Here is a 144,179-nt window from a genome sequence, read left to right as displayed (position 1 = left end):
CCACCTAGCAGCTCCACCCACCTGTATGTGGGTTGAGGAGGACGGCGCCGGGCGGGAGGCCGTTGGCAGCCTCCAGGGGCAGCACGTAGAAGCTGGCGGCTGCCGCCTGAGCCGGCGGGGGGCAGGGCTTGGCGGCGTCGGGGAGCCTGGGCGCCCGGGCGTCGGTGAAGGGACGGGACACGGGCGCGCGGGCGGGTCTGGAGGGGGGCGTAGCGAGGAGGGGAGGCTGGGGGCGGGACAGCGAGGTGGAGGAGGAGCCAGCGCTGCTCGACAACTCCGAACCTGAAGGGCAAGACGGGGACGTGACGGAGAGGCTTCTCCTGGATTCCGGTTTTACTTAGTTTCTCTAACGTTGCTTTGGCATGGATTTAACAGTACAGTACAAAATAGGGCAAAATTAAGTATCTTTGACCAAAAAATGTGTTATCGTATTTAGTTTAAGGTGGGTTTGATTGAATCTAAAAATCATAAAAACCTGTTAATTTGGTTGCAACATTGATCACATCGGTTTATAATTTCCCTTAAATTTGGATGTTAAGTAATAATTGTGATAGCTCTACTCATTATGTCGCTCGGATTTTTTAAAACCCAAACAAAGTGACAATATTTTTAAAAATCAAAAAAAAAAAATAATAATTAAATTAAATTAAATAAAAAGTGAGGCTTCATCTGGGGTATTAAAAAAATGTGTGTGCCGACTAGTAAACCGGCTAAAACTCAATTTGACGACAGTGCGATCCTTTTAAGATGTGACAGCAAAGCCAAGGCTTTCCAGTTGTAAAGATTTCCTGGCGATACCTCAGTGAATAAAAGAAAATGTGGAGAAAAAAAAAAATCCCAGAGCAAGCAGTTTCTGTTTCATTTCCCACCGAATAAATCCATTAGAGAAAAAAAAATAAAAATAAATAAAATAAATAAAGAAAATCACATCCCGCTTGCCTGTTTTGGAGAGCCTCCCGGCGCTCTTGCTGCTGGCGGTGCTGTCCCCCCGCACCAGGCCGGGGCAGACGCCGCTGAAGCTGCTGGCCTTGGCCATGGGGGGCCGCGGCGGCGGGCGGTGGGAGCTGTCGGAGCTGTCCGTGCTGCTCCAGGGCCGGGGCTCGCCGGGACGCGCGCCGGCCTCCGTCTCCGAGCTGCTCTGCTGGCTGGCGCCCGACCGCCCGGAGCGCAGCCTGCAGGAGAGAGAGGGGGATGGGTGGGATGAGGTAGCGGTCTCCACCGTTCCACACCGTTCACTACTACCCGCAGAAGAGGATCTAGACAGTTCAATATGATGGCGCTCTCAATCAGCACTACTGAGTCTCTGGTCTTAGAAATGACACCAAAAGTCTAACTGGGGTATTTACCTGCATGGGAATTCAAACCCATAAATACGATGGTAGAAATTGTTCTTTTAGAGGGAGGAACATTTTTTTTTAAATTATTATTATTTTTTTAACAATACGGAGCCCTGCGACGGGGTGCACCTACATGAAAATCTGCCGTCTCTGCTGGCTGCTCATGCAGGCTTCTTTATCCTGTGGGATCCTGTCGAGCGGAGAAAAAAAAATTATGAAATAACTTCTACAGAACAGCATTCAACTTATTTCTTGAAAAGGCCAGCACCAGTCAGCTTCCCTTCCTGGTTTTTCCAATCAACCGTGCTCCCAAACGGAAAGCGGGGGGTCTGGATCACCACGGCAACCAGAGACAAACAAAGCAAATTCAACACCAGGCTGCTAACTAGCACGGATAGCGAAAGCGAATATAGCGACCACTGCTCAAACTTAAGATTTGATTGAAGGGTATTTTGATGTAAACAGCCGACCTGCTCTGCTAGTCAAACAGAGGTAGACGTGTGGAGAAACGCTTACATGTCACCCTTAGTTTAACTTTTAAACACTGGAACCTATTTCAGTAATCAGCAATCAGTGAAGGCTGCCCTACGTGTCACACCCTGTCCAACTTAAATCTAAATGTTAAATAAAAACACAGGCAGCCACGGAAAACGCTGTCCGGAGGAGAGCAAAATAATTTTGGTACGTAAGTACGAATATAAATCGAAATCTTTCTCTAAATCTCTGTTTAGCCTGATCTGCATTCAGAGCTTCGACTGATTATCAGATGATAATATATATTACAATAATATAATTACATAAGGTTAGATATAATCATCATGACACTATTATTATTAATTGATCACGATTTACATTACTCAGGATTATCAGTTTTTTATTTTGTCTCTGCGTAGTGGGTCATTACGTAGCGGGAGGAGAGCTTGACTGGTTACTGCCGCGTCAAAACATTAGTCAACGTAAAGTACGGCCGTTTCTGAGTTCTGACAACGCAGGAAAAAGTCACCACAGGATTACAATAGGGATTGCTTTAAACATAATAATCATTTCAAGATGAAAATATTTCAACTTGAAATTCCAGCTCTTACCACTTCAACAGCCACAGCTGCTGAAAGAGCTTTCAACTTTGAACATTCAAGGCTAAAATCAGTCGAAAAGCATTAAATAGCTCTAAAATAAATATAACTGGAGGCGGCCTTTGATCTCTTGCATGAATAGTAATGGATTAACACGTCATTTTTTGTATGAAAAATGGTTGGAAAACCTCTGAAACCCAGCAGTGTAAACTCACCTTCTATCGAGGACGAAATTATCTCCCTGTGGGTAAAAAACAAACAAACATGAAGCCACTGTCAGTTACAGCAGAGTGCGAGCGTGACGTTCCCAATGTTCCTCCCTGACAAAAAGCTGAAATCCAGAGATGTCATTTCTGCATTCCGCTGACTTTTTCTGTACGAAAACGGCAAAACAATACGCCAAAAGTATATGGACGTTGACATTAAACACTGAAAGAAAAGCGTGCTTCATTAAGAATCCATTTGTATCCGGTTTATTGACTTTGACATCAAAGGTAAAGTGGTTCAATTTCATTTTTAATGACCGCCAGAAACAGCGTTTCACACTGGATTTATCCACCTCACGCATGCGCAGCTGAAAGTTTTACATCAACAAAGACTCGTGTGCCTCCTGGTGCCGCCCCCGTAAAATCACATGGGCCCGGGGCTTTGTTCCTTCAGATCTCCTCGCATAGCAGCAAGAAACGGGTAAAAAATAAACCAAAAAAAAGAGAAAAGAAAACATTTTCTGGTTCCGTGAGCAGCTCATGAGCTGAATGACATGAGCTAACAAACAGCGAGGAGTGGAGAGGTCAGAACAATCACACTTGTTCCGGGTGCATGGCTCCTCTGCTGGTCGCAGACGGACGTGATCTCCGTCCCAGGTGTTTGGGGGTCGGAGCACCCGAGGCAGGGCTTGACTGACGGTGCCTGCATAAACTACTCCTTCATGCCACTGAACCTGAAGGTCTCTCGACGAGGCTTGGCCAGATTTACGATCAAATGGTCTATCCGCGATCAACCCCGCGTTCTACATTAATGACCCTCTGCACTCGCCCCATTCAGAATTCATAGAACCGTAGTTACATACAGTACGTAACTCTCATTTTCTTCTATGGATTGGAAAAAAATATATAACATCCCAAAGGGAGTTTTTAACAGAGGTGGAAAATTCCAGGTCAATGTGCCATGTTTTTGCTCCAGCCCAGGCACTGATCCAGCTGATCATGCTCACTAGTTGGATCTGTGTGTTTATGCTTATTAGCAAATCCACAGGGTTGACTCAAAATCCTGGAGTGGAATTTTACTTTCTGAACCCACATTTTCCCACTTCTGGTAACATCGGTTTACGGCACTAGAAATCAGAAGGTTAACGTTATCAGAACGAGAGCCCACTTCGGAGAGTCCATAATTCACTGTTTGCAAAAGATTGATTGACAAAGCAAATAAGCGATCCAATAATCTCTAACGCGATTTTGTTAATTGTGGCAGAATAGCGCAGATATTCTTCAGATATTTAAGAATCCACTACTATAATATATAGACTCTCAGAAAATGATAAATACAAATCATCTTCATCACACTGGTTATGAAAACAATTGAAGAAGGGAAGAAAATTCATCAATGAGGAAAAACGAGATCGGTTGACACGCTCTTGTCCACTCGCTGTACTTCATTTGTGCAATATTTTTCAACCCCACACACACACACACAGCTCTGACCTCGTGTGAAAATATCCTGTCTCTGGCTTGTCGGTACTCTTCCTCTCTCTCCTCCATCGATTTGCTCTTCTTGTCGGCTTTAAGATGCATTCGAGTCTGTGGGACACACACACACACACACACACACACACACACACACACACACACACACACACACACACACACACACACACACACACACACACACACACACACACACACACACACACACACACACACACCAGATTGTCCTGCTCTTATGAACACGTCAGCGAGATAAGTGACATGTTGGTGGAAGGGGAGGGAAAAAGAACTAACAAAACAAAGATGGTAAAAACAATAAAAAAAATGTTTAGTTTTTTTTGGTTTGTTTTTTACATACCGTGCCATCCTCAAAGCTGCAATTGTCTCGTTTGAGGATGTAGCGCTTGTGGAAATCGCCCGCTCCGTCGTCCTTGATGTGCTCAGAGAATTTCTGATCGGGGCTAAGGGCGGATATTTACACGGGTCATTGAGGATACCAGCACCGCAGGAGGGAAAATGTCTCAAATAAATAATAGTCTAATAGTCATGAAATCGCCGTCTTAAAAGTAAAAGAGCATAATTTCCCAAAGGTATTTCAGAATGAATTCAATGGTTCAAAACAGCCAGCAGAAAGATTAGATCGTAAAGCGCCCGACTAACACTCTTTCACGCAGTTAATTTTCATCTGGATTTATTCTTCAGACCATTTAAAAAAGCCTTACGCTGACGTGGCTTCCACACTGAATATCTCATGCTTTATGAAGAAAAAATAATAATCATTCACAGCGGTGTCAAAATTCATATTAACAGCAAAGTGCTGAAGTACATTTCAGATCCAATTAGCTGCCGATTATAACCGTATTAATAAAGCTTGTTCAAAGCGACGATATATAGAGGATCCCAGAGAGCACTGTCAAACCTGACAGCGATAGCGTATTTGCTTTTATTGGAGCACTTGGCTTAACAGGCCGTGGAGAGAGAGAGAGAGAGAGAGAGAGAGAGAGAGAGAGAGAGAGAGAGAGAGAGAGAGGGAGAGAGTATGTTTGCTGAGAGGGATTCTTAATTTGATCGTTAAGTCTGGATGCGTTTTATGGTGACAGGCAGCAACATTAACCCACGGCCGCCAATTTAAGAACAATTGGCCGTTTATCATCCGCTACAACTGATGGACTGATACAATCCAGCTACAGGGAACTGATGAGGGATAAGGGATCAAATGACAATATTACATTTGTCCATTATTTGACATTGATCCATTTTCTTCAGGTGTCAATATGTGATGTTGATTAATGACGACAAGCGACTTCACAGAATCTCACATTCTGGTGCTGGTGGTTTTGTTGATCACCACCGACTTCCCGCTGTGGTCCACGTTGTGGTCCATGCCGAAGTAGGCTGCCACTCGGTGCAACAGCATCCTGTGGTAGGAGGTCATGGGAGGGAACTTCCTCTTCTGACTTCTGGAAGGACAATGAACATTTTAAGGGCTAGAATTATTTCAGACTAGACACTTTCTAGAAATGTATTTTAGTTAAACTAAAATACATTAACACAGTTAGTGTGTTGTGATCGTGCTTTTGACCTCAGACGTGGCCTGCGCTCAAAAGCACGATCACAACAAACTAACTCTGTTAATGTCTTTTAGTTTAACTTCCTGTTGTGCCAGGGAGACTTTCTGTTACCAAGCTCAATAAAATCCTTGCCACTTAGCTCCACTGCCTGAATGACTCCTTCTCCCTCCCTAAACCTGTACATGTAGGTAGAGACTCCCACAAGTGGCGTAGTCTGCACGATACAGGAGAGACAGGGCGCTTGAGGAAAGTCGCCAAGGAGCCAATCCACCAATCCGCCAATCCGCCAATCCGCTCGGCCTCGCAGACCTGGAGGACAAGCGGGAATTCCTCCGCTGTCAGCTAAAGTGTGTCCCCGTCAACGTGCGTCCACGGCAGGACAGAGCGGACCTGCGGCGACCGGGTGCGGTGCCACTGCACCATCGCCGTCTCCGGGAGGCACAAGCGGCACTGGGACGAGGAGGGGCTTGATAACGCGGCAACGCCTAGCGGGCCAGCCGCCGGCAAACGGAAGCCAGCCGGAGGACTAGACCCGAGTCGGCCCCTGGGGGGGCCCTGGGTCTGCCCCCAGGACCCACGCGGGATTGGCTGGAGAAGTTGTCCCCTGGACAACCTCCAGGGGACAACTGCATCCGCCCCTAGAACCCATGCGGGAATGGCCGACTCCCCAGCCCGTCCCAGGGCCCCTTGGGAGGACCAAAAGAGGGTCGCTGTGTCCACCCCTGGGACCCTCGCGGGAGTCGCCAGGATCCTGGCCCTGCCCAACGACCCGGAGGGGGCTGGCCGGGGCTCCGCCTCGCTATTTGGTGCCGCGGGGCGCTGTTTCCCCTTCCCGTGCTGCCCCTCTCTGTCCTCCGTAACCTCCAAGGGCGGCGTCGCCACGGACCCACAGACAGCTGCTCAAAGCCTGGGCAGTGGTACTGGCGCTGCAGGCGACCCAACCATATTCAGCGGGACTGCCCCTTAATGGAGGATCGACAGGTGGTTTGGGACACTGGCCGGCTGGGCCCCTCCCCCGGTCGGGGAAGGAGATATAACGTACCGCTAAGAGAACAAGGGGGTAGACATCAGTCATTGCTGGACTGTGGGTGTTCTCAGACGATGGTCCAGCAACGCCTGGTTCAACCGGGGGCTTTGTTGGAGGCAACACGGGTGGAGATTTGGTGTGTGCAGTGTTGATATTCACATGTATCTAGTGGTGCAACTTGAAATAAATTTGTTACCAGGGAAAAAGGCATAGGGTGAAGGCTGCAGTTAGCCCCCGCTTGTCGCACTCCCTGATTTGGAGTACGGATTGGCCAGGGTTTGAAAAGGTACTGAAGGCGGCTGGGGGAGTGTGCTCATGGCCGGTAGGGGGATGTGAGTGTTATGCAGCGAGCGGTGACGCTGAAAGGTCATTAGTGGTGGCTGCGGGGTCAGGAGTGGAGGAGTACCAACTGGAGTGTTCCCTGGTCCCAGTACTCTCTTTCACGGATGATTTTTCGCTGGAGCAGGGACGATACCCTTCGCGAGGATAGTTAAAATCAATGGCATGTGGATGCGCCCAGATGCCACGCTCACTCACACGTACATGTTTCGTTGATTAGGGATAGGTTGTATCGAGCGAGCCGTGACACTCATTCGGGAGAGGAAATAACCTAGTTGTTGGTGCCCAAAAAACGCCAGTAAATGCTCTTCCAGGCTCACCATAACCCAATGGCGGGGCACCTCCGACACAATCCAATTCTGCAGCGGATAATGGCCCGCTTCTACTGGCCAGGCACTTTGGCAGGTGTGCGCAAATGGTGCGCTGCTTGTCCCACGTGCCAATGAGTCAATCCTCCAGCTACACCAACTGCGCCTGAGGCCTGTATTATGCAACCCAGTACCCCGAAGCAGTGCACCTGCGCAGTATTACGGCCAAAAGTGTGGCACAGGCGCGGTTTCAGGTCATCTCCGAATTGGGATTCCGCCCACGGTCCGGAGCACGATCACAACAAACAAACTCTGTTAAATGTCTTTTAGTTCATCTTCCTGTTGTGCCAGCGAGACCTTCTGTTACCAAGCTGAATAAAATCCTCGCCATGTCGTAACATATTTTTATGTCATATCTTGTGGACTAACATGTGGAGGAAAGTGATGGCTGAAGGTTCTTACTCTTTATTACTGATGAAGTCCAGGATATCTTGTTCCAGCTTCAGAAGCGTTATTCGATCCCTGAAATGCAAGCGTTATATACATTATACTTCATCATACTTCATCAGGAGGAGGATTAGTAGTCTATTATAACCTGAGCAAAACAAACCAAGAATGTATTTTGCCTCGCATGAACGCTCTCCATCTAGTAAAAGCTCGGGAAATCATGTATGGAAGAACAGGGTTTATTTGGCCAAAGCTTCCAGGCTCTCGCTTTCGGCAGTGGATTTCGCAACAGAGTCCGCCATCTTAAGTAGGTGACAATGCAGGCAGCCAAGGCCAAAAGTCACCATTTGACTCCATATGGGATTTAAATTGTAAAGAGAAGGGGAAAGCTACAGTGCCTCGCCCTAACCTTGGCTGTGCTAACCAATTCAGAGCTCACCTGGGATTGTTCTTCAGTGTGTTGACCAGGAACTCGTGGAGATCAATGCCGGTTGAATCAGTGTAGTCCTGGCTAGAATCTGACCAGGAGAGAGACAGCTCTGGAGTTCATCAATCATTACGAAAAAATGGAAGCACTTTGAAGCCAAGTTTGTTTTTCCTTACATCCTAAAAATAAAGCTTGGATGATTGTGGCTCAAGTCAGTTCCCGAAAAATGGTCAACATGCTCATTCAACACAAAGATAGGTGACACTTAAGTGACACTTTCACTGAAGTTCTGAAAGCTACATAGCCCTCTCGCAGAAATAGCTGATAAGAGAAACAAGTGAAAAACAGAGAAGTTCCGGATTCAGAAACCACAACACATCCCAATTTCACCAGACTGGAGTAAAACGTTATTATTTTCATACCTCTGGAGAGCGTTTTCAGGGGCGCTTTGTCCACCTTGTTGGAGCTGTTGCCTTTCTCTCCCTGGTCCTTCGCGGACTGCTCAACCTCTTCAGGGAGCCGACCCACCTGGAGACCCAATCCATCCTGTTCAAAGGAGCACAAGCATCGCAGCTGATTGGTCTCGACTCGCAAAGTTGTTATGGTTAATGGAAACTTAAAAAAAAAAACCCATGTAACAATGTGAAAATAATAATGTAAAGAGTTGAATTAAACCTTTTCTCCAATTTAAAAACAAACATGTTCAGGTTTTTGTTTTGTCCTTTGTGTTTAAATGGCAATATGCATGCAAAAATGTCAACAGCAGCTAACTGAATCCACTAGATGGGGATATAATCTGTTTGAACAACCTCGAGCACAAGCGCAACGTTTGCTTACGACCATTGGTTGTTTGGCCTTGAAAACTAAACTGAAAAGAAAAACTAATCAAAGTAAGTCAAGAAAAACAGAAGCTAAAATGGAATTTGTTGAAAAGCTCATATAACTAATGGAAAAATAATATAATCTGAAAATAGCATAGAAAGTAAAACAAATTTGAGTGTCTTGGAAATTCAGTCAGAGGTTCAAGGCTAATGTCAAACTGAAGAGCTTCCTTTTCGTCTTAGCAGCTTTATGCGTGACCTATTTGGTGGCTTTTGAGCGGGTTTTGGCCATTATCATCGGCTAGCACACGGTCAAGCATGCAAGCGAAGTTTAATTGAGCGCGGTATGAACACTTTTAGAAGAGGTTCCATATGCACTGCGTGACCTGGGTCTGTTGCGAATGACGGAGACCTCAGGCGTTCATTTACAAAGGAGGCATTAAGTATTAAGCTTTTAATTCTCTATGATCTCGCCTGAGGTTCTAGGTTAATGAGAGAATAACATGGGCAAACAAGGACGAAGTGAGAGCCTCCTCATAAACGCTACTAATTTATTATTAAAAATCTGTTTCATCCCACACGAGCCCTGCCAGAAATAATGCGCCCGGCGTACGCAAAATCCAAATCGCCATGGCAATTAATCTGCCAGCTTAGCTTGTTTTTATTAGGCACCTGAATAATACATTAATCACAGCTCTAAATTAAACAGCATGGCACATTTCATTCCCTGAAATCAAACAGAAGGAGAAGTTACTTCTAATCCCCCCCCTGCCGAACACAGCCACTCCCTCTAAATAACTGCCACGCTGCAGTCAGGATTCTGAAGACTTTGCAGGGTTGTATTTCTTTCGGAAATGACCTTGTAATAACCCCTGCCACTTGTCTTAATCTCCCGCACTTCGCCCCCGCCTACTCTTAAAAACAAATGTCTTGATTGGCTTTTTTGGGCGTTCTCCTCCCAAAAAACTGCCGAGCGGAGGGACACGTCTTGTGATCCGAAAGGTCACAAGCACGAGAAGCCGGTCTTTAGGAAGATCACACGGTGTCAAGCCCCTCATCACAACCGCCTCGTCGCAGGAGCACTTGACTGAGCAGTTCCAAAACAAAACGGATGAATTAACCAAGTGGAGTGAACGGCAAAGAGGAACACCAAGTGTCTCCGGGTGTTGGACGGGATTCAACATCAATACGCAGAGCGACCATTAAGATTCAATCTGGCACTGATGAGATGGTTTAAGATATAAATCTTTATCGTTATAACAACATTTAGTACATGACCAGAATTGCTTTTCTCATCAGAGAACTTTTACTCATGCCATTTGAGGTGCAACTATTTCAAGGAAGAAATGCAGTCTAATACAGACAAATATTTTGCTTCATCTGTGACTATGGGGCAGGGCTGGACGATATGGCCAAAAATGTTTTCCTCGTTTTTTTGGGGTTTTTTTTAATCGCGATTATCACGATAAATACTTAATAATAATGCTCAATTTACAGTTCTAAGTGTATTCTGATGGCTTTACATCAAACACTGAATAAGTAACATAAAAAAAATTTCACAAAAAAAGATAAATAAATTAAATAAACAATAAATAAAGTATAAATATATATTATATCCATTAAAATATAATACAATCATCATTGTCATCTAAGAACAGTCTGAAGAGTTCCAGAATCTGTGTTCTGTTATTATATGCAGGGACACTTTACGCGGACAGAGGGACGCTCTCCGACCGTGTCAGACATCAGATGTCACTGAAAAATGGCTGATTCTTTCTTTCTCGCCCTCCTCCTGCAGGGACGGGGGCCGCGTGAGGCTCAGGTCAGGAGGAGGGCGGGTTCGAGTTCAAGTTTGTGTTTGAGGAGGATCCGCCGTGTCGGCTCCTGTCTTTGTAGGCAGAGGAGAACGGGCTCTGTATCGAAAACTAATCTTATAATGTGTATATATAATAATGGAGATTGTTTCACTGCCCGGCCCTACTATTGGGGTATTTAATTTCGGCGGAAAATGGTTTTATGACTTCCAAAAAAAGTATCAATGTCACAATTTTCAAATCAGTTCTGAAATGGAAAGAATTTAAATGCACTGGAGTGTCATTTTCTTTTTAACTCAACTTTTAACCCCATTTTCAAAGCTATTTGATCATTCACCGTTGGTAATATTTTGCATCAGGTAACCAATATACAAACCGATATGTAGCACCTCTTACGATTTTAATTAAGTTTTATCTTTTTTTGGAGACGGTTCAGCAACAATTTGAGTCGCAGCTCTGCTTAGAACCTACAAGGTTATTTACACAATGTGCTCGTTTCTCCCTTTGCTACGTTTGTTTGTTCTGTGAATTCTGATTTATTCTTTATTTATTTCTCCTTCTCAAACCGAGGGCCAGCCAAAAACAGTAACTGAGGGGTGGGGGTGGCGGCGGCGGCGGCGGTTGTGGTGGGGGGGCATATCAGGACGATTCAATTAAGAGCACCCCTCAGCTCCCTCTGTAGCTGACGTGTGGAAATTGTAATTTCCTCCAGATGATTGATGGCGGTAATACAGGACGTCGTGTGAGAGCGGGCGGTGGTGAAGGGGCGGGGGGGTGGGGGGTAACACCGCCCTCTGGCCGCGCAGTGAAGTGATAGACCTGCGACGGCTACATCTGCGTGTGTGTGTGTGTGTGTGTGTGTGTGTGTGTGTGTGTGTCTGAGCATACAGCTCTGCATGTGCGCCAGATGGTGTTGCTGCTGCAGAGTGGCATGAGTGCTGTGTGTGTGTGTGTGTGTGTGTGTGTGTGGACATTTTTCCTGCATCAGATTAGAGTGTAGGACTGCTGCTGTTAGGATTTTTAATGGTTCTGATGCCAACCTCAAACAACTCTCCCGATCCCATTCCTTATCGACTGCCGCTGTATAAATACTCGGTGCGTGATGCGACTCATTACAGCCGTCGTAGTGGTTTGTTTGTTACACACACATGTGACGTTACTTACTTAAAACAGATGACTTTGATATTAATTGCCATGCTGACTTGCATTGTTGTACAGTATATTTATTTTGTAATGGACTACCTAACGGTTAAAGCAGCTTGCATTTCGTCAAGGTTTCCATTCTCTTTTTAGTCATTTTTGATGGTTGTGTCTTTACGATGAACAGCACCGTCTTTTCAAACACATGGCTTTGTGTCGCCTGTAGTGTATTGTACATACTTTGGAATGGATTATTATCATTTCACCCATTAAGTTGTTGTGTAGCCATTCAAGAAGCGTCCAGGGGGGTCAACCTCGCTGAGAGACATTGTCGAGTGCTGCGGATTTTCGCTCCACACTGAAAGTGGTTTTCCATACATAACCCTCGTCGTTCTTCATGGTTCAGCGGACAAAGAACCACCTCTTGTATGAGCGAACAGTAAAAAAGCAAGGTGTGGGTCTAAATGAGAAAATGTATGGAAGTCTGAATAATTTGTGTTATTCAGACTTCAAATGTTCTTCTCATGCATTTCAAACCATTGATAAAACAGCACTCAGCAAAAGGTACAATTTCCCGAGATAGCAGCCGCTTTGAAGTAAATCCATTTACTCAGACTAATTATTCGCCCTTTGATGACAAGGTGTTTGGACGAGTCAGCGGTCCGTCAAACAAAACCCAGCACCTCAAATCAATCCTCCTATCGATCGATGCCAGCTAGCATCCTAGCGTTGGTGAGAATCTGCTTTGTTTATCTTCACTAACCTTATTTACCAACATGGGTTGGGCCCCGGAGACGGGACTGTAAGCGGCCACAGGGCGATGACCGGCGTCACCGCTTACGCTCATCCCCGTGAACTAAACCGCTCACGGTTGGCCGCGCCACAAGAGGTTAGCGGGGGGGGAGTGTTTTCTCGTCTTATTACCTGAGGCGCCGCCAACGGCTCCGCAGCAGATCGAGGCGGAGGCTCCTCGCACACCGCCAGGCTCCGCGTGAGCTTCTGCTTGGCGTTGGGCTGGGGAGGGAGCGGAAGGCGCACTTAAAAGACAGTCAAAAATAGGTTGTTGTTTCTTTTTTTTGGGTGGGGGAATATACCGCATACATTTACGCCGTCAGACAGTGGCGAGACAGATGTGCAATTATTACAGGATTGTGATTCAACATTAAATATTCATTGATATTTACAACACAATGGAACACACTAATATCCTCCGAAGAGAGAGCGCACACACACACACGCACACACACACTATGAGTCATTCTTCTAAAGATAAAGATAACGATAAGTCAAGGCAGATATTCAGACTCTTTGTGATAAGAGTTTAAATTGTCAAGTTCTTCCTAAGTGAGACAGTTTGCGTTGGTTTCCAGAGACGCATGATAACTTGTAGATTTATTTGGCCTCGGGTTAAAGGGGTTCAATAATACAACGGTAAATACAACTTTTATTTATCAGACGCAAAACAAACACCGTGTGGATAGAAACACCTCAGCAGCCAGCGCGTTCTTCCGGTTTGTTTCCTCACTGAATATTTATTTATGCGTCCAATCACGGTTGACCCAAATGTGTCACATCCGTCGGTTCGACTGGCTGCAAATTGAATCGTCAAGTAAAATAAAAACAAAATAAAAACATCTGTGTGATTCTGCTGATGTGACTTGTTTTAATTGACGTCTTCGCCCGGGGCGACAGTGATGTACAGTCGGCTTGACGGCTACAGAAAAACACACTTAGCGCAAGTTGCTTTGGATAAAGGCATCCCTTAAATAACCAAATGTAATGTGATGTTATTTTCAGTTTTGAAGGAAACGCACGGAAACCGTTCGGCCAAAATGGTGACGCCAGGTTTCCGTACAAGAGCAAAACTGATGAAGCGGATGGGAGTATAAAAAAACGAACAAACAAAAAAATCGAACAAACGTGACGGGGGGGGGGCTGCGGGGGCGGTCCAGAAAGCTGATGAATTAAACATGCCCCGCCTGCGTTTCCGAAAAATGATCGGTTCTTAGCTGCGAGGCAGGACGATGGATTGCACCGGACCTGCCGTCACAGCGTGGGGCGGCTCCGAAAAATCTGGGGTAAGTGTTGAAGTGCTGCTGGTAAATACGGGGTGTTGAATTCAAAACCCTTCCTTTGAAGAATCCCAAAGGTGCTCCGTCACGTGGACGGACGGAACAAGGCTGATGTCAGACAAAAGAAAAAGGATAAAACAGCTCCAGCAAAAAGTGCGAAATTTCACATCTTTATCGTCTCATGGTTGTTAATTAGGACTATAAAAAGATGATGTATCACAATGTGATGATAAAATAGCGTTGATAAGCATAAACTATCAAAGTGATTTGCGCACACACACACCCACACACCCACACACCCACACACACACACACACACACAGCTGTCCCAGATGGAGTCAGACAGCTCTTCACGCAACGGCAAACCTGCAGGTGTGTCTGAATCAACACCGCACGCACCAACATAACACCAGCGGAAATAAATTAAGATCGACACTTTCTGAGTCGCTCTCTTCCTGCGACCCAACCGACTCCCGCCCCCCCCTCATGTCACGTACGCAAACAGAGAGAGGGAGAAAAATAAGCCCCCTTCACACGTCCAGTGTTTCTCAGCAACGCTCAGGAACCATTCCTGCACGGGGTCGTGTGTGAACGGGAGCAGGGATCGGTATTCCGGGAAATCTGTTCCGGCAATTTCCCAACTCAAGGCAGAGCATCATTTCTGGGGAAAACACCCCCTGTGTTGCGGCTGTGTTGTGAATGGAAACATTAACGTTGCCGGAACAAGCACATGGAGTAGGGGGTGGAGCAGAATCCGAACACGGTATCAGAAAAAGCACAAATTGTGTGTTTTTACCAATGTTTATTTCGTACAAACATTTGAAAAAAATGATTTGAAAATGGTGAGTCCGATCCGAACGGTGGAGATTGGCTACAAAGACAGGTCCTTATATTCTTAAATGTTATCCTTTTACTTCTTAAAAATGCCACTCAGACCCTGGCCTTGTCTTTTAGAGTTAGGGGTGCGGTGCGGTTCTGAAACCGGGAAGGTCCGGTGACATCATTCTGCATAATAATTTGTCATGTGCTTCTGTATTATGTGTAACACGTTACGCTAACTATAATTCAAACAAACATTGCAAATAATAATTAAAATGAAATGAATCTACTCTGAGGCAAATTCATCTTTCTTCATGTTCACACGGAATCTTCCATCGTTTGTACAACAAACAGAAGCACATGACTAATTATTATGCAGAATGACATCATCGGACCTTTCCTGCAACAGGACATGAGGGCAGGTTGAAAATTATCACACTGATTTTAATATATTGGGTTCGGGTTATTGCGTCCAGAGACGGGGCTCCGTCCCGGCTCTTGACGCAGAGGGAAGAGTCCATCTGGGAGGGGCAGGGAGGCGGGGAGACAAGCGCTAGTGCCTGAGAGCCAGGAAAACAACCAAACCCATTCAGATTGTACGTCCATCGCCGACACAAATTGTCCAAACAATGGCATCTCTGCTGGAAATTATTATGTCGTGTGAAAAGGCGCAAGACGGAAATGTTCCTGAATGTAGCTGCGCGTGTGAATAGGGAAAATTACTAGCGGTGCCAGAAAGGTTATCCCAGTAATGTGGATGGGGGGGGGGGGGGACGGGCAGGGCTCGCACCGCTGGACCGGCTAATTGAGCGGCGCCAGGCCCAATGGAGGAACTGAACAATGGAGGGATGAAAAAACATTGATGGAGAACGACGGGAAAAAAAAGGGGGGCTGGGGGGGGATTAAAAGGCTGTAGTCAGCAGAACGGAGGAGGAGCAGGGAAGGAGCAGAGTGCCGCAGAGGACGAGAGCCAGAGGCAGATGGCTGCAAAGTCACCCGCCCTACACCCACCACCCTCCTATCGCGCTCGCTCTCTTTCTCTCTCGCTCTCTCTCTCTCATCATCATCATCATCGTCCATTCCCCTCCATCTCCCATCTACCTCCTCTCTCTATCGCATCCTCTTCCTCTGTCTATCTTTCCCTGCTATGCTATCTGGCTCTCTCTTCCCCGCTCTCTCTCCCTCTCTTCATCCATTCCTCTTCGTCTCTCATCCACCTCCTCCTCCTCTCTCTCTCTCTTCCCCATCCTCTTCCTCTGTCTATCTTTCGCTGCTATCCTCTCTGGCTATCCATTTGTCCCTCTCCGATCCTCTCTCCCCCTCTTCTTTCCAGTCCATTCCGCTCCCTGCTGCTGGCTTGCCTTACATCCTTCTTTCTTTCTATCCATCACACGTCCTTCCGCTCCACGGGGCGACAGACGCAGGAAGTTGGTCGATAAACCAGGATTGGAGCTCCAGATTATCCGCCAGCCTGACTTTCCCTCCATCTCCCTCTCCCTCCCTCTTTCTTTCTCTCTCTAACCCCTCCCTCACTCCAGCTCCTTCCATTTCGCCCTCACTAAGCGTAACCGTCGGGCGGAATCGGCCCGGACGCTATTTGTACGGTTAAGAAGTCAGCCATCCGTTCCTTCCTCGTCCCTCCATCTTTCCTTCCTGCGCTGGCGCCGGGGTTTGAATTTTTCCCTAAATCCACATGATTGTGAGAGCGGCATTGTTCGAATCGTTCTGTTAGTTATCACATATTCATTCCAGCACCTTTGCACTCTGCACCAATGCCTTCCTGCTACAGTTTCATTGCTGTTGTTTGTGTGTGTATGTGTGTGTATCTATATAATATTATATACATCTACATCTGTATATAGAAGTTAAATGTTTAGCTTGTTGTCTTTGTTTCAGCTGTATGTCTAGTCCATGTTTGTACATTGAGAGTAAGGAACAAACCAGAGTCAAATTCCTTGTATGTTCACATCCTTGGTGAATAAAGCTGATTGTGATTCTGACTGGGATGGAACTCACAGTCACACAGTCCATTTTAGGGGAGATGTCACAGACATGAAGACTGACAGAGAAATCGTTGTTTCCACTGAAACGCCCAAAAGTGGAAGGATAAAAGTGATTGATTGATTAGACTCTAAGCCTCTACAACGTAAATGTGAATGATGCCAAATTTGGAGACAAACTCCTTTCCTCTGACGTCTCATCATGAAAGACTGATTTCTGACCACAGCTAGTACACAACAACAACTAGTTCAATTTCGGTACAAAGCGTCGCGATCCGATTTAACATTTGTTCAATCAAGATGCTGGTGAGATGGATTGTGACACGATATCGTTATATTGACATTGTATACATAATAGGGATGAAACGGTTACTAGTTTGACGATAGACCAAGCTTAAATTCCCAACGGTTAGTATTTCAGTTTCATGTTTGATGACCGCACTTTGATAAACACTGTCCAGCATCAACCCAAGATGGCAACAGCCTCCCAGAAGCAGGCGTGTGTTTTGCTTCCGGAAGACAGGGAAGCGCTCCAGGGACTTTGCGGCTTTCTAAGAGGCCCAAGTCTGAAGTGTGGTCGTATTTTAGTTTTTTTTTTTTTTTATAAGAGTGCTGAGGGAAACTTGATCCAAGATGATCATCCTGTCTGCACAACATGGAGAAAGAAAATCGCTGCGACAGGGGGCAACACACAGCACCACCCACTATTTTATAGCGAACGCAGGGGGAGTTCACTTTCAGCTCGATGCATCATTATGTGGGGACTTGGGAATAGGGGAAAACAGCTTGCCAATAATGTGAACCGAAGCTTTCAGTGTTACCTACGTTTGGAAAAACACTATAAAACTATAATAACACGTTACGTAGTTTAATCACCCAACCAACATATTCTGTTCACTTAAAATCTGGCAGTTGCTGAAATGGTTGTAAAAATGTTCCAACAGGAGAAACATAATAGACTCATATACAAGACTTATTTACGTCAATTGTGGGGCTCATTGCAATTACTCTGTCTTCCTAACTCATTTGTGCGCAAAGTGTGTGTGTGTGTGTGTGTGTGTGTGTGTGTGTGTGCGTGTGTGAGAGAGAGAGTGTGAGAGGAAATAATAATAATTAGGATTACAATAATAATGTAATAACACCAGTAATAATAATAATAATAATAATAATAATAATCAGCATAATAATAATTATGATGATTATTATTATAATGTAATAACACCAATAATAAAATCATAATTATTATAATTATTATTATTAAAACTATAATGTAATAACACCAATAATAATAATAATTATAATAATAATAATAATAATTATAATAATAATAATAATAATACTCTTGCATATAATTGCTCTTGTTTACAGAGTGGGCGTACAGCAGACAAACTCAGTGATGCTACAGGTCCCTTGTCTCATCTACAGTGACACAGACACTCCAGCGAGCATTTCAAAGACAGGCTGCTTATGCACCCACATCAAAAAATGCTCAGGACCTCACTGCAGCCCTTTGGAATTACACTGCAAAGAACATGATGCCATTTGAAATCGTTGAGAGGCCTGGCTTTCTGAGGCTGATGACGGTTGCCGTGCCTCACTACAAAGTGCCATCACAAACATTTTCCAAGATTGAAATCCCAAACCTGTATCCGGGCCAATGCCGATGTTATTATTTTGATGTTTATGCAAACAAAAAGTGCATTGTGGTGCTAATTGTATAATTTGTGGTTTTCAATTTAAACTTGGTGAAAGGATTTTAATGTGTGTATCAGTACTTTTTGAACATTTTCAGCACATTTTTAAAATACCATGATAACACTGATAACCGTGATCATTTTGGTCACTATAATCATGATGTGAAATTTTCATACTGCTTCATCTCAAAATAATTGGAATTTCAAACTGTATATTTTAAGAATATCAGAGTACCATTCTTTCTAACCCAGCCCTACTAGAGCAGATTGTGAATTCTGCTTTTAACTGAAGACCAATACATATTTGGCGGTATTTGTACATATTTGACAATTTTTATTTTACTCCACTTTTTATCCAATTTAATTATTATTTTTATTCTCCATTTTTTTTCCAGACTGTTCAGCTTTTTTTTTAAATTCCAACTGTCGAAAAATTCCGAGTCAATGTCCTAGGCAAATAAAACTGATTCTGATAACCGAGATTAGGTTTGAACACTTCAACATCGTGTGGAGTCCATATCCCTCCCTGTTCCTCACCTTCGTGCCATCGCTACGTTGTCCCTCTCCGGCGCCTCTCGGGGCCTCGGACCCAGCGGCGTGGACCGCAGCAGCGGGCTGGGAAGTCCTCGTCGTTGTTTCTACGGCGACGGAATCAGACATTCTCATCTCAGAGTCTTCACCGGGAGACGTCTGAGAGAAACGAAAAGTAGGTTTTTTAATTCAAAATAAATCACTGTGAATCCTATTTCTTTTGATAAAGTACATATCGTTCAACATTATATTCTATTATTCATCACTGACTTTGTGAACAGCCGACCCTCTTCAGTCTGCTCAAGCTACACTGAGTGGATCAGATATGACCGTTGGCCAAAAAAAAAAAGAAAATACATTCGCTATCAGGAAGTCCATCTTGGAAAAGTGCTGAGATACAAGTAAACTTGTGTCAAAATCATCAATAAACTGTCTGACTGTAGGTGGCTGAGAGTTCCTTCTCATAGTAGAGCAGCGGTTCTCAACGTGTCTTCCCAGAAGGTCCCCAACAAAACCATTAACAGTTAAACTTCTCCATTGTTCCATTTCAGAGATTAAAGAATGTACAATAACAACGTTTTTTTTTTTTAAATCCTAGTTTCACTGTTATCTCCCTCAATTTGGTATAGACAGGTGTGGAAGTTTGGACTGTCAGATTGGGGTCCCAATCCTAGCGAATGGGGTCTGTGGCCCCACATGTCGTATAAAACGGGGGTTTGTCCCACAGTTTAAACGAAACGTTGAATTGAGCATATGAATATGAAACAGCGTTTGGTCCGCCATTTCTACAGCATTCTACAGCGGAACGACGACGGATAAAAAGCAAAGAGCTTAAAAACTGTAATTGCCTGTTATATACGGTATCGTATACCACCGACATCTTGTGCAGACGGCCTGGTGTGTAGTCACCCTGCTGGTGTGCCCTAATTATGCAGTTGTGCCCCATGCGGCGAAACGCACACGCACGCACGCACGCACGCACGCACGCACGCACGCACGCACGCACACACGCACACACACACACACACACACACACACACACACACACACACACACACACACACACACACACACACACACACAAGAAGGGAGGGAAGACATCTGGTGCATGGTGCTATGATTAATGGCTTAATTAGAAATGGGTTTGTCAGATTAGTTCTGCACAACAACAGCGAAGACACAAAGTCGCTTACGGTGCTTTGTGTGTGCGCGTGTGTGCGTGCGTGCGTGCGTTCTGCGCCTGTCAATCAGTCACTCATGAACCCTCCGCCGACTCCGTGACTCGCCGTTGGTCCAGGGCTGGCGAACGAAGCCGCTCCCCAATCCGAGCCCGAGTGTCTGAAAACCCGACGGTTTATCATGGTCTCAGAAGGGCTCGAAACGGCGCTCACCACATAAATAAATACATAAATAAATAACCAAGCAAACAAACACACGGTGGCATCCCATTCCTCTTTGTCAGGGTAAATAGACTTCCGCCGTCGAGGTCCAAGACTCTCCTGAGATACATTGCCTGGCAAAATGCACCGTGGCTAGCCTGGGTGTTAGTGTGTGTGTGTCTGTGTGTCTGTGTGTGTGTGTGTGTGTGTGTGTGTGTGTGTGTGTGTGTGTGGACAGGTAGTGGAGAGTTAAACGTTGAATTTCGACCGACTGTCAAAACTCCTGACAAGGACTGCAGACATCTGATTTGTTTATTTATAGTTTGCGCTTTTTTTGTTTTTTTTTAACGTTTGAAAGGAAAACAGCAAGAGGAAAAACATCTTAATATTCCCAGGTCCCGAATATTTACAGTCCACTCTAGACATTTTTTATGCGGAAAGACTCCTGAGAGAGACTGAAATGTTTTAAGGATGTTGGACGAATTTGCATTTTGGGGGGGTGGGGGGGCTGTGATGGATGGCTACTTTATCCCACAAAACAAATCATTCGCATCCCAGCCTGTACGCTGCGCATTCCGTCAGGGGACCAGACTGTCGGGTTGAAGTCGGCCTCGCATCCGGCATTTGAATTGCTCAGCCTCGTATACCCCCCTCCCTCCCCCACGTTGCTGGCTGCCCCCAGGGAGGCAAACACCAAACAATTTTTGAATTGGCCTTTTATCCTCAGCAATATATCGGGGAAATGCTTGGGTAAAGACAAGATAATATGACAATATAAAATGTAAGTTGTATAATGTCATCAGCCTTAAACCATAGGTCTGCAAGTAGAGCAGCACGATGTGCTGCCAGTTTTTTTTTTTTTTAACGGACTGTTCTTGCTGTAACATTTCTTTGCTACGCGGTTCCATGCCGGGAAACTGAGTTTTCCAGCAAAATCAGACGTTTGTTGTGTTTCAAGCAACGTTCCGTTTAGTCACAAAACAGCTCCCTGTTTCGGGCCGCTGGGTCGAGGACGCTCTGGTGGGCACCGTCGCCTTGCCGCAGAGAGCTTGGAAAGGCATATGACAATTATACAAGTTTATTTTTCCGATTTGCCATTGATTGTCTACGGGACTACGGGGAAAATAATCCACTGCAACACTTCTTGCAGATGAATAAGGTTGGAAGCGTGTGGCAAACGTTGTAGGCTTCAACGTACCGGCACTGTCTTATCCGGTTCATACTCTGTTTGAACTTCCACTGTATTTTTTCATTACTTATTAACTGGATTATGCGATTATTAATATCAATTAAAGCTTATGTAAATTTCTGCTAAAGTGGGAATGAACACACACACACACACACACACACACACACACACACACACACACACACACACACACACACACACACACACACACACACACACACACACACACACACACATACACGCACACACGCACACAAGCACACACGCACACCCCCTCCCAGACGTACTTGGTTTCGGTGGAGGTCAGACCGCGGCGGTGGGCGGGCGGGGTCGCCTTCAGTCAGGCTGTAGACGCGGGGCCTGGCAGCGCCTGTCCTCACGACCCCTTCAGCCTCTCAGAACGCCGCCGCGCTCCCACACGCTCATGGTCCCCGCTGAACCTGCCGGTGGCCAGAGGTCAGCGGTCGTTAGGGTCGGGGCGCACGGACCGGCACCGGCAGTCGACGCGACTTGAGAAAGGCAGATGCTGCGTGTCTCTGCGTGTGTTCATGATGGAGGACGAGAAAGCTTCGCCGGTGTCTGGAAGAGCACACACGTTGTTTTTGATCTGTGTGTTTGTGCGGTTAAGAGCATTAGATTAGAAGTGTGTGTGTGGGAAAGTGAGAGCTAAGTGTGTGTGTGTGTGTGTGTGTGTGTGTGTGTGTGTGTAAGTGTGTGTGTGTGCGTGCGCGTGTGTGTGTATTTTGTGTGTGTGTGTGTGTGTATTTTGGGCCCCATGCGTGCCTATGTGCCATAAATAATGGATGAGTGAGCCCAGAAGTCTGGAGTGCAGCAGGAGAAAGCGCAGCTGCCAACCCCGTTAAAAAACACGTTTTAGGAATTCAACAGAACAGCAAAGCGGAGGAGGTAGGGGTGTGAGCAGTCCTCCACTTCAATTCCTCCGACGTTTAGTGGCACGTACATTTTAAAATCAACCCACGAAGCTCATTTTGGGGTAACACCGATGGAAATAGTTTGACACTGCGTCTACATCAGCCATATTGAGGACTGAGTGATCTAGGACGGACTGATACCTGTATTGGTCCGATATGGGGCCAATATTAACCTAAAATTTAATTCCAAGAGCAACGTCAAACACGTCTTTTTCTCACATCGGAGCGCGTTTGACGTCTCCAATGGAGAAAAAAAATGGATTATACATCAACCATTATGTTCTGATAGTGAATAATATCAATAGCAAACATTTCCTCATGATGGAGGAAATGGCCAGCTCATGTATAATGAGCTGGGCCTAACACGAGGGTACATCATGCCTTAATTAAGGTGTAGTCATTTATTTTCATTTTAATATCAGGCACAACTTCACTTCTACACAAGCTACTCCAGACAGCACCAGAAGGCATCTTCGTGATGCAGCCTGCCTGAAGCGCCTCGCGCCGTTTGCGGATACGCATTCTGGGCCAAGATACGTCGTTCATTTCGTTCAACCGATTTCAGTTGGGCACAACTGAAATCGGTTGTGTTTCTGACCATGTGTACTTTTCGTGTAACAACAGTGTGGCAGGCTGATACAAGTGCTCTCGCTCCAGCATCCAGGAACCTCCCCCTCTCGCTCTGCCTCCCTCATCCATCTTTGGCTCGGCGAGCGGGTGGCGCGCCCCGCTGCGCCGCGGCACGCCACTGTGCCAGGAATGAATCCAACCTACTTGCATCTCCTCCGGGTGCAGCCCCGCATGGCAGATGGAAAAGGTCAAGTGGGAATGGCTGCACACTTTAGAAATCCACCTTGTTCTTTTTCCCTCCGCTTGACAGATCTGTCTGCTACCAGAACAGCCGCCAGATTGAGAGGAGGCTGCCCAGATTATTCTATACGAGCCTTTTTGAATCGAAAATCGTCCGACGGCAGTACTGACGTGCATCGGGCTTCGCTTTTAATTCGCACTTTTAAATACAAATCAAACACAAATCTGTTTTCACTTGTGTGCACATTAGATGTGATTATTTCTGATTCGAATTTGCTGCCAATGAAGGATGTCCTTAATAAGCCATTCAGAATGCCAAAGACGATTTATTAACTTAACGTTAAGTTCAACATTTAAAAAAATCTTTGTATTCAATATAAAGGCACATACTGCAACACAGAGAAAACTACAATGATAACGACAACATACTCTAAGCCACTTTCAATAACTTCCAATTCATCATTTGCGTGCTTAGCAAACTGTCGTTATGCAGTATTTCCTAAAACACAGTGCAAACAAGAACTGTGTTTGATAACTCACAATACCAGGAAAGTGGTTAAAATGTGGACTTAATGCCAACACATGCTATGCCGTCTGGAAGGTGATGTTATTTTGGTGGGATTCGACAGTGTTAAAGGGAGGTGGGACAGGACTCGGGTAAAATGGCAGTCACTTTTGGTACCCTTCTAGAATGGGGAGTCTTTAAGACAATTCAATTGCAAGGATTTTTCTCAGTGTCAAAATCTGGCTACCAGCCTCCCCCCCTTACCACCAACACTCATCGCTTACGGAGTCATTTACGCTAGAAACGTATTGTGAGATACGATAATCCACGATAGGCGAAGCCACAAATCAGAGCGAAACTGCTCTTTATAGCTTCACCACAGCAGCCGATGGATCAGTGTGGAGGTGCCATTTTGTAATAACCCAGGGAGATATTATCAGGGGAGTCGTTGGCTGAAAAAAAATTGCTTTACAAAGAAAGGACAGTATCCTCTTGGAGCCATGCGTGAAGCCGATGTTCACCAGCCGTGCTGGCGGCCCTCGACTTCCACCCCAAAACACAAAATTTTTCCTTTTCCGACCGCTCCCGACATACTTTTATTTATTTTCTCTTCGTTCATCTCCACCGCTGTGGTGAGCAACCACCGCAGGGTCACTAGGGTCAAATAAACCAAGCATGATACACTTCCCCCGTTGTGTACATGGGAGATTTGACAGAGGGTAGGGCTGGTTGGTCTTGACAAAATGAAAATATTGAGTTTTTTCAAGAAATACCTCGTAATTCCATGTTTTGGGGATGACTATATAGACTATTATCTTTCACAATATATGTACACACAATAAAAATTGGAGGGACAGTCATCAATTATTCGTAATGTGAATATTACAGCTCGAACGATCCATGAAGTACAGAAATAGAAATTCTCGGAAAAATGCAATCTGCATTTCTTTCATAATTCAGTCTTCAGACAATTCCAAAAAACGAAAACGAGATCCCAGACAATAGCCTTATATAACAATATTGATATTATATGGATATATTGCCCAGCCTAAGACAAGGGTGTGGCCTTATTGATGAAATGTGCAGCAGCCTTCTGGCATTGAGATCAAACATCAAATTGAAATTCATTATTGAAATTGGATATAAAAACAAGGGCATGACTACTTCCTCTTTCTGTTTAGTTATAAAAATGGAAAATATATATAAAGGCACAGACCGACTGCCAATTTGGCAGTCGTGGCAGCCATGATGAAATCACCGAAACAGACACTTTGAACTCTGATTTTCCCTCTCTCTCTCTGCTGCCTACCTGGCTGTGTGTCCTTCCTTTGGTGTCACCGCCTGAGGGGAAATGGCTGAACGGCAGTATAAAAGGAGTCATTGAGCACAGCCACCTGAAATACACTCCCCCCAGGCGTCGTTCACTGTCACACCTCTCTGCTATCACTGCACATTTATTGCCATGCCTCAACCACTATCTGCAATAAACGCGCGCGCGCACGCACGCCCGCCCGCCCGCCCGCACGCACACGCACACACACACACACACACACACACACACACACACACACACAGCCATCAACGGAATTTTTGTGCAGTGGCAAAGTGGGCGCTGTGCACAAACTGCCATATATCAGATCTTCTCTGAGGATTAACATGTACGATATGTTTCACGCAATTTAAGGTTCAGAATTTAACCGCTCCAAGATAGCTGCATTATTATTCATTTTCCTGTATTGTATTTGAACACAGACAGTGGTGGTGGAAAACACACAATACATCAATACCTCTTTTTTTATACATTGCAATATGTATACTCGATAACGTCTGGGATTGCTGTTATGGCAATGCAATTAAATGTTGGCTGTATTATGCTAAAGTACTGCACATTTCTGAACGTTATAGACTCAGCTATAGCTGTTCTAATCAACCCTGCATCAATAGTTATCCCGAAATATTGTCAAATTACCTTAAGAGGTAGTCTCCAGTGAACAAATCCGGATTATCACCTATTTGTTTTTATTATTATTATTGATTGTAATTGTAATTGATTGTGCACGCACATACTCCCACGCGCATAGACCAATGTGGTTGGAAATTAATTCCGGACAGAAACCGAGAGGCTGGGTCGAGGAGTGAGACGGGTCCAGCGGCACTCGTCATGCTCTGCGACACCATTATGTTGGACGGCGAAAATGAAAGTGAAAGATGTTTCTGTTCCCTGTGAAGCACTCTGTGAACTGTGGACACACACAGACACAGACAGACAGACAGACAGACAGACAGACAGACAGACAGACAGACAGACAGACAGACAGACAGACAGACAGACAGACAGACAGACAGACAGACAGACAGACAGACAGACAGACAGACAGACAGACAGACAGACAGACAGACAGACAGACAGACAGACAGACAGACAGACAGACAGACAGACAGACAGACAGACAGACAGACAGACAGACAGACAGACAGACAGACAGACAGACAGACAGACAGACAGACAGACAGACAGACAGACAGACAGACACACACACACACACACACACACACACACACACACACACACACACACACACACACACACACACACACACACACACACACACACACACACAGCGTGTGCGTGTCATGGATGAATTCATGGTCACATTTCTTTTAACCCACAGCGTTGATAAATTCCAGAACAGCTTATGTGTTCATCATCCCAGACACAATGAACATAAAATGTTAATATAGCTGCAGGCAGCAATACACAGGGTCCAATTTAGTCGTGTTAGGTACATATTAAAGTTTTTCGGGTTCGTGAAACGCAGCATGAGATTCATTCTGCCTTTGGGTTGCTCTAAGACTGCGTGTTGTAACTCATACAATGAGTTACAATTTTCCCGGTTTACATTAAACGCAGCATCGTTTTTTTGACTCGCTGTTTAATCACTTTTTTAAAGATTTTCTGAGATCTGTTTGGTCTTTTCTTCGACCACTTTTAAACCGAAACCCACAGAGGAGTTTAAAAAATAATAAAATCCAAGCAAATACAATAGGGTTCCTGGCCTGCGGCTGGACCCCTAATAAACAAACAGATTGAACAGATATATAGCCCCGACAAGGATCTCAGTGGTTCAGACTGAAAGACCTACATTTCAACCATAGTGCCCTCTAATATTTCAGACAAAATTAATTAATTAAGTCAAAGTCATTACATAATTGTAATCATTTGAGCTGATTGCGATCTTTTTACAAAATAGTCCGATACAGGAATGGAATTAGAATGAGTGAGTGAGTAAAGTAGGTGAGTTTCCATCAGTTGGGTTGAGGAAAATTACCAGGTTGGGTTTATTTGCCAATCTTCAATGCCAAAAAAAGGGTCTTCTACAATAACTTGGAGGACAATTTGAATTCCACTGCATATATGTATGGAAGTATGTATATGTATGAGACGAATAAACCTCTTGAATCTTGAATTTATCGTCAACAAAAGTGTCCTGATCGTGACAGCCCTATTTCAGACGACAAAATTGTGTACCGCAAATTTGATGACTAAAAGATGATCGTTATTGATCGGCCCCACTCGGGAGTATGCACACACACACACACACACACACACACACACACACAGAATCCGGTCTCCCTGACCTCTGCAGCTCTCTCTGTTGGGCTTTGCGTGGCCTAGGGCGTTTCTCTGTCTCATCTCTGGCAATATCTCTAATGAGCAATGAGCCATAAGCAAACTAGCTTCCATACCGTGTCGCTATCATAAAGCACAGACAAAAAAAACATAACTATTCTAACCAATTTCAACTCGGGTGATTAGCGGTGAGCCGACCTCAAAGTGGGATAAAACTCAACACTAAAAGGTGCGCGTGCCGCGCTGCACGTGACTCGGCGACGCGGGCTATTAAAAAAATTCAGGCCGAGAAATAAACTGTTAATTAGGCTGCAACGAAATAGATTTTCGGTTGCCGTGCGTAGCCAGGCGGCCTCAAATTTTTCATTTCCCGGCCATTTCCGCTAATTACAGAACGACAGTCTCACGGACTGGAGGGTGTGTGTGTGCGTGTGCGTGTGCCTGTGCGTGTGCGTGTGCGTGTGGGTGCGTGCGTTTGTGTGTGTGGTGGGGGGTAAGGCGCAGTGTCGCCGGGTTAAGAGCACAGAAATGATTAGTTCGACACACCTGTCACAGACCGGTCGGTGTAGCAATTAGGTAATCATTAGAAAGAAGCTGATTGATTGATGTGAGAAACATGACTGGCGGGCACCATTCAGTCTCTGCGGGCGGAGGTTGGGTGGGGGTCAGGGGGTGGGGGGCATAATAAATTTAATCCACAGCAAAGCAGCCGGGGAAATCTATTATCCATCGCCGTCAGGGCTTCCAGGGGGGGATCAATCCATGCAAATTAGAAGTGTGGCTCAAAAAAATAATAATTCTCAAGAAAAAGGGGCACCCGAGAAGCACGGTGTAGTGGATTTTTTTGTTGTTGTTGTTTGTACCTTTTAAATATAATCTAGGAAGCTTCACACAAGAGAAAGGAAGGAAAAAAAATAAGAGTTTGCCAGAGTCGTCACAAGTCCATCTGCGGGAAAACACCGGCAGAACAGAGCACACCTGCCGGGCGGGACCGACAGAGAGCTCGGCTGAAGAACAATAGAAAAAGAAGGAGAGAGCGAGCGAGTGAGCGCAGGAGCGAGAAAGAGACAGAAAGACAGAGAGAGAGAGAGAGAGAGAGAGAGAGAGAGAGAGAGAGAGAGAGAGAGAGAGAGAGAGAGAGAGAGAGAGAGAGAGCGGTAAAAGCCTTTTAATGGCTTTATCCTGCTTAATTAGCCTAGTAATTGGAAAGCGGGTAACGAGCTGCGACTCCCAGCGCTCCGACTGGTCCCCGCTTTCTCTTAAAGCAAGGCACAGATGCACCAGTCTGGACTCTACATGGAGATCACCGCATGAACAAAACCCTTCCGTCTCATGTCCTGGTGTTTGACACCCCCGCAGTCGTTAGGCTTAAGTGCTGGCAAACCACCGACAACAGGAACAATAGGAACCATTTACAATACACAAAAATATAAACTTAACACATGTTTACCCAGCACGAGAAACAAAGATGGAAAACTCAAGCAAGTCATTAAAATAGCACCGGCCGTCCCCCCACTACTGACAGGACCGCGGCCTCGAGAGCCGCTCGAACGTACCTGCCCCACCGTCTCCCCCGTCTCCCTCCCTCTTGGTGAGGCGGACGCTTTTAGCTTCCATCGCGAGGGGGGAGGGCGGGGGCGCCGCTGGCCGCCGAGCGAGCCGCCGCCGACCACCGAGCTCGTGTTCCTCCGCAGCCGCCCTTCCGTGTGCGCCTCTCCGGCGTGCGCACGAGTGTAAGAATGAGAGAGGGAGGGGAGGGCAGAGAGAGCGAGGGGGAGGGCAGAGAGAGAGAGAGGGAGAGAGAGAGAGAGAGAGAGAGAGAGAGAGAGAGAGAGAGAGAGAGAGAGAGAGAGAGAGAGAGAGAGAGAGAGAGAGCGATCTACGAGTCTACCTGCCACAACCCATCAAGCCAGCCTTGGAGACAGCGCCAAAGCAACAGCTGGGCCTGGCGTGATGTCAGCACCGGAGCAGCCACTCACGGCGGACCCAGACACCCGCAAGTCCACTCTATAACAGTGTGTGTGTGTGTGTGTGTGTGTGTGTGTGTGTGTGTGTGTTGGTGAGAAGAGGAGGAAGTAGTGCCACCACAGGGGGTGCAGACCTCAGGGCACTGGGATGGTTGGAGGGAGAGGGGAGGAGGGGTAATCGGGGCAACCAGGGACAGGCATGGAGGAGGAGGCGGAGGAAGGAGGACATGAAGGAAATTAACAGGATTAAAAAAAAAAAAAAAAAAGCGAGAGAGACAGGGAAAGGGATGAGAAAGGGGAAAGCGAATGGGGAGATGAGCAGAGAGAGAGAGGAGGAGAGGAAGGAGTGTCTCACGCTGGGATTAAGAAGCAGAGTGCAGGGACAAAAAGGTGTGTGGGGGAGAGAGAAAGTGAGAGAGAGAGAGAGAGAGAGAGAGAGAGAGAGAGAGAGAGGGACTGGCTAGGTGCAAGGAGAGCAGGTGGGGGAGTCAGTGGGGTGGGGCCGGAAGCTGAGCGTCCAACTGTTTACTTGGGACCATTGAAGCTATACAGTTGGCGTACACACACACACACACACACACACACACACACACACACACACACACACACACACACACACACACACACACACACACACACACACACACACACACACACACGGTGGACATGATAACAGCAAAGGCAAAACTTACAAAATCATTCAAAAACATTGTCTAGAATGAACTCTCCACCACCCGCGGGGCGGTCGTCACTGGATGTGGATTTAAGGTGCGATACCAGAGCCGTTCCCGCTGCCGCGTCTGGCCTCGACATCGAGCCATTCGTAAGCTCACAAAGCAAGTAAATAAACTTCAGACAGAACTTCCTTTGACAAGTGACTCATTGCTTCGTCAAACTCTGTCTCGGTGCCGGTGTTTTGTGGCTTCTTTTGATAATTTCAATCACCCCAGACTTCATCCGCAGACGCAGTGGGCGGGAAAAGTTCCCGCCGTCACTTAGCAACCCAGAGCGGTCTGCGTCAACTGATCAGATCCAATTCAGGCTCTGTGATTGTGCCACTCGTTATGCCGGGGCCTCTGAAGAAATGAATTATTGTGCTTACTTAATCCAGCCAAAAAGGTCAAGCCGTTCAACAAACAATTTATGGTGAGGCGGTTGAATAATTTAATGGCGCGGACCAAATATTATAGGAGGGGCGGAAATATTTTCCTCCAAGATAGAGGCAGAGAGGGATGAATTATTTAGTTATTGGGCTATATCTTTGGAGAAAGCTATTATTGCACAGCAGCTGCAATGTCAATAGTTGATAATGGCTTCAGTTCCCAATATGGGTGCAACGGATCAAAAAACCCACAGTTCGGCTCTTATCACAGTTGCAAGTAACAGACCACATCATTTTTCGGATCAACAAAGAAAATTAAAAATTAAAAATAAAACATAAAAAATAAAAAAATGGGAGACAAATATATCTCTGCTTTCCATTTATTCTGGGAAAAAAAAAAAAAAAAAAACACAGAAACAAGGAACTTTAGCCCATGGCCTGAAATGAAAACAACACTCAAGATGTGCAATGTTTAAATAAAATCTTAAAAATGATACCTTCTTCCTTTAAACATGGTAGTGAATAAAAAAAAAATAAGATGAGATCTGCCCCCAGTAACGGAATTTTCATGTTCAATTTCTCACATTTATAACAAACTAAATTTCATGAAAACTGGTTCAGAATGAAGCAAGTTATAGAGAAGTCTGCATCTGCATCTGTCAACAGAACACATTATATGTTTGTATGTTGTTTGCCAGCGCATCTTGACCGCTCCAATATGCCGCATAGGGGCGACATTTGCTTCATGGTCGTAAAGTATCAGCAACGTACCGTAAACCAATCACTGCGCTTCAGAGTAAAACACAGCACGGGTCTGTCTTTATCTTCTTTTCACTGTAACTCTGCATCAAGATTGATGGAATTATGATTTTAAAAAAAAAAGGAACGGCGGCAGCAAAGCTGTATTTCACGACGATTGGTTGAATTTCACAAATTGATCCGTGGTTCACAGGCGACCCGTACGGATAACCGATCAACTACATTCCATGACACCGCTAGCTCCCAATAAGCCCGAACCTGTGTTATGACAGGTGAACGTTCGGGGGAGTGGTGGCTTTATTAGCTCATAATCACACTGGGTGAAATAAGAAACGCAAACGGTAAACAGCGTTTGTTTTGGACGCCTGCACAAAATAAAGCGCCGACATTTCAGACTTGCTTATAATTATGGGTCTAAATATGGTATGCAAATACGGTTTTCTGAAATTCAGGACGAATGAAACAAATGTGACAGTTTCAGAATACTAGTGTGGATATTATGGCCAGATGACAGTGAGCTCTCCTGCCTGTACAGATTTCTAGGCTCAAAATGTTATCAGGATAAAATATTTCATACCATTCGATATTTATCACAATATATATATAGAAAAATCACAATTTATGTTAAATTCTTATTTTATTTTTTATAAAAAAGACAGTTGTATGCTATGATGTAATTTAAAAATACATTTACTGGTAGAATGAAATTGTCCGGACAAAAACACTAGTCTTGAAACAAAAATCTACACTGCAAAACAAAAATGTTCTGACAAAACGTAGCAGCGTTTAGCGTCCTCTTTTATTAACAAAATAAATATCAAAGAAAAATAAGGGTAAAAAAATCCGAAAAATACAATGCTAAACATTATTTTAATACAATGAACATTCCACAGCACTCGTAATGTACAGTGAAAGTGTTTAAAGTAAGATGTGACCAAGAGGTAAAAAGTGCAGCAGCTTTAATTACAATTGAACTTAAAGGTGCAGTGTGTAGAATTTAGTGGCATCTAGCGGTGAGGTTGAACAATTACTACTTAAAGCCGATACACTTGTCGCATGTCATTACTTTATCCCAAATATTTGACTGTGGCTGTCTACTACTTGTGGTTCACGGAGTCCTGCCTCATGGTGTCTCTGTGGAAGGAAATGACTCCGTGTGGAATTTCCCAACAACACGGTTCCATTCAAACAGACTAAACACTGCATGCCCCTCAGAGACATTTCATCAACTTTTTAAACCTTTGGGACTAAAATAAAACAAACGATTCAGACCCGTCGATCTGGAGCTGCAAGCGAACTCCATGTGTGAGGACACAAACACAGAGTAGGTTTTTGACTCCCAGTTTGTGCGGACTTACGTCTGGACCGATCAACGTGCACGTAGGTCACTGCATGTTCCTCTTCCGGTGTTCAGTTTAAATATCCCTGAAGAACGATGTTTTAACAATTACGACCTTTCCTGGAAGATGCCGTGCAGACACAATAGAAAAGGTTGGTTCCTCCAATGGTTCTTAGAACTTCCGGCGGTGCGAGAATATCTTCGCTAGTTTTGGTTTTCGGGGTTTGGTAAAAAGCAGAACGAGCAGCCCCAGCTCAATCTGTCCGTCTAGATATTGCACATTAAAAAAAAAAAAAAAAAAACACAGAGCAATAACAAAAAGGATCCAGCACTATGGGCTGGACCCATAATAAATATGGCAAGTAGGCCAAAATGGAAATGTAAATATGGAAATAATAAAGTTTGTGGTGTTGCGTATTCATTGGCACATATTTTACACAATGGATATTTACCATCTGCTTTGGGTCGGAACTCAAAAAGACCAAAGAAAATGCCAAACTATCGACGAATGTGCCCCTCATTTGCAGCAGGGGTTTATAGCCAATTGATGGCCGCTAACACGGAGTACTGGTTACTACTACTAGGGGCGCTGAAGCTAGAGTTTCGGACCACCAGTGAATGGTCTGTGTGGTCTGAACGTGGTACCAGATGGGTCCGGCTGCCAGATCGGCTCGGGGTGCTGTGATTCAAGTTCAAGTTGAAGTTCAAGAGATTATTTGTCACAAACATACACATACACGTGTGTATGTACACGTGTATGTACATGTACACGTACATATATGCAGTGAAATGTCATGACACCCGGTGTTTACGCACAAGCTCTATAAGCTCGAAAAATCAGATTACAGATCACAATAAACATTGGCTGTACGTCAGAAAGTGTACGGAAGCCGTGGGTTCGCTGTTCAAATGAGCAAATTTTTCTTGTGCCATTGTGTATATTAATGTAAAAAAAATGTATTACAACAAATATAAATGCCAATATTTACATCTAAAAAATACATCTTTCTATATATTTTAATAATACAATACCATTTATAGATTTGTAATGTTGAATGTTTGATTTCTTTTGTACACAACATTTTTTGAAAAAAATGTTTTATTCTTTATTTCCTTCGGAGCTGGAGTGAGCCTGGACCTAGAGGTGGAGCCCATCGGCTCTGCAGTGAGCAGTCTCTCGTCCGGACCAGTTGTTGAGTGGCGCTTGTGGTCCGCTCGTGGTCTGGACCAGTTGCTCGGTGGTCTGTCACGTGGTCGGTGGCGCTTGTGGTCCGTTCGTGGTCTGGACCAGTTGCTCGGTGGTCTGTCACGTGGTCGGTGCTGCTTGTGGTCTGTTCGTGGTCTCCACCAGTTGCTAAGTGGTCTGTCACATAGTCCATCCGCAGTCTGGACAAGTTGCTGAGCGGTCTATAGCGTGTTCCTAATCCACCACACCTCCTCTGTCTTATCTCTTCTCTCCCCTTTCTCTTGCCTAGTGGTACACTTTGTCAGCTGTTAATGCATTGTTCTTGTTAATGGAGACAAATAAACACCGCAAATCATAATATTTTGTCTATGAATTATATTCTGTTGTTGATTAGGCCTAGATTGTATTGTTTTACAGTATATTGAAGTTTTCGTGATGAGAGATAGACATGTATGTATGCTCATGTCTAGGTAGGTTATAGCCATCTCTCTACCTACCTACACTAAAGCCTATGCGCAGTCCTCGTGGTCGCTATACTGAGCACTGGTCGCTACCACTAGGTGGCGCTGAAGCTTGTGGTCCTCGTTGCTCCAGACCATTTGTTTTAGTGGTCTGTGGAATAAGTCTTTGTTGTCTGGACTAATATCTGTCCATGCATGTTTTGTTTAATTGTATGGAATTTATTTATATAAGTTGATTTCATCCTATTAAAATACAACCAAAAGTTCAATGTATTTTGTTTTATTTTTAAACTGAACTTTTTTTGACATGGTTGTCTACATTCAGACTTGAGACTAGATGCCTATTGTGTCTTGTGTCTCAAGACTTGAGAAAGGCAGCAAAATCACCATAAGCAAAATCATTTGACAAGAAAGTATGCCATTTACTTTAAGAAAATAAAGGAATTGGATTAAAAAAAAAACAACAACAAACACAACAACTCTTGATCATCTCTCATCAATCATCCTTCCAAGGACCATTTCCGCCTGGAAGTTTGGAAGGCCCTCCAACCTCACCAGCATGTCAATTGTGGCTTATGTAAATAAAAACAGTTTTGCTGAGGACTATCTCGAAAAAATAGAGCAATTACAAGAAAGAGGACAAATGAACAGCTGTATCAATAGGAAAATAACAAACGTATCTGTACTTATGGGTGATTAAGTGAACAATATAACTTAAATGTTGTTAGAACAGTAGATGTGGGATATCAATAGACACTATAAATGCGTTCTTTACTCAGCAGAAATTTGAACAAATCTGTTCAAAAAACTTGACAACAATAATAATAATACAATCTAGGCCTAGTCGACATCAGAATATGAATCATAGACAAAATATTATGATTTATGGTGTTTTTCTGTCTCCTTCATGAACAACAATGCTTTCATAGCTAACAAAAGTGCACCACACAGCCAATGGAGAGTGAAGGGGAGATAAGACAGAGGAGGTGTGCGGTGGATTAGGACCACAAGATGGACCACTGAGCAACTGGTCTGGACCACGGACGGACCACAAGGACCACCGACCACTTAACTGGTCCGGACCACAAGGGCGAGAGGCTGCTCACTGCAGAGACCACACCACAAACCACTCACTAACTGGTCCGGACCACTAGCTTCAGTGCCCCTCGTGGTAGTAACCGGTGGTCCCTGTTAGCGTCTATGGTCAGCAGACAGACCCCTGAATTCACATCATTCACAGGTACATCATCTTTTTCCTTCTCCTCCGAGTCGCTCATTTTGGACACTGCTGCTCCGTCCCCACTGCTGGTGTGTTTACAAGCACAACCTACACACGAGGGTGGGGACGGGGCTTCTTTCTAAATCGAGAAATGTAATTGGCTAGAGGGGAAAGGTCAGCTTTAGATCGTCCAAATTGATTGGATTGACTTGGCTAACGCGTCTACAAATGAACTAATCTGCGGAAGACATTATCGAAGTTTATTTATCTTTAGTTTTTATATCTTTATCTTATTTATCTAGTTTATTTTATTTAGACATCGGGTAACAAAATATCGCGATATATATTGTTACTGTTTTAACCCCCAGCACTAGTCGTAGTAAAATGGTCGCTTGGGGTGACATTTAAACTCTTAACCCACATTCATCCATGCAAGGCTTTCAATACTGCTGATGAGTATTGATGAGCTGCTGATGGCTTTCATCAAATGAGGCACCAAACAGGTTTTGACGTTGACGACCTATAAGTAGTTTCTCACATACCACCCTGATAGGAATCGGGGGGGGGGGCAATCATCGATGATCGACATCACAAAACAAAGCGTTTGGAGGAGCTGCCTTCAGTTTATGTTCAAGAAACAAACGTAAACACACTCACACACATTTTAACAATTTCATCAAGAATATTATGCAGATCACACTTGTAAGCCATCGTCTCAACTCACTACACATCAGGCCTTCTCCAGATTTCAATCTGCATTTGAAGACATACGGACGCTTCTAATGAACCTTAAGCCCGTCCCCAAAAAAATAATGCTTCCATTTTATAAAATCTCATGTAACTTGGTGATCTAATTGAATTCAGGCCACATAAGTAATTCTGAATTTGGTTGGATACCAGACTGTCTTTCAAAACTGCCATCCTGAAGCTACGAGACAGTTTTGCAAAGTGATATTTTGATTTATTACTCAGCATGAGTACTGCCCTCGCCACTGAGAATTAAACAGCACAGAGCACTGGATGCATATCACGGTTTTCATAAGCAAGGTCCCGTATTTCAACCGGTTAAATTTTTTCATAAATGTCATTCGTTCTCAGGTCTCCCCGAAAATAGATCTTAATCTCAATGACACTTGATTAAATAAAGCTATATGTCAAGCACTATGTAAATTGCGTAATATTACAAATTGGTTTAAGGGAATTGTATCACGGTTCCCTTTAATCTCCTCCTGCTGGAAATACACGACTAACGCTTTACTATAATTGGCTGACCCTGACAATTGTTTTGACTGACACCGTTTACTTATCAAATAAATTCTCAATACACGGCTCTGAAACCCTGATGAAGGCAGTACATCCGCTGCTATAATTCTGCTCAATAAAAGGCATAATATATTTTACACCGCAACTTGAGAGCGTGGTAAGTCCTTTCTGCTTTATCTGACATCAAGAGCCTTAAAAAAAACATGTCAGATATAGAACAACCTGATTGATATACAGCTTTTTCACTCATGGGAGTAAAGAATGGATGACACGTTGATCATTGTAGTTGACAAAGCCTTAAGCAGTCTAAATCTGTGCTGCCTAACGGGTGGGCTGATCCTTAAAGGGTACGTCTTTGAATAGTGCAGGTGAAACGAGAAAGTAGTGTTGGGAAATCACTCGTTGAAACAATCTCTGAGAATTACCCTTACTCTGGGACTGTGGTTCTCTATATGAGGTCTGGGACCCCTAGGGGTCCTTCAAGAGGTTCTAGAGAGTTCCCCAACAGAATGATTAATCATTAAACTTTACCATTACGCAATTTACAAGATGTTAGCACAAAGGGTGCTCGGATCGATCGGCCACTGATCGCGCCCAGCCGATATTCTTTCTAAATGGTGTGAGTGAAAAGCCGATCAGATGACGCAGTGTTAATTCTGTTCTTATTTTGTTGTAGTTTTTCCTCCTAAAAAATGAAAATAAATAACCGATAAGAGTGCTGTTAAAAGTACCGAATCGATGAGCAGTATTGGTAAGAGCAGTAGGACTGATAAAACTATCTTAACGATACTAGGGCTGAACCATTAATCCAATGTCTTTCAATGTCGCAATTTTCAAATCGCAAAGGCTGCGATTAAAACAAAAGTTTTTGTTTTTTTTATGTTACACAATCAAACCACTAGGGCTGTCCAGGACAGGCTCCTCCTATGGCGAGATAGGCGGCCGCCAAGCGCGCAGAGAGAGATCAGGGCGCAACATGCGCACCTGTCTCCCTCTCCAAATGTACCAAATGTCAGTGATGTGGTTACCACGATCGGCACGCCAGAACAGGGTGTTTTTATTACATTTTACGTCTCCTTACGGAACGAAACAAGTGCATATGGAACGAAATTGTGCGTAATGGGGAAAACTTTCTTCGTGACGCTCTCACACTCCCACGCCCCCGCCTAGCGATTGTTTTAACCGAACCTCCGCGCTGCCCCCCTGTGAGACCCGGTGCTTTAGCCTGGTCCGCGGGGCGCTGTGCGGGGTGTGTGCTGCTGGCAGAGCCGGGAACACCTGTAGAGTCCGGGCGGAGCCTCTCCCAGAAAACCGCCTCTGTTTAGTTGTTATTGTTTTTACCTTTTTATTTTTTTAATTAGCATTAAGCTATGCGACGTATGCGCACAACATTTTTATAAAAAATTATACCTTTCTGCTGAAATGCTGAATATTTTTAGAATGTTCATTTGCAAATTCGAACAATTACAAAGCTTGAATTTAAAACAATGAGTCAATGTTCTACTGTGATTGAAGGTTTTTCATTTTACAATTCAATAGTTGAATAAAGATATGTTATTCATATCAATTCATGCATCAATTCATCTAATTTCATCCTAACACGAAGGCCTGGCCTACAGGAAAGAGCAGTTTATATGTTGACTACATCCAATGTTGTGTTGGTCATACGATAGAAACATTTACTGCTTGTGTATGGTGAATAATACAGAGGTAAGGAACTTTTGAAAAATCACAACCACAATATAACTCTTAAAAAAAATAATGGCAATTTGATCATTTTCCCAAATCTTTCAGCCCTGGACGATACCCATTCCTCCCTACTTGTGCCCCGTCTCTACACTCTTTTATTATTATTTGGAGGAACAAAAAACAAACGCTCCATTTTAAGAATCTCAGTCGACTGACGGGTTTCCCACTGATGATTCAACTTGTCGACTTTCAGGGGGCAGCACTTTTTATTTTAGTTTGATTCCTACTTGTATGAAACATTTTTTATTTTATTGTATTTTTTTTTTTAAACTCAACTGAGTTAAGGGACTGTCCAGGTCACTGCGTGATGGAATGAACGAAACAAAAAAAACAAACCCTGTGTCCTGAGCGTGTCACGCACGTCTCCTAGTTGCTATCTGTTGCAATGGGACTTAATTTAGTAAAAACTGTATGTTTTTGTGTAAATACGTTACTTGTAAATAATAAAGCCTGCACTTCTGTTACAGGGACACTTTCCTGACCAGGCGCACCACAGTAGTACAGTACTCATGCATATGCGGAGGACGTCAGTGGAGTATGCAGTCCTTCAGTGTGGCCCAGGACAAACTGCATTTACACTGCTAAAAGAATGTGGCCACACGTGGCCCAGACCACAACCTGGATGTGGTCCGAGCGATCGGGTATCGGGTGCGTACAGCTGCCATTAGAGCTGTCCGCTTGTGATCATCACCAAAGACGCATGTAAATGTCAGGGTGTAAACGGGGTCTAAACCGAAAGCTTTAGCCCTCGTGCTTATGAGAGAGTGGAATACTGTATGTCAATAATGACATATATGACATACTGTATGTCAATAATGACAATAAATAAACAGTTGTCAATTCATGATACTTTCTCATCTCTTAATATTAATACTTTATATACAATGTTGTTAACAATAGTTAATTAAATAAATAAATGAATAAATAATAATACACGATAAACAGGAGGCTTCAAATAGACACTGATTGGTATCTGTCAATACTGCCTCCAGAGATGGGCGCACCCTGAGTTAGAACCATTAGAGAATGCAGAATAATGACTGTTTCAATCGTAGTTTCAATGTAATCTCACCTTACTAAAGCATAGCTAGGTATGGAAGCTGGGACCCAAACCCCAGAGACAAAATATTATCAAATGAGCTGGCCTAATGTGAATCAAATATCAAATTGAGGATCCTTGATATGAAAAAGGTCTCCACTGCAGGAAATATTAGCGCAAAAAAAATGTCTTCCTTAGTAACTTATTGTGCATAATCTCCGGGTGCATTGGAAAGACATTTCACTCCATATATGTATGAAAGTATGTATATGTATGTGACAAACAAACCTGTTGAATCTCTCTTGAATCTCTCTACTTTTTATACATAGTCTATGTTCCCCAAGTATGCAATACAATGAACACGGTACCAAGCCGACAATGTGCTGTGTGTGTGTGTGTGTGTGTGTGTGTGTGTGTGTGTGTGTGTGTGTGTGTGTCAATGCAAAGTAGGTAGCAGCCCGTAAAGATGAGCAAATCACTTGTACTCAACTACTCGGGCATACAGAAAGATTAAATGTCCTGCCAGTTATGAGGATAAGGCCAACACACACCCAGTCAGCCTTGAGGCTAGTGGTGAGTTGTAATGAACATCCCTGACCATAACAGCAATTATTGCTTCAGTTTATCACCTTGTGTCTTTCTCAATCAAATGCGGCGCCGTCTGTGCCACGATAGAGCTGGTCCGTCTCGGAAAGCTACACCAGCCACGCCATGCTTATCGATCCCCAAAACTTCAAAGATTAGCTGTGATTATGACGCATTGATCCTTAAAATTGTATTTCTTTTGTCCCTTTGGCCCCTACAGCTCAGAGTAACAGCAACTAAACGATTTAAACGGGACTAACAGCAATTGGCGCTGTGTTGTTATAGAAGATGGAAGAGAGCGAGCAATTTCGTGTCCCACAATACATCAGCCACACCCCTCACTTCTCAGGCAACTTATGGCTGTTAGTGGTATTCGCTTAAACCGTGGAAACGGCTAATGGTGATAATGACCTACCGTAAATTGTTCGCAAAAAACATGACTTTTTGAGTAAAGCCCCTTTCAACGGTGTAGGCATAGGTATAACATAGTACTGGAGGTAAGTTAAGGTAAGTTTTATTTAGGAGGATTTAAATGTATATTTAATACAGCACAGACAATTAATACGGTGGTACCTGGACTTACGACTGTAATTTGTTCTATAACGGTCGTATGTCAAAACAGTCGTATGTTGAAGCAATTGTTCCCATATGAATTATGAAATCATGATGAGTGAAAATAGACAAAATACACAGCACAAACACAGTAAATATGAAAAAAATATCAATAAGCCACGAACTACGTGCATACACGATGTAGGTCGCCCGCTGACTGACTGCTGACTGGCTGGCTGCTGACTGACTGCTGACTGACTGCTGACTGACTGACTGGCTACCGACTGGCCGCCGACTGGCCGCCGACGCGGCAACTGCAAATTTCCACGCTCGTATCTTGGAGAAGTCGGTCGCAAGTCGATACAAATTTTCGCGACTATCGCCGCTCGTATCTTGGATTAATCGTAAGTAGATGCGGTCGTATGTCGAGGTACCACTGTACTATTATATAATTATAGAACCCAGAATCGCAATTGTGGCGGCGCCCCTTGCGGCCGCCTGTGTGAGCACCTCGCGTCTACATTTTAGTATTTTTGGAGCCTATTGTGCGTAATCACAGGGTGTCATGACAATTCACTGCATATATGTATGACCGTATGTATATGTATGTGAGAAATAACCTCATGGATCTTGAATCTAATTTAATATGTCAATATACTGTAATAGTTACAGTATCTCCCAACTACCGGATTATATTATATAGGCTGTTCCTTCGTTAGTGTTGTTGACAAAAAGGTTGTTTTATCATTTCATTTTTTTTATCATTTCACTACACTGTACTTGTATGATGTATGTGACAAATAAGGTATCTTGAGTACCTTCTCTAATTAAAGGCAGATAGGGCTGGGCAATGCAAGAACAAAAAAAAAAAAAAGAAGCGTACTACATGATATGGTCAAAATCAAATACCACAACATTTTTTGACGGAAAACCCCGATAACGGTGATAATTCCACCGGTGCTTTCATAAGATCTTCTGACACAGGAAACACTTCAGAAACAATCATCAGTGCTGTGGACATCACGGCCAAGCAGGTGGAGGCGGAGCGGTCTCAAGTTGAGGAAATTGAAATGAACTTCAACTTGTATCATTTCAAAGACAACGCTTGACCATGTTGTGATATCATCACCAACCAACATCCTGGGTGACAGTCACACAAAACATCACGATGACCAAAGTCCTCGACGACATGTACTCTGACATCACGACATCACGATATCACGCCCAGCCCTACAAGCGAAAATGAAAACGACCAGCACTCAGTAGGTGCTGATTACAAATATCTGGAACGGTATGTGTCCGTGAAGTACGTTACGTGGCATTGCTTTGCTGGAACGCAGCCCTGGAGACAAAAAAAAAAAGCGTCATTCATATCGCGGCGCCGCGACATCCAAAAAGCCCAGCGAGTGCCAGGTCTCACCGTCGCGACATCGGCACTGAACCGCTATAGCGCTCCGGCGGTCGGACCCGAGCTAGCTTACACGCTAACGGCACCCCGCCGCGACTTTAACGGCTGCCGTTCGGTTGACGGGACGTCAAGGGCCCTCGCGGATCGCGGGGGCGACGTGCGCCACCACGGAGCTCCCCCGTGACTTACCGATTTCAATCCCAATCGATAAATCGCTGATGTCACCGCTGGGGAAGAGCTGCGCGCCGGTCCTCCGGGCGAAGCGGGGTTCCGCCGTACTGGTGCGTTCGCGTGACGTGGGAAATTCGGGCGTCCGACGACTTGTGCGCGGCGGCCCTGGAAGTCACGCTGTCGGATCCGGACGGTTTATCCGAAAAACTCGTGCTAAAGCTCGCTGCTCTCGCTTGTTGTTTGCAGTTATTTTTTAAAAAAAATATAGATCAATTCTTTATTCATACCTGGACTGGTGGGCTGTTAGAGCAGCGCACATCAAAACAACAGCAACGAGAATAAAAATAGAAAAAAAAATAATAATAATAATAAAATGGCACCATACAATAAACCCGAACAATTAACGATAAACAACCGACCTCTGTATCAACAATCCACGCTCTGTTCAAATTTTCCAATTATAGATAATAAAATCTGCATATTTATACTCTGTCTACCAGGGTGGAAGACAAAATGGTTACGACAATAAATTACACATCGTGGCAAAAGCGGAGTGTTTTAACGCCGCCTGTCTGATTCATGTCACCCAGGAAGATGTTTAAACACGGAGCTTTTTGCAACGCTGTATTTATTGTTACGACCGACCGATGAAGTGGTGATTTAATGCGCCACTGGTGCGCCACTGGTGCGCCACTGGTGCGCCACTGGTGCGCCACTGGTGCGCCACTGGTGCGCCACTGGTGCGCCACTGGTGCGCCACTGGTGCGCCACTGGTGCGCCACTGGTGCGCCACTGGTGCGCCGGGAAGATTTTTTTCAAATTCCACTTAACATTTTTTTTTAAATGAGCTCTGGCGTTGCAAGAGCAAAATTGCACGGCGGAGCTAAATCATCAGTTCCAGCCGGGATGCCAGCTCTGTCGTCAGAACGAGCTCAAGTTTCACTCCGAGGAAGCAAATTGGGAATATTAGGAGGCCGATAATAAGAACGAGAGCAAGAGGATGACGAAGAAGAAGGAGAAGAAGGAGGAGAAGGAGAAGAAGGAGGAGAAGGAGGAGAAGGAGAAGGAGAAGGAGAAGAAGGAGAAGAAGAAGGAAAAGGAGAAGGAGGAGAAGGAGAAGAAGAAGGAGAAGAAGGAGGAGAAGGAGAAGGAGAAGAAGAAGGAAAAGGAGAAGAAGGAGAAGGAGAAGAAGGAGAAGGAGAAGAAGGAGAAGAAGGAGAAGGAGAAGAAGAAGGAGAAGGAGGAGAAGGAGAAGAAGAAGGAGAAGAAGGAGAAGAAGGAGAAGGAGGAGAAGAAGAAGGAGAAGAAGGAGGAGAAGGAGAAGAAGGAGAAGGAGAAGAAGGAGGAGAAGGAGAAGAAGGAGAAGAAGAAGGAGAAGGAGAAGAAGAAGGAGGAGAAGGAGAAGAAGAAGAAGAAGGAGAAGAAGGAGAAGGAGAGTTATACATGTCAGTACATGTTATACATGTCAGTACATGTTATACATGAAACACTACACACTAGTTTACCCTTATTTACATTAAAGATGTTATAGTGTCCTCATAATTAACTTAGGTGACATCTGTATTCATCTGTATCCCGGTTATTTAACCATTTTAGTTTGAGGAATAACGGAGTGTCTTCCGAGTGGGCGCTGACATCGACAGTCGTCGGAAGCCGCCGGTTCCCGTCTCCCGCGTTTGACCTGAATGCAGCGTGAGCCCCGGAGCTGCCAGTTCGCATGCGCGTCACTGGCGCCGCACGGGATTGGTGCGACGCGACGCGTCTCCGCCGCCTCTACGTGGTGCGATGCGGAAGTGGCTTGCCGTGCGAGTTGACGGGGACGTGGAAGTGGCGCCTGAACGCAAGACGCACTTTTTGTCCTCTTTTGTTTTGGTTTTCGTTCGTTAAACGTGTGGCGCCCACGCAGCTGGCTTTCTGAAGCTGTGCGGCACACGCACGCTGAGTTACGGCGACGAAAGTTTGAAGTCGGCGGTTCCACCTGTGTCTTGTGTGTGGGTTCAGTTCCCTGGTTCCACCAAATTCTGGTGGGAAACCTCCAGGAAGGATAAACCAAAACAACCGTTAAGCACCTCATTTATGCGAGATTTGTTTGTATCCATATGTACGCAAACTTGCACAACCTCCCAGTTTTTGACTGTGTGAAGTTGCTGTGTGAGTTGGTTATTTGATAACCGTAATAATCATAGTTTTAGTCTTTTTAAATTCCACATTAGACCAACTATTTTAATAGTAGTTCCCGTCTGAAATGAATGGGGGATGTGTAGAATTAAGTCAATTTACTTTAAACAGTCACACACGCACACATACAGATACTGTAATAATGAAATTGGTGACAAGAAGTATTTACACGTTTTTTTATAGCACTGTATTTTGGATGTTGTCACACTTATAGTATTGCAGATGGATATTACTATAATTGCGTGATGAAGTTCCATTAAAAGAAAAAAGGGACACATAAATGAGCACTTCAATATATAGACGTCGACTACTGTTTGTAACACACAAAGCCAAATCACCTGTTTTCTGTTGTTGACAAGATCACCACCATATCTTAATATAAATCCTGAAAATCAGTGTCGTATGGATTGATGTTGAACAGTGACTTTCTTTTCAGCGTTACCAAGGAAAAACCTCCTGAAATTACCTCCTGTTCACCATGAGCAAGAACCAGGACCGCGGCAGCGACGACGACCTGCTCGAAGCTGCGGGCGGAGCGGCTCCTTCGTCCAAAACAAGATGGTCGCAGCAGCTCACCGCCCTCCCGCACAAACTCCTGCAGCGGCTGATGCCTTTCCAAAAGGAAGGAGTTGAGTTTGCCTTATCTCGGAACGGGAGGTAAGCCGGCCATTTTGTCACCCGACGTAAACATCCCAGGAGAGTTAAGACTTTACCCGCCAATCAGCCGAGGCCTCGTTGTTATATACTGTGTATGGCCGTGCTTAGTGTGGCATTTTTACAAACTCTGAGGTTATGATAGGTTTGTCGAAATCTAACGTGAAAACCGAGGTAGACGCGAAAGTGCCCGGAAGAGTGTGCTCTAAATTGAGAAGCGTAAATAACAACTTGATTTGATCTTAACTGCCTAAGTGCAGCCGGTGGGGACTGAGTATGAGAGCGACTGTCCATTTCCTCCTTCCCCTGACCAATCAATGTGAGTTGCAGTTCTCTGAAAGGTCAGTGCGGGGGGGAAACTAATTGGAGCGGTGCTTCTGTGATACAAGGTGGTGGTGGTGGTGGGCAGCAGCAGCAACCATATTGATCCAGAAAACGGCAGGAAGTGCTGCTTTGTTACACGGGCCAGATCAGAAGTCAATTGGCTTTGGCCATGGTGCGTGGATGGCCAGAGCCAGAGGCAGGCCGAGGCATCGGCGGCGAGTGAGAGCGGGCTGGACCGCTCAACGCCTGGCTCTCTGGTGGACTTGTCGAGTAGCATTGCAAGATCAAAATTGCGGTTATGTATTTCTGATGAGTTTGAATGTGAGATGGAAAGGATGAGGTTAAAGGAAAGGCTGCAGGAATGAAATTTGAATAGAATTTGAATATTTAAAAAAAAGAACACCATTTGAATGCTGAAATTAACATCCAATTGTGTACTTTTTTTCATAAATTAATCTTTAATTATACATGAGTGAATCAATTGACATGTGATGAGCAATATAAGTTAATGCAGTTTGTTGCACAGTGAACGCACGTTAGAAAGAAATATTCCCGGTAACAGTGTGCGAAGATGCACATGGCGGAGGCGCACAAGCGCACCGGTGCGTCCCCCTCTCCTCCGGAGTTTCACTGTGTGTACAAGGGAGAGTTCACCTTTGACCAGAATGTCCAGTAATTCAACAGATGTGGTGATGAAAGTGGGAAATAAACCTGACCATCACGGGCGGAATGCCCTCTCGGGCAAAGTTCACAACCACCTGCTCGAGGCCCGGCATGTTACAAGCCTTTAAGTTGCGAGGCGGGGCCTCCATGGATCGGGCTTGTTGTTCCAGCACATCCCACAGATGCTCGACTGGATTGAGATTTGGGGAATTTGGAGGCCAAGTCAACACCTTTAACTCTTTTTCATGTTCCTCAAACCATTCCTGAATTATTTTTGCAGTGTGTCAGGGTGTATTATACTGCTTTTTCCCCACTTGGCTAATAGTATTTCCACACCATCACTCATGCTGTCTCATGTCAAGCTAACTTCTGTCTCCTCCTCTCCGCACGTGTTATTTCAGTGGTGTGACCCTTCAACTTCTGCCCATCAACGCATAGCTTTAAAAAGAAAAAAACAGTAGTGTCCGTCCTGGGATGATGGGGGCAGCACCGTCAAATATATATATATTTTTTTTTTTGGGGGGGGGACGAACATAGCGGAGATTCGGTGACTGGGTCCTCGCCGTCATCGTGGCAACAGCAACGCAGCATCCTCGTCTGTCTCCAGCCCTCAGCGCGACACACTCAGGTTATTTAAAGGAGGCTGATTAATGCGTTGAGAAATTGCAAAGCACCTGCCCCAGTAGCCTGTCTCACCTGCGCATGTGCTCATGCGTGCTCATGTGTGCGCATGCGTGTCTGTGTGCTTCTGTCTGTCTGTCTGTCTGTCTGTCTGTGTGCATTGAGCTGACTGGGCCGGTGAGCTGGCAATTAGAAAAAACAGCAGTGGCGAGGGGCACATTAATCATGCTCCTCAGCTGAAAGAGAGAGAAATGGGGCAGCGGCGGTCGGTGGGGGCAGGGGAGAGAGGAGGAGGAGGAGGCGGCGGCGGTGGCTTGACCCATTCAAAGCCGTTACGTTAGTTCGATTTGTTCAATTCAACCTATTTGCTGGAGTGTTGCAATCTATTTTTTTTAAATCCCAGAGCAACTCCCCAATCGATTGCTATAACTGTGTTGCTTTACACTTGAGTAATACAAGTTGTGTTTCTTTTATTTCTGATGACTCTTTGGTTTATTTGCCGCTACCGAGTTAATATAATCTGAAATAGTACATAATAAACTGTGATTCGCCTTATCCTTATTCCTTATCCGCCATATAAAAAAAACAAAAAAAAAAACAATATTGCAATTAGTTTTTTATTATCAGAAAACCAGTACAATAAACAGGACCAGAAGTAAGAATGCCATGGCTCAGTGGTTACCACTGTTGCCTCACAGCAAGGAGGTGTGTTCGAATCCAAGCCGTCCCAGGTGCTTCCTGTATCTGGTTTGCATGTTCTCCCCGTGCTTGTGTGCGTTCCCTCCCGCCATCAGAGAAATGTACGTTAGAGTTTATACTCCAGTCGATGCTGCTGACCAAGGCGCCGGCAAAAGAGCTGGAGTCGGTGCCCGGGCGCTGCACTGCGGCTGCCCACTGCTCCTCGGTATGGGATTGGGTCATTTTGTATCCTACTTGTACCGTGACAATAAAGAGATATTCCATTCCTATCTTCTGATTTCTGTCAGCGAGACGTGGAGCTCTGTTGTTTTTTTTGAGCCGCAATTAAAAGCATGAAAAGTTTTAAGCAGCGATGCCTCACAAGGTGCATTGTGATGAATCTACTCATTATGTAAACAATAGGTAAAGCACAATCATTATTATAACTGAGCCTTATAGCTGCAGGAGTATCTTCATGATCTTGTGTCATCGGTCTCTATTGACAGAGCCTTATTTATTGATTTCCAACTTCCCGAGAGTCCATCTGGTAAAGTTTTTGTTCATTCTCTTTTGTTTTCCAGATGTATGATTGCCGACGAGGTAAGCGCACACAATCCATTTCCCAGGCATTTCCAAGATATTTTTCAAATAAAATGAACCAATGAACCCGCGCCACGGGCGCCTTCCTTTCAAATTATTTTGTCAACGCCGCGCAGCACTCTTACGTGCCTAATCGGTTTTGACAAGAGAATCACTCTGGGATCCTTATTACCCCCGCGCAGTCACCGCGGCTCGCCCGTCATATGCAATTTACCCGGGACAGAGTCTCAACTCAGCCTGACGACTTCTACTGCTCATTTCACCTCCCGCATCCTTCTCACTTATTGAGTGGTGGTGTTGTTGTTGTTGTTGTTGTTGTTTTGTCCTTACGGGGTCCCAGATGGGTCTGGGAAAGACGGTGCAGGCCATCGCAGTGGCCTACGCCTACCGGCAGGAGTGGCCCCTGCTGGTGGTGGTGCCCTCCTCCCTCAGGTACCCCTGGATCGAGGAGCTGGAGCGCTGGCTGCCTGAGCTGCAGCCGGGAGACATCAACCTGGTGGAGAGCAAGAGCCACACCACGTAGGTCCACCCATGACCGCCGTGTTGCTGTGTCTCAGACTGCGGTCCATGCGGTAGAGTGGCCATTGATATGTCGATTTACCAACTAGAACCACACGATCCATAGAATTCTTGCCAGTATTGCACCATTTCATCTGACAGGTCTGGCTTGTTGTCGAATTCAGCTCATTTTACGTTTATTCACCCGTCAATAATACTCCCCTTTTTGTTCCTCCCCTCCAAAATTGGATGCGCTCAAAGTTGTTTTCTTTTTTTTGTTGAAATTTGCCTTACACCAAATCGGACAGATTTGCCGACGGTCCATTAGTTTCTATGGAGAGTCAGGAGCTGCACGCAAACACCTCCAACGCTCTGCACTGTGCAGGTTCCTGTACCCGGCATAGTGTCCCGGTGTGTGGACAAATACTGCTGAATATGACAAGCTAGCACCAGCGGAACATTGCTTAAAAGAAAGTGAATAAGTTGTGTATCTAAATGAACAACGTTCTTATCTTAAACAATGGATGTCCTGATATCCACTGAATTTCTATCCATGAATCGTGGGTGTTTTTTGTTTTTTAATACTATATCAAGGAAGTTAATCGAAAATAGTAAATGTACAGCTGAGCTTGTGACGAGACATCTAGACACCTGCTCTAGCACTGGAACAGAGGGTCTGCTATGCGTTTTTGGATTCAGTGTAATGCCTATGGTGGCCCTGAGAGCTCAGCGCGCTGCGACTTAAGAAAACACATGCAAACCGACAAAACACAAGCAAATGATGGAAAGACACAAATGCATCAACGGAAAACACAAATGCAAAACCACTTAACGGAGTTGAGCCGCACCGGATGCACTGATTTATCTGAAATTAAATATATGAAACGAAATTATTTTGTGTCTGTCATTATATGTAAGAATTTATACAAGTAAGAACCTGGAGCAAAACTATAACAGACCAGTTGGGCCACGCAAGAGCACCGTGTCCACATCCTCCATCTGCTTCCTCCATGCGATAGAAAAGAGTCATATCGAAAAAACAACTTTTATATCCAGCCACAGTCTTTATTTAAACCATTTGAGTGGGTTGTTCCAGCCAAAACAGCTTCTCCTGGCTCCCTGATGGTTTGGTGAAGTTCACCAATATTCAAATCTTTTTGGTGAATGTGAACTGAATAACTTCCTGAAGCGATTCAGTGAATCACTGATTTGAACAAGTGAGTGAGTCCCACTTTTCACCCAAAATATTCAAATCGTTTGCAAACTTCACCACACTATCACAGAGCCGGTACAAGCTCTTTTCTCTGGAATATCGCACTTAAATGGCTTAAATAAAAACTGTTGAAAATTTGATTTTTCAATTTATTAATTGCGTGGAGGAGGCAGATGGAGGATAATTACAGAGAGAAAATAATTTAGTTTGATATATTTTATTGCAGATTAATCGGTTCATCCAGTGTGGCTCACTTTCATAATCGTAGGCTTACTTCCGATTTGTGTTTCTGGTAATTTGCTTGTGTTTTGTCTGTTTGCACTTGTTTTCTTAAGTTGCAGTGCGTTGAGCAATCAGGGCCACCGCGAATGCCGACTCAACAGGGCTTGACAGTAACATTTACCAGGTTGCCCTCGGCAACCAGATTGAGTCAATTTGCAACCATTTCGTGGCCTCTGGTTGCCCCTTTCAGCCAACTTTTTTAACATCAACTTTTTTAACATAAAAAAATAAGGACAGCAAGCCGCAAAATTTACATCACAAAATAAATACATTTGTTGCTTTCGTGAAATATGAAATATTAAATATTGCTGTTGCAGGCGAAACCAGAACGCTGCACGTGCATTGGTGCGTTTATTCACGTGCGCACCGGTGCTCACAGGCAGCAGAGCTTTATTACAGGTTATTGTTATAAGGTTATTATTATAAGGTTATTTCAGTTGAAAACAAGTCGCTTTTTTCACATCAATTTGGGTGACTTGATGAATTGTCCAAATCCGATCCAAGGAGGATTTTTTTGGGGGGGGGGGCATGTTTGCATCAAATTTTGGTCAAATTTGTAGACGTTGCCATTACAATACAATAACCACTTCTTATCTTTGTAGTCAGAAAGCGTTAATAACGTCATGTGGTGGAGAGCTACTTTTAAATGGGAAGATGCAGATACAGTATCTTAATTACTCAAAATATAAATAGACTAAAAATTGCAGCCATATTTTCAGTTTCAGCAACCAAAAGCTGATGCCTCGTTGTGTGTGTGTGTGTGTGTGTGTGTGTGTGTGTTCTGTGGGCTCAGAGATAAGAGAAGTGAACGAAATTAGTGAAACGAGTCGTATTGTGCACCGAAAAAGTGGTGGATGATTTTGCTTATCACATGCTTATTCCTGGTAGGGGAAAAATGTCTCTGGTCAAGGTGCTCAACATGAGTTTCGAAGCAGTCTGCCATCCAACCAAGTTCTGAAGTGTTTATGACATGACACAAAATCAATTTAATTGCCTCGACGCAGGAAAAGTTCAAGGCAGAGGTGTGCAAACACCTCATACGTAAGTGCATATGCATAGACCAACATTACAACACACACACACACACACAACCAGAAGCAAGAATGTAAAAGTGTAAAGTGCGGCGACAAAAAAAGGTCCCCGCCGACTTAATTTCCGGCGGCGTCCCGGCTGCCTGAGACGACTGAGAGTTTCAATCCGTGTCACGTTTTGCGGCGAGCTTGGAGTGTGACAAAGCTGACAAATCACAGGACGTCGCCCATGACGTCAACCCCACAATCTAAATCCTCAACCCTGGAAGTCAGCAGGGTGAAGCGTTCCCGTGAAAGAATGTAATTTCAACTCATGTCAACTAATTTCCACGAGTCTGTCGGGGTGGATTGATTTTCCTTTTTTTTTTTTTTTTATCTCACACTCCAAGTTATGTCTCAATTTCTGTACTCGGCGGCATGAAAGCACAGTCGAGGCGACTGTAATTATCTTGGTAATTTCCCAGAACGAATAATGTTTTTTTTTTTTGTTTTTTTTACGTTGTTTTTTTTTGTTTTTAAAGGAAATGAAGTTAATTTATTTGTGCAATGAAGAGAGGGAGACATATCTCGCCACCCCAAGATAACAGATGAGGCGTAAAGAGGCTGTGAAATCATCACACACTTAAGTGTGATGATGACTAATCTGTGGAAGGAGCATATTCCACACCTTCTCCAAGCACTTTATTTCACACAAGAGTTCTCTGACAAAAGAATTGTGCAGCTGCTTGTGTTGCGTGAGCAGGCTCATTTTGTCGTGTGCATTACTCAAAATGTTCCGTGCGGCTTCTGAAGGAGCGGAGTGTGACCGGATGACATGCTCGCGGAGGGTGTCGGAGAATTCTCACGGCGTGGTTGCCGGGGGTAAAAGAGGGAAACGGATGCATTAGAACGAACAAAATATAGAAGATTTCGATGCATGTCCATTGATTAGATGACGTGCAGTCCACTGCCTCGATGACCAACAACTGGACTGTCCAACGCTGCGTAGAATGTTGATATTTGTATGTCTCAGTCAGTCGGGATTTTTATTCTGATTAAGGGAAATATTCCCTGATATCGCAGCTGTCACGTAAACACCGTATTCGTGATATCCAAATGAAGCCCGGGGCGCATTAGGATTAACAGACTTAGGTTATTGGGTCATATTCTGGGATGGGTGGAAAACCACAGAACCATAGATATTTCCAAGAAAATATTAAATGCACAATGCAAATAATGTACACTTCCCTTCCCGAATTCAGTACCATGCACTGACGTGGTGAAGGACTCCAAACTCCAGACTGTAAAACAAAGCAGGAAGAAAATAATAGATATAAATCAATCCAAGTCTAAATGTATTTACAGTACAATATAAGTAAACATAATATCCACCAAAGATATGAGCAACTTTTAAAAACTGGTATGTATGTCATGTATATGTACTGTACATGTATATACAGTAATATATTGTGTTCAAGTTCAAGAGATTATTTGTCACATACATATACATACGGTCATACATATATGCAGTGAAATGTCATGACACCCGGTGATGACGCACAATAAGCTCTATAAGCTCTTAAAATACAAAAATATACCAAAATGTGCGTAATCGACACAAGGTGCTCGCGCAGGCAGCGTGTGTGTGTGTGTGTGTGTGTGTGTGTGTGTGTGTGTGTGTGTGTGTGTGTGTGTGTGTGTGTGTGTGTGTGTGTGTGTGTGTGTGTGTGTGTGTGTGTGTGTGTGTGTGTGTGTGTGTGTGTGCTGTATGTATATGTCAATTGTTCTGGTGAGGTTTTACGCGTTTCTCCACAGACAATTTGCATTAAAAAAAGCTTAGCAGTCTGGAAAAAATGGTGAATAAAAAAATAAAATAGAATTAAAATAGTCATATATCTAAAAATATACCAAATGCGATACTATGCATCAGATAAATTATTGTTATAGGTATATAGGGTATAAATCATAGATAATAATTATTAGCACGAAATAACTAGCTTATTACAGTATGTACAGTGTCATACCAGTATTAGGCTAGTTTTTACGTAGTAATTCATATATTAGGGGCAATGTAAACTAGGTTAGTTGAAGTAATCTGAATAATGAGTAAACACATGTACGTGTAAATTAATGTGTATATGTATGTTTACCAGTGGCATCAGCGGCAGCAAGGTGACCGTGCTGGGCTACGGCCTGCTCACCACGGACGCCCGGGTGCTCGTGGAGGCGCTGAGCCGGCGGCGCTTCGATGTGGTGGTGGTGGATGAGTCTCACTACCTCAAGTCCAGGACGGCGGCGCGCAGCAAGATCCTGGTGCCGCTGATCCAGCGCGCCAGGCGGGCCGTGCTGCTCACCGGCACCCCGGCCCTGGGCCGGCCCGAGGAGGTAGGAACGATGAGCGCAATAACGGTAGCAATGATGATGATACGCCGGAACCTCGGTTGTGCCAAAGGCAGGGGAAGGGCGGTCAACCGAGAGACGGAAATGTGTGGTTGATATGAATGAAAGTCCATGAGAAGTGTTTCTAAATCAATCCCAGCGGTTTATATAAAGTTCCATCAGAAATAAGGAACAGGAAAACAACTAATTTGGTCGGCTGCAGGTGAGGACGGCATGAATGGGGTTCTACTGGTACGGGAACAGGAAGGCCTCGCTGGCAACACGGGAACACAACGTGAAAGACATTTAACAGAGTTAGTTTGTTGTGATCGTGCTCCGGACCGCCCGCCTGCGCCTCCGTTCCGCTGAAAGACAGAACCACATGTAAGAAGACTCTCCCAGCCGGGGGCGACCAATCAGCGCTCAAGAGGCTGATTGGGCAGACCCGGAAAAGCTGCGCCGCCACGGCCAAGCCCGCCAGTCCCCTGCGACCGTGGCTTAACCACGCCCCCCTCACCACACAGTTGTATCTGATTCGGCTGTTTGATTTGAATATTGGCATGTTTGCCTTCCACTATTCGGAGCGGTTGTGTACCGACCCGGTATTAAACAAGCCCCGGTGCGAGAAATTCATGACATTTATTTTCTATAAACATTTATTTCGACGATAGCTCCCGTTTCTAACTTGCAATAATTTTAAGATATTCGTCTCAGAAGCATTTTCACTATTTTAAGAAGAGACATCGCTCTCTCTCCGGCTCCGTCACCGGAAACATGCTCTAGGGTAGCGGGGCCGGCTCCCTCCGCCTGGCTCTCACTCGCGCACGGGGAGATGAAGGCGCAGATTTTGTCCCGACCCCCACCTCTCCATGGTAAATGCACAGTAAATATGGCAGTGTTCATTTTTCTTAAAAAAAAATAAAAATAAAAGAACCGTTAAAGTACCGGTACTTAAGCACTTTCGCTGAGAGTAGTGGCACCGTGAAAATCTTGACGATACCAATCCCTACTCATGCCCCGTCCCAGTTCCTCCAATTAAAACAACTAAAAACGGTGTGTTTTTACAATTACCAAACAGCATTGCTTCAAAAACCATCTAATCACTGATCATTGTTTGTATGCCCGAGTAGAGTCTGGGGCCTCCTGAATATGAATGAATCATGATTCAGCAGCAGCCTGCTTACCGTGTCGGAGTCTCCCACCGTTCTGTGTTGTGCCATCTTGCTTCATCCCCATCAGTCCAAAGCACCGTGATACCATGTGTGACAGTCTCTTGTCGTTGCGGGATCGAGGGATGGACCAGGAGGCCGGTACAAATGAAACAAGAATGTGTATGTTCAACCAAAAGACTCATCTTTTCAGACAAACGTCACAAACGTCACACAGCTCTTCAATGGGAGCCCGGCCTCGCTGTCAGGAGAGGGAGACAGATCAATAGTTAGCTTTCTCTAACTCAAGTTCTATGATCACAGACAAAGCCTATAGCATGCGCACCATTTTAATTATATATATATTTTTTAATTATAGCAGCTGTGAACGGCTGCTATAAAAGGGTCGTGCGCCCGCCATTCTGCTGCCCAGGGATCTTCAGCAACCCTAGGAAGACAACAGGGCAGGAAAAGCTCCGCTGCTTCCCCGATGAGCATCAAACTTGAGTTAGAATAACCTAACTATCGTTCTATTTGCCCTAAAGATCTGCCCTCAATCTTCGTCCTTATTGGCATAAGGCAAAGCCAGTTGAGTCTACGCACTGCTGTCAAGAGACAAGGCAATAGCCCTGCCAGTACAACCGGCCAACCGATTGGCGTATAATCAAGTCCAAGGTAGAGCAGAGGTAATGGCGTTACATTCATATGTGGTGTCCCGCTTGTTAAAAATCACATTGTGACTCACCTCAACAGGGAAGGTCTGCGATGTATCTGCACCGGCAGTTAAACCAATCATGCGCTGGGACCGTCCATCCTCATTTGCATGTTTGTATAAGCAGTTTACACGGACGTATCGGCATAATGCAGTCCTTGTGGGGGCGAACCGAGGGACGCCGTGCATAGCACAGATGAGGACAGAGGTCCTACAGATACATCCAGTAGATTAAATCTGACAAAGGGGCATGGTGACGGCCATCACGCTGCCGTGCAAATGTCTTCCACTGACACAGCTCCAAACAGGGCAGTGGATGCCGCTACTTCACAAGTAAACTGAGCCTTGATGCCAGGTGGCAACACTTGACCCGTTTCCTTGGAGGCTTGTGTGATGCCGTCGCATAACTAATGAGAAAGCCGCTGTTTCAACAGAGGTTTTCCTATAGTAGCCCCGCTGTGAGAAACAAACAGCTGAGTTGTGCTCCTCATTGCTGCCGTGCGCCGCCAAAATCCCTCCCCACCACCACACCATCAATTCAACAAATTCAGATCTAGTCACACGTGTAGGTACATTTGTGTGTGTTCCAAAAAGCCGTCTTTCATCTCACCGTCTCACTTTCCTCTGTCTGTATGGCCCTCGCCCTCCTCCAGAGCCCAAAATTGGAGATTGCATTTATTCCATTTTAACACAGTGTGTGTTGGTCAGTGCCTCTCAGCCCTGAATTGCCCTTAATGTGTCACGTGGCCCCACCTTTCACCTCCCCTCACACCCCTTACCTCAGCAGGCCCACGCCTCCAATTGACAAAGTTCTGCACTTTGGGTGTAATACAGGGCTGTCCCTAGGCGCAGAGTCTACCACGCTGACTGGAGACGGCTGCTTTCCATCTTTGAAGCCGGGATATGGTGCCTCTGGTGGCCATAACCCTTTTTTACGGCAATGCAAGTGAATGGAGGCCGGGCGTAAGACTAAAAACTCAAAATACATGTTCAGTAAGTTTTTCACCAAGATTTAGTTATTTGATGTTTATGATAATGTGACTTGGATCTGATTTTAATAGTATGAATTTAAAGTTCAGTGTATTTTAAAGGGATTCCATCAGTCCAGAGGTTTGGCCGCTAGACTGCATTAGGGTCCTACTCATCAGGATTTAAATAGACATGAAGGTCAAGGTTTATCAAGAGCCATACGTTTCTGTAGTGGAGAGAAGCAAACCGAGGACATTTCTTGTGTCGTGATATGGGTTGGGTTGAGAGATACTACAGTATATTTCTGTTCTCCCTCCTCCCCCCATTACGCACAGCTATTTATGCAAATTGACGCCCTCTACCCCAAGCGGTTTGGAAGCTGGTCCGACTACGCCAAGAAATACTGCAACGCCCACTTCAGGTACTCTCCTCTGACACACAAACACAGCTCTTAAGGCGGTAAGACTCCTCTAATGAAATAACCGCTTTGCATTTGTTTCCAAGCAGATCCGTTTAAGAGGTGGGTTGGGCGGGTGGCGGGCGGCCTGGAAGAGTGAACCCAGATTAAAAAAAAATAAATAAAAAATGTAAATGCCAAATGGCTGGTCACCAGGCCCCACTGATAATCACTCACAAAGCTCCACATCAAACTCTCCTGATTGGCTGTCCGTCAAAGTGCCGCTCAGTTGGGGGCGGGGGGGGGGTCCTTGCTCAGCCGCAGGGAGGACCATAATGGCTCCAATTGGAAGGCCCATCAGAGACAAATATAAACACATAAACAAACACAAAGCTCCACTTAGACAATCTCCGCTCCGGTTGAAACTCGTCCTCATAGAAGGATGTCCGTCGGCGTGGACCGGAACCCGACCGCCGGAGAAGCGGGCAGAATTATCCCCCTAAATAAATTGGTAAAGTGTAAATACTCTACGGAACAGCACTCTGGTCAACTAAGTGTTCCAGTCTACATCCTACTCGGCGAAAGAATTAGACAGTCCAGTCGGTGAGATTGATGACTTTATTAACCCCCGTGAGGGAAACGTCTTTTCCCCTCCAACACCAAACGTTCAGTACATCAACACGTCCAATAAAATCAATCATCCCAGTGATGGATGGCAGGCATTAAAAGCAATCATAACACGATTATCGGCGAGGAATTCATCATTGGAGTCCACAACATACAGAAAGAAAACTATAAAAACAAAAAACGTAAATACCTTCCACAAAGAAAGGCAGCTTATAAGATTATACTATTAAAATGATTGAACACATAATAAATGAACTCAAGTATCCAAAGTAAAAGGACCTTAGATACAGTATTTTGGTGTCGTGATACTAGCGTTACTCTTTTCCCGCTTCCAAGGAGGACCGGTCCGAAAACTCGGATAAAGGCGGATAAAATAGTTATTATTGCTCACTTAAACAGAAACTTAAGGGCCGGCGTGGCCAAAATACCGAACAAAACAGCCCTGAACTAAGATCTCTTACCTACCTAGAGTAAAGAGAGACCAAAAAAATAAAAAATAAAAAATACAGGTAACTGACTTATAGATTATTAAAAACAGGAGGGGAAAAAAGATTAATTTTTTTAGTTTTATAAATAAATCGATAAAGGTCACAATAAATAAGTCAAATAAAACGCCATTTTAGAATATGATTGATCTCTTTAGCTATGATTGATCTCTTTTCACATTTTCTTTGCTGTGCTCTGACATAGGCATGCAGGTGTACATGAGAAAATTGCTTTTGATTTCATCACTTTTCAGGAGGCATGAAGCATTGTTTCAATGAGCTGTATAAGGGTACCAATGTGTGTGTGTGTGTGTGTGTGTGTGTGTGTGTGTGTGTGTGTGTGTGTGTGTGTGTGTGTGTGTGTGTGTGTGTGTGTGTGTGTGTGTGTGTGTGTTCTACGCTGCATGACTTGCCCTCCCCCCGTCCGCCAGGTATTTCGGGAGGCAGCGGCAGTGGGACAGCCGCGGGGCCTCCAACCTGGACGAGCTCCACCAGCAGCTGAGCCAGATCATGATCCGACGCCTCAAGGCCGAGGTCCTCACCCAGCTGCCCCCCAAAGTGCGCCAGCGCATCCCCTTCGACCTGCCCAAAGACTCAACCAAGGTAGGGGCTGCGACGACCAAAATCGCCTTTATTTTCTTTGACGCCGTTTATGGACGTATCCACTTATCTGGAGACGGTCATGATTCATCCGTCCAAATTCACCACGTTCAAGCGGGGAGATGACTTGTGTAAGTCTGTATTCATGTTTACCTTCCTGCTGTACTCTGCTGTGTGGGAAGCGCGGGCGCCGATTGGGCCGGTTGGAGGCAGCTCGGCGGCCACGGGAAAGGGAGCCGCGCTGTCGTCCGCCCGGCCGGTGCTCGACCGCGCCCGTTTTTCCGCCGCACTCCTCTTGTAAGCTAACAGGCCTCAGCCGAGAAACATCCGTACAATCAGATTAGATCGAAAAGGGCACATGCGAACATTTCCACAAACCTAGTTTGACATAAACCGTTATTTCGGTATTCGCCAATTAATGAGAACAACGGCACGACAACAAGAAAGTTGATGATTATGATGCAAGATCTTTCCCTCATCTCCTATTAAACAATATCTAAACATGTTCTTCATTTTTTTTACGTAGTGCCACTGCACACAAGCTTGTAAGAGAGGGATGGAAGTCAAGCCATGTCAAAAGAGCTCTCGTTGTTTGTTCCCGTCTCACTCTCTCTTAAACTCAAATTGGAAGTTCTGAGTTCCCAGTGGCGAACAAATTGGAATTCTGAATTTGTGTTACATTTTTTGATAAGTCGAAGCCAGTTTCGGTTGCAAATGGCTGTTCTCACTGGGCCCCCGGAAAACGTGATCATGTTGCCTTCAGCTTCAGAGCGGTTTCCTGTTATAAGCCAATCAGATTCCACCCTGCTGTTGCTGTGTCAGCAGGTGGCATCGTGATCTTCATGTTTTTTAATCTTATAGAATGAGTTATATAAATTCACTACCAGGGCCAACAGGCAGCTTGGGATGGTACATGTCATTATTTCTGTGTTTATTCTGTGATGTGTAAAGCTGTAAATATTGGTTTAATTTTGTAGATTTTCCATTGAATATCCACGGGCAAAGGGCCAATGTTGCCTCTACGTGCAAATTTAGAACAATATATAAATATTTAATTGAATTGAACATCACTGAAAGTCTTGAGGGAAACAAAATCAAAGTCAAACTAAATACATAGCGTAAACTAGTTTATCCATTGTTTAAAACGTATGTTATTTACGAAATTGGGTAACTAGTGGAAAACGTTCTCACACTTGTTCTGACGTGCGCGTCACCGCTAACGCGTGATCGTGTTGGGCAGTCTGATCCTGCCCCTGGTGGCCGTCGGATGAACTGCCTCTGAGTTTCCGCTCAAGCAGGGTTTGCGTTATTCTAACCCGAACACAACTACCAAACCGTCCTTTTTCTTTTCACTTTGACAGCTGGTTACCTACAGGTCAGGCTTCCTGCTCAGCCATCTTTCTTTCTCCATTTTTTTTTTTGCCCGTCCCTCCACCGTCCTCCACCCGACTCCCACCTCATTTTACTCCCTAATGATGAGTTTTATCTCTGCCGGCCAGGCACCTTTTATTCCCCTCTTGCCCTTTACGTTTTCCCGCTGTAACCTTTTGTCGGCGCTAAATCCGGAGCCACAATGAATATCATTGAGAATGCTCAGACACTTTTTTTTTTTTTTTTTTTTTTTGGCCTGCTTTAGCAAATTCTAGAAGGATTACGATGTGTGTGTTTTCCTATAAAGGGACCTTATCCCTTATACGCCGCGCTCAAAAATAGGCCACGTCACACCGAGATATCCAGGGGGCGCACTCGGTGAACGTATTTACCATAAACTCGGCCGCGCCTCTCACGCGTTGCGTAAGTTGTGAAACTTCGAAGGTGAGGAAGACCCATTATTTTGTGGTCTGTCGTGTGTTAATTAGGTTGGTGTTTTTTCTTTTTTTTTATAAATATTCTTAGGCCTGATCCGCGCGAGACGTATGCGACGTGACGCCGGCTGCTGTGTGTTTGTGATCGCGATGGTGAATGTTTGAGCGGGCGTCGGCATTAATGAGGCCTTCCCACATCCCCCCCAGTCCCCTGATCACCCTGCACGCACACATACACTATTAATTGCACACAATTAATCATGCGCTGTCAAAAAAAAAACCTCACACTTTCGTTTTTTTCTACGAGGGAGAACATTTTTAGCTGTGCCGTACAAATACCCTCAGAACCACGAGAGATCGGGGGTGGGGGGGGGGGGGGCTAGTCAGGGACGAATGGAGTAAGACACGCCTTTCAGAGATCCTGCAGAATTCTTACTCATTTGATATTTAAACGACATGTATTTTAAATTGCGCCTAAAAAGCTCAAAATCTATCATCGATAAAACAGTGTCGGTTAAGGTCAGTAAGATCGATGTGGCGCCGACGCTGCCGAAATGCAAATACGACGGTTCGCCCGACGCCAGGACCAGCGCCTCCTCGGTGAAGAGTTCGGATCGACCCCGATCTGGCCCCGCCCGTGCCTTCCACCGCAACCGAACGACGGAGATTAAACGCGTTGCTTTTAAACGATAAGGAATCTATCACATTTGTAACGACCGAACTGAGTCGTTACCGAGATACGAATGTCTCGCCCGAAATATCATCTCTCGTTCTATGGGACTGCGCCAAGGCGTGCATCAGAGGTCGCATTATCTCACTTACAAGGGCAGGGAAAAAAGATGGAGGAAGGTGATGTGTCCTCGATCAAGACACTTAACCCTCCAACTGCTCCCCGGGCGCCGCCGCATGGCAGCCCACCGCTTCGAGCTACATCAGTTACTAGGATGATGAGAACGCAGAGGAATGCCTCAGTACATGTACTCTGTGCAATGACAATAAGTTGGATCTAATCTGATCAAAGAACACCAACCTCCAATTGACTTAATGCTCTCCAACAAGCACGTAGAGATCTAAAAAGCCTGAATCGCCGAAATGATCGAGGGCAACGAAGGTTTACCAATCAAAAATACTACAAAGATGGTAACGGGGCAGGTAGATTGTTAGCATTAACACCCCAAAAACATTAATCATCTAATTTAGTACAGAGATTTGAAGTCTTAACACTCACAAAATACGATAAAAATCTTTTGCAGAATCGTATAAATCCCTTTACAAAAACATGGATACTGGCACAGATGATAAAGAATGGGCACAATTTTTTTAAAAGACAACAAATTCAAATATTTATCTGATCCTACGGCGAAAGAGTTGGATGAACTGATCTAGGAGTGGGAAATGCAACAGGTAATCTATACGCTAGAAAACAGTTAAAGCTCTAGACCGGACGGGTATATTAATGAAGTTTATAAAACGTTTAAAGAAACCGTATCAACCTTTACTGCTGAGCGCTTGTAACCTGGTTACAATCTGCAACTATGGCCCCCTGCTGGAGGGAGGCGACAGTAGCTGTAATACGTAAGGGAGGCAAGCACTCCACCAAAGGCCAATCATACAGGCCCATATCACTGCTGAAGGCAGACCTGCATAATAATAATAATATGTAGGTCTGCCTTCATTTTGATTTTCATTTAATTTAACTGCATTGATCATTTTATTGATGCGTCTAGCTAGAACGGCTGTTAATATATTCTATTAACAGCCGTTCTAGCTAGACGCATCAATAAAATTACCGAAAAAAGTATTCATCCCGATCAGGCCGGGTCTATTACAGGAAGATATTACGGGGACAACATCAGAAGATTACCAAATTGAATGACTCATCTAAAGGTCGAGGAGGAGGAAGCGACGATGTGATCGTTCGATGCCCAGAAGGCGTTCGACCCGGTGTCCTCGCAAGGCTTATTTCAAACATTGAAACAATTCCAATTCGGCCTTAATTTCATGAAGTGGATACAAACACTGCTGCGTACTCTTATCCACAAGCTGCCGTCAGAGTGAACGGGTTCTATCAGAGCGATTTGCAGTAGAACGTGGCTGCAGACAGTGTTCTGCTCTCTGTCGCCCCCACTGTTCAATACCAGTATTGAACCACCAGCACAGGTTATTAGAGATGACCATGACGTTATTGGACTGACAATAAATAAAGAACAACATCCAAATATCATTGTACATAGATGATGTGCTTTTATATCAAGCTGAACCCCCAACATCAATCCCACACTTAAAGGATCTTATTTCCACATATTATGGGTACTTCTCGAGTTATAAAGTAAATGTGGATAAAACAATGGATATGGATATAGGTCGGAGAATTACACCGATGGTCAAACTCCAGAGTGGGTTTAAATGGCCTAAAGATGGAGTTAAATATCTTGGTGTTGAACTCCCCCCCCCATGGCTTTAGGCCGTGTCGAGAGTGTGCGCATGAATGTGCCGTCTAGGCTCTTCTATCCATTTCAGATGTTACCTATTGATGACAAATTGATCTTTCTTCATCCGTCCATTGTCCACACTGAGGCTTCCGTTGTTTAAACAAACAGAAACACACGGCTAATTATGATGTGGAATGACGTCAGCGGACCTTCCCGGATGCAATAGGACATTTTTCAATGGGGGCGGAAAGCGAAGCGCCGGTCTCTGAGAGCCAGGAAAATAACCAAAACAGATTCAGATTGTCCAAGCGAGCTACACTGGAACAGACTGTCCCTCGCCCCACCTATTCCAGCATTATCATGCCATGTGTGAAAAGGAGCAAGGTGGAAATGCTCCGAAATGTAGCTGCGTGTGTGAATAGTGTAAATCACTAGAGGTGCCGGAAATGTTATCCCGGTAATTCACCGTGAACTATTCATGAAAGGGACTCGAGACGTCGCCTTAAAACAAACTCAAATGGGTGAATGCACGAGAGTCGCACTGAACATTTGGAGGAAAATAAAACTATCCTTTGAATTGTCTAAAGCAGTTTCACCACGAACCAATATTGGATTCATAAAGGGTTTTGTACCCTCCCATCTACATATACAGATGCAGATGACTAATCTACGCCGACTCCATAAGGATGGCAGCCTTAAATCATTTGAACCGTTAAGAGGGGAATTTACGCTTCCGAACATAAACCTTTTCAAATAGTTATAAATAAAGAACTTTTTAACAAAACATAAAGAACAGGGTAAAGTCTTGGAGCCCCCTCCAGTTGAGGAGTTCTTGATAAAATTGCAAACAGGCAACTGGGATAAGAAAGTTAGGTTATTTTTACTTGGGCTGCAAGGTATTGGGGGAAGAAAACTGACATTGCTATATATATATATATATATATATATATATATATATATATATATAGCATAGAAAATAAAAAGAATAATATCTTTATTCTTGGCACGAGGCTGTAATCAATAAACTGTCAACCGTGACGGGAAGGTTTTTCCTTCCCTTCATTTATGAAAATATTTATTACTCTTTCTTATAAGCAATGATCTACAAAAACAATTACAAACCAAAACTATTTAAATGAATAACAGAAAATATTAGTCATATAGTAATATAGTGATATTAAATTATAAAAATGTAGTGAATTCAAGACAAACATTTGAGTGTTTTCTGCGGTCAGCCACTTTCCAGGATGTAGACAGAAGTGTGTCTGCTCCCTGATCCCGTTTCCATCACTGTGTCTCAAATCAGCAGCAGAAGCTTTGCAGAAATATTTTTGGCCGCGGTGCTTTGCCCTTACTTTATCTGCACGTGGGAGCGATGTCAAGAAACATGGGGGAGCGTGGCTCTTCGGGACATGACTCATTGGATGGATTATTACATTTGCCAGTCTCCTGCCGCATCGAGACAACATGAGCGAGTTGGGAGCGCCACTGAAATATCCAAAAGTTAGGAACCCATAAGCAGAATGGAAATGCTCATGTGGCCAGGTCCAGCTCCAACACCATCATCAAGTTTGCTGACGACACCGTCGTGGTGGGCCTGATCACTGACGGCGATGAGAAGGCCTACCGCGAGGAGGTGGCTGACCTGTCACTCTGGTGCCATGACAACAGCCTCCACCTGAACGTCAGCAAAACTAAGGAGCTGATGGTGGACTTTAGGAGAGGATTACAACTGAGGACGCACGCGCCCTTGCTTATTAATGGGGCTTCTGTTGACAGGGTGAGCAGCTTCAAGTACCTGGGAGTCCACATCACAGAGGACTTAACATGGAATTTACAAACAGACACTCAGGTGAGAAAGGTGAGACAGCGTCTTTACCACCTCAGGCAGCTGAAGAAATTCAGAGTCTCAGTGAGGATCCTCAAGTCCTTCTACTGTGGAGCGGTGGAGAGCATCCTGACAGGCAACATTACTGCCTGCTTTGGGAACTGTACTGCTCAGGACAGGCGGGCCCTGCAGAGGGTGGTGTGTTCAGCCCAACATACCACTGGAACTACCCTCCCCTCCCTGCAGGACTTATACACCAGGAGGTGTAGTAGCAGAGCACGCAGGATCATGAAGGATCCTCATCACCCCAACAACGGACTGTTCCAGCTGCTGTGGTTGGGCAAGCGCCCACGCAGCGAGAACAGAAAGACTGAGTTTCTTCCCGCAAGCTATAAAGTCTGTCAATGCTGAACCCACCAGGGGCCCTCACTGAGTCACTCACATAGGCCCCACTGCCTTACTGTACTGTATGTAGCATACTGTACTGCATACTGTATCACTGTTCTGGGTTACTGCATACTGTGCTGTATTGCTGTTCTGTTCGGTGTTACTGTATTGCTGCGCCGTACTGTTGTATACTGTGCTGTATATCTCCACACACACTACCTCACTTTATTCGCGGCGGTGCGACTGGTGTTCAACCAGCCAAAGAGGGCACATGTCACTCCGCTGCTCATCGAGCTCCACTGGTTTCCTGTAGCCGCTCGCATCAAGTTCAAGTCTCTTATGCTGGCCTACAGAGTGATTGCTGGGAACGCTCCCGCCTACTTAAATGCTCTTGTAAGAGCACATGTTGCCCCCCGGGTGCTGCGCTCGTCAGATGAGCGTCGCCTGGCTCTGCCGGCCATACAGCCACGGCAATCCAGGCTATTCTCATTTGTAGTTCCACGTTGGTGGAACGAGCTGCCAAAAATGACCAGAGCAGGGACCTCCCTCTCTGTCTTTAAGAAGTACTTGAAGACCCAGCTCTTCAGTGAGTACCTCCTGTCCTAACCTACAATTACTTAGCACTACCTAGCAGTATTTATTGTTACACTAATGTCTCTGACGCAATGTTGCTTGAATGTTATTCTCCCTTGTAAGTCGCTTTGGATAAAAGCGTCTGCTAAATGACTAAATGTAAATGTGAATTCACATGCCACTTTAATGCACATATCTGTATATACATAATCACCTATCCCATATACATACTGTAAGTCCATTCCCTTTATTTCTATTTTGTACCCCCACCCAGTATTACTTTTGAGTTATTTTATTTTATTCAGTATTATTATATTTACTTACTGCATTACGTTTTAGGAATCAGTTCGTTTCAGTTAGTTAGTCAAGTAGAAATTAGGTAGCTATTGTGTTCAATCTAGAACATAATGTGCGTAATCACCGGGTGCGTTGCATTGACATTACACTGCATATATGTACGGAAGTATGTATATGTATGTGACGAATAAAAAAGGAGGAGGTTGAATGACCACAACACAATGGCCTAACCCTGCCACAACACAATGGCATTGGGAACATTAGCTACGGGGGCAGCTCTCTCAGAACCAGAGAAAGACAGAGGACAACGTTGGGCTCGGGGCCTTACACAAAGAACACAGAAAGACCCCAGATCACCAAGTCATCTTATCTTGTTCTGAACACTTTTCTCTTTCGGTCAAAAACATCTTTATAAGTGTACCTCCCCCTTAAGTGTTTAAAACCTGACCCCCACCCCCCAACATACAATATGTGGTCTGAGAAAGTATGGGAAATTTATCAGATGGAACAAATGACGTACTCTTTGAGACTCCAGAAAGATATGTTCATTTAAGGGTGGAGGCCGGCCACTAATAAGGCCATTATTAAAGTGATGTAAATCCTTCTACACATTCTGAATCATACATGTATCTTTGTCACCCCTCATCTCATGCATATACACACACTCATACAGTACCATTACACACATGCACAACCAACTCCCCATCCCCCCTTTTAATTGTATTTTTTTTCTAATTTGACTTTTGTTTTATTTAACTATTACAATGAATACTTCAAGCTGAAGTATTTTCTTTTGTGTATGAATTCAGCTGAACAAACAGTATGCAAAATTGGGAATATGATTGTGAAAACAGAAACACGAGATCTCCCTCTCCACCCATTGAGCTCTCTTCCAGGTGTTGAACATATCTGGTATGGCTTAGTTTTAAACTTTGGACTTCTTTGCTTCCTTCAGTTTCTCTGAAAATACGTACCGATAAAAATGATGTTTTCGGTAACACGTTAGCGGGCGGGCATTCCGTGGTGGACCGCGGAGAAAGGTTGCCTGACTTGTTTGTATTTATTTTCCTTAACGGGGCGCCTCGCAAGCGGACTCTCCCGCCGCGTATCTCCCCGTCCCACCGCACCCCACGCCTCCCCGACCCCCAACCCTTCGACCGCCTTAAATACCCTTCGCCAATCACCCCCGGGAGAGCAGCGGCGGGCTCCCTCTTGATTTATTGCGCCGGGCCGGCTGCTTCTCCGTCTCCGACCCTGGCTTGTCACAAGCTGGCTATAATTGGGAGGAGTGCATGACCCAGCTAGCGCAGCCCCGCAAACGTAGGAGGTGTGGGTGGATCGGGGGGGGGGGGGTTGTATCTTGGGGAATTACACCTCCTGCTGTGCCCTCTTTCGCTCCCTCCCTCTCTGTTTTCTGGAGGAAAGTAGGTCTCCTGGTGGCACCATAAATTGTTTTCCCTTTATATGTATATACAGTATATAAAGAAGCCATATATACTAAGAGCGTAAATTTGGTTTTATACTACAAACAGAAGAAAGATCTTTTTGGAAAAAGAACCACGAGTGAACATTTCCACCAAACCCTGTTCTCAGTACAATGTTAGTTTAATACAATACAATGAGGAAAGGAACCTCCAGCCGCCTCCTTCACGCAGCTCTCTCATCGTGTTCGCAGGAGGCCTCGGCCAGCTTCGCCGAGTGGGAGAGGCTGATGAGGGGACTGGGATCGGGGGCCGCAGCCTCCGACAACCCCTTCACGGAGGTGATGAGCCTGGTGACGCGCATGTACAAGCAGACAGCCATCGCCAAGGTAATGGGGAGGGGCCCCTCAACTCGCCTACACAACAAGACAACGGGTGTTTCTCAGTGATGGTAGCTGGATGTAGACATTAAACTGGTGTTATATGAGGGGTTCAGACAGGATTTAAGAGAATGTGGAAAATTATGTCAAAGACGTAAGTAAGTGTGTTTAGCCAGGGTTCGTTTGGGTAGCGGGGTCAACTGACTGCCTTGAGTTTTTACCAAAATGGTGCAAGACCTCCCAAGCCATCCAGTTCAACTCAAAGAAAGAGAAAGTGAAATTTTGAATGAAAGACTTCTTTGGGAAAAAATAAAAATTAAAATATTAAAAAGAAATTAAAATATAAAAATAGCCGAATCTGGAAAGGTATGAGGCCCCCAAGAAATATGTAGCATCAAGCCTCTACAGGGATCCAGGAAAAATAGAACAAAACTTGACCTTTTTCAGAATTTGTACAGGTCTTTTGGTGTTTCCTCCCCACATCAATTTCTGTAACAGCAAAGAGAAAAAGAAAACCTTCAGACGGAGGATTTAACTTTTGATACGGAGTGAGAGGAATACAAATTACAAGTGAAACGCATCCGATGTCCCAATTGTTACTTACGCCAACGATGTATTTACAACAGCTGCTCTCATCCACCCACTTGGTCCCACTACACAAGTAGCACCGGAGGGAGTACCATTTTAAGGAGTACCATTTTAAGGTGTACCATTTTAAGGTGTACCATTTTAAGGTGTACCATTTTAAGGTGTACCATTTTAGGGAGTACCATTTTAAGGAGTACCATTTTAAAGGTCATATGCAGTAAATTTAGCTTCATGCTTTACACCAAATGGAAAATTGGGGGGGCTGATTTACATTTGACCAAAATCATATATCACAGAATATATTTTGTTATCAATATTTTTATTTAAAAATAGCACATTTCATTGTTACATAGTGCACAATGCATTCAACAAATCTGGATTTTTATTTTTTTTTATATACATTTATAGCCCCAACACACTACCCTAGACAAACAGTCCGATCCCCACCCACACACAGTGTCATGAGGTTTTCAACAAAAAATAATGATAATAACAAATCGGTGGATGAATAACATAAACAACTAAATAATTTTAAAAAAGTGTTCATCAGAAGGGATTCAACTGTCTCTTCTGCGCACGCACATAATAGCTGCTGTCTTTGAGCAGCACAAGACTAAAGACAGAGAACAGATGACCGCGGTTGTGTGGAACTCCAACACTCCAGCGAGAATGTGTCTTCCTGCGAGAGGCGAGATGTCTCACAGTATTTTGACAAGGGAACAAATGCCCTACAGCTCGCTGCTGTGGTTTTCTGTGCAGTGAACTTGCAGCGCTGACATTATACACTAATCAGACACTCATGAGTCTGGCATTATTCCATAAGCAGGGCTGCGACAATAACCGCATTAACTGCAGTACTGCGGTTTTGTGATGTCACTGTGGTACCGGGTTCATTACCGTCATCACCGCAAATAATATATATAAATTTATCATTTATTTTTGTATTTCCTTTTTCCGAGGTGAAAGTTCCAGGAGGATATGGAATATAAACACAATAATCATTGTTAAGTTATCATCACTCACTGTCTTCCATCCTCTATTCAAGGACTTTGAGAGAAACCTTTTAGTTGCTCCGCTCCCGCGTCACTTGAGCTTAACGCTTGTGTGTGCGGGCCGGGTGCGAGTGCTTCAGTGTGGGTGCACGGGCCTGGCAGGGGAGCAAGGTTCTGGATGGAGTTTGTAGCAGCAGGGGCACTGGAGTCTGTGTCAGCCGGGATGACAGTCCATTAAACACATGGGGGATTATTATTATTATTTTTTTGTATGTCCGGTTATTATAAATAATTTCTGAATAAAATAATCTCAGAATTATGTCAGTCTAATTGGATTTGGCTACTAAATGCAAATATGAGCGGGGCACGGCCAGGGGTGGAAATTACAGAGGGACCAGGGGGATCCGGGAACTCTTGTTTTCCCTTCCTGGGAAAACAAGAGTTGTCCCCCTCAATATTATTGTAAACATAACTATAAAGTTTTAAGTAATCACAGCTCTGCACCCGATCGCTCCCTCTCTAACGGTACCAACTGTCCCCGCGGCGCACCAGTGATGGGACGCCTGTGATCTGTGTGTAACGGAACGAGCACCGTGCGTGCTTACGTTCTCACGCCTCTATGGCTTCGCTGCCGTGCAGGTACGCAATCTCATTAGCTGTTGAAAATTGCCGTTGCGATTTAGGGCACACACACACACCGAAGGATTTTGGAAAGAGAGCCCCGATTAAAATGAAAGATGTTTGATGGAATTGTGACCTGGACGATTGGGATCGTATAGAGATAGATGTCTGAGTCTTTTACTCGCACACATATCGATGACAGCTACGATTCTACAGCGTGACTACCCTGGACTGCCACGATCTCAAATCGTTGCCAAATCGTCCTCGAAAATCACATAATGGAGCCCGAGCTTTAGGCAGCGAGAGATAGAAGGACGTCCGTCAAATTTCCAAATAAATAGTAATCAGTGTCCAGTCAGTAAAGAAGTCATCAATATGTTTGCACTAAAGCATATTTAGTTCCCTGGGAATTACGAATACGGATCACAGTATTTTTTTGCCAACGACCACAATATTGATATTTTGGCCATAACAATCGGCACTTTCATGAGATATTTACACACAAGAAATATTTGAGACACAATCAGAAATGTGGATATTATGACCGAGCAGGTGGGTCAATAATACTGCCGTCGTAACTAGTATTATTATTACTAGTCTATTACTACGAGTAATAATAAGAAAACATGCTTGAGGTGGCCTTGAAACAACATGGCACCACACAGTAAGCGTACAAAGGACAGTGGGTTACAGTGCATACGGTTCCATAACAGTCGTGTACATGACTAACCCAGCAGAGCAGCGGCTTTGCTACTTAGTAGGTAGAGGGATAAACAGAATCAGCGAAGACCATTAAGTAAAGGAAACGCATTTCAGCCAGTCAGTAGACGCTGTCCGTCCATGGATGAATGCCTTTTGCGTTTCGTCTCTCCTCCGTGGGTTACAGCCTCCGCCGTTTCTCCTAATACGGGAGCAAAGCGACTACAAACAAAGAAAAGAAAAAGGGTAAAGAAATCGGAAATGTTTAACAGCCATTGCTTTAGCGTTGCATTAGTAATGTTCCTGGAAACAAGGTTTTAGCGGCGCTGCACAATTTTGGTGCTCGGAGCACTCTGCAAATCGCTCAATGAGATCTCGAGGGAGAGCATCGCCATGGAAACGGAGCCTAATGGTCACAAGTGAAAGCACTTAGACCAAGTAGGGTTATAGCGGAGGTGTTATTCGGTTGTGTCTCGCCAGGCATGAGTGCATGTCATCACAAGTTTCCATAATCGCACTGCGGTGGTGCTGTTGCCATGGAGACTCAGGATTGTAGTGACTGTTTTATAATGAGATGGGGTGGTGACGCTAGGACGTAGCTGATACCTGAGAGAAAGGTTGGCGCCCAGGACGGGTCAGACCGCTGCACGCTTTGCTCCAATAGAACCACTCCCGGCCCCATTAGCCCGGCGGAGAGATAACTGAAGCAAGCAAAGGTGAGAAATGAAAGCCGAAAAATAACCAGTCGGGACCCAAACGTTACGGGTTCATCGGTTTTATATTTGGAAACGGCGTCAGCCCTTCGCCTCGTTCCTTGGGATGGATTTTGCCGACAATGCTTGGCTTTGCCGCCTCGTTTTGTGCCGCATAATAAAGCGGTGTACACCCGTTTGCCTCGCTGTCAATTCCTTGACAGGGAATAATTAGTCCAGAGGGAAACGTTTCCATCTGACGTGTCACTCCCGCTATCATCTGCCATCTCCGAGGGCCTGCGCACTCCTTAATTAGCCCGGCGCCTAACCCCCGAGGTTAACGGAGCCCGGAGATGACCACCGAACGCAATTGGTGGTGCTGCACCCCCCCCCACACACCCACCTTGGATCCTGCCATTGTTGGCTGATTGGAAATTTCTGCTCAGTTTATTCCGTCTGACTTTCTTCCGACAACAAAGTGCCCCGCCCCACCAACCACCTACTCGACCAGACTGGCGAAAATCAGTACCGCCAGCCCGGTCTCATTTCCTCTCCTGTCGCTTTTCTTAGAATCAGCCTCACTTTCTCTCGACTTTTTTGTGGCACAGACTGTGTATACAGTCCCCCCCTCCCCCCCTCCTCTCCTCTATTTTGGGCGGCGAGCTTGGGTTTGGTGCGGAATGGGGTGAAATCGTGTGAGATTATTTCGCACATCTATGTCACTCCGCCTGCCAGCGCGCCAGGCACCCAATCTGCCAACCACCCTCTGGGTAATTTTTACTTCTTCACCAGCCAAGCATCTGCTCCCAATTACCCAGAGAGAACGGCTCTGATGCCGGACTTTAAAGCGAGCTAACGGCCCCGCTTCAGACGGCAGAGAAGTTTGTGCGCTAATTAAACTCAGCGGAAGGAAGCAAGCAAAGCCAAACTGTCCAGTAATGAGGACCCCCCCCCCCCCCCCCCGCATCCCCGCCCAACTAACCCAACCAACCCAGTATAGAACGGAACAGGTCGGCAGACCTGGCGATGAGATTCATTATTGTGCACGTCGGCTAATAATACCCAAGCGGAAAAGCCTGGCAAACCGTTTCCTGCCTGGCTGGTGTTTAATCATTACCCAGGGTTTGAAGGGCAACCGGATAATACACAGTGTCTTTAAGGCGACTGTGTGCGGCCCTTTGTACGGCCACGAATGGTAAATGTAGGTTTTACCCCCGGTCACGTCAGGGCACGCTTAACCCTCGCCAAGATGGAGGGTTAGGCCATAATGTCTTAGGCCGGTCCCATTATTGAGTGGTGTTATATTTCTTACTCCATCCTTACTCCATCCACCTTGACCCGGCCCAACCCAAGCAGAGCCTGGGGTTCAACACGGCCCCCCTGACTGCAGAGAGCCGAGCTTTGTGGGAGGTCACAGCTGGAGATGGAGGTAGCGCGGTGTGATCATAAATAAGAATGGGTCAGCGTTATGTGTGCAGGGTTAACCCATCATAATCCTGCTTTACTTCTGTCATCATCCTAAAACGATTCTTTCAATCGTACAACCTGACAGGCTGTACATGGAAATGATGGTATTTTGTGCGCAGAGAGTAAAGCATGCACGTTTACATCCGGAGACAAGTGAGTGTGTTTCGGGAATCTGGATCATTCTGAATTAACAGTAAATTAAATTGACTACAAAGCAAACTATGGTCCTTAAAGGAGAAAGAGGAAAAAACTTTTTACGAGAACTGGAATATAATGAATTATCTCAGTTGGAGCCAGAAATGGCGTCATTTTTCGTAGCGTCTCCTCTGAAGGCCGGTGTGAGGTAAAATTGAGTTTGGGCCGCAATAACAGAGGCAGTGAACGCTGCGTCTCCTGAAGTTCGCACTTTGAGTGCAAAAATAAAAAAGTGGATTTTCCTATCTTTAAATTGATTGCAGTGTCTTCATGGTGTTTTGATGCACACCTGGGTGCAATCTACTTCTCCAATGGTGTTGGGGATCCCAGCAATGCCCCAGAACGCCCTCTACACTGGTGTTCTTAGTTACAAGGGAATTTGATGTATTGATACACACACAGGTGTGTGTGTGTGTGTGTGTGTGTGTGTGTGTGTGTGTGTGTGTGTGTGTGTGTGTGTGTGTGTGTGTGTGTGTGTGTGTGTGTGTGTGTGTGTGTGTGTGTGTGTGTGTGTGTGTGGCGTTCCAAATTATTATGCAAATTATATTTTTCTCTGATTTTCCTAAATAGTCGATGCAAATGACAGTCAGTATAATTTTCAAGTCATCAACCGTCAGGGTATAATTCCAATGTTATTGAACAAACCTCCCAATGATAAAAGTATTTTTTTCAAAAATAAACTCAAAATGCCCTGAAAATGGTCATTTGTTGAATGTGCAGCATTAGGAGTCATTTACTGAAATCAAAATCTATTTCATTCAGAAAAATCTTAACAGGCCAAGTTACATGTTAACATAGGAGCCTTCTGTGATATCACCTTCACAATTCTTGCATCAATTGAACTTGGGAGTTTTTGGAGAGTTTCTGCTTGAATTTCTTTGCAGGATGTCAGAACAGCCTCCCTGACCTGCTGTTTTGATGCCAACTGCCTCCACCCTCATAGATCTTTTGCTGGAGGATGCTCCAAAGGTTCTCAATAGGGTGGAGGTCAGGGGAGGATGGGGGCCACACCATGAGTTTCTCTCCTTTTATGCCCATAGCAGCCAATGACAGAGGTATTCTTTACAGCATGAGATGGTGCGTTGTCAGGCATGAAGATGGTTTTGCTACGGAAGGCACGGTTCTTCTTTTTGTACCGTGGAAGAAAGTGCTCAGTCAAACTCTATATACTTTGCCGAGGTCATTTTCACACCTTCAGGGACCCTAAAGGGGCCGACCAGCTCTCTCCCCATGATTCCGGCCCAAAACATGACTCCGCCACCTCCTTGCTGACGTGGCAGCCTTGTTGGGACATAGTGGCCATCCACCAACCATCCACTACTCCATCCATCTGCACCATCCAGGGTTGCACGGCACTCATCAGTAAACAAGACTGTTTGAAAATGAGTCTTCATGTATTTCTGGGCCCCCTGCAACCGTTTCTGCTTGTGAGCGTTGGTTACGGGGGGCCCAATAGTAGCTTTATGCACAACTGCAAGCCTCTGGAGGATCCTACACCTTGAGGTTGGCGGCACTCCAGAGGCACCAGCAGCTTCAAATACCTGTTCAAGTTCAAATTCAAGAGATTATTTGTCACATACATACACATACGGTCGTTTGCTGCTTTGTAACGACATTTTAGCAGCTGCTCTCTTAATCCCATGAATTTGTCTGGCAGAAACCTTCCTCATTCTGCCTTTATCTGCACCAACCCGTCTGTGATCTGAATCAGCCACAAATCTCTTCACAGTACGATGATCACGCTTAAGGTTTTGTGAAATATCTAATGTTTTCATACCTTGTCCAAGGCGTTGCACTATTTGAGGCTTTTCGGCAGCAGAGAGATCCTTTTTCTTTCCCATGTTGCTTGAAACCTGTGGCTGCTTAATAATGTGGAACGTCCTTCTTAAGTAGTTTTCCTTGAATTGGGCTCACCTGGCAAACTAATTATCACAGGTGTCTGAGATTGATTTCAGTGATCCAAAGAGCCCTGAGACACAACACCATCCATGAGTTGAATTGAAAAACTAAATTGAATTGAAAAATTAAATGTTTATGACACTTGAATCCAATTTGCATAATAATTTGGAACGCGGTGTATACTGTATGTATATATACTGTATGTTTGTATATGTGTGTGTGTGTGTGTGTGTGTGTATATATATGTATATATGTGTGTGTGTATGTATGTATGTATGTATATATATGTGTGTGTGTGTGTGTGTGTGTGTGTGTGTGTGTGTGTGTGTGTGTGTGTGTGTGTGTATATGTGTGTATATGTGTATATATGCGCGCCGGACGAGTACCATTTTGAGTACACGGTTTAAATCCGGTTTGCAAGATTTTTTTAAGTTCCAATTTAACAGAGACGCAAAGGCATGTATCCAGCGTGTATCGCTTCCTACATGGCCAGATCACCAGGGGCCTCATTCATGAAAACAGCACTGTCCTTTGATTCCACACTGAAATGCTGCGTGTGGTTAAAACTGCGATGGCACATCAGCCTCAAAATGTGCTCAACTTGGAATTTAGTGCACTCGAACAGGAATATTGCCCCCCTGTTAACGCCCATGATTCTCCAGAAATAGTCAATGAACAACCCCTAATTAATATTGATTGGCATAATACAGCTCAAGACTCTGCTGTGCTCTGATGGAAAAATGGCAAAGGCGGTGCATAAATCAACCCTCTTCTCTCCAATATCTCCCAAACATGCAGCCAACGGTGCCAAAGTATCCTATGCACGTCGCAAAGTAATTTGTGGAAATGTAGATGATGCCACTGTACATCTCATGTTAATTGTTTGTCAGGAATTAGGGTAAAATGTTGGCATTACACTTTGCAAAGGCGACGTAACCGTGGAACCAAACTCATTTGGCGCTTGATGTGTGTGTGTGTGCTGTTATTTCACTATTTTGTTTTTCTTACCTTTTGGTCCCGGTCCCAATCATATCTCCGGCCAACATTGACCTGATTTTGCAATCGGCTAGCTGACAAAAGAAGAGCGCACCCACTCTCGCTCCTAATGCCGCTGCGTTCAATAGGGAATTGATTACAGAGGAAAGATGCCAGGGCGAATAATTGACTTCCTGTCTGATCCGGCTGAGCCCTGTGTATGTGTGGTGTTCCCTGTGCCGAGTTCAGTTGTTCTCTGTGTGTGTGTGTGTGTGTGTGTGTGTGTGTGTGTGTGTGTGTGTGTGTGCGTGTGCGTGCGTCTTGTGGGCAGGCGGGAGCGGTGAAGGACTACATCAAGATGATGCTGGAGACGGAGCAGATCAAGTTCCTGGTGTTCGCCCACCACCTCACGATGTTGCAGGCCTGCACAGAGGCTGTCATCGAGGCTAAGGTAAGTGAGTGGACCCCATTTTCTCCCAACCTCACAACCTTCTCGGTCAGCCAGACCAGCTTTTTTTGTGTCGACCATGTTGGTCAGTTGGTTAGTTGTGTTGGCAGTGGTGGCTGCAAAATAGTACGTCTGTTGTCAAATGCGTATTTGAAAACGTTATGGCCTCCCATTTAAAAATGTCTGTAAGAATCTTGTCAGGGACTCTTCTGCCTAGTATACTTCAAATTACTTGAGCTTGGATTTTCAAGTCCCAGACAGACAATCAGACGAGGCAATCTCAATAAGCAAATGTCTCTGACCTGAAGAGTGTGCTCCTGTCCACTGCAGTCATTTCGTTTGAGACAGTCAGCAACTCTTGTGATCAGCACCAGAGTGGTCTGGGAGCTTTGAGTAATATCAGCTTGGTTTCCTGTTATGTAAAGTCTTTGCTCCTATGTTGTGTGCTACAATCCCCAGATGTGTGATCCCCTGTCATCACAAAAATCCTAGTGTACACACTGCTGGGATGGACAGAAAGTCTTGTTGTGTGACAATGTGTTTTGAAAGTCTTTAGTTTTATAGAGACTGCAGTTAAAGATAAAAATGTGAGTGTTATTGGACGAACAAATGTTTGTTCCTGACAAAGTTGGACGAATTGATTTTATGTTGAGCGTGAGGAAAATACTGTAGCGTGTTCATATGTTTGTCTCTGATAGAGTTTAAATAAACCACGTGCAGCTTTCATTCCTGATGAGATTCTACTGTAGGTGGGGTTGATGGAGAGACGGACTGTAGACGGTTGTACAGACTGTTGGAGAGGTTGCGGAGGGGGACATATGGACAGATATATCAAGAGTGAGAGACAGAGCTAGAGAGACATACTGTGGATAATCGGATGTCGGGACAATAAGACTGACTTCGAATAAATGGGTCAGTTAGTATAGACTGATGGATGCCTACCATCTTTTCTCGGTTGACTTAATTGTTGCTAATGAGTGTATTTTCCTATTCTGGGTGGAGGCGGGTGGTACCTTCACTTCTTCAATACCTTTTAACTTCAGGGTAGATGCTTCACAGAAGTTGACTCGGTGAACACAGGACCAAAGTTCCCTACATTCCTTTTGAAAAGTGCTGCGGTTTTTGTTTTGCCGGTCGCACGATCAATTACTTAGTAGCAGTCGGGGGGTCACTTCATAGCGACTACGTCATCTCGGAAACAAATCTTTTCATTTGCAGTCCACTCCTATCTCCATACCAAATTCTTTTTTTTTTTCCACTGGCAATTAAGACCCCCACAGTTGTTGATGCACCATAAACAGAAAATACTAATGGTCCTGAGCTCATTCATATTTCACATCTCTTTGCTTCCCCTGCTCCCCAGAGATATAATAATTGGCCACTTACTGTATTTTTCTGGCGCCTGTACTCCTGCTGTGCCTTTGTCACAAAACCCTGACACCTCTTTGATTATGCGGCATAATCATCGCGTCACCCTCGCCTGAGGACAGCGAGCCGGCTGCCTCGCGTCAGCCGACGCACGAGGCCGGGATGCCTGACGTCGCAGCAAACTTACAGCCACGCGGCCAAACTGTTGAGTGCAATCAGTATCCGACGTCCATCACTTAATATGATCAATGGACAGAGCTTCCATATATTCAAATGGGGCTTTGTCAAAGGTTTTCAACTCTGCCACAGGTAAATGATGAGGAAACGACAAATGAATAAACATTTTGTTCCCGTCAAGTGAAGATCCTCTCTGTTCTTCAAAAAACGGGCCACACATACTTATAAATCGAGATGAAGCTTTGATTATACACATTTAAAGTGCTGGAGAAGTGCTTTACACTGTACAAAAAATAAAAATAAAAAACGTTAAAAAGTGTAAAAAGACGGATTTTCTGGCTACAGGGGCACCAGATAACGTCTGTTAAAAAACAGTGAATTGGGGCACCCCGTGGCTCGGCGCATAGAGCGTACCATATACAAGGCTAAGTCCTTACCGCAGCGGCCCGGATTCGATTCTGGCACGAGGCCATTTGCTGCATGTAATCCCTTCTCTCCCTGTCCCCTGCCTTCCCTTTCTCCCCAGAACTGTCACTATCAAATAAAGCATGAAAATGCCAAAAATATATCTAAAAAAAAAACCAGTAGACCGTACAGTCAACATGTCAAGCGTCTGACTGTAAATCTCAGCTGGTTCATTTTGTTTACGAACAGCGGCGTGTCAGTGAAGCCCGGCCTGCTGAATATTTTTCAGTTTTTCTACTAATATCTGCTCCGCATGTGGATCGATTTGGATGAATCATGTATCACAACGTGTTTGTGACATACCAGTTTATACGACACCTCAACTGCAACTTCATAATTTATGTCATTGTTGTGTTGCAGATGCTTTAAGCCGGGTTGGACATATTTTGCCGTGGAGTTTCATTAGACCACGTCTGTGATTTGATCAGTTTTTCACTAATTTCCGCTTTGTATGTCGATCGATTTGGATGAAACTTCAAACGCCAGGAGTTTGTGACATAGCGGTTTAAACAAGGCGTCAACCGCGTTTGTAGCTTTTGCCGTCAGAGAATTTTCTCGGAACGATGTCAATATCATCAATATCTATATCAACTTTTTTTTTTCTGGGCTGTTGAGGCTCCTTTTTCTTATCGACTAAATGAAGTCATTCATTCTGGAATTTGTGACTTCTTAAAACGCTATTGTTGCCACGTTTTTCTCCTGCCGTGATTATAAAAATGAATGTCGGGAAAGGCGTTATTGTCCCCCCTACTAAAGCCACACAGTGGAGCCCGCTGAAATATGGTTATTATTTGGGCTTACGTTGTTGTATTTTTTTCCAAAGTTGACAATTGATATTTGGATTTTGGATTAGAAAATAAAATGAATAAATAAATTATCTGCTCCGCCTCTTTGCGTCTCTCTGGGAGAAGACGATCGATCGGCAGCAGAGGTCTCGTGACTGGCCCAGCGCCAGTGTGAAGGAACCTGAGTGAAACCTGAAAACGCCTGCCGCAGCCTTGAGGCCACTGTTGCTGTGGTGTTATTGGGTTTTCTTTATTACAGGGCTCAGTGGAATACGTCATTCTGATTGGTCAATCCCAGTAATCAGCGTTCGGCTATTTCCGCATAATGACCGCTGTCTGTTAATAATGAGCGTTGTCACGAGAAACCACTTCTCCGCCTGGATCCACGTCCCTCGTCTGGCTCCGCCTACGTGCTAATGCTAACATGAGCTAGCGGCGACATCTCGTGACGCTACGTCGAAAGATTTGAAGTGATGAATGCCAATTTGTTCAGTTTTACACTAATAACAATAAATGTGTTCAACATATGTAGGGGGAAATTTTTTGCAGCACAAATAGTTTGCCACGTCGTCGTAGAGTTAGGTATTTCTCTTAGCGGGAGCTCTTAAAGCAGGCATACTAATACGCGAACAATCATTTCAAATCAGTCTCACTATTTTTATTTGAATAAGTAGCCGTGTGAAAAGTCGGCTGGGCATTATCGTCAACGAATCCCCTTCATGACAATACGCGACCTGATCACCCAGTCGGCGGTTCTTCAAATTAAATCACACCGACGTTTATTCATACAGCACATTAACAACCACAGTCGACCAAAGTGCTGAACAGGCTTGAAAAATGAAATACATGAATAATACAGAAGCGCCATAGGAATGCAGTAAAACAGTTATATCGGATAGCTTCAATTTAAAATAATGATATAGCAAATAAAAATATGAGAATAGAACCATACATGTAAAATTTAAGATAATTATCATTATTATTTTAAGTTAGATAAATAAAATAAATATAAAAATATATACAATAAAATAAAGGGATAATAAAAAAGGATATATCAATAAAAGAATTGCGGCAGAACAGATGAAGCCTTCACGTTGACCCGTTCCTCAAGGGGAATGCCAATGAATAAAAGTGTGTTTTTAACAGAGACTTGAAGCTTTCTATGTTATGGGCAGAGCTACCTTTTTTCTTTTTTTTTTTTTTTTTTTGAGCCTGGATTGCAGAACATCCGGGAGCGCCTGGTTTGTCGACTTGAGTGTTCGAGCTGGAGTATAGTGGTGGACGAGCTCAGCGAGATATGGTGGCGCCAGCCCATTGACAATCTTAAAAACAAGCAATAAAATCTTGAAATCAATCCTAAAGCAGACAGGAGGCCAGTGGAGGGAAGCCAATACCGGGGTTGAACGTTCATGCTTTCTGCTTCCACTTAGTAGACGAGTGGCTGCGTTTTTATTTTTTTTTACTAGTTTCAGACGATTTAGAGAAGATTTATCCATACCCGCATACAGGGAATTGCAGTAGTCCAACCGAGAAGTAATAAAAAACATGAATAACTCTTTCAAGGTCATTACCAGAGAGATGTGCCTTAACCCTGGTTAGGAGTCTTAGCTGGAAGAACCAGGTTTTGACAGCCGATCTAATCTGTGTATCAAATTTAAAAAGTCTGGTTTAATGAAGACGAGTTGATGTCCGTCCTTGTCGCTGCGGTCTCCAGGCCGGTTACATCCGCATCGACGGCAGCGTCCCGTCGGCCGAGAGGATCCAGCTGGTCCACAAGTTCCAGAGCGACCCGGCGACCAGGGTGGCCGTCCTCAGCATTCAGGCAGCTGGACAGGTACCCTGACGTCCATCCATCTGTCTGTCCTTCCATCTATCCATATGTCTGTTCTTCTATTTAACCATCATTCTATCCAACCATCCATCCATTCATTTCTCCATCTAACCATCCATTCATCCATCCAACCACACGTGCAGACTCACATACAAGCACGCAGTCTTGTTAATATCATCATTATTCCTACATTTCTTTTACTGCATAAACATCTCAAGTAAAGTGTCAGTCCTCTCACAATTATATAACTTATATTGCCGTTTGATTGGCGAAAGCTGCGCCTACCTAAAACGAAAAGTAGGGATATCCACCACACCAATATGTTGCGGTATGTGTGTGCGTGTGTTTGCGTCTACGTGTGTGGGGTCCCAGGGCCTGACCTTCACGGCGGCCACCCACGTGGTGTTTGCCGAGCTGTACTGGAACCCGGGCCACGTCAAGCAGGCTGAGGACCGCGCCCACCGCATCGGACAGACCTCCTCCGTGCACGTGCACTACCTCATCGCCAAGGGCACCTTCGACACCGTTATGTGGGGCATGCTCAACCGCAAGGTACCCACCGGGGTGTGGTGGAAATTAATTTCCTCTTTGAGGAAAATAAATTATCTATCCATCTATCTAATTGAAAGTGAAAGGCAGGAGGCTAAAAGCCGACCAGCCGGCTGTAGCGTGGAAAATGCTGAATTGATAAATAAATGAAAAGTTTTACTGTAGTGTCAAATTTAATATGCATTTGTGAGAAACCTTATCATCTATCTTGAAAAATATGAGACGGCACATATTATTAGGTTATATACTAAAACATCAAGGTGCTGTGAAAGATTTGACTTAAGCAAATTAAGTTAATTTCACCTGTACAAACCCTGTTTCCAAGCCATTCATTGGCCCAGAGTGTTCACATTGACTTTAGAAGATTAGTTAATCGCTTGACATTGTGTATTGGGACATTATCAACAAAAAAATAGCTGACTGGAAACTGCTTTCAAACTAAAGGCGACGTGATGGGCCTAAACCACAGCAAACTCTTGATTTGTTGGGAGCAGCCGTCCGTACGCCATTCTGCCGTAAACGTATCCCAGAGTACTATTATGGGGAGGTAAAAAGCAGCCGGTTATAACTGAAACCCGCTTCAACTCATATAATGGGTTTCTATTTCCAGGTTTAGCGTATTTAACACCGGTAATATATATGCTCAGTTTTCTAGGTTATCAAACACTTTACTTTGTCTGAGGCAGTATCATTAATGTCGGGAGCGGAGCAAGAAAATTAGACCATTATCCCGCATGAAACTGCCAAGAAGATTCGGGGGGTGACATTAACCTCCCACCCCAAAAGAGAAAAGTGAGAGGACAATGGAGGAAATGGCAGGCATCTATTCATTCAAATATGAAGGTCTCTTTTTTTTTTTTTTTTGGACTAACAATTCAGGCAGCTTTTGAAGACTATTTCCATGGGTGTAAATATGATAACCCATGCGTTTGAACAAAGCACTCAAGCCTAGTCCACCGTGTGCAAAGACTGTACCTGAACCCTGTGGAAAGGACATTGTTCCGGAGACTGAAATCTTTGCTTGACCAACATGAATCCAAGTGGTTGATTTACGCAAATGTATGAATATCCTATATTATTTTCTTACAGTTTAATCTGTAAACATAATATCAATGCATTAAACACTCATTTGACAAAGGATAATGCAATTGTTTGGCAATTTGTGGCCATTATTATTATTATTATTATTATTGTCATTATTGTTATTATTATTATTGTTGTTATTATTATTATTATTATTATTATTATTGTTGTTTTTATTGTTATTATTATTATTGTTATTACCCATCTGATATAGGTATCAGGAAGGGGGGGCTGGTTTGGTTGACCGTTAAGATTGGGTAAAAAATAATAAATGAACTGATCCGATCCTGTTTTTTTCTCTAAACAAATAAGGATTTATTTTGTCGAAGCCCTTTGGGAAAGGCACATAGCTCTCACCTAGCATTTCTTAAGTACCTCACTTCTGGTTGGCCAATGATAACTCAAGAAGAGTAGAGGAATTTCGAGTACTCGCTCAGTGGCATGTCAAGGAAATTAAGGAAAATGCATAAAATGAGGGTGATACAAAACAGTCCTCCATCCACTGACCCGTAAATGGAGTAGATGCAGCCTGTACCTAGAAAGTGTTTGTGAGAAATTTTCAGTGTCACCTAATACTGTTCTGGGATACCTTTACCGCATACATGGAGTTGCTATTGACGAATGCGACCTGGCGTGGTTTAAGCCAGTCACTTCTGTGGAATTTCAAAGCAGCGTCCTGTTTGGAGCCGATCCTCTTCTGCTTGGGGGGAAAATGGGACTGCTGCACCATGTCTAGCAGCTGCTGCCAGTGTACTGATGTAAAATCGAATCGCATGCTCTTTACACGGCCCCCGGCACCGCCCCCTGTGGTGTCCCAGGAAACTGTGACGGGCAGCACCCTGAACGGCAGGAAGGAGTACCTGCATGCCGAGGAGGGCGACAAGGACAAGTGGGAGTTCCTCAACTTCGCCACGGCGTGGACGCCCAGCGAAATGCGGCCCGCACCTCAGGATGGGAAAGCGGGAAACGACAAGGACGGAGTGTTCTTCTCCCATGTGAGTCTGTCCTTGTCAAGAGGCCACCAGAGACTATATTCTTAGTTGTAAATAAGTCAATTTGTTATTTGACTATCTTCATAAACATGCTTTGGGCAGCGGGACGTTTCAATACACTGTCATACAATATGCATCATAATTCTGCATGCGCTAAACTCTACTCTAAAGCTTTGCAATGACTTTACTGCCCGAAGCAAATCCACCAGTCGCGGCCATTGCATTGAAACAAATTGAATTCAGCGCGATATTTTGCGGTCAGAAATGCCCGTGTGACTGGGGCCTTGCGCCCTTGGTGCCGCCGTCTCTGGCGTCTAAGACGTTCCCATTACAAATCAGTAGAGCGCGCTGATGCATGGAAGCCTGTGCGGTTCTCTCTTCATCTTCCCAGTTTGAGAAGGACAAGCAGCACGACATCCGCACCTTCTTCTCGCCCAGCACCAGCGAAAAGAAGAGAAGGAAAAGGGCCAGAGAGGAGGAGGAGGAGGAGGAAGGAGAAGAGGAGGAGGAGGATGAGGAGGAGGAGGTCCAGGTCCAGGTCCAGGAGGCATCACCCTCACCAGATTCGGACTTCTCCCCCCAGGTTAAAAGGATCAGGACGCCTCGTGGCACAGAGACACCCAGGTAGAGACGGACGACATGCAAGACTTTATAGTCTGAGGTATTTTAACACCAAATTTGTATATTCCATGGTATGCTTTTGAATTCGAAACCCCTTCTTCTAAATCCAAAAGCCTTGCAAGTTGTGCAGTGCCCCAAAAGGGCCCGAAAGGAACATGAGATCTGTCTAACATGTCATTTTGCGAGGAATCATGTACAAAACAACCTTTTCACATCTGGTTCTTGTTGTGAGCTAGATTGAAGATTACGGCCAATTACCTTTCAGACATCACAGTGTGTGACGCTGCCAGCCCTTAATAATATATCAATCCTTATCGGGCAGCACTACTCCCAGGTCCCGATTCCCGGGGAGGCGAAAGTCCTTGAGGGGCCGAGCCAGCTCGGGCACTTCCAGCCCGGCCTCCTCCCCCCTGGCCACGCCTCGGCTGTCTCGCATAGCACCCCCCCCCAATGAGAAGTGGAGCTGTGCGGCCTGCACCTACGCCAACAGCGCCCTCCTTACTTACTGCGAGATGTGCGAGGCCCCACACTCTACTGATAGTAAGTGTTGGACCATGTGCATGTTGTGTATCTTATTTCTGTGATAGTCAAGGCAAATGAATCTTTATGTGAAGGTAGGATCTCAAATTTTTACTTGTTTTTTTTTAATTTGAGACCTGAAGGGAACCGGCTTAAGGGACAGAACACACCTGAGGCGTTGTTTTGGCTGCCTACACACTCGCCCTGCTTACTTACCGAGGAATGGAGTGGGTTCAGAATAGTCCTCAAGCAAACACTTTGCTATCTGAATCCCGGCCTAATGGCTTTGGAATAGTCCAGTGGTTCTCAACCGGTCGGTCCCGAAAACTCAAAACTCGGTGGCGGGTCCATTTCAGGTTAACTTCAGAGGTCCAGTTCCTCAAAAAAATTGTGCGTGGTGGCTCATTTCACTCAGCATGTTTTCAGATGCTAAAAAAAACATACGAAACGACACGCACACGCACACACACACACACAGAAGTTCAGACAGCCGACCCCTCCCTCTGCTTTTTGCTTGACAACTATTCAGCGAGTAGACAGCGCTCGTCGCTGTGCATTCTCAGCAGCAGCTGGCTGCGGCACCAACTCGCTAGGTGTTGGATTTAACAGCCCGTTAATTCTGTGAATGACACAAAAAAAAATAATGACCGTATTTATAGATCCATCTCTCAGTATGACACTGGAATCCACTGCAAGCCCAGGAACGGAGATAATTTGGCACCTCGGATGGGGCAAAGCACTGACTTTAGACTAAGCATTCAAGCGCAATAAATGTCACCTGGAATCATGTGGTCATATCATAAAACACAAATACTTTATCTGATGATTATGTTTTATAATTAGGGCTGGGTATCAAAAATCAATACCTTTTTTTCATGGTACGGACGGAGTTGTATGTACGCAGGGGTTACTCTGGGATTTGGGATGTTCGGGCTTTCAGGATTACTGCACTGACAATCGCACGCTAAGTGAGAATTACCCAGGGTGCGCGTCTGTGAACTCTTTTGTGGGGGAATTTGAGGCTGTTTTTTTTGGGGGGGGGGGTTCGGAAACTGTGTAGACGACTACACGTACGTCTCCCCTTAACGCCCTTAACATCCTCCCCGGGGACGAGAACACGGAGACATAAATTGAGCTGTCTTCCCGGCGCGGTGCACTGTGCCCCACCAACCCCTTACCCCCAGATGGCTTGTTAGCAAAGGGGTGGACAGCACCGTGGGGGGAAGGGGCTGATGGTGGTGGTGGTGGTGGGGGGTTGAGTGGGGTGACATTTTGGTAGGTAGGTTGTTCGAAGCTGGCATTTTTGCGAAAAGGAAGAGGAACCCAGAAGGACGACGGCTAATTAGCCCTGTTTGTCCCTCACAGGCCACGGTTTTGTTCGAGTCTTCCCACCTCGAGCCCCAGCGCTCATCTCTAAAAGTGAGCATGAACAAAGCTAAACCGAGAGGGATGCATCACTCACTAAGGAGCGACGTGCAGTTGGGCGTCACTCGTGTAACCAAACGAGCAACTGAAATTATTGGAGCGAATTGTTCGAATGCTCTTTCTCATCCAGCCATTACAGAGCGGGAAAGGATTTTATTATCATCTGGTTCCTAAGAATGCCGCAGTGTGTGGTCGTAGCTGTCAGTGGGCTACCTGGAATGACGACTACCTTGATGAGTTAAACTGTAAAACTGTGTTTGATTTCTTTCTGACCCTGTTACATGTTTGGACCTCGGAAAGAAATCAAATGTTTCGAATCTAACTGACGTTAGCAGTAAGCATTGGGCTTAAATTTGTACAAAAGAAAGAAGAAGAAGGAAACAGTCTTTATTAGTCACGCAACACACCACACTACAACACATGCTTGCACACACACACATGCTTTGATGGTGTCCGGTGAAATGGATCCTCTGCTTTTGACCCATCCTGGCTTGTCCTTCCTCCGGGGGCACAGCCAGGAGCAGTGGGCAGCGTACGTGGACGCGCCCGGGGACCTGGTGATAATTGTCCATTGCTGGTCAGACAATGATGGGTGCATGTTTTTGGTGGGGGTCCTTACTGACGTGAGGTGGAGGAAACCCCATGTGAGCACGGGGAGAACATGCAAACTCCACACAGAAAGGCTCCTATTTGGGAGATAACCCGCCGGGCACAGTGCCAACAGCGCCCCAGGCGGGAATCGAACCCAGGACCTTCTTGCTGTGAGGCAGCAGTGCAATGCACTGCGCCACCGTGCCACAACATGCCAAAACATGGTATGAGGGCTCCAAATCGGGTGTTTGGTGAGCTCAGCAACTTTCACAGTGATTCTCCAATCACAAGATGGATTATAAACTAAAATGTCACAAGCCAGTTAATTTCACCAACTTGGGTGTTTTCAATAATACACATTTTGATGGCATTATTTTTGTCAATCCAATCATGACATACTCCATTTTGGCGATACTTGCTATCGGTATTACAGTCAAGCTTCATAACAATCATGAATCTTTATCTCCATCTTCAACAAATCATCACCATGGGTTTATAGATATTTCCCTATTTGGCAAAGGGCTCCTCCCACTATTTTTGTGCTAATAAATCAAATTCCAAAATAAAAAGAGAAACGGAAAGCTTGTTCTGGCCAAAATTATGTAGAACAACGTCAGATGACCGGGGTAAAAATGTGTTTTTCCTTCATTTTTTCATAAACCTGATCCCAATAGTCAGAGACGGATTAGGACTAAAAGATGGCTCCTGACTTTTTTACCCAGCCCACGGACACTCCACCACTGCCCCCACCACCACCACCACCCCTGCCCCATCGACGCACATAGAAACACACCAGCCCTTATACCACCACTTATACGCATAATGGATGGATACTCTAGGCTACTGTAACACTAAATCATAGCTATTTTAAGAGCAAGTGAAAGGTTTGTTGCCAGCAGGCCACCACTGCGAGGATACCATGATAGATTCAGACAGTCAGTGTCTATATCCGTCTATGTCTATATTTGAACAGGCTGTATAATCTATTTCAACACAGGAAATGAGTCAGATAACCGTTGCCGATTTGATCACTTTGACCTTGAAACTTGAAGGACTTACTCTTCAGGGCAGGTCTATAAACAATAAATAATTATGAACATCAGGTACTAACCGTACACATTTCTACTTCTAAAGTGCAGTTAACCAATGAATAACATTCAAATAAACAAACAAACTATAAATTATATCTAAAATTTTACAAAAAATACGTATTGTACGTTTTTTTTGGTCTACTGCTAAGGTACAGACTCTTACTCTTGGCCTGGGTATCGCCAGTCTAGAAACAATAAAATAATATTTAAATAAACAAACACCAGCTTCTACATATTCGTAGTAGTGTAAGGGTGTTTCTGGTCCATAAATCATAAATAATATCTCAAATGTATATTTCCGCTCAAAGGCAGCACGGTAAGCATTTCCGACTGGCCTTGAACACGGCGGTGCTACCTTTGGGGGGAAAAAGAAATCCCTTGCAATTTGGGAAAAACAAATGCTGTTGCACGCCACCGGCAGTGCTCCTGCTGCTGCTGGCGCACGCAAACATATCACTTATCTTCATGCAAGTTGTAGCATCAGCTTGAAGTGACTTCATTTTTCTGCCTCTAGCCTTTTCAGCGCCGCCTTTCCTCTTTGTACTCGGATTTTTGCACAATTTGACCGACTTGGCCATGAACCCAGCCGTTCACGTTCACGTGCTCCGACGACATGCACACTTGACAGGTTGGGAGTCGCAGCTTTTAAAACGTTGCTTTAGTTTCGGAGTTCAGGAGCTGCGACAGGATAAACCCGGAATTCATCAAGCGTCTTCCCCCATAAACGTTCATCACTTGTGTGGCTCACGCAGAAATCACCTCTGATTGGCACCGTTCCACCGCCAGCGCCTTGAACTTCCCCGCTTGTTTGTGTCTTAAGCGGAGCACAGATGCAGCACTCGCTCCGAACCGTTCTGTTTGGTTTTTGATCGAGCGGCTGCAAACAAGCAATTAAGCAAACACAGAGAGGATCCGGGGAATTAATTGTTCCGATGAACAGCTTTGGATGGTTGGTTTGTTTTTTTATTTTGTTTGTTGGGGTTTTTTAAAATTTTTTTTTTTTTTTTTACGGTGAGCCAGCGACTGCAGAACGGTGTTAAATGTGCTGGGGCCTTTAAAAACTGCCCAAATGCCTCCTAGTAGTTTTATATATATGTGTGTGTGTGTGTGTGTGTGTGTGTGTGTGTGTGTGTGTGTGTGTGTGTGTGTGTATATATATATATATATATATATATATGTGTATATACTATATATAAAAAGTTAAGGTTAATTGTACTATTTATTGTTCATTTCTAGTTTTATTTTACATTGCCAATTTTTTTTTCTTGTTATTGTCATCATTTACTTATTGTATATTGCAAAAATATGTTTCAGTTAATGTTTACCTTTATTTTATTGACAATTTGTTGTTTCTTGTATATGTCTGTCTGTCTGTGTATCTATCCGTCTTTTTTTCCATTCGGTGGAAGAATTCCCAGAATGTTTTAAAATCTTTTGTGACCCCTTTTTTTTTTTTTTTTGTCCGGCTTCTCGGCGTCCAGCGCTCCAATCTCGACACTCCCGAGACCCATTTCACTGTGAAAGAGTCGCCGAGAGTAACAAATAAATAAATCGATCCTTGTCTCCACCCCCTCCCAAGCGCCCGAGCCGGAGCCGCGGTGGACCACCCCGCCCTGCGTCGTCCTCTCCGACTCCGACTGCGAGCCGGAAGGCGGGGGGCGGCCGGTGGGGGTCTGCCAAGACAAACAGGAGGAAGAGCGGGGAGAGGAGGCAGAGGGCCCCGAACACAAACACTGGGATCCCGTCGGGGCGGCCAACAAGGGGAGGCGCGGAGGCAAACAAGCACGGGGAGAGCGAGACCACAGCCGCCCCCTCCCTGAACACACACGGGGTAATCCTCCACACACACACACACACACACACACACACACACACACACACACGCGCGCACACGTACACGTACACACACACACACACACACACACACTCACTCAGACACCTGTAATCTCCCCACTCCTCATATCTTGGAGAAAATTGGCTGGTGGCACCTCAACAGCTGCCCGGCATTACACCCCCCAATGTCATCACTAATAATAGAAGTGTATACCCCCCTTCCATATGGGGCCATGGAGGAGATGTGAGGAGTGGAGCGGGTTATCACTTTATATTATAATGATTATCATTATTATTCTTACTGTTATTACTCATGTGACGGTCTGGCAGGGCCATAGTGCCTATTTCAGTTCACAGCACAACGTTTCGGTTGTCACGGGCTGTTCTCGCTGGTTTATTACCACAAAATTGCAGACTTTTGCTGAATGGCTTTTACCACATGGATTATGCCAGTGATTGTCAATGTAATCGAGCATGGTTGGAAATAGACACTTATAATAGTAGATGATAATGAGAGTGATAATCGATATACAGTATAGATAATAGATATACTCATAAATAATAGACAATGAGACTAACATTATAATATTTTCATTCATGAACATCACATTGCCAATTTGTTAATATTTGTTTTGCGTGAAGATGTCCTTGAAAATGAAAAAAATAGTGGTCAAAAGTCGTACTTGAAAGTCCTTGAATTAAATTTTGTAATGCCAGAATGAACCCTGTTTTAGTGTAGTTTACGTTAGTTGTGTTTGTCGCGTTCCCCATGGCTTCAAGGCAGCTTCCATGTTGTTCAGAACGTGTCAATAAGCAGGGTCACACGCTTTTCGAATATTCTCAAGCTTATACTACAGCTTATGCAAGTACATGAAAGAAATCGAAATCTATCTAATTGTCTTATATGCACCGATCAGCCACAACAATGAAGCCACCACTAATTGAGCTAGTATTATGTAGCTCCCTTTGTGCCGCCAAAACAGCTCTGACCCGTGGAGGCATGGAGTCCACAAGACCTCTGAAGGTGTCCTGTGGTATCTGACACCAAGACGTTAGCAGCAGATCCTTTAAGTCCTGCAAGTTGAGGCGTCATGCTTGTTGTTCGAACACATCCTACAGATGCTCCATCGGATCAGACCCTAACCCCACCCATCCACATGATGTAGAAGAAAACCTGATTCATCAGACCAGCCCACCTTCTTCCATTGCTCCATGCTCTAGTTTTAACGCTCACGTGTCGATTGTAGGTGCTTTCAGTGGTGGAAAGGGTTCAGCATAGGCACTCTGCCCATTCTGCAGCTACACAGCCCCATACACAGCAAGCTGTGATGCACTGTGTGCTATGACTACTTTCTATCACAGCAGCATCAACTTTTTCAGTAATTTGTGCTACAGTAGCTCTTCTGTGGGATCGGACCAAATGGGCTAGACTTCACTCCCTACGTACATCAATGAGCCCATGTGCGCCGATCACCCTGTCGCCGGTTCACCCGTTGTCCACCCTTGGACCACTTCTGGTAGGTAGTAACCACTGCTTACCAGGAACACCCCACAAGACCTGTCGTTTTGGAGATGCTCTGACCCAGTCGTCTGGCCATCACAATTTGGTCCTTGTCAAAGTGGCTCAGATCCTTACGCTTCCCCATTTTTCCTGCTTCCAGCACATCAACGTCAAGAACCGACTGTTCAGTTGCTGCCTAGTATATCTCACCCCTTGACAGGCGCCGTTGGAATGAGATGATCAACGTTATTCACTTCACCTCAGTGATTATAATGTGGCTAATCGGTGCATATTTACAACTTGTCAAAAAATGCAGAACAGAATAGTAACAAAATGCTCAGGATGAATTTGTTATTGGTAATACTGTTAAGGGTATAATTTATGAATAGGAATTATGACCATGTATTAAAGGAAAGGCTGCGTCTAGCGGTGTAGTAACTACCTTGACATGTAGTACTGTATCGAGACACAAGGTTGGAGGAGCTACAGCTAATGGAAAAGCTCCCCTGAATAGGGCGGAGGCTGAATCGTTACTTCCGGTGTGCGAACTTAGGGCTCATTACTAATCAGTGTTTACACTAGGCATAATATGAAGAGCTATAAAATAAAAATGCATGCCACACCTGAAGTTGTTATGCTGAGTTTCTGTTTTGATTGAGCCATTTTTCAAACAACCGTCTCTCACACACACACACACACACACACACACACACACACACACACACACACACACACACACACACACACACATTCGCCTCCCACTGAACTACAGGGAAACAAACACTCGTTCGTTATTCGTGGAGGCGATGATTGGAACATCTAGAACAGTCTGTAAGTACAGAATGCTTTGGGATGCTTAGCTGTGTCACTCTACCTGCCAGCAGTGTCCGAAGGAGGGGGCGCAGAGTAGACAGTGGAGCGCCCTACACACACACACACAAACACACACACACACACACACACACACACACACACACACACACGCTTTGATTTCTCCGATATTAGTTTCCTCGCCTGGCAGACAGGCCAAGGCGCTCCCCCCTCTAATAATAAAGTAGGTAAACACAGACAGCAATCTCATTGAGGTGCCGGCACTGTCGGCAAGATTCAAATGAGGGGGAATACCGTACCTCCATCCATCCACCCACCCATCCCTCCATCCACCCACCAACCTATCCATCCATCCACCCACCCACCCATCCATCCACCCATCCACCCATCCACCCACCCATCCATCCATCTATTTCACTCACACCATTAAACTCTTGAACCAACCTAATCCAAACCCCAGCCTCAAAAGGCAGCTTCCACCACGAGAAGGCCCCGATGCCCGATTCCAATAAATTTGCGTAATTCCGATTTTTCGTCCATTGTGTTTACATTGTGCGATTCAGAAGGTCGACATACTGACGCAGGCAAAACAGACGAACGACGACGGGGTCGAGAGGGCTTTTTTTTTTTTTCTCGAACTTCAAAGGCAGCCCCCAAATCTGACTGGGCGTAGTGGGGAGCCTTGGAGAAGCGCTTCCGTCGATCCGCGATCAACTTCCAAAATGGCTGTCGACCGTGTAGTTTCGTCGGGCAATATTCGGGCACGCTGGGATGCGGTAAGATTGCCCCATACAAAAAACCCATCTGCGTGTCTGGATTTGGACCGGAAGTAAAGGCAGTAAAAATGGTATTCTACGAGTTTTTTTCCGTATTTACAGTGGGAGCGGTTAACAAACCTGGCGTAGGTCCCATCAAAGTTAGCATAGTGGAAATGCGGCCCGAATGTGAGCACTATTCAAGTCATTTATCTTTTTGTTTTTCCTTCTTGGGGGCGTCGTTTTATTTTAATCTTTTTTTTTTTTTTTTTTTTTTGTCGATCCAGAAGAAGATGAGGCGACACGGTCCAATTAGGGCGATGTTTTTCTTTTCTTTCGGCAGTAAAATAACAAGTAAAATCCCTCCGGGGTGGTTTGAAAAGGCTCTGTTCATACTGTGTAAGTGACAGTCTAATAAGACGGCTTTTGTAAGATGAATTGCTCCCACCGTTAAAATGGCCCACTTAATGCAGTTGGCGCGTTCTGCCGTGGCAAACAGCGGAGGGGGGAGGGGGGGATGAAAGAAAGAAATTAAAAAAACAAAAAACAAATTGCCAATAAAGCAACTCTGAACACTTCAGACCTGCAAGGTTTCACTACAGATAAAGAAGTGATAGGATTTTTTAAGTTTTGTGGTGCTAAAACATGTTGTCTTCAGGAATGGAATGTGTCTTGTAATAAGTACAAGACACACTCGACAATAAGTAATAAACAGCTCAACGAAATGAAAATAATGAAGTAAGGTGCAATAAGTAACAATTGCAATTACTCTGGCAACGCGAAACAAATGTGATCGGCTACAGGGCACAGGTGGGTCGGAATGTTGTGATTGGCTGCCATGTATGTGTCTGGCAGATGAGAGCTCGCGCTGGTGTCTTCCCAAGCCCTCGTGTGGGTTTCCACCTTAAAACCAACCCACTCCGCGGGGAACCGGGCTGATTTACAGTGCCGCACCCAAATGAAAATGTTTGGTACAAATGGTAGTGATTTCACTTTTTGGTTTCGGTTCCAGTAGCAGTAACACAGTTAGGAGTTTATTTTGATTAGGCAGCATGACACCGGTCCAATAGTATAATGTTTAACCCTTCAACAGCTCTGGACACGCCTGTATGCGTTTGGGATTTCAAGTTGAAGTATTTTCATGGGTATCCAAGCCCCATTTTAATCCTGCCATGTGATACTTGCCCGGCAAACGCCTGTGTTGCTAGAATTTGAATGCCGCACCCATGAACGCATATACTTTATATTTGCTAATGTTTTTACACAGCAGTCACCAGTGGAAGCTGCTAAAGCCACGCTGAAAGGCTCATTGGTTCCCTGCCGTTGGCCGTCTGCCTCTCCTCCGACTGCGTAATGGTCCATTATGCAGAAATTCGTATGGAAATGACTGGATAAAAAACAAATGTTAATCCCAAGTCATAGAAATTGAATCAATTTGATCATTCAAGATTCAAGATTCAAGATTCAAGATTTTTATTTGTCACATACATATACATACTTCCATACATATATGCAGTGAAATGTAATGCAACGCACCCGGTGATAGCACACAATAAGTCTTAATAATAATATTTAATAATAATAATAATAATAATAATAATTTATTAATAATAATAATAATAATAATAATGTAATGATAATAATCAAACATATTGTGATTATAATATTGAAATATATAATATCATCCGCAGTTTTCCTCTACTATTGTAACGGCACTGTCCCCTGAAAAAAAAAAATGCATTATGGTCTTTTTTGGGGGCGAATTTACAGTCCATTCAGGCTATTTAAAAACACATACAAACTAGGGATGTTCAAATGTGCTGACTTAATAACCAACTGTCATCTGGCAGCTGCACAAATAAATAGATGCCTTATGATAATAAGAAATAGAAATAAAATGAAAAAGTAAATAAGTGAAAAAATTAAATGGATTAAGAAAGGCGGTGACATCACATAAAAGTAGATCTCTAAAAATAGGTTTTAAAAGTCATTTAAAAGAAGACAATGACTCTGCTTGCCGAATCTCCTCAGCCAGGTCGTTCCAAATGCCGAGGGGCCCTGATGGAAACAGCCAGGAGCGCCCCGCCCGCCTGAGAATCTAAGGCTGCGCACTGGCTCATACGGGGTCAACATATCTGTTTATTTGTTGTTCAAAGTTTAGGTCAGAGTCAAACAGTGCTCCCAAGTTTCTGGCAACAGACTTCATTATTTGCGGACAGAGTACCAAGGATCGTACCAATTTTGAATTATTGAGTTGAAGGAAATGCTGTGCCATCCAACGGTTGATATCATTGAGACGATCTACAACAGCAGCCAGGGTGTTTGGGTCACCAGGTCTCAGAGGAAGGTATATCTGTGCGTCGTCTGCGTAACAAGGAAAAGAGACGTTGTGTCTCTGGATGATTTGGCAAATAGAGATGTACATGGAAAATAAAACTGGACCTAAAACGGAACCTTGCGGTACACCACAGGTAATTTGAGCCGCGCACGATGAGTCGTAACCTATGGAGACCGCAAAGGTTCTTTCTAAAAGCTGACAATGAAACCAGCCAAGTGCAGTGTCCTTGATGCCATCCCAGGTGTTAAGACGCTCAGTTAAAACGGCTTGATCTCCAGTGTCAAAGGCTGCACTTAGATCTCAAATAATTAAAATGACACTGTCCCCCCTGTCAGCTGCTAAAAGGATACCGTTGGTTACTTTGAGGAGGGCCGTTTCTGTGCTTAAGTTCTAAAACCAGACTGGAATTTCTCAAAGAAGCCAAAAGCTGGGTTGATACCACCTTCTTTAAAACCCTTAAAAGAAATGGAAGTTTAGAAGTGGGCCTGAAATTGTGAAGAACAAAGGGATCAAGGTTAGGCTTCTTTAAAAGAGGATGTTTAAAGGCAGAAGGAAAAATGCATTTCTCCGGCGAGCCATTAATAATAGATAATAAACTGGGTCCAATTGTGTCAATCACCTCTTCAAGAAATTTGGTGGGGATGATATCCAGGCTGCACGTGGTTGATTTCATGTTGGTTTCAAGTAAAAGTGACGGTGACACCGTCAATGTCGCCACTAGCATGTATAACTTGGACAAGGGGCGTCATTTTCCGTCTTATATTCTCGTATTTTCTAGCAAAAATGTTGAAAAACTCCTCACACGTCTTCGGTGAGGCCTGAGTATGATGACAGGGTGATGACGGAGTCTATTACCTTAAATACAATTCTGAACGCTGCTCTTGCCCCTTTAACTGCCCTTTGATAATTACGCATAGTCTTTCCAGATCTCCTCCCGTTCCTTTTTCCTGCAGTCTCTCTTGAGGTCCTGGGCGGATTCATTTAGCCAGGGCTGCGATAATCGACTTTTTCTCCTCGTGTCGGGCGACAGAGTCCAGGGCGGTCAGACACGTGTCATTAAAATGGGAGACGAGCTCCTCTGTTTTAAAATCAGGGTAAAAGGCAGTTAAGGGCGAAGCAGCAGCATTGAAAAGCTCAGAAAACATACTCGCTGACAAAGTTAAAAACATGACGGCGGACGGGATTGTTGTGAATGATTAAAAACAATTGCCATGAGACACTGAATAAAACCATTTTGTGGTCGGACCCACAGTACAGTGCAGTTATATATTTATTGCCTCGTTTATCAATTTCAGGATTTATTTCATAGGCATGTTTATATGTTTTATTTGCGGTGATGACAGGCTTTCTAAACCTGCAATTCTCTCACCCCGGCGGTCCAAACATGCAGTTCTGACCCAGGCGGTCAAAAGCTGCAGCTCTTTGACCCAGGCAGCCCAAACATGCAGTGCGGACCCTGGAAGTTCTGACCAAAGCTTTCCAAATCTGGGGTTGGACAGGACAGCTCTGCAGAGCCATCTAGAATCCCTGTGTCCAAACCTGCAGTGCTGATCCAGGGGGTCCGAACCTGCAGTTCCAAACCCCTGTTCTGAGGAGTCAGTCGTAGCTCCCGGCACTCTGGGCCCAAAGAAAGGAAACACAGCAACCAATGGGATGCTCGCTTAAAGTTTTGTTTTTTTAATTATTATTATTCTCAGTCGGCGTATCGATGCTGACGGAGACATGGACACCGCCCGCCGTGGTTTCCTCCAAAGTGCTCCGTCCTTCCACCCCCTCGACTTTTCATTCCCCTGTTTTCCTAGAAGCCTGGCAGGTAATGTCAGGCAATGAAGAACGTCTTGGATGTCTTCATTATTGCTCCCACCACCACCACCACCACCACCACCACCCGGGGTACTTCTTTCTAAGCCACTTTCGATTTCCAATGAAGGCAAATTGAAACCCCGGAGATTCTAGCCACCCCCAACCCCCACCCGTAACGAGCTCCGGGCTCGCGGAGGGGATGGGGTCATCAAACCCTCCCCCAAATGCTGCGGGAGTAGAACCGGACAAATTTGCAAGTCGACTCAGCAGAGTCATTGACTCGACCCGTTGGCGTCATTTCACGCCATTCCTGGACTAACGTGTTGTCGTCGTCCTTTTTCTTGTTATGCTTGGGCTGTGCAATGATTTAGGAGCGTGCTGGTGGTGGTGGTGGGGGTGGGAGGGCGGTGGTGGTGTTGGTATTATCAAAGCCTTACAGGTCATTGTCTAAATGAAGCGCGGTGGAGTGCCGTCCGCTCAGCGTCTCTCATTTCCAGCGCTCTGACCTTTTGCCGATGGCCGCTGATGACGAGATTATCGAGCTACACAGCTGACATTAATGGCCCGCCCCCCACCCCCACACCTCCCATCGCTCCATCTTTCTCTCCGCCTTGCCTTTCTCCCTCTCGGTTCCATCTCGTAAAAAAAAGGAAAAGAAAAAACTTGCACTCGCCGGCGTTCCTCATTCATTTATTTTCTTTCAAACTCTTCCCCCTCGGTTTATCGTCTCCTATCGTCCTGTCTGTCTTCATCTTCCCTGGTCAGTCTCTCCCTCTCTTTCTCACGTACCCCGCCTGTCTCTCTCTCTCTCTTTCCATGACGGACTGTTTATCTCTGTCCATCTTTGACCTTTTCTCCTTCCCTTCCCGTATGAGGGGAAAATAAAAGAAATTGGGCCTCGTCCACAGAAGTTCTCTTCAATCCTTCTTGTTCTTGAGAACAGAGCCACAGACCAACGCGGGAATTAATGGAACATGACAAAACGCATGTACAGTTTTTTCGCACCAAATACAAATTCAGATATGTAGATTCAGATCAGCGGATTGAGTGCAGTTATGTTGGTGCCACCAACGCCAGTCCACTTTGTTTTTTAGAACGTGGGCCGTCACTTTCTCATCTCACCTCATTTCTCACCGCTTCTGTGCTTTCTTCTGGCAGCCATTCATTTTCCCCTACAGACACACACACACGCACACACAAAAGAGCTCTAAAACTATTTTTAAGGTCCATTGTAAAGTCTGTGCCTGGTCATTCCCTTACGCCATAAAGGGACGAATGATGCCAGGAGGTATGTGATGGATCTGCCAAAGGTCAGCAGCGGTGGCTTTCATATTGTCTAACATTCCTAGGCAATGAGACAGAGGAGCGCCCACCATGTCCGGCTTCATCCAGAGGGGAGGATGATGATGATGATGATGATGATGATGATGATGATAACGACAGCGCCTCTCGGCCTCGGTACCCCGGCCTCCAGTTCTGCACCAGTCAGAACACGGACCGAATCTATCTGTACACCAAGGTACGTGTGTGTGTGTGTGTGTGTGTGTGTGTGTGTGTGTGTGTGTGTGTGTGTGTGTGTGTGTGTGTGTGTGTGTGTGTGTGTGTGTGTGTGTGTGTGTGTGTGTGTGTCCGTGTGTCCGTGTGCGTGTGCGTGTTAGGCTTCAGAAACCTTGAACCTAAATTTATTTTTTATTTTTTCATATACAGTGGGGGGAACAAGTATTTGATACACTGCCGATTTTGCAGGTTTTCCTACTTACAAAGCATGTAGAGGTCTGTCATTTTTATCATAGGTACATCTCAACTGTGAAAGACGGAATCTAAAACAAAAATCCAGAAAATCACGTTGTATGATTTTTAAATAATTAATTAGCATTTTATCGCATGAAATAAGTATTTCACCTCCCAACCAGTAATAATTTCGGCTCTCACAGACCTGTTTGTTTTTCTTTAGGAAGCCCTCCCATTCTCCACTCATTACCTGTATTAACTGCAACTCTTTGAACTTGTTACCTGTATAAAACACTCCTATCCACACTCAAATCAATCAGACTCCAACCTCTCCACAATGGGCAAGACCAGATAGCTGTCTAAGGACATCAGGGACAACATTGTAGACCTGCACAAGGCTGGGAGGGGCTACAGGACAGGAGGCAAGCAGCTTGGTGAAAAGACAACAACTGTTGGCGCAATTATTATAAAATGGAAGAAGTTCAAGATGACAGTCAATCTCCCTCGGACTGGGGCTCCATGCAAGATCTCACCTCATGGAGCCTCAATGATCATAAGAAAGGTGAGGGATCAGCCCAGAACTACACGGCAGGACCTGGACAATGACCTGAAGTGAGCTGGGACCACACTATCAAAGAAAACCACAAGTAACACACTACGCCGTCATGGATTAAAATCCTGCAGCGCACGCAGGGTCCCTCTGCTCAAGCCAGCGCATGTCCAGGCCCGTCTGAAGTTTGCCAATGACCATCTGGATGATCCAGAGGAGGAATGGGAGAAGGTCATGTGGTCTGATGAGACCAAAATAGAGCTTTGTGGTTTAAACTCCCCTCGCCATGTTTGGGGGAAGATGAGAACAACCCCAAGAACACCATCCCAACAGTGAAGCATGGAGGTGGAAACATTCTTTGGGGATGCTTTTCTGCAAAGGGGACAGGACGACTGCACCGTATTGGGGATGGGGCCATGTATCGCGAGATCTTGGCCAACAACCTCCTTCCCTCAGCATTGAAGATGGGGCGTGGCTGGGTCTTCCAGCATGACAACGACCCGAAACACACAGCCAGGGCAACGAAGGAGTGGCTCCGTAAGAAGCATCTCAAGGTCCTAGAGTGGCCTAGCCAGTCTCCAGACCTGAATCCAATAGAAAATCTTTGGAGAGAGCTGAAAGTCTGTGTTGCCCAGCGACAGCCCCGAAACCTGAAGGATCTGGAGAAGATCTGTATGGAGGAGTGGGCCAAAATCCCTGCTGCAGTGTGTGCAAACCTGGTTAAGAACTACAGGAAATGTCTTGATCTCTGTAATTGCAAACAAAGGTTTCTGTACCAAATATTAGGTTCTGTTTTTCTGATGTATCAAATACTTGTTTCATGCAATAAAATGCAAATTAATTATTTAAAAATCATACAATGTGATTTTCTGGATTTTTGTTTTAGATTTAGTCTCTCACTGTTGAGATGTACCTATGATAAAAACGACAGACCTCTACATGCTTTGTAAGTGGGAAAACCTGCAAATCGGTAGTGTATCAAATAATTGTTCTCCCCACTGTATGCTGTATACACCGATCAGCCACAACATTAAAACCACCTGACTAATATTGTGTAGATCCCTCTCATGCCACCAAAACAGCTCTGACTCGCCTAGCAATGTTTAAGAAGATGGTACATGTCAAAGTACCATCCACATGAATACCAGGACCCAATGTTTCCCAGCAGAACATTTCCAAAAGCATCACACTGCCTCCGCCGGCTTGCCTTCTTCCCATAGTAGTATCATCTCTCCCCAGGTAAACGACTCACACGCGCCCGCCCATCCACATGATGTAAAATAAAAGGTGATTCATCAGACCAGGACACCTTCTTCCATTGCTCCATGGTCCGGTTCTGACGCTCACGTGTCCATTGTAGGCGCTTTCAGTGGTGGGCTCAGCATGGACACTCTGACCGGTCTGCAGCTACACAGCCCCATACACAGCAAGCTGTGATGCACTGCGTGTTCTGACACCTTTCTATCACAGCTGCATTAACAGTCATCTGGCCATCACAATTTGGTCCTTGTCAAATTGGCTGAGATCCTTATGCTTGACCATTTTTCCTGCTTCCAACACATCAACTCCAAGAACTGACTGTTCACTTGCTGCCTAGTACGTATATCCCACCCCTTGACAGGTGCCGTTGGAACAAGATGATCAATGTCATTCACTTCACCTGTCAGTGGTTTTAATGTTGTGGCTGATCGGTGTATATTTTGGCACACATGAAAGCTACAATGAAAGTTTTTGAGTAAACAAGCTGATGCAAGGTCCAAATACTAGTTTGGAAGGGGGTGTTTCTTGAATATGCAAATGGTAATATTCACTGGCTAGCCAGTGTGTATGTTGGCCCGCAAGAACAATTTTGCTTCTGAAGGGAGCATTAAGAGAAACACATTGCAAACCAAGTAACAATGGAAATACAAATAGCTACAATACAACAAGAAACGCATACAACAACCGAAGGCAAAAACAGAGATGTTGAGCATATGTAAGGACACATGAGGCAAGTTCAGAAATTAAGCAGATTCAAAAGTCTACAAACCAAAACAAATGCAAAGCACAAAGTTCCACCGGGCACAGTTTAATCATTTAAAACACCAGTATAATAGCACAATGACAATTTGGCCCCATGTTTAAATGATGACTGGCGCTCATTTTCCGATTCGTTTATTTTTATTTTTTTTATTTTTCAACCCTTTGGGAGCCGACGGAGACCAAATCTGCCGCAATTGAATCAATCAAAAGTGTCCTTTCTTTTCTGCGCTCGCTCGGCTTAGCACGGGATTAACGACCCCCTTGTCGTTCTCCACCTCTACAGCCATCTGTTTTTGTCCTCTTTGATCTGGAGCACCCAAAAACATGTGCCCTTGGGCCCATATTGTTCCGGTGGCTTTGTTTTGCCCATTGTGTCTTTTTTTTTTTTTTTTTTTTTTTTTTTTTGACAGGTTCCCCCTGTCATTTATTTTTGTCTTAAGTCCAGATTGTGTTTGCTATTGCGCTCCTGAAAGGGATTTTGACCAAATCGAGTTAGACAAATTCACCTTTTTTAATTTTTTTCCCATTTATTTTCTTTTTTATTTTATTTTTGCTTGTTCAGCCTTGGATCAGCTCAGGCCAATTTATAATTAAAATATAATTTATTTATATATATATATATATATATATATATATATATATAATTTATATATTTATTCGACAAGCAAGAATTTGATATAATGCAATAACAATGCATAAAGCAATAAATGACATCATTTAATCTAATGTAAGAATTTCAAAGGCTTAATTTACATTTTTTTTCAATATTGATATTTTTTTTATTTCCTTTTGAGATGAACTGACTGTACAAGAGTTGTGTGTATATAAGGTCATTCAGCTAGCTTTCCAGGAAATAAATATCTACTCAACTACAATATCGAATTGAAAATGGTTCATTCGAGGGATTTCTTTGAATTCAACTAAATAACTTTTTCAAGGGTTAGGAAGAAACCTCAAATTTCCAGATGCCTCAAGTGTTTTGCAGACCTATTCATAACACTGCAGAGTATTTTATTTATTTATTATTTGGCCTCTGGTTTTAAGAAGAAATATCCACTGAAACCTCCACTCATATTTAAAAGAAAACATTGACAGATTTTTTTTTTTTTTTTTGCAATGCGCTTAAAAACCAATTGATTTCCGCTGCCGTCCCGATGCTGGATCCTGGATCGCCATCATATTTCAGTGCATTGAGGAGGAAGCCCCCTCCCCATGTCCCTCTTTTAGTTCTTAGAGGAAGCCTGACCCGCGCTTTGTTTCATTCATTAGGGATCAAAATCCTGAAACGCAGATAAGCGATGAGGGGAGGTCCGGGGAAGGGGTTTAAAATGAGCGGAAGACAAAGCTCCGAATCTAATCACCGCCACGATATTACCTTGGCCACGACCGGCGACTGTCATGTGCGGTGTGCAGCCGGGGCGGTAAAGCCGGCGTGGGAGATAAAAGCGCCCACCCCCGCCACCCCACCCCCGCCACCGCTGCTTAGATTATAAACTGAAGGAGCTGTCAGCCCAGGGGGGGGGGGGTAATCCTCGAAATTCACATGGAGAGCGCTCGACGCACAATCAAAACAGGATTTGTCACCAGGAGCGGCCAATAAGAAAAATACTGGAAGTGTTAAAAGGGCTGTTGGGGCTGAGTTTTATGGTCTATATTCGCAGCCTTTCAACTGGTGATGAAACATTTGGCTCCTTTTTTTTTTTTTTTTTTTTTCTGTCTAAGATTCGGTTCCAGAAGAATGACTCGGTCAAAACATTGTTCAATCGTTCGACTCCTCGTTCATTGGACCCATTTGACTCTCGTCACATTCAACATGAATTATGCCCTTTTTCCGCCCACATGAATGTAATCCTCAGTAATTTTTTTTCGGAAAAGAGCAGATTCATTTTCGGGAGTGACTCCCGATTCCTGAGTTGTTTCAGAGATCTGTTCGCTGTGCACGGTTTGTTTGTCTCACGTCACTCGTTTTGGTATCAGTGGGTATCAACAGGGTATCACTAGTATTTAACACAAGCGAGCGTGTGTTGAAAGTTAAATCAAGCACTTCAGCATTCTTTTTATTATTTATTCGATTATACTATTATATTATTCTATTATACTTATTATATTATTCTTTGTGTACGATCACATTCCACAAAGCGCACGATTCACTGTCTCTAAAATACAGTGGCCTAATGGAAATAATGTCCTGTGTCTCTTTACAAATACAATCTTTACAAATACACTTCAGATACACTTGGGCGTGGTTTCGCAGACAGGGTTTAATTTACATCAGGGATAAGATAATCCTATTTGAGTGAACACAGAATTTTGAAATGCCTTCCTGAGACGTTTCTTAATTTACTATGAATGAGTTCCAGACTAGGAAGTCCTAGACTAAGGTCGTGAAGGACTAGTCCAACAACTAGTAGAGTGGCCCCAGGTCTTCTAACTCGGGCTGATTGGCCCTTATCTGTGTCTCTTGTCTTTCAGGATGACGTCCCGTTAAACTGTAACTTTGTGCCTCTGGACATCCAGCTGGACAACTGGGACGACCTGCCCGAGGCCCTGAGCCGCTGTCAGGGAAACAGAATACAGGTGTGTGTGTGTGTGTGTGTGTGTGTGTGTGTGTGTGTGTGTGCGTGTGCGTGCAATCTACCAAACGGTATATGGACATTTTATTGGATATTATAGTATGTGAATCTTACCTTGATGTCAATTAACAATAAGGGGGTATTTTCTTGGTTTTAACCGAGGTGGCTCGCTAAAAGCTACTTCAATGTTGAAGAACGTGGGGGAAAAGTAGTGACAGATGAAGTCATACTTCATATGAGGAGAGAGAATGAGAGAGAGAGAAACCTTTTAGGAAACATATTTTCATGTTGACAGTAACAAAAGCAACAAACAAAATTAAGTATTCCCGTCACATTTTTCCCTCTCCGTAATAGAAATTCAAAAATGAAATACATAAACAAATAAATAATCCAAAATGCAGCAGCAACACGTCATTCATCATGATGGTCCAGACAGCCCCTCTAAAAAATAATTGATCTCCTCCTCCTCTTCTCCAGCAGACCCTCGCAGTTTTTCTCCTGAAACTGCTCTGAGCCTAGATGCACCCTTAGCACTCTCATCCCTACCCTTCCCCAGACCGGGGGGGTGCCCCCTCCTTCCATTCCCCCACCTGCAGGGCCCCACTCTTCTCCCAGTTTACTTTTGCAGACGAGGCCCCCTGAGGGATTTAAAGGCGGTCTACGAGTGAGATAACATCTGCCTGACGCTGATGTCGTTGGCGTAGGCTGAGACTGTGATGGCCTGGCTAATCCCCCTCCCTACTGGTATGGGACGGCTCAGACACCTTGACCATACACAATGCCCCAATAAAGTGGTCAACCCGATGAAAAGCCTTCTCTTGATCCAGTGAGAGTACACCCTGAGTGAATCATATAATTTAGTGTCAAAAATGCCCCCCATTAAAAATAAATTGTCAGTGATGGCCCCGTCAGGGATGCAGTAGGCCTGGTCTCTGTGTACCACCAGCAAGTGTTCTCTGAACCTGTTGGCCAGCACTTTGGGGAGCACCTTGTTGTCAGCACAGAGGAGGGCTACAGGCGTCAAGTTTTTGAGGAGCACAAGGTCTACCTTCTTGGGCAGCAGAGACAGGGCAGCCCGATGACAGGAGGCCGCCAGGGAGCCCCTTCCCACCCATTCCAGCAGGACGTCCATGAGGTCCTGCCCCAGGCAGCTCCAGAAGTGTCTGAAAAACTCAGCAGGAAGCCCATACACCTTGCCCAGTGCCATCTGCCCCACTGCAGCGGTGAGTTCCTCCAGGGTGATGGGGGCATCCAGGGCGACCCGCTCCTCAGCTCACAGCTGAGGGAGCCCTTGAAGAAGCTGTGTGGTGGATTCCTCCACCCGGTCCTCTGCCCTGTAGGGGGTAGCATAGAACTCCACCGCCACATCTCTGCCGGTCTGCGGTCACTGTCCCGTCGGGCAGACTGAGGCAGGCCATCAGCTTCCTCTGGGCCGCAGTCCTTCCAAATGAAAGAAAAAACTGCTGGGAGCATCGTTATCATTAATTGACATAATAATTATATATAATAATTGACATTGACATGTTTTCTATATTTTTAGTCTCTGTCTCCACGGTGCTTAGCTGGTGTGTGTGTGTAGTGCAGTATGCAGTGTACTGCTGGCAGAAAGTCCGGATCTGGGCCTTCCCCACTTCCCACCACTTGCTCAAGGACTCAAAATCCTATTTCTTTGTGCCCCAAAAAGCCCAAAAATCCTTACAACAATCACAAAAGAACCTGTTCTGTAAAATCTGGTGTTAGGATGTTTCTCCTCTTGGCTAAAAAACAAAGTTGAATAGAAATGAAATGGTGATCTGTATAACCAACCGGGGGGATAGAACTCCGTGCTAACCTGAGGCTGACGGCCTTGCACACATAGATCCTGTCCAGCCTGGCTGCACTCACCCTCTACCCCTTCACCCAGGTGTACTGCCTGGAGTCAGGGTGTTAAATCCTCAAGGCATCAACCAAACTGAACTGTGTGAGAAGTGCAGACAGTGGTGGTGGTGGACTGAAGGGGGGGGTTCCTCACCAGTCCTGTCCACAGTAAAATCCACAGTGCCGTTCCAGTCCCCTGCTAAAATAAAGTGCTCCCCGGTGTCCGGGGGGGGGCACAGAGCCGGGGTGTCCCCCACACCCGGATTGGGGGGTACCCAGCAGCTGGCTCCCCGGCAGCTGGCTCCCCGGCAGCTGGCTCCCCGGCAGCTGGCTCCCCGGCAGCGCGCCACCTCTGCAATCACCCGGCCTTCTTGTGCCGTACTTCACCATAGCACTTCATGTTTCCCGAGTTGCCATAAATCATGTAGTAACCCTCTTCATGCTTGACCCTGAACCTGATGTCCAGCTCCTGCTCCGAGGCGCTGAGCGGCCTGAGAACCTGCCTCCGCAGGGACTGCACATGCTGCAGCTCCTCCTTTTTACACCCCAGTGCGATTGTTTTAAACAGGCTTACAATTTTACCGAAGCGTTGCGGCTCTCGCTCTGGTTGCCTCATTGGAGATGAATGGGGCCACCACCCTGGTGGAGGGCCGCACCAGCGGCGACACCTGCACAAACGGGTCGTCCACTGTGACTCCGCTCTCCACCATTTGGGCCACGAAGCGCTCCTGCTTCACAAAATCGACTGCCCGCTCATTCTAGCAGCGAAAAACAGGTTCTTGGACCCGACGTCCCGGGGCCACAGAGTCCAGGACCCGCTCCACACTCACACCGGGGATCGACTGGACCCGCGTTCCGTGCCATAGGGACAGAGTCGGTGCCCGGCTGACCGCCAAATTAAGACAAAAGTTGATGAATAAAGAAGAGAGAGGGAGAGAGACAGAGAGAGAGAGAGCGAGAGAGGAATGAATGATCGCCTCAAATGACCACACAAACACAGAGTTAAATGTTAAACTCATGCAATCCGTTATTGTTGTTCTGTGGATCGATGCTCTGTCCAGCATGCATCGCTCAAAGGCTGTTTTTAGACCTCAGTGTGTCCATCGCAATCAATAAGAGGCATGTCTGTATTTGTGTAGGTGGGTGGTGATGTACTGGCATTTAAACTCACCTTGACCCAAGGAGCACATTCAACCCACGATTTTCAGGCCGATGTCGATCTTTGATGTAAAGCCAGTATTTGTCTTTAAAGGAAATAGCACCCGTTTTAAATCAAATGTTATAGAAGGCAATTCAGAGAACAAGCTTGATGATTGTCTAAACTTCCCAAATTGATCGGCTCATTAAAAGCTTCTATTATATATATATATATCATTTTTTCGAACGCTCAAACTTTTTTTATATAATGAGTGAAATATATATTGCGTTGAAATAAAAACGTTTCCGTCTCGGCTAAAAAGAAAAGGACACATTAAAGCCTGCTCCACACCCAATCAGACAAACAACCAGAACAAACCAGAATTCCATTAATCGCTATGGGGAGTGCTGAATTTGCACGTCTGTTCAAGGCTCTGGGATGCGTTAAAGTTGTTCTACATTTACCACAACTTTCAGTCCGACCCTACACTATTGACATGTGACGTCAGTTAAGTTTTTTTATTGGAGCTGGGTTTAAAACTAGGTGAATAAGTCACAGTAATGACATTATTAACGTTAACCTTGGATGTCACCACATACACTGTCTCTCAGTATAAATCTCTTATTATGTTCTGTCGGTGAATTGTGTTTATTCTTTATTTTTGTTCGCGCTTTGTTAACTCTATATTAAGGCAGTTTTAAAGTTCCTGCTTAACCGGTAAATATCCAATCAGCCCTCCTATTTCCCTTGACATACTCTGTGATGCGAAACCCAGACGCAGTTCATCCAACAGCCCCTAGGGGGTGAATCCAACGGTTGGGTGCAATTACACATTCGGTGTGAAGTTCTTATCTTTGGTGGAATGCCAATATTTTTGTTACAATAACAGTGAGATGATTGATTTTGAAAACCCCATCTGTTATTATTTCCGTGAAGTTATTCATTCTGCAGAGTTTTTTTTCAGCAAGCAGTGAATAAAGCAGCCCGATGGTATTTCCTTTGCGTGGTACCGGGTAGAATAACCCCGCCCAATGAGCTCACTTTCGAGACCACGCTATTTTTTTCCTCCCGGCAGAAGTAAACTTACCGGACGCGTCGCACCTTCACTGCTCTGTACATTTTCCATCCGCCCCACGATGCTTCAGACTGCATACGTTCACTTTGCCGGGAGAGTTTTTCCTCCGAGGGTTTTTATTTTTTTATTATTTTTATTTTTTTGGAGGAGGGGGCGCCCGGGAGTAACTCTGCAGATCTCCAATCTCGGAGCTTCGCTGATCTCCCACTTGCACCTAATGACACAACACTGTTTGGTTGGATAAGTTTGGGCCAGTCGTGTGGAAAATTGTATTTTCTCGTATCCGCCTGCGTGCGTGCGCGTGCGTGCGGATGCGTATATGCGCAAACAACGTACGCAAATGTGTTTGTTGCAGGCCTGGACTCCATGCAAGTTGAAATAGAGGGAATAGAATTTGTAATTTGTTTAGAGGGCAATGGTAATTTAATACAAAAAATGAACAAGCAGGGGGGAAATTAAGACTGTGTGGTTTGTTGTTGTTTTTTATTGTCGTATGATATGAATGACTATGGTATGATGGATTCGACAGCTTTTTCGTGAGGCCTCATTGGCTGACAACAGGTGATGCAAAGAAGCCAATCCATAGGGCTCTTTGGTTTCCGAGTGGCTAATCACCTGTTGTCTCGGTCTGAAACTTTGGTAACTAGAAAATGGTAAAGCCTGCAGTCACTGTTCAGGGTTGTTCGTGATGCCGTATTGCTGCGCCGTACTGTTGTATACTGTGCTGTATTATCCCAAACACTACCTCACTTTATTCACATGCCACTTTAATGCACATATCTGTATATACATAATTGCCTATTCCATATACATAAGCATATTCCCTCTATCTATTTCATTTTATTTCATTTTATTTTTATTGTATTTTATTTTATTTTTATTGTATTTTATTGTATTCTATATATTTTTATTTTATTCTATAAGTATTCGACTTACTGTATTACGTTGTAGGAGTCAGTTACTTGGGCTATTAGAAAATTTTCCTAGGACATATTGTGTCACCGGGTGCGTTGCATGACATTTCACTGCATATATATATATGAAAGCATGTATATGTAAGTGACGAATAAAAATCTTGAATCTTGAATCTTGAAATTACACAAAATAAAGAAGCCGAAATTCAAAATAAATTTAATAATTGGATTGAACATTCCATGCCCAGGTGCTGCGCTTCGTGCGGGACTGGAGCGCCCTGACGGCCATGAAGCAGCGGCTGTTGCGTCGCAGCAGCCTCCTCTTCCGCAGCCCGGTGCTCGGCCTGGAGGCGCTGGCTGCCGCCCGACGCCCGCACTCCAGCACCAAGAGGTGGGTGCCGCCGCCAGGGCCTCATCCGTGATTCAGGATCTCCATGCACGTGTAAATAACTAGGACGCCACCAGTACTGTTTCCTTGTAAATTGTAGTAAGAATGTCCATGTGCACTCATCTGCAGAAAAAAAAGTTACTACTTAAGTACTTAAGCATCGTAGTCTCAGGGCTGTGGGTATGATGAGTCCTTTTTTTATTATACTTTAAGTACATTTCGGGGAAATATAGTGCACTTGCTTTTAAACGTTTCTGCTTTTACTTAAGTAAAAACGTCTCAATATGTTACTTTCACTTCTACCAGAATTATGTGTCAAGGTATTTTTACTTTTATTCCTCCCACTGATCTGTCTTCAGGCCAGGACCACGCTCTTATGTCTTTGAATTGGACGTCGTCTATATCGAAGTTTCTGTCGATTTGCGCGTATTTGACAAAAAAAAAAAAAAGAAAAAAAAAATGCGAAAGAATGTTACTCAAGATTCAAGATTCAAGATTCAAGATTTTTATTTGTCACATACATATACATACTTCCATACATATATGCAGTGAAATGTAATGTAATATGCAGTGAAACTCGGAATCCACAGACACACGTGTTCGTCAGCATGTGACTCAGCCAGCTGGGCAGCTCATTTGCGTGGAACCTAATCAGGGGGCGAGTGGGAGGCGGCGTGCGCGGCTTGATTTGACACGCGTCTGATTTATTCTCCAATCAGAACCAATCAGGCCGCAGCGCCCTCCAGCCCCCAGCAGGGGGCCGCTGCGGGGACGATCGCTTTTCAGCCACTCCAGACCTAATGCAATTCTCCCCGATTTCCCCGCAGCCTCCGAAATAATATCAAAGCCCAAACTCGCAGGAGGCGTGTCCTTTTTGTTTCCTCTCAGCCTCAGGTTTTGTTTATTGGTTTTTTTTCCCGTATTCAGGTTTCAGCTCGTGGCGAAGGATGTTTGGGGGGGAGCTTTGTGCGTGTGGCGGGCGGCGGGCGGGCGGAGGCAATCAAATCTAAATAGATTCGCTTTTTTATTGGAGGGTAGGGGACCATTAAGAAAATAACCGTGTCAGACTTCCCATGACACGCGCATACGTGTACACCTGTGCACACACGCGGAGGTGAAAATGCCTTTCATCCACCCTCTCTGTGATGGCTGTTTTGAAGTGGAGGAGTGGGGAGGGGGGAGAGAGTTTGCTCCTCTGGTGGTGGAGGGCCCATCTGACTGCTTCCTCCTCCTGTCTCCCAGAGAATCCTCTCCTCCCCTTTGAGGTTGCACCCGTCTCCCCTCTTCTCCCTTATCTTATCTCCTCCCCTCCTCTTCTCCCCTTGTCCTCGTCGATCAGGACCGAAGCTGATGAGAGAAACCGAGAGCAGCATTTTTCACGTCACCGTTTACCTCCACTTAACCTCCAGTTTCGGTCTCATCACTCCGTTATTAGTGAAACAGGTCTTGCACTTAAGTGTGTCACAATTGTTCTACACGGTAAACGCTCCATTTTTTTGTCCCCCGTATTTGCTGTAGGCCTCTGAGCTTTCTCAGTTATTGATTTTTCTTGATACACTGTGTGTGTGTGTGTGTGTGTGTGTGTGTGTGTGTGTGTGTGTGTGCGTGTGCATCTGTGCGTGTGCTTTATTTAATTTTTTTCCCTCATTTCTACTCGCAACTCGGCCTCAAAATAAGTTCACGAATTGAGCCATTACACACCATTAGCTGTTATCGAGCGACGTGTCAGACGGCGAATGGCGAGAAATTTGGAGGCCGGCCGGTAGCCGTCACACGCTAACTCACTCATGAAGTGTTTCCATTAATACATGACACGCTTTCTGATCCTTCTCCTGGTGAGAGCATTAAAGGACTGCTGCGCCCTTAAAAAAAAAGTTACATATTCCGCTCAAAGAAATTAATCAGAATCACTTTATTCCGCCAGGTGCAGAGTTCGGAAAAATGGAGAATAAAATGAAGTTCAAATATTGAATAAGGATAAAAATTGTATCATCAAATATATATACAAATAGCCAAAAAATACGAAACAGAAATAGTCAGATATATAAAGATGTACAAATCATTAACACAAACGATGCAAAACAGCGAATTAGCTTTAGTAAAAGCTGCAACCACTGTCGATGGTACTTGAAGGTAGTTGGAGCACAAATTATCAATTTGACTTTTCCGTGTTGGGATCTCGTTTTTGGGGTCTCAGTCTCCTAGAAACCAGACTTTTTTTCAAACACTTTTTATCGACATTTTATTGTAATGACAGGGTATTATGCCCGTTGTCAACCAAATATGATCTACTTTGGCTTTGACACGTTTGGGTGGTGTCACGCTCTAGCCCTTCTCCCATGCGTTCCTGGAACCAGGCTTGAGTGCCATAACTATTTCCATCTTGGCTCATTCGCGGCACGCCGGCGGCAACTCTGGAGGTTGTATTAAAAACGGAAAAAAACAAGCTCGCAAACTGTTTTTCTTTGGAGCGGTCTTGGTGTCATCCGCTTCAAGCGTACCCCATCCGTGCGGATCCGCCCACTGTCAACACCTAGGCCTTCGCTGCTGCAAAACAACAAAACGAAGACAACACTGTTGTCTTCATTATGTAGGAAGGTTAAACAAGGTGTGAAATATCTCCATTACACCTCCTCTCGCTCTCTCTCGCTCTCTTGCTCTCCCCCCCAGGTACCTGGACAAGGAAGACGTGGCCCAGACATCGCTGGCGAAGGCCCAGCAGGAGGGGGGCACCACCCGCCTCGTCACCAAGGAGAACTTCTTTGCCAAGAGGAGGTCGGCCGCCTCAGCACTCCCAACACCTGCTGCCGAGAGGTGGGGAGGGAGGGAGGGAGGGTGGGTGGGTTGGTGGATGGATGGATGGATGGATGGATGGCTAGAAGGGTGGTTGGATAGAGGGATGGGTGGATGGTTAGAAGGAAGGATGGGTGGGTGGGCGGATGGATAGAGGGATGGGTAGATCGATAGCTACTTTTTTTTCTTTTTAATGTATTTATTTTATTCATTCACTTATTTATTCTTATTTCAATGAATTGTGTCTTTTTCTTCTTTTTTTACTATTCTTTTTAGGCACTCTGACATTATTGTTCTACTGACTGGCCAAAGTGCCCGAATCAAGATGGATAAGTGGGTGGCAATTTATCAATCAAGAGATGGACGGGTAAATCGGTTGATGCACACACTTGGAAAAAGTAAATTTTAAACAATAAGTTTAAACAACATTTTGGAAAAATAAAGAACCAGGTGTGGGAGACTCCACAGACACGGGTTCACGGAGAGAGACAGTCAGTTGGGCAGTGAGGTGCTGACAAGGCCAGTTTTTATTTACAGTCCAACAAAAAGGCTCGCTGGCCAACATAAACATAAGGTAACCAAATGAATTAATCTGCAGGTTCGGTCCGGTTTTTTGGGGCTCTGCTACTACACCTCCCGGTGTATAAGTCCCGCAGGGAGGGGAGGGTAGTTCCAGTGGTACGTTCAGCTGACCGCACCACCCTCTGCAGGGCCCGCCTGTCCTGAGCAGTACAGTTCCCAAACCAGGCAGTGATGTTGCCTGTCAGGATGCTCTCCACCGCTCCACAGTAGAAGGACTTGAGGATCCTCACTGAGACTCTGAATTTCTTCAGCTGCCTGAGGTGGTGAAAGCCACTGCCTCGCCTTTCTCACCTGAGTGTCTGTATGTATAGTCCAGGTTTATCGACTCCGTGATGTGGACTCCCGGGTACTTGAAGGAGGCTGTTGTCCTGGCACCAGAGGGACAGATCAGCCACCTCCTTGCGGTAGGCTTTCTTGTTGTCGTCACTGATCAGGCCCATCATGATGGTGTCGTCAGCAAACTTGATGATTGTGTTGGAGCTGGACCTGGTCACCTCGTCATGTGTATACAGGGAGTACAGTAGGGGACTGAGAACACAGCCCTGAGGGGGTCCTGTGTTCAGGGTGAGGTAGCTGGACGTGTGCCTCCCCACCCTAAACACCTGGGGCCTGGCTGTGAGGAAGTCCAGGGTCCAGGCACACAGCGGCGTGTTCAGTCCTAGCTCCCGCAGCTTGACAGCCAGTCTGGTGGGGACTAGGGTGTTGAAAGCTGAACTGTAGTCAATGAACAGCAATCTCACATAGGCCCTCTTCCGGCCATACAGGTGCGTGAGCGTGGTGTGCAGTACCTGGGAGACAGCGTCGTCCATGGATCTGTTCTGCCGCAGGTCAATGGTGTGGGGAAGGGAGGCGCTGATGTAATCCTTAATGAGCTTCTCGAAGAACTTCATCCCCACCGAGTCGAGGGCTACGGACGGTAGTCATTCAAGCAAGCTGGAGAGGCGTTCTTCGGCATAGGGATGATGGTGGACCTCTTGAATTAGGACTGGATCACTGACTCGGTCAGGGAAGCGTTGAATATCCTAGTGAGCACTGGGGCTATATGGTTAGCACAGGTCTTCAGTATTCGCCCAGATATGCCATCTGGGCCTGCAGCTTTCCTGTTTTCACACGCATCAGAGCCCACCTGACGTCATACTCAGACACTGAGAGTGCACGCTTAACCCCAGCGGTGTAACTCCAATTTGCCTGCAAGCTAGCGGTGTTGTCGCCAGCCTCAAACTGCACATAAAAGGAGTTCAGTTCATTGGCTAGGGAGGCGTCCACACTCGTGCTGGGGAGGGGCTGCTCCTGTGGTTGGTCATAGTCCGCAGCGCCTGCCACAAGCGTCTGGTGTCCCGTTGCTCCATCTGACGCTCCACTGTGTCCCTGTACGTCAGTTTAGCGTCCTTCACCGCCCTCCGTAGTTTTGTATGACGCCACTTTGTAGTTGTCCATGTAAGCGGCCGTGCGAGCATTCAGAGCGCCACGGATGGATTTATCGACCCACGATTTCTGTTTTGGAAATAGCCAAACTTTCACTGTGGGAACAATGCTGTCCGCCAACGTAGCTATGAAGCTCGTAGCTACTTCCGTAAACTCGTTGACGTCATTGGAACTTGATTGGAACATGTCCCAGTTGACTTCACGCAGAGCGTCCTGAAGCGCGGCCTCTGATTGGTCAGACCACAGCTTTACATCCCTCGTCACTACCGTTCACCGGTTGATGCACAGCCTGTAAACAGGAAGTAACGAGATGGATGTGTGATTGGATTTCCCGAAAGCAGGGACTGAGACGGTCTTACATTTACATTTACATTTACATTTACATTTGGTCATTTAGCAGACGCTTTTATCCAAAGCGACTTACAAGGGAGAATAACATTCAAGCTACATTGCGACAGAGATTAGTGTAACAACAACATAAGTGTAACAATAAATACTGCTAGGTGGTGCTAAGTAATTGTAGGTTAGGACAGGAGGTACTCACTGAAGAGCTGGGTCTTCAAGTGCTTCTTAAAGACAGAGAGGGAGGTCCCCGCTCTGGTCATTTTTGGCAGCTCGTTCCACCAATGTGGGACTACAAATGAGAATAGCCTGGATTGCTGTGGCTGTATGGCCGGCAGAGCCAGGCGACGCCCATTTGACGAGCGTAGCATCCGGGGGGCAATATGTGCTCTTACAAGAGCATTTAAGTAGGTGGGAGCGTTCCCAGCAATCACTCTGTAGGCCAGCATAAGAGACTTGAACTTGATGCAAGCGACTACAGGTAACCAGTGGAGCTCGATGAGCAGCGGAGTGACATGTGCCCTCTTTGGCTGGTTGAACACCAGTCGCGCCGCCGCATTCTGTGTCATCTGTAGTGGCTTCACCGCACAGGCCGGCAAGCCTGTTAAGAGGGCGTTGCAGTAGTCGAGACGGGACATCACCAAGGTTTGTACCAGCAGTACAAACCTTGGTGATGTCTCGACTCTTGTCCCATTCTTGTACGGTGTGTAGTAGTGGTCCAAAGTTCTTTCTCCCCTGGTGGCACACGTGATGTGTTGATGGAAATTAAGCAGAACTTTTGAACGTTCTCCCTGTTAAAGTCCCCAGCCACCACCACAGCCGTGTTGGGACGTTTATTTTGAAGTCTGCACAACAAATCATATAGGTCCGATTGTGCTGTGACGGTGTCCGCTTGCGTTGGAATGTATACGGCTGTGATGATGACCATGCTGAATTCCCGGGGAAGGTCGTATGGAGGGCATGAGATGGTCAGCTGTTCCAGGTTCGGTGAGCAGGAGAGAGTCTTGATGTTGTTCGGGTTACACCAGCTGCTGTTGATCATGAGGCAGACGCCTCAAACCTTTAGGAGGTAAAGATGATAAATCTGAGTCGCCCTGCCGCTGTCCGACCACTAAACCTCAATATCAACCTCCTCAACCCGCCGTGTGACCATGAAGGGCCCCTGCCACTCTGCCAGTAATTTCTAGCCGGACGTAGGGGGCAACACTAACACCTTGTCTCCCGCTGCAAATTGCCTGAGTCGAGCCTCTCTGTCATACAACCACCACTGAAGAGCAAATTCTCCCGTGACAAGCCAGTGCGTTTAGCTCTGCTCCTAGGTCCATTATGTACTGAACTTCGTTCTTACTTATACTAGGCCCTTCCTCATAGTTTTCCTTAATTAGGTCCATCATCCCCCGGATCTCCTGCCAAAGAGGAGTTCACATTGGTCTGAATTGAGCGGATGGCCGCTAGCTCATAAAGTTCCCAAAGTGTCGGTGGCATAAAGGAAATGCCCTTGCCGGTCAGAATTTGCCTTCGGAATCTCAACTCGGGAGATGACTCTAAACAGTGCCTGCGCCAATGTATTGGCCATAATACTATACAATGGCAGCATCTCAGGGTACCAGATTGCATAATCCACCAGGACCAACATAGAACGATACCCGCGAACACTGCGGTCTAACAGCCCGATGAGGTCCAGAGCGAGTCTTTCGAAGGCGCCTTGACTAGGGGGAGAGGCCTCAACGGCGGAGTTTGTGTAGCTGGAGGATTGACTTATTGGACATGCAGCGCACCATTTACACACATCTGCACAAATGCCCAGCCAATAGAAGCGAATAGAAGCGGGCCATTATCCGCTGCAGTACGTTATCATGTCGGAGGCAACCGGCCATTGGGTTATGATGAGCCGCCTGGAATTTCGCGGCGGCTTTTCGAAACCAACAACTGGGTAATTTCCTCTCGTGACTGAGTGTCACGGATCACTCGACTGACCTGCCCCTAATCATCAACAAATATGGGTGAGTGTGCGCGGCGTCTGGGCAAACCAATTCCCCATTGATTCTAACTACCTGTTCAAAGGCAACGTGTAGGGCACGACTGCTCCAGATGCAGCGGGACCCGGACATTGTCCTCCAGGGCGCGGGGATGAGCTTGGGACCTGGTGAATCCCACGTGGGTCCTGGGGCCAGATGCAGTTGCCCCCCGGACATTCTCCTTTGGGGTGCAGGGAGGGGCTGGGGACCTGGTCGGATGCTGGTCCTCCTGTTAGCTCCCTGTTGGAGGTGGCGGGGACAGAGGCAGTACAAAACCAGCGCTGTCACCTGCAGACCGTGCCTCAACCTGATGTCTGCCACACCAGGCCTAATACAACAGTCCAGTAAACATTGCTTTCTTACAATGAAGTCAAGAGGAAGTCATGGAGAGAATCATGTCTTTAAAAAGTTCCCTACTTCACTCAAATATTTCAATTCTGGAATTGCCTATTTTTAAGTAAGATAGGACGGAGGATGAATGAACAGAGCAGCAGTAGAGGTGGAGGAGGGAAAAAAAAGGAACAAAATTTGGCTGGAAGACGGATGCTTGATTGTCCGGGGCTGCTCATCCTGGCTCGCGGTGGTCCTACATGCGCTTATTACCATCCTTGAGGATTACGGTTTGATCATCCAGCATCCTCCATGGAGCGTTGCAGGATGGAGACATGTATGCACCTCGTGCACAAGGCTCAGTGTGTGTGTGTGTGTGTGTGTGTGTGTGTGTGTGTGTGTGTGTGTGTGTGTGTGTGTACAGTAAGATGCCAGTGCCAGCTGCCCCATGCAGAAAATTGCCATAGCAACCACCAGAAAATGCACAATTTCTCTCGCTCTCTCTCTCGCTTTCGCACACAAGTCGAAGACATAGCAGGCTGAACGGCAGAATACATCCATTGCAACAGGCAGTGCAAGGGGCTCACAAAACTATATGGGATAAGGTCAGGCGACTTATTGAGGGATGGATGCTCTTAAATAAATTATTCACAATACGTCAATGACGTGCTATTGCGCTCTTATTAATCCCTGGGGGGAACCATTTCCTTCAAGAACACATTTGATTGATCATGGAACCGTAAACAACATGGATAAAATGCGAAGATTGTATTACCAACATTATTGTCTTTTATGTATCGGTATTTATTATCAGTATTAATGCACAGGCACACACTGTACAATTTGAACAAGCTGCTTTTTGCGTCAATCACCTTCTCTCTCTCTCTATTTCTCACTCTCGCTCTCGCTCACTGAGTCTGGAACCATGTTGGCCAGGCGGATGGGGAATTTTGCTCCATCTGTCGCCCTCAGCATGTTGCTAGCACCCCGGTGGCACCCTGTGGCACGTGCCCAAAGCACACGTTGCCTTATGCCAAGCTGACAACCACACAGGAATGCATGCAGGAACACACATGTGATGGAATAGATACGTACTCCTACACAACAGCTACACACACGTATCCACGTTAAACCCCTTAACCCAAATATATTGTTTACATCCAGTATATTGGGAGTGGTTCTCAACATGGTGTCCGGGGACCCCCAGAGGTCCTTCAAGAACTCAAACTTCATTATTTCATTCAGAGGTATTAGCACCATTAGAGAATGTACAATAATAAATGTTTTAATCTTTGTTTCACTGTCATCTCCCTAACTTCAGTGAAGACAGGTTACGCAAGTTTGGACTAAATCACATCTAACAAGAACGTGCGATAGTGACAATTCTCTTTGATCCTCTATCAATTTCTGACTGCATTTCTACCTGTCTTCCTTCTCATATCTCTATCGCAATCTCACTTCTGTCCCTCTCAATTTCAACTTAAAGAGCTGTATTGGCACCACCTCCCTCGAGGGGAAGCAGGGAGACAAGTGCAGTGACACCGCTGGCTACTCAGAGCCAGGATCATGTAGACATGAATGAGTAAACAGATCAGGACTGTATGTCCGCTGCAGACACAGACTGTCCTGACAATCAAATTTACACCTAAGAGGGGATCACTTCTTTTTTCAGAGGGGCTCTCTGGACCGTCATGACACGTTGCTGCTGCATTTTGGATTGTTTGTGTTTATGTATGTTATTTTTTAACTATTACTGAGAGGAAAAATGTGACAGGAATACTTTAGTTTGTTTGTTACTGTCAACATGAAAATATATTTAAAAGTTTTTGTCTCTCTCTCTCTCTCTCTCTCTCTAGGCTGACAGAAGCAGAGTCTTCTCAGGGTAGCACCGGGTCCCCTTCCTCAGAGGCTCCCGGCGAAGGCCCGTCCTCCTCCAAGCAAGCGGGATTCCTGCAGGCTGTGGACAGCCAGGGCGTCCCGCTGTGCCTGTCCTGTCACGGCGTGTGTCCCACCGCGGGGGGCGCCTGGGACGGACGCTTCTGCAGCCACAGGTGCGAGGAACATTCCAGAATAAGTACATTTAAAAAAAACGTGCCAGCACCTATTTACGTGCGTCGGCATCCATTTTTATCGGAAAACACACAACTCTCCATGTTGTAGATGCATCATTTTTCTGGAAGGCCTTAAGTTGCATTATTTCTAAAAGCTTAATATTCAACAACAACCTCATTGCGTCATTCATATTGAAGACACGAATGAGGGTTAAAAGCCCTGTATGGAGACTGAAGTCCTTTTTTTTAAGGTGGAACCGTTAAGGTAGAACTGTACTTTATGAGGGGCAACAGTTTATTTTGACTAAAGATGGCTTCGGTATAATCGTGCAAATCAAACACTTCAATCGAAAACCGACCCCCCCCCACCAGGTGCCAGGATGAGTTCCAGCTCCGCTCCAGTCAGTCTTACATGCGAGCTCGGGTGCTGGAGGCGGAGCAGGGCGTGTGCCAGCAATGTGGCCTCGCCGCCCGCGACCTCTTCCTGCGCGTTCGAGACGCCGCCATCTCCCAGCGCAAGGACATCCTGGATAACACCTGGCTGGCTCAGCTGCCGCTCAAGCAGGTGACGTTTCATTATTCTAATTAATGAATTGGCATAGAAATAATTTGTGATTAACAGTTGAATTGCCTTTTTTTTTTTCTTTTTTTGCAGCTATAACAGTATATTCTTATAATAGCGCAATAATACACTCTCACTTTTGCAGGGGGGACATTTATTGGCTTTGAACATCGGGGCGTGAAATTTCAGCGAGACGGTCGATTTGCCTCACACCTGATTCACATTCTATTCATCGCGACGTTTCTCACATCGGTGTAAAATTTCGCTTGAATTTGGACAGTGACGATTGCAGAATCAAACGATTTTACAAAAAAGAGATTATAATCTACCCAAATAATTGCGATGGGGCGAGCATGTAATAATTGTGACCATAAACTCAAATGGCCTGCAAAATCGCTGAGCATTATTATATTATTCAGTACTCACAGGCTCTAAAAAACGACTTCATACTGGGTCTTTTGTGTGTGTGTGTGTGTGTGTGTGTGTGTGTGTGTGTGTGTGTGTGTGTGTGTGTGTGTGTGTGTGTGTGTGTGTGTGTGTGTGTGTGTGTGTGTGTGTGTGTGTGTGTGTGTGTGGGGATTGATCGGCATTTGCGTGGGTGGAGAGAGAGACCTTTGTGTGCTTTTCAACCAGGAATACGTGCACACTCACACAGGGTGATCGGAGCTGTAAAGGCATGTGGGTAGCTGGACCCATTGATCCCACCCCACCCTCCCATCCGCCCCCACACCAGTACTAAGGCCTTCATCCGAGTAAGCCCCCCCCCCCCCACCCGGTTGATTTGGCCAGTCAGTTATCCGGAACACACGCGCACATGCACATGCACACACACACACACGCGCGCACACACACTCGTCACCCCACGATTGATGAGAGGAACAGAGATTCACTATTGCTCATCAATGCGCAACCGTCCCACACTTGACTGCCTCAGACTAGGTGTGTGTGTGTGTGTGTGTGTGTGTGTGTGTGTGTGTGTGTGTGTGTGTCCCCTTTGGTATAAGTGTATGTTTATATATTTGTGTGTGGTTTTGACAGTGAGTGCTTTGGGGCTGGTCTATGTGGAGAGGGGTATTTATGTGTGTCTGTTCTTTTCGGGGCGGGGGTGTTTATTGGGGTGGCTTGGTGCATATGTATCCATGTTTGGGGTGATTTCGTTTCTTATGTTCATGTGTTTTGTTTTGCCATCACAATTTGGTCCTTGTCAAAGTGGCTTAGACTCTTACGCTTGCCCACTTTTCCCGCTTCCAACACATCAACTTCAAGAACTGACTGTTCACTTGCTGCCTAATATATCCCACCACTTGACAGGTGCCGTTGTAATGAGATGATAGGTGTGTCGGTGTGTGTTATGATTGTAGTTCAATTTTTATTGATTTCTATTTCCTTTATTGTCAAATGGAACACCTACGCACTCGACGTCGCTCTCCAAATAGAGGCGTTAATAGCAACGCCCACTCTAATGTGATGTGTGTATGAGGGGGGCCGTCAACAAAAAAGAAAGAAATAAAAATAACATGAGGAGCAACATTTACTGTGTCATAAATTGCTTGTGCTTGCGTGCGTGTGTGTGTGTGTGTGTGTGTGTGTGTGTCCCCGCAGCTAAATGAGATCATCCGTGCGCCGGTGGAGGGGGACTTCTGGCAGGTGGATCACATCCGGCCGGTGTACGGCGGGGGCGGACAGTGTTCCCTTGACAACCTGCAGACCCTGTGCACGGTCTGCCACCGAGCCGTACGTGCACGCGCACACACCCACTCACACGCTCGCAGCATCGGCTCGAAAGGGAGTAATAGTCTCATAAAAAATAAAAAAATAAAACTGCCGCAGTCAAGGCGTCTGTCGGTACTCGCCGCAGTCAATGACAAATAACAATCCTAGTTTCCTGCCCCTCCATGTTCGCTGAGCTTGGGCGGAGGAAAAGCAACACCGTCTTTTCACAAAAACCGCCTGCAGTCGAGATTAAACTCTTCCTCTACAAAAAAAAAGTACATGCACCGCCCCCTAGTGGCCAGTGCCTTAGCGGCATATTCGAGTGTCCTTGAGCAAGACACGTAACCCGTAACTGCTCCCCAGAAATCGCCAAATATACAGAATATACAAAAAAAACACATTTAATCAGAAAACTTGGGGGAAAACCAGGACTGCATTTTAAACTTTACGTGTTTAGATTTGTTGTGATATTATTTGTTGTTTGTTATGAGTGGGAGGGTGGAGGTGTTCACTGTATTCACAAGGCCTTAACTCGGCTGGGCCACATGACTGTTTCCCTCGGTCCTCACAGAGAACGACCCGACAGGCCAAGGACCGGAGCCAGATGAAGAGAGGCCAGGCCGCCAAGGGAACGTTGGATATTTCCAGATTCTTCCGTAAGAAATGACGCCCGGGCCGAAAGTCAATGTCCGACCGACTTCAGATGCCCCTGTGCTCCGTCCCCGATCATGCTTTATTTTCAAAGCCGCTAAATCACCGATGTGTGAACGGTCACCGATGCAGGAGTCTCGGTCAGGACGCTGCTTCAGGGTGACGGTTTGTGTTGACAACGAGACTCCTTCGTTAAATAACCAAAAAATGTAAAAAAAATAAAACAAAAGCGCCAAACTAAACTGACATGACACAAATAAAAATCCTGGACGTGCCTTTGAGTTTGTCTTACCGGGGCGACAGAAAACCACGATCTCCTCTCACCTGTGTTCCACAAAAAGGGTGGTCCGCCGTACAGACCGAGATTAATTAAGAAAAAGAAAAATAAACGCGGCCGTTCCGCTCGCCATGGAAACCCACGGAGCTCCCGGCTTGACCTCGAACCGTCACGCGGGCGTGGAGGCGGTGATTTATGGCGGCGGGCGGGCGGAACACGTTGTTTAGAAGGGTGCGCTGCTATTCTGGGATTGTGCAAAGTTGGTGGAAAAAAAAAAAAATAAAAGTGGTGCGTGAATGATTACTGGATGGGGGCTGTTCAACTCAACGTGTGAGTGTCCTCATTGGCTTTTTTTTCCCGTCGCCGTTTGGGGGCCGGACGCCTTTCTCAAAACTAAGCAGCCCATTTTTTTCGCAACTCCGGTCCGGACGCATTGCGGTCTTCATCAACGAAACGACGGATCAACGCGGCTGTCAGGTTTTTTGCCGGCGTCCGAGACCCAGGCAGATTTCCCGGAGGCTGTTTACCTCCCCGACTCGAGGATTGGGGGCCCGTTGCAGTCGGTCTCCGCTGGCCCCCCGTCGCTTTTCCTGCGGAGCCAGCGAAAATTCTCGGCGAGTGGAAAGTTTTCATTTGTTCAATCTCCGCTCCGGACGAGTTGTCTCCGCGCGCCCCTTTGTCGTCCCGCGTTCCGGGGGCTGCGCTATCTCCCAAATGGCTGCTGCAGGTCTCCACTTAATAAGCCCCCCCCCCCCCCCCGCCCCTCGTCTCTGAAGTGACAGGCTCGGTGAGTAATGAACGCCTCCCAGGCAGCCGTCCAACGGCGATGGGGGCCTCGGGGTCAACCCTGTGGCCCTGCTCCTGTGCGACGTGCCTCAGGCAGCCATCTCTCTGATCCTTTATTACACCCCAATGCTGTGTGTGTGTGTGTGTGTGTGTGTGTGTGTGTGTGTGTGTGTGTGTGTTTTTTTAAAGGCATGGGAAGCGAAAAGGCAAAACTTCAGCGTGTATCTGTACTGTACCACACGGATCAAAAAGGTGTGTGTTTGGACTCTGGACCGAGCCGTAATGAGACGTCTCCGCCGCAACATCCATGGAGACCAGTGTTACCACGGCGACGGCAGTAATAAAGATGGGCTAAAACAGGATGGGGGGGGGGGGGGGTAGTCGTCACCGTCTCCCCCTTAATCAGGATCTGAATGACTTCATTCCACTGTGAGACACCCTGCGCCGCAGTGCAGACATCCCAGAATATGCGGCCCAGGAAAAGCTCGCCCAACACCACGTGAAAGCCAGGTGCACCACAATGACATTTCCACTTACTAGAGGCAAAATTGTATAATGTACTTCAAGTTTTAACAGTGTAGGTACTTGATCTCAGATCAGCTCATGCGGATCCAGATTTTAATTTTAATTTTTTCAGTTAGAAAATGGGATATGGAGGAAACACAAATACAAATATAAATCCTGATTTAAAAACAAAGCAAAACGAAAGTAGCAAGACTAAGCCAGAAATGTAGTAGAGTAAGATCTGAAAGTCTCAGAAACCAGTCATCATACTTAAGTACAGATCCTTTAAAGTACAGCAACTTGCAGTTTGGTGGGGAAACTCTAGCAATTCGATTTAAGAATTATTAACTTTTTTTTTCTTTAATTTTTTTACTTAGTTATGGCTGAGCTGCGGCCACTAAACCGTGGTAAATAACGGAAAAAGCAACGGTCTAATTCACAAAGCATCCGCAAACGGTGAACTGCAACGCTAACTGCGCTGCCACGCATGCTGGCTCGGTGCGCCGATGCTTTTTACGTGTATTTAAATTGGGTATTCAAGATTCAAGAGGTTTATTTGTCACATACATACGTTCATACATAGATGCAGTGAAATATCATTACAGCGACCGCGGGGGGCAGCGCCGCAAAGTTGGCCCCTTTCTATGCAAATGAGCCTCGTTGCAAAAAACGTCCAATTCACAAACACCAGTGCTAAGAGCCACATGCAGTTAGAGCGAGGCTATTAGTATCTGCAGAGAGCTGGTGGTAACTGCAAGACAAAACAAAAGGCAGTGCCGCGTGATCGTCTTCAGAGAGGGGTGTCACGCCCAGACTTTCCTGTGATCCGTCAATTCTATTTTTTCAAAATATAATACAGTGGTACCTCGACTTACCACTGTAATTCGTTCTATAACGGTCGTATGTCAAAACAGTCGTGTGTCGAAGCAATTGTTCCCATATGAATTATGAAATCATGAAGGGTGAAAATAAACAAAATACACAGCACAAACACAGTTAATATGAAAAAAATATCAATAAGCCACAAACTACGTGCACACACGATGTACGTCGCCCGCTGACTGACTGTTGACTGACTGCTGACTGACTTGACTGACTGGCTGCTGACTGGCCGCTGACGCCCCAACTGCAAATTTCCACGCTTGTATCTCGGAGCAGTCGGTCGCAAGTCGATACAAATTTTTTTTTGCGACTATCGCCGCTCGTATGTTGGATTAGTCGTAAGTAGATGCGGTCGTAAGTCGAGGTACCACTGTAGTTGTTCGGATTTGAAATTCCCGGGCTCAAAGTGTCTGGAACAGAGCGACGACTGCAGCTCCAGACACGGTTGAAGTGTCGTTAGAACCGGGTGGTCACAGACGTCTCGTGGTTCAAGTTTCATCCAAATCCAGCCACAGAGGCAGAAAATGGTGAAAAACAGACAAAATTTGACTGAAAGTTGCCGAACTTTGGTGCTTCAAGCCAACATTGGAAAACTTTGGGTCGGGTAATGGATAGAGATGAGTTTTAGAATAAGACGCTTTGTAACATCGTCATCCGATTTGCTGTAAATGTGCAGCTTGTACTTCCGAACCTCCATTTGCCTTGTGTTCATCACAAAAATGAAATGTATCCAGAGAAGCTCACCTCGTCGAGTCCCCCCAACTGTGGGAATGAATGATGCCTGATGCTTTCACGTGTTGGAAAACTAGAATTTGTGAAATGGTAATTTGTCACAGAAAGATGTCAACGTTTTTCGGAACTAACACAACTAAAAAGCACCCCGTGTATTGTGGCCTGCAGCGATGTTTATTATTATGATAACTGTCATGGCATCTGTATGGAGCGGAATGCGCGGCAGTCCGTGGTTTTCAAAACGCCCCCCAAGAGCAACTTGTTGAAACTTAGAATAATTATTTTGTACGAAAAAGGCCTTACAAACGTTGATTAAAAACATCTCTATAATTCCTATTCAACTCAACAGATACCGAATAAAACAACTAAATGCTATAAGGAATTGTGATGAAGTGGTAAAAACTGGCATTGAACCTCAGGACCATGGACAGTGGCACATGGCGCAGCGTTTTGGGTGCAACGGACCGGATTTTGGGAGAGTAAAATATATTCAATCAACCATCAGAGAGAGAGAGACACTTCTATTAAACATTTTCATATTACTCACTTGATTCAAGATTCAGGATTTCAATGAGTAATGAGTTACTCATTCATACTATATAAATGTTTAATAGTCACTGCACATAAACATGAAAATACTAAGTTAAACACAGGGTCCCCACCCCTTTGTGCAGGGACCCCACACACATTTAATTAAATTGCAGGTTTTTTCCAATTTTACACAATATGTTAAGATCTTGTTTTCTGCAGCTACATAGTAGTTTTCTCCATTTACGCCACGTTCCAAATTATTATGCAAATGATGTTTTTCTCTGATACCGTTATTGTATAATTTGATTGTTTTTGAACAAACCTCCCAATAACAGTATTTTTTTCAAAAACAAAAAACTAAAAATGCCCTGTTCCAAATTATTATGCACAACAGAGTTTCAAAACATGTTATAGGTTGTAAAGAACTGAAAATGGTCATTTGTTGAATGTGCAGCATTAGGTCATATTTACTGAAATCAAAAGCTATTTCAATCAAAAACATCTTAACAGGTCAAGTTACATGTGAACATAGGAGCCTTCTGTGATATCACCTTCACAGTTCTTGCCTCCATTGAACTTGTGAGTTTTTGGAGAGTTTCTGCTTGAATTTCTGCTTGAACAGCCTCCCTGAGCTGCTGTTTTGATGCCAACTGCCTCCACCCTCATAGATCTTTTACTGAAGGATGCTCCAAAGGTTCTCAATAGGGTGGAGGTCAGGGCAGGATGGGGGCCACACCATGAGTTTCTCTCCTTTTATGCCCATAGCAGCCAATGACAGAGGTATTCTTTGCAGCATGAGATGGTGCGTTGTCAGGCATGAAGATGGTTTTGCTACGGAAGGCACGGTTCTTCTTTTTGTACCGTGGAAGAAAGTGCTCAGTCAAACTCTATATACTTTGCCGAGGTCATTTTCACACCTTCAGGGACCCTAAAGGGGCCTCCCAGCTTTCTCCCCGTGATTCCGGCCTAAAACATGACTCCACCACCTCCTTGCTGACGTGGCAGCCTTGTTGGGACATGGTGGCCATCCACCAACCATCCACTACTCCATCCATCTGCACCATCCAGGGTTGCACGGCACTCATCAGTAAACAAGACTGTTTGAAAATGGGTATTCATGTATTTCTGGGCCCACTGCAACTGTTTCTGCTTGTGAGCGTTGGTTAGGGGGGGCCCAATAGTAGGTTTATGCACAACTGCAAGCCTCTGGAGGATCCTACACCTTGAGGTTGGCGGGACTCCAGAGGCACCAGCAGCTTCAAATACCTGTTTGCTGCTTTGTAACGGCATTTTAGCAGCTGCTCTCTTAATCCCATGAATTTGTCTGGCAGAAACCTTCCTCATTCTGCCTTTATCTGCACCATACCGTCTGTGCTCTGAATCAGCCACAAATCTCTTCACAGTACGATGATCACGCTTAAGTTTTTGTGAAATATCTAATGTTTTCATACCTTGTCCAAGGCGTTGCACTATTTGAGGCTTTTCGGCAGCAGAGAGATCCTTTTTCTTTCCCATGTTGCTTGAAACCTGTGGCTGCTTAATCATGTGGACCGTCCTTCTTAAGTAGTTTTCCTTGAATTGGACTCACCTGGCAAACTAATTATCACAGGTGTCTGAGATTGATTTCAGTGATCCAAAGAGCCCTGGGACACAACACCATCCATGAGTTTAATCGAAAAACAAAAAATGTAATGTTTATGACACTTAAATCCAATTTGCATAATAATTTGGAATGCGGTGTATATACTGTATATTGATCTTTATTATAGGCTATGACATTAGTGTGACTAAACTAACTAACTTACGTAACTTGGCAAAAAACAAATATACAATATCAACCTTTAAGACCACACTTAGTCAAAGAAACCTTTTACTGCAGCAACATATTTGGCGGTACCGCTCTATTCTGGGACCTCCCTGCCCTTCCATGCACATGCGTGGAAAGCCTCGTCAAGGAGACCACTCCTCCCCGCCACGTGCACACATTGGAAAGCCTAAGGCGGGAAGAGTAGCAGCAAAGATCCCCCTAAAGGCACGGAACAGGCCAAGCATCAGTGATAACAGAAATTACATTGACAGTCAGATACAGCCTGAGAAGGAGGCGCTGGGGTAAAGGTGGGTTGCAAAGCAGCGTGCAGAGAAAGCAGCAAGGAGAGGCAGGCTAATACAATTCAAATAAGGCACCCTGGATGAGAGCCAATTAGATTAGATTAGCCAATTAGGATCAGATGATGTGGATCAGCTGGTGTGGCTGGCTTGTGAGCTGAGCGTGACTTTATCACCTGCCTAAACTAACGCCATGCTCAGTTTCAGTCAGGACCACATTAGAAACAAACAAAATAAACCTTTTATTCAATTGCAGTAACATACTTGGCGCTATGGCTCTGGGACCGTTCTGCCCTCCCCTGCGCATGACCGGAAAGCCGGTCCTGCTCTTACGTGTGTGCATGGAAAGCCTAAGGTGGGGAGAGCAGCGGAAAAGACCCCTAAGCAACTACACCAGGTGAACCTCCCTGGCCTTCCATGTGCTTACATGGAAGTGCCAGAAGGAGGAGCTAACTAAGCAACTTAGGAAGAAGCCAATTAGACTACATGCAGTGAGCCAATTTAATCTATACATATTGCTCATTGAGCTAACATGGCTAGTGAGTAAAAAGAGAGCCATACGGATAAGCCAAAACGTTAATTGAATGAGCCAACAAATCACAGGGTACTCCTAGCTTTTTGAGCATCGAGGATGGCTAGAGCCTCGGGCCTCGGCCCATTGCCTGAGCGTTGAATTGGGAGCTACGGACACCACAGCCGTCCCTGCTCCGATGCTCTGGCAGGAGCCCATAGAATTGGCAGAGGAGACAAAGGTGAGAGGCAAACCAAACTCGGGACATGGGTTTTCCCTCCGTTGCAAAGAAAGGCTCTTGATGTCAGGCTTGAGTTTGACTTCTCAGAGTGAATCATAGAAGACAGAGGACAAAAAGCAGAAATAAAATGAGCGTTTATTCCGTATCAGTCTTACACCGTTTTAAGAATAGAGAGAAGTGGTGAAGGTTGGTTATATTACTATAGTGAGGTCATGTAAAGGATAAAGGATACTGTGCGCGTAGTGAATTTGCCACCTCTGAGAAATCAATCAATATCTGTGATGAAGACAGTTTCTAAAAGCAAGTCTGTACAAGGCCCAAAACACCCATCTCTTAAGTATGTGATTAATTTTTTCATGAGTGGGAGAGTGAAAGGGAGATGAATATTGTTGCCTAGCAGTTTCTCTCTCAAGGCCATTTAGCAAGAGATGGATGAAGGGGTTTCCGAGTAGGCTGTTGGTGGATGGATCCATGCAGCGCAGATGAAATTGTATATCTGTGACAAATCCCTTTATGGAGGATAGCTGCCTTTTGCGTGATTCAAATCCGGGAACTATAAAGGCACATACGATTAAAATATTGACAGGCCAAATAGCTACCCAGACGGTGGCACAAAAGGAGATAAATAAGACTTAGCTAACCCAGATTGCATATAGCAAGCGGCGGTGTGCATATAGGTTTGCACGGTTGAGCTTAATACGCCACAGTGTGGATGGGGTGCAGGTCAAGTTGGATGGCACTGCCTCTGGCCACAGTTGGCGGAATCGCTGATATTTAAACCAGGACAAAGAATCAGCAATTTTATTATCCAAACCTGGGATATGGGCTGCTAGAATAATGAAGTTGCCCATCACAGACGACCATGTGAGGTGCCTTACTTACTATTAATAAATGCAACTGAGAAGCGCCCTTTGTTAATGATATTAAGAGTTGTCTCATTGTCACTGTCGCTTACTGTCAATAAATGTAAAAAATGTATGTCCTTGACAAGAGTTTACCCCATAGAAGACAAGCTATAACAATTGGGTAATTTTCCCTTAGCGCAGTAGAGGAAACGTTAGCCGGTTATGATGACAGTTCTTTTAGCCATACGTCAGCAAACCATTGGTGGGGAAAAAGCCCCCCAAAACCAACGCAAGGGGCTGTGTCTGTATATAACTTAATGGCTAATGAAGATTCTAGGTTATCGCTATAAAAGAATGAGATGCCGTCCAATTTGTCGCACAGAAGGGACCAGAACCGGAGCTCAGATCTGCAGCCTGCATCTAAGCTCGCCATTACATGGAGTTCGCTACAGATTTGGAGAGGTCGAGAAACCTGGATATAATGGAGCGTCCCTGGGGAACAACACGCATGCCAGAATTAAGATGCATCAGCAACGAAAGCAATTATATTTTTGAAAATGCTACTACCTCCTGCGCTTTTCTCCTGACCTCTCTGATGTGAGGTAATTTGAGTGGCAGGGAGGCTTGCATCAGGTTGCTATCTAAGGTGATCCCTAGAAAATCCATAACCTTAAGCAGGCCTGCTGTTTTCTCCAGATAGAGAAATACCCAATTTAGCAAAAGTATGTTTGAGAGCAGAGATGCATCGATATGATTTTGAATTTGGATAGCCCGCTAGGAGAAAGTTTAAGCGATGAAGCACAAGCGGCAGCTTACATTTATTTAGAAGAATCCAGCAATGCGCCTCAGACAAGGTATAGACTTATTTTTGGGCTGCTGCGAAAACCAAAAGGTCAACCTCACTAAGAAATACATTTTGTCTCTCCATTTCACACCAAATATATAATTTGAAAGTATCTGCGATATCTGCCTTGTATAGTCACGTGCCCCTACCTGCTTTTCCCCTGAATATTTGCGGGTAGCTTTACCATTAGATTAATGCCAGTCGTAGGAAAGGGCGATTTATCAAATGGACCAATCATGAAACGTCCTTAACCTCTATCCCCAGTAATGCATTGACTATCTCAGGCTCCTTCAAAGCAGATTCTAGGTTATTGCAAACAAATTACACTTTTGGCAACGAGCGAATTCAAACCAGCTCTAAACCCTTGAACCAGTCCTGTAATCAAATAGTTCACGAAACAGCGGCTAGGATGCTTTTTGAGGCCCTTCCCCAGCTCAGGAACCTGGACGGCTTAATTTTCTCTTTTCCTTTTTCCATGAAGCGGGTTCATCTCAGGCACACTGATTTTTGATGCCCATCTCCACAGTAACTTAGTATCTTGCTCCAGGTTGGGAGGTTGGACTATACCCACAGATTAAGGGTGTGAGAGGGAGCCACAGATTGAGCAGGAGAGACCTTGATGCTGCGTGAAATGCCTACTGACCAGTCCAGTCTCCGGTTGAACCTCTGGACAAACATGGCAGCTGTTGCAGTAAACAACTTATGGTATTTGTGAAATTGTGTTCTTCCATAGGTCAAGGCCAGGCCATGGTTTGAGCCGTCACACCTGACCTGGATCTAGGTGATTGGGTCAGGGTGGCTGCATACCTGTTGCTCAGTTGGGCTAACGAGCAGCAGATTCAAACCCCCATCCTCACACACACTCAGGATAGGAGCCCGGTCATGACATGTTTGATCTGCTCCTGGCTAATTCCACCTGGGCTTCGCTCTACAATTAACTGGTGTCTACAACTCATCGTCTTCTGTGTCTCTGCACAAGAGGGCACAGAAAACGCCCTATAGGTGGCGTGTGGCATGCGGAACTGCCACAGATGTCTAGCTCGGCTCTGTGGGCTTCACATAAACTTCACATAAAACATCCCTGAATACATCAAAAGCTGTTAAATTCAGCAAGAGTAAGGGTTTTTGAAAGCACTATCTTTCAGCATCACTAACACATCTCCACAACACCTATTGCTCTGAGCACAGCAATATTTTTGCTAGATTATTGTCATGACCTGCTAGACCTGCTTGGGAGAAATTGCTGCAGCAGGAGGAAAGAGTGGAACCCTGGTGGAGACTGGAACAGCATTTCCAAGAGATCTCGGCGGGACTGTGACACCCTCGATGCTCGCTGGAGTGATGTCATCGAACTGCGTTGCTGGAGCCTGCCCCACGGCCGAGGAGGAAAACTGGCCAGCTCTACCTGGAAAAACAGGCTTGCGGGTGGAGCCAAACCGGACTCTAGGCCCTGGATCCTGGAGTTAATTCTGGAAAGGGCGTTGACTTCACAAATCCATGATGCAGTCCCTCTGCCATGAATCCTCATCGTAGACCGACATCACGAGCAGCAGGCTGCGTTGAAGCACGTAGGCTGATGACCTGGCCGAGCTCATGCAGTGAGCGAGCAGCTTCCAGAGAAAGCAGCATAAATTAGGCGCCCTGGATGAGACAGCTAATTGGATGCTTAGACCTAATCAGCTGATCCATTAGTTGATATGTATCAGCAGGTCTGGCTGGCTTGTGAGCTGAACACGACTTTGTGGCCTGCCTGAACTAACTCCATGCTCAAAATATTGTGCATGTGCATTTTGTGCATTTTTTTATTGCATGTACAGTGCAACTGTCTTTAATCTATCAGCATTGCCCTTTTCAGTAATCCTGTGTTTAAATATTGTTTAAACTGTTGTTCCATCAGTAATTATTACGCTGTAGATGTGAAGGAAACGTCACGTTCTGTATTGATCCGCTGTCTCCATCCGATCCAGACTCCACTGAGTCAAACTGTTTTAGCTCCAAGCGGCGTTTTCACAGAACCTGCTTAGCTCCGAATGCCAATTGAGGCTCACGTAAGCGACACTAACCTGGCTTGTCGCCGCCTAATCCGACTGACCTTTAAGGAATTTCCCCCAGGATCTCTTTCTGGAGAACCAGCGTCTCTCACCTCGGATAGACGGCGCTCTACGCCCCGTTGTTCTCTATAACTTGACCGCGCTCTTCGTTGGTAGGGGACTGCACCATCCTAAATGGCTGTGAAACTAACGGACAGACCGGTCGACTGACCAGCGCACTGCTTCTGCGCTGTGGCAGAGACGACGACTTCCCCTGTCACGTCACCAGCCCCGATGTTTGGAAAAAAAACAAACAAAAACTGTATTTTTTTTACCCAGTATTTTTTACCTTTCTACCTGTCAAAAAGGTTTCTTATTTACTTTTTCAGCTGATGTTCTCCATAAGCCAGAGATTTGTAAATTCATAAAAAAACAAACATGATAGTTGCTCTTTAAGTACAGTAACTAAGTACTTATTTACTTTCCACCAACTGTAATCTATTTGACCTCAGACACTTGGAGGGTCACGTGCGGAAGGAAGGAAGTCAAATCTAAGGCCCGAGTCCCGCTGCGTGAAGCCCTGTGGGTTCTTCTCTCCATCTTCCCACTGTGCATCTAATCTCCCGTTCCAGGGGGAATTTCAACAGTTATTACTTTATCAACAATTATTTGGCGGGGATTTGGAATCGGCAGCCTCATATGGAGACACGTCTTTTGCGAAAAAAAAGAATAAAACTAAGAAATAAGAAGCGGACGGACATTTTCACCGAACGCGTCCAGCGGTTGCGTGTGAAACCGTTTTCCCTGATGCTTATTGTCAGATGTCACGAGGGGGGGCCCGAGTCGGGAGGCGGTGGAAGGTTTCTCACCGCTCGGCTGGGGGTGGGCTTTCGTCAAAGTCCCAAATTCTATTTACCCGATATGGCTCCCGAGAAGCGCGGCTTGCGGCGGATTAACGCCGAAAATAAAAATACACGCGACAGGAGTTCGGGGGGGGGGAAATGACAGATAAGGTTCTTAGCATAATTCAAGCGATCCCTGATCTCAGAACGGGATTAGTGTTTGTCTTTGGCTGTCGCATCTCGCGTGCAATAAATTGCCCCTGCAGTCAGACTGTTTTTTTAAATGTCGGCTCTGGACGTATCGTTTTAATAAGGCAAAGCCTGAATAACCGATGTAATATCAGACTTTCCTCAGCAACCTTAAATCCTCGTTATTGTGTTTTTTTGTGGTTTTTTAAAATGTACGTCTGTTGACCTAAGGGGTAATAATGTACATAATAGAAGGATGTGGAAGATACAAGTACATATGCAATATAATACAAACCCCATTCCCAACGAAGTTGGGACGTTCTGTAAAACGTAAATGAAAACAGAACACAATGATTTGCAAATCCTTTTCAACCTATATTCAATTGAATACACTGCAAAGACAAGATATTTAATGTTCAAACTGATAAACTTTATTGTTTTTTTGCAAATATTCACTCATTTTGAATTTGATGCCTGCAACACGTTCCAAAAAAGCTGGGACAGGGGCAACAAAAGACTGGGAAAGTTGAGGAATGCTCAAAAACACCTGTTTGGAACATTCCACAGGTGACAGGTTAATTGGAAACAGGTGAGTGTCATGATTGGGTGTAAAAGGAGCATCCCCGAAAGGCTCAGTCGTTCACAATCAAGGATGGGGCAAGGTTCACCACTCTGTGAACAACTGCATGAGCAAATAGTCGAAGAGAGTTTAAGAACAATGTTTCTCAACATACAATTGCAAGGAATGTAGGGATTTCGTCATCCACAGTCCATTATATCATCAAAAGATTCAGAAAGATTGGAGAAATCTCTGCACGTAAGCGGCAAGGCCGAAAACCAACATTGAATGCCCGTGACCTTCGATCCCTCAGGCGGAACTGCATTAAAAACCGACATCATTCTGTAAAGGATATTACCACGTGGGCTCAGGAACACTTGGAAAACCATTGTCAGTCAACACAGTTCGTCGCTACATCTTCAAGTGCAAGTTAAACCTCTACCATGCAAAGCCAAAGCCATATATCAACAACACCCAGAAACGCCACCGGCTTCTCTGGGCCCGAGCTCATCTGAGATGGACTCACGCAAAGTGTAAAAGTGTCCTGTGGACTGACGAGTCAACATCTCAAATTGTTTTTGGAAATCATGGACGTGGTGTCCTCCGGGCCAAAGAGGAAAAAGGACCATCAAGATTGTTATCAGCGCAAAGTTCAAAAGCCAGCATCTGTGATGGTATGGAGGTGTGTTAGTGCCCATGTCATGGGTCACTTGCACATCTGTGAAGGCACCGTTAATGCTGAAAGGTACATACAGGTGTTGGAGCAACACATGCTGCCATCCAAGCAACGTCTTTTTCAGGGACGTCCGTGCTTATTTCAGCAAGACAACGCCAAGCCACACTCTGCATGTGTTACAACAGCCTGGCTTCCTAGTAAAAGAGTGCGGCTACTAGACTGGCCTGCCTGCAGTGCAGACCTGTCTCCCATCGAAAATGTGTGGCGCATCATGAAGCGCAAAATACAACAACGGAGACCCCGGACTGTTGAGAAACTGAAGTTGTACATCAAGCAAGAATGGGAAAGAATTCCACCTACAAAGCTTCAGCAATTAGTGTCTTCAGTTCCCAAACGCTTATTGAGTGTTGTTAAAAGGAAAGGTGACGTAACACAGTGGTAAACATGCCCCTGTCCTAGCTATTTTGTAACAAGTTGCAGGCATCAAATTCAAAATGAGTGAATATTTGCAAAAAAACTATATAAGTTTATCAGTTTGAACAAAAAATATCTTGTCTTTGTAGTGTATTCAATTGAATATACAGAACGTTGAAAAGGATTTCCAAATCATTATATATATTTTTTTATTTACATTTTAAGCAACGTCCCAACCTTCATTGGAATTGGGGTTTGTATAATAATATGTTGCCTATCCCATATACATGCTACATGCCACATAATACATGCTTTGTATTATCTTTTTGAGCCTTATTTTATTTTTATTTTATTTATATTATACTATTCACTGCATTACGTTTTAGGAATCAGTTAGATCAGTTAGTTGCTAGGTAGGAATTAGGTTAGCTATTATGTGGCGTTTAGTAACTATTGTGTATAATCTCCGGGTGCGTTTCAAAGACATTTCACTGCATATACGTATGAACATATGTGTATGTATGTGACAAATAAACCTCTTGAATCTTAAATCTTGAATATGATCTTGAATAGGACTTTAGGTTCATAACTTGAAATAAGGCAATATGTCAAACTTTTCTCTGTAATTTTAACTGGCATTCAGGTGAATTTGACAGAACATCTAAATATTTTTTTCCCCTCCAAAGTCCTTCAAAGACTACTTTCCATCTGCTGTTTAATTTCCAGGCCATTGATCAGCTTACCTTGTAAATGGGTTTCAGACATCTATTCAGCAAGAAAGGAGAGAAAAGAAAAAAAAAAAAACCTCTTCATAACGCCTTCTTTTTTTTTCTTTTCTCAAGGACAATAAATTATTACTCGTCTCGGTGCCGTCGACGCAGAGAAACCTCGGCAACGGCACTTTCGCAGCACAAACTGGCACAAAAAGTGGGGCACGTCTGAGTGTTTCGGGCAAAGAGATATTTCTCTCTCTTCGTTCTGCTGACATTAGGCTGTTGGGGTGTTTTTAGTTGGGGGGGGGGGGGGGCTCGCTCTCCACAAAACCAGTAAAAAGGTCGTGTCAGTCTTGCGTGGAGAGTGACAGGTCCTCGGCATCATTACCGATACACGGAGGGTCGGCGTGAGGACCTTTTCGTTACCTCGGGGACACGCGATGCCCCCCTGCCCTCCCCCCCCCAAACACCAAACACCCACCACCTCGTGGACGGTGCTAATGAGCGTGCGGGGGCCGGCTCCACCAGCTCTAACGAGGAGAGAGGCCGACCACCTTACGTTCCAGCGGCTCCGCGGCTGACTGCCGGGCAAAGGCACGCTGCGGATCCGCCGGGTTCAGCCGGCGACGGCGTCCGGGCAAGGTGCAGTGTGGTCACTCGTTTGGAAAGTGATGGCTTCACGCTGTCATTGTTACAAATCAGGCTGATGCGTTCTGTCCACCCGTCCTGTCTCTCTGCCTGTCTCTCTGCCTGTCAGTCCGTCATGTACTGTGAACCAGTGAGTCTCAATCCTATTTTTTAACATTTCGAAAAAATGTATTTCCATAAGAGAGATCGTTGGTCAAAAGTCAGTGGAAAACATTGAAAATCCATATACATTCAGATCTTTGTGTTGCGTGGGCCCCTGCCACCCGGGCGTTGAAATTCACTGCAGTTCTGCTGCATTCCATAGGATCTCAGAAGTCGCTCGTTCCCAGGGTGGTCCCCCGTGTTTCATTGGCTCCAGACTGATTATGGGAATGTTTCAGAACTCAGGTCCAGGCTTGACCAAGGTCCCCCAATTGTTGAGTGCTTAACTCAAACGAGTGTTGGAATAGGCCTAATTCCATTTTCCTTTAATGGTTTATTTCCAGCAGGCTTCTTATCTGGTGTCAGGAGACGAAATGTATATTTCTGGAGAAATGGCCTCCAACTACAATACCAACACATGATTTGATCAATGATCGTTGAGGTTCATGCTTTCTTGCATGATGTGATTAGGGGTGTGTGTGTGTGTGGGTGTGGGTGTGGGTGTGTGTGTGTGTGTATGGTATGGCTGTTGAACCGTGATGGTGGAAGGCAGGCGTACGATTGGAAAGTGTCTCTGGGCTTTGTCAACCCGTTCACTCCCACGTACCACGCAGCTTTCCTTTGATTCGGCAGCAGCAGATTTTCCCACGGATGGACCTGCATCGGACGCTGTTATGTGCTTCCATTTGACAGGACCCCAGTCAAATAGGCCATCCGAGTACTGTAATTAGTTCAAATGTCCGGGGGTCTGTGAATTATTGATGCTCGGGGATGCCTAAAGGAAGGAAGACATTTCAGAAAATAAATTGTTAACTCTTTTCTACCACTTTCTTTTTAAAGGACAGCTGGCTCCCCACAAACACCGGTCTCTGTGGAAACGGCCATCAGAGGCTGCGTTTGCCATCGCATATAAATTGGCCTTGGGAAGTGAAAGTGTAGATATAGGCTAGTTTTTTTACTTGTCGTTTTTCTTCCCATTATATATATATATATATATATATATATATATACACACACACAGTATATACACACATACACATACACCAATCAGCCACAACATTAAAACCACTGAGAGGTGAAGTGGATAACATTGATCATCTCGTTCCAATGGCACCTGTCAAGGGGTGGGACGTATTAGGCAGCAAGTGAACAGTCAGTTCTTGAAGTTGATGTGTTGGATGCAGAAAAATGGTCAAGCGTAAGGATCTGAGCCACTTTGACAAGGGCCAAATTGTGATGGCTAGACGACTGGGTCAGAGCATCTCCAAAACGACAGGTCTTGTGGGGTGTTCCTGGCATGCAGTGGTAAGTACCTGCCAAAAGTGGTCAAAGGAAGGACAACTGGTGAACCGGCGACAGGGTCATGGGCGCTCAAGTCTCATTGATAGCCCGTCTGCTCCGATCCCACAGAAGAGCTACTGTAGCACAGATTACTGAAAAAGTTAATGCTGCTGTGATATAAAGGTGTCAGAACACACAGTGCTTCACAGCTTGCTGTGTATGGGGCTGTGTAGCTGCAGACCGGTCAGAGTGTCCATGCTGAGCCCTGTCCACCACTGAAAGTGTGTGTGTGTGGACCCCCTGTCCGCTGGGTTCGGGTCCTGGTGCCGGGTGGTTTCTGGCGTGCTGTGACCTGGTGGTGACCTGTGGAGAGTGCAGCCGGGTGCCTTTCCGGGGCCCCTAGGAGGCTGCTTGCTGTCGTGGGTGTGGGTTGGGGTGCGGGAGGGTGCATGCGGCATGGCTTCTCTGCGGCAGGTGCCGGGGATGGTGGAGGGCCCACATATCTAGCGGCTTGCGGGCATTGGCCCGGGGGGGTTGCTGAAATCCAGGTGTCCTGCGCTGAGTGCATTTGGCTACGTCGATGGCCGCTTGGGGCTTGCGGCTGGATGGGGCGCTTGGCCGGGTGCGATGGGGCGGGCCTCAAGTTTGCACGGGGTGTTGGTGGGCGTGGGGCCCTGGGGGTGGGGTGTTGGTCTGTCGTGCAAGACCTGTCTCCGGGCCTGTGGTCCATGCCTGCCGTGCGCGGCCTGGGTTCTGCACCTGTAGCTGCGTCTTGTGCCTGAACGTGGGGGTGGGTGGCACGTGTGCGCCTCAGGGGTGCAAGGTCTCCTCACCCTCTCCTTGACTCGTTTATGCTCTTCGGGGCCGGGTGTGGGTGTTGCTCAGCGGGCTTCTGGATTCTCTGGGGGCTGGGGGGTCTTCTGTGGCTGCAGGGCAGGGTGCTCAGGGTTTTCCTGCGGACGTGGAGTGTCTATACGGCTGCGCAACTCAGGGGTGGCTTTTGGGGCTATTTCCGCTGCTTGAAGGCGCTACGATATAATACCGACCTTATACACCAGAACCAATAGGGACAAGTCCCGTACACATCACACACACACACACATACACACACACACACACACACACACACACACACACACACACAGGCAGTCTCATCAAAGGCAAACACACACCACCAGTATCTGCTTTGAACACACCCCCAACACACTCCTGGTTACATCCCTCTACTTTCCTCCCTTATTTACTGTCATAACTATGACAGGAAGAGGCCATATGCCGAATTGCTATTGCAATTTCCTGGACTTATTTTACTCTGTTTTGTCGATACATGTTGTCGTCAGACGTTTCTATGTTCGTTGTTTTCCATGTACATGTTGTTCTATGTTCTATGTTCTTCTATGTTCTATGTTTATTTGTCTCACCTGTGGTGAATCTCCCCCTCTTGGAGTAGTGATCAGTTGTTTAAAGACCAAAACATGGTAAGATAGTTCTCCAAAGAGGGGATTGGTGACGGCTCTGTGTAACAAAATCTGTGCCCTTGTCATCCTATAGGTCGTCCACAGGACAGAGTTATTGCAGCAGTTCTTGATGATTTAATAATTAACAAAGAGTTGCATTGCATGTTGAGAACTCCACTTGCAGACTAACTCTGTCCGAGATGCAACGGCACAAACACTCTGTGTTGTATGCCCAGCATGCTGACAGTACAGGTTAAAAATTGATGAATATTGTTATGTGTATATGTTATGTTATTTCTCAATATCCAAAGCAAATCTGATAGGTCCGAGTGGGTCAACAAATTAGAAGCATCTCACATAGGTCTCCAGAGGAGCCAGAACCACCACTGCTCCGAATCAATGATTAGTGACATTATAGATCTCTCTTAGAATACAAGGACGATACTGACACCTAGCGGACACTGGCGGTATGATTAGAAATGAAGACCTTGCTGTCGCATTGTTTTCTCTCCCTCTGTTTCTCTCTTTTCATCTCTCCAGCTCCTCCTCTCGCTCTCCTTGACCTTCTTTCGATCTCTCTCCGTCATCATTCTTACCCTCTTTCTCACCACCCATCCTCTCCCTCGTCCTCTTCCTCCCCCCTCGCTCGCTAGCCCTTCCACCCGCTCTCTCCCTCTTCCCCCTCTCGCTCCCTCTCTATCTCACTCCCCCTCTCTCTATCCCTCTCTCCACCTTACCTCTCTCGCCCTTTGCATGTTGCTGCATGGTTATTTCGCAGCACTGCCGGAAAATGTGGCTCCCGGTTGGGCCCAGGGCCTGATGGCTGCTCACCGGGTGTCGAAAGACTAACCTCTCCATGAACCAGGTGAAGCACACTTAAGCCGGATTTACACAGAATCCGGAAACGGATACAACGCTCGGCGAGAGAAGAGAGGGCGTTGACGAGTACACGGATAAGGTGGCTGACCCCAGCCTGGCCTCTGCAGCGCCACAGGGGCCACGAGCCGGGGGTGGGGGGTCTGCGAGGGTCTGAACCGAAGGACCAAAGCTGCTCATTTGAAGCCTTTTGCACATCCAATCAGATTTATAATTTGCTGTTTTTCCACTTCCACACCTCCAAGCTCTGTGTTGTTCTCTACTGTCCCTCTCTGCTCCACAGCCTTTTCTATTATTGGTCTCCCACGCTGTCATTTTCCCTCAATCCCACCTCAGCTCAAAGACACTGTCTTCGCCGCCCGCCTTTCCTCCTCACAGCTGCCTGTTTCTGAAACAAACACCTCCTTGTAATCGCACCTAGCTTCCCTGGGCAGCCACATTTCCTTCACTTGATCTCGGAATATTAAGAGGAGCCAATCACATGCCTAGTATACTGTACACCAAAGGACTTTAGCTTGGACACTCCAGTTCCAGACAAATCTTCTCGATCATAAGGTTCTTAAGGATCACTGACAGCGCACCATCACTGGCAGTCATTATTTTAGATGATCAGAAACTTGCCATCGGTCCCAGACTAGTTTGGCAGGCTGGTTTGATATTATCTTAAGTCTTAATTCTTGGCTCCTATAGCGACTGCTATAGGTGTTGTATTGTCCTTGTTAAATTGTATGTGTCTAGGTGTCTGGTGAGACTTCCTGAGAAAATAGTAACTACGGCAACCAACCTGGAGTTTGTCTTGGCAATCTTACACAGCAGAATGTTAGCACTACATTTCTCATCGCCACGGGTGCTGGACAAAGCATTAGGCAGAAACACATCAACATTAAAATCAAACGATCGAGCAAAACATTTCTTACATCCTTGACACTTTCACCAAGCCAAACTCACGGCAACGTTCTCTGCTTCAGAATTATCGATGTGTTGATCTATGCTCAGGCTTTTCTCGAATGTCACTTGGCCTTGATAGAAGTGTATGTTTAGGTTTCCCCCCAAAACACTTGTCCCCCTCCTCTGTATTACAAATTAATCATGACTGCAGCGAGGACACCTGGGTGATCTGTGACAGTACCTTATTCAGATCACCAGAGGCAGCTCATCCAACATATTATTAGTTGTTCTGGATAAGGGTCTCAGCCACGTTGCTGCTTTGTGAACTTAAAATTTCCACAGGTAGCATACTGAGCATATTCCCTTTTAATATATGACATATTGCAGGCCAGGGGTCTATGACTGAATATTAACAGGTCGTATTACACAACCACCAGTGATTTTGGTGATTACCGACACGTGAAACAACAGCAGTCATTCTTTAGAACGCCAGAAATTTATTTTTTTCTCCAGAGTGAGATGCTCTCCCTTTGTGCTACGTCTCCTCGTCTTTCACGTATGGATGCGGTGTTGGCTTTTTTGGCTTCTCCGGTTACCACAACGAGCAGTGTGGTTGCCTGGCGATGAGAAACTATAAAAACTGCTTGATGAACACAACTGCAACAAACTCACTCTCACTCATCCGTTCCCAAACCCTCCTACAGATCTCCTCAAGGCAGACATGGTAAGGATGATTGTTTTTGTATAAAGCATAATTCCCATGTTTAAATACTCAGCAGTATTACAGTTATACCACTTGCTCTGATATGAAATGTGCTTTATAAATAAAGCGTGACTTGACTTGACTATCAATAGACATTTATAAAAAGGGGGCACCACCTCCAACTTAGGAGGAAAAGACGATGAACCAAATGTATTACAATTGATCAGCCTCATAAGTATTGGAGATATTTTACGGGTACATTTTCCTCTGTCGTCTATTTTTAAAGAGCACAAGCAGACAAACTTCTTTCTGATAAATGGGATTTATTTTATCATGCTAAATAATTGAATGAATGAAATAGTCAAATATGATGAACTAAATAATAGGCAATACATGATAAAGAAAATAAGCAAATGAATACAGGATTTTAAATGGTGACAAAACTTTAATTCAGGGACAATAGTGAGGTAGAGAGTTATGTGACTTTCATCAGAACAATAACCGTGAGATGCACGCTAAGGTGAAGCCTTAACTTCTCTAAAAGGATAATTAATTCAATTCCACATCAACCCATATCATGAAGCAGATTTTAATCCTTTGCCATATTTCTTGTAGAGCCAGAAAGTTTCATCTGACTTTTCAAAGTTTGTGGACAGCATTGTGTCCGCTCACTGAACTGCCGGGTTGTCTGCCAGCGCTTTCGCGCTATGCTGTGTGAGAGTCCAGTTGTTGGTTGCTTCCCGGGCGAACTGGGATGGTTAACCGAGCAGATGAGGTGCTGACCGTGGCCTGCTACGAGGTGTGGTGACTTTGCTTCAGGGGGGCGGATCGACTGGGGAGCAGCTGATTCGGTTCTCCGATGACATCAGTGTTTTCTGGCAATGGCTCCTGTGTTCTTCTGAGATTGTAGCTGAATGTTGAATAATTTCATCTGGCTACACTAAATTCAATCAGCTAGGCCGAGGCGAGTCTTTTGTGGGCCTCCTCTCTCTTACTAGCTGCTAATATTTTTCTGACTCGTGAATTTAATTTAATTTTACGTGCAAACATATTACGTCACATATATCACTATGCTCAAACAAATTAGTGGTTATAAAATAATGTTTACATACAAACATATAAAAAACACAATTCAGACATCAGTCATCTTTGCAAAGCATTCTATCAGTAACATAAAATTTGTGATTTAACTGTTAAGATGATTTCTAATTACTAACCATTAGTAAATAATTTCTAACACTAATATATGGTATAAGGTTATCATCCTTACGGTAGAAGTCCACCGGATGTGTTGGCACAGCGTACGGGCGTGGGCTGTGCGCGTGTCGTAATGTTACTTCAATTACTGACTGATTTGACATCGATTTAAATCAATGTTATTATATGTTATGTTGTAATAAATATGCTATGTTATAATAAAACTAACATCACAGGGCATATAATTCTCTTTTGGTTGTGTGTTGATATCATAATTTGCATGTGGGATGTTGACTCGTTCGATTCTTCCATTAAATAATTCATGAATAATGTTTGAAGAAAATACATTAAATCGTTTTGAATAGTAGTGCTCGACAGGTAAACCTAACAAGAGCTGTGGAGTCTGCTGCTGTATTCTATGAACTACTCAAACATTTGTATAAAATACTCAATAAACATAGCATATACTTATTGCACAAGTTACTGTATGTGTACGTAGAATTTATTTACGCATCTTACTGTTGTTCTTAATGGTTGATGACAAGTTTGGTTGATTCTCTTACCTTTACAAAGCCAAGGGTGTCCCCCAGTGTGTTTTTAAACGACAGTTACAGTGGTTCCTGGAGGAGACCTAGCCAAGGTCCAGAGGGCCGTGTGCATGCTGAGCAACACCACAGCCATCGCCGAGGCCTGGGCTCGTCCTGACCGCAAGTTTGACCTGATGTACGCCAAGAGGGCCTTCGTCCACTGGTACGTTGGTGAGGGCATAGAGGAGGGAGAGTTCTCTGAGGCCAGAGAAGACATGGCTGCTCTGGAGAAGGACTACGAAGAGGTGGGCACTGATACCATTGGGGATGAAGGAGAGGAAGAATATCTCTCTATTTATGTTACCACAGTCCATTTTTACAAGAAGGCCCCCTTCCACCAGCCTGAAAAACCTGCCTAACCCTAAACTCTCCATTCAATCAAACACCATATTAACCTTATATAATGAATGTTGACATTTGGCTTCCACATACCCAAAGACCACTTATTTTATGTAATACAATAGTCAAGAGTAAAGAAGGGACTGTATTGAACCTACAGAGATGAGTTGAGATGATGTCCTACAGCAGGCTGTGTAGATATGAAATGAAAATCAACTGTCCTTCATCCTTTTATAAGTACCTTAAGAGAAACTCGCTATTTTAGGTTTGGCACTCAACTTTTGACAAAGATAATTTACTGCATTTCTTAATAAAACTGTTGACACAATGAAATGGAACTTGGCATTGTTCTGTACAAAATGATAAGTCTTTGGTGTAGAAAATATACTGTTGTTAACTGAGTAATCAAGTCATTCCCTTCTTGCAACCACTCAAGTGTGTCACAAAGCACAACATACTTTCATTTCCAACAACTCCTCGATAACTCTGCATGGACAGAATTATTTTGTTATCTCTTTGAGCCACGGAGTCTAGGCAGGGTTAGTCGTTTCCTCCAATCATATGATTTGAGTTTCCAAAGTCGCAACGGTGACATTGATGGAAACACATGATTTTAACCTCTGACGGCAGCACCGAAAGGCAGTGCCCAAACCGTCATACCACAGTCCTGCTGCTAGAGCTTCTCTCAGATGATCTTCAGTGGAATCTCTACAAATCAGCGTTACTATTGAAATTAAAAAGTCACAACCTGGGCATTTGACGCTCTACAACGATTTCAGCTGAATGCATCCCAGAGTTCAAGGGCGAAACTGAGGAAGAAGGATGTGGGTTTGAACCTGGAGATGTTGCAGAAGGGGCTCAATTCTTATCTTTTTCCCAATACGTGCTTCAAGTTTGAACCTCTGTATACAGAGCCCACGGTGGTCCAAATGTACTGAAGGTCACTAAACACGAAGGAAAAGCTGACTGTCTCATGAAAAGGCAACTTAATCCGCAGACCA

The 144,179-nt window shown here is 45.2% G+C and overlaps 2 protein-coding genes across 3 annotated transcripts in view; one reads left to right on the top strand and one right to left on the bottom strand.

Moving 5' to 3' along the window:
- Positions 1-20,069, bottom strand: part of LOC307247803 (R3H domain-containing protein 1-like) — a gene marked incomplete at both ends in the record, with an annotated part of 66,429 nt that extends 46,360 nt beyond the window's left edge. Inside the window, 13 exons of the mRNA XM_080023924.1 lie at positions 22-282; positions 940-1,172; positions 1,471-1,527; positions 2,626-2,651; positions 4,111-4,206; positions 4,472-4,574; positions 5,433-5,573; positions 7,821-7,880; positions 8,245-8,323; positions 8,655-8,760; positions 12,932-13,021; positions 19,130-19,282; positions 19,995-20,069. Coding sequence (XP_079880050.1) covers positions 22-282; positions 940-1,172; positions 1,471-1,527; positions 2,626-2,651; positions 4,111-4,206; positions 4,472-4,574; positions 5,433-5,573; positions 7,821-7,880; positions 8,245-8,323; positions 8,655-8,760; positions 12,932-13,021; positions 19,130-19,282; positions 19,995-20,069 — 1,480 coding nt within the window. The remainder of the gene's footprint in view (positions 1-21; positions 283-939; positions 1,173-1,470; positions 1,528-2,625; positions 2,652-4,110; positions 4,207-4,471; positions 4,575-5,432; positions 5,574-7,820; positions 7,881-8,244; positions 8,324-8,654; positions 8,761-12,931; positions 13,022-19,129; positions 19,283-19,994) is intronic.
- Positions 20,070-44,318: 24,249 nt separating this feature from the next.
- Positions 44,319-121,642, top strand: zranb3 (zinc finger, RAN-binding domain containing 3). Of its 2 annotated transcripts, XM_080022170.1 has the most exons (23): positions 44,319-44,429; positions 44,984-45,204; positions 48,069-48,087; positions 48,428-48,606; positions 53,244-53,475; positions 56,634-56,719; positions 58,239-58,410; positions 67,405-67,539; positions 75,990-76,109; positions 80,616-80,735; positions 81,105-81,284; positions 83,183-83,359; positions 83,748-83,980; positions 84,300-84,517; positions 89,183-89,434; positions 98,014-98,183; positions 103,440-103,544; positions 108,773-108,915; positions 111,583-111,726; positions 118,259-118,453; positions 118,826-119,018; positions 120,618-120,749; positions 121,300-121,642. In XM_080022170.1, the coding sequence occupies exons 2-23, from the start codon at positions 45,026-45,028 to the stop codon at positions 121,393-121,395; spliced, it is 3,480 nt and encodes a 1,159-aa protein (XP_079878296.1). In that variant the 5' UTR covers positions 44,319-44,429; positions 44,984-45,025; the 3' UTR covers positions 121,396-121,642. The 2 variants fall into 2 exon arrangements, with proteins under 2 accessions (XP_079878296.1, XP_079878295.1); XM_080022169.1 differs by lacking the exon at positions 44,319-44,429 and having other exon boundaries at positions 44,965-45,204.
- The last annotated feature ends 22,537 nt before the right edge of the window (positions 121,643-144,179 follow it).

The sequence above is a fragment of the Zeus faber genome, assembly GCF_960531495.2.
Source record: "Zeus faber genome assembly, chromosome: 2".
Lineage (NCBI taxonomy): Eukaryota > Metazoa > Chordata > Actinopteri > Zeiformes > Zeidae > Zeus > Zeus faber.
The sequence above is the reverse complement of the archived record's forward strand: the minus strand, read 5'-3'. Positions and strand labels throughout refer to the sequence as shown.

Bases quoted from the DNA above. Each gene is read 5' to 3' on its own strand.
- zranb3 (XM_080022170.1), top strand. From the start codon at position 45,026: ATGAGCAAGAACCAGGACCGCGGCAGCGACGACGACCTGCTCGAAGCT. The intron at 80,736-81,104 runs GTACCCTGACGT...GTGGGGTCCCAG, and splicing joins GCATTCAGGCAGCTGGACAG to GGCCTGACCTTCACGGCGGC. The intron at 103,545-108,772 runs GTGTGTGTGTGT...TTCCATGCCCAG, and splicing joins GTCAGGGAAACAGAATACAG to GTGCTGCGCTTCGTGCGGGA.